The 120,613-nt window shown below is 39.7% G+C and overlaps 5 protein-coding genes and 1 pseudogene across 8 annotated transcripts; 3 read left to right on the top strand and 3 right to left on the bottom strand.

Annotated features, from left to right (window-relative positions):
- Nucleotides 1-6,545: 6,545 nt before the first annotated feature.
- ggt5a (gamma-glutamyltransferase 5a) lies at nt 6,546-23,147 on the top strand. 3 transcript variants are annotated; one of them, XM_088335020.1, is made up of 12 exons: nt 6,546-6,721; nt 8,336-8,463; nt 8,550-8,645; nt 10,687-10,873; nt 14,784-14,944; nt 16,141-16,287; nt 19,028-19,155; nt 20,361-20,545; nt 20,616-20,707; nt 22,017-22,123; nt 22,230-22,340; nt 22,419-23,147. In XM_088335020.1, the coding sequence occupies exons 1-12, from the start codon at nt 6,546-6,548 to the stop codon at nt 22,563-22,565; spliced, it is 1,665 nt and encodes a 554-aa protein (XP_088191146.1). In that variant the 3' UTR covers nt 22,566-23,147. The 3 variants fall into 3 exon arrangements, with proteins under 3 accessions (XP_088191146.1, XP_088191147.1, XP_088191145.1); XM_088335021.1 differs by having other exon boundaries at nt 10,672-10,873; nt 20,373-20,545; XM_088335019.1 differs by having other exon boundaries at nt 10,672-10,873.
- A 459-nt stretch (nt 23,148-23,606) lies between these two features.
- On the bottom strand, nt 23,607-39,999 carry lrrc75ba (leucine rich repeat containing 75Ba). Its single transcript, XM_088335514.1, has 4 exons — nt 39,475-39,999; nt 30,334-30,462; nt 29,651-29,763; nt 23,607-26,183 (listed from the first exon to the last, which is right to left on the bottom strand). Exons 1-4 carry the CDS (start codon nt 39,748-39,750, stop codon nt 25,580-25,582), a joined length of 1,122 nt encoding a protein of 373 aa, XP_088191640.1. The 5' UTR covers nt 39,751-39,999; the 3' UTR covers nt 23,607-25,579.
- Nucleotides 40,000-42,313: 2,314 nt separating this feature from the next.
- ggt1a (gamma-glutamyltransferase 1a) lies at nt 42,314-59,952 on the top strand. The gene is made up of 13 exons (XM_088335513.1): nt 42,314-42,454; nt 44,090-44,271; nt 44,342-44,472; nt 44,551-44,640; nt 45,742-45,934; nt 46,003-46,163; nt 46,242-46,391; nt 47,492-47,628; nt 51,000-51,187; nt 56,411-56,538; nt 57,097-57,209; nt 57,278-57,391; nt 58,696-59,952. Exons 1-13 carry the CDS (start codon nt 42,329-42,331, stop codon nt 58,840-58,842), a joined length of 1,860 nt encoding a protein of 619 aa, XP_088191639.1. The 5' UTR covers nt 42,314-42,328; the 3' UTR covers nt 58,843-59,952.
- Nucleotides 47,829-47,959, bottom strand: LOC148365097 (U2 spliceosomal RNA; annotated as a pseudogene).
- Nucleotides 59,953-61,026: 1,074 nt separating the features above from the next.
- Nucleotides 61,027-83,748, bottom strand: anapc5 (anaphase promoting complex subunit 5). Of its 2 annotated transcripts, none has more exons than XM_088335511.1 (17): nt 83,256-83,748; nt 83,107-83,186; nt 80,805-80,908; nt 80,477-80,714; nt 77,406-77,472; nt 77,223-77,324; nt 76,962-77,152; nt 76,801-76,882; nt 76,635-76,727; nt 73,321-73,502; nt 71,946-72,081; nt 71,749-71,823; nt 71,570-71,691; nt 71,396-71,503; nt 68,571-68,718; nt 66,269-66,431; nt 61,027-61,458 (listed from the first exon to the last, which is right to left on the bottom strand). In XM_088335511.1, the coding sequence occupies exons 1-17, from the start codon at nt 83,451-83,453 to the stop codon at nt 61,235-61,237; spliced, it is 2,313 nt and encodes a 770-aa protein (XP_088191637.1). In that variant the 5' UTR covers nt 83,454-83,748; the 3' UTR covers nt 61,027-61,234. The 2 variants fall into 2 exon arrangements, with proteins under 2 accessions (XP_088191637.1, XP_088191638.1); XM_088335512.1 differs by having other exon boundaries at nt 61,027-61,455.
- Nucleotides 83,749-103,344: 19,596 nt separating this feature from the next.
- LOC148365094 (zinc finger BED domain-containing protein 4-like) lies at nt 103,345-105,432 on the top strand. Its single transcript, XM_088335018.1, has 2 exons — nt 103,345-104,374; nt 104,580-105,432. Exons 1-2 carry the CDS (start codon nt 103,345-103,347, stop codon nt 104,969-104,971), a joined length of 1,422 nt encoding a protein of 473 aa, XP_088191144.1. The 3' UTR covers nt 104,972-105,432.
- Nucleotides 105,433-120,613: the final 15,181 nt, after the last annotated feature.

Genomic DNA, 120,613 nt, shown 5'->3' with positions numbered 1-120,613 from the left:
TGACCAATGTGATAGCTTGCTTCAGTGGTGGTGTTTTTAGCAGTGAAAAAGTTTTCAGGTTCTGTGCTGTTTGCCGTACCTGGACACAGCGCGTTTTAATGTCTCCGCCTTGTCAGACTCATCCTTGAATTCATGTTCATGTTTTGTCTCGTAATATGACGTTTAGATAGATAGATAGATAGATACTTTATTCATCCCCGAAGGGAAATTCACATTTCCAGCAGCATCCCTGAGCTGAAAACAATACAATAATAAAACAAAAAGAATACAATATACAAATACCCAGTGTGACGTGCAAATGCCCACTGTAGCGTGTTATATAGAATAACTAAATAGTGCTACACAGAATACATATTGCATTAAGATTCGGTAATGTGCAATGTAGGTGGTGTGGTTTAAGCCGTGCGAGGTACAACGCTCTCGGGGCACAATGCACAAAACAGCACGGTAATTTTTTGCACAAAGCCTCATTCGTCTGTCCACGCTGGCTGGAAAGAACGAGATGTTTTCGCTCGAGAAGCTGTCATGATTCGTTCATTTATCGCGCGCGTGTATTTCGTTGGCTGGGTTAAAACACGAATCTCTCCTCCTCTTCTCGGCGCCCTGCAGACACACGCTCACAAAAAGATGGGCCCCAACGTAAAGCCTCTAAATAACACGGCGCACAACTGAAAATGTCTAAATTATAGGTAAAACAGTGCATTTTTAAAGTCATTATTATTTTGCCGTGCGATCGCGTGCCACTGGTTAAACCCTCGTGCGTTGTCGACCCCTGTCCTAAACATTTCAGCGTTTTTGATTCAAGCTGTTTTAATTTTTTTTTTTTACATTAAATACATATAAAGGAGGGTTTTTTTTTTTACTGTGTATGCGCAGTGCATATAAATTTAGTCTCACACACACGGGATGGGCGCCGCCAGGCTGTACTTGCCCAAGACACACCACAGGAAGTGGTGCCCCTATGACCCTGCTGGTTAAGGGATCCGTGATTTTTAGTCTTTGCTGTTTAAATAGTCCCCTGTTTTTATAAATTGTAAGCTCCCAAATTACCTATATTTCAACAGAGAGTGAAAATAAATATCCCTCTCTCGTTTTCTCACCTAAAGGTTTGATCTATTTTTAAAGTTGTACTTTAGTTTGAAAGTGAGGTTTGTCACATCTGAAACACATTGAATTTAGTAACTTGACAATAGGGTACCCTCTTTCCTTTTGGCTCATGCCTTGTTGGCCTGGATTTGCAAACAGTCATAAACTTCACAACCAGACCAGTGATCCCCTTTACAACCGTAAAGGAACACAGAACACATGATGACGTTGCCCTTATTGCAATTGTCCTCGTTGGTGGCCTTGCAAATCACACAAAAACTGCAGCGGCTCCATTAAATTGTTTTTCTTAGTATTGAATTACTGTATATTTAAATCGGTCCATGACCCAGTAAAGAAGTTTACTGACAAAACATTTATACCAGTACATACCGTTCTCATAAAAATGTTAGTAAGATGCTTGAGGGTCTTCACAATGCCATGATTTTATGGGCATCTTAAAAACTGGGCATAGAGATAAATTGTGACCTTCATAGATTTCTGTCGGACGGTAAACACAAAAATAAAATGTGTCATTTTCATTGGCACTAAAGGGACCAATAAATCATAACGGGAACACTTGATCAATCAATAAAAGAAACCGTGTAATATTTAACGGGTCCCAGTGGTAAAAAAATTTTTTGTTCGTTTCCAAACAAAGTTTTTTAATAATTAGTAAAACTACATTTACTATCATCATGAATGGGCATTTTTAAATACTCGCAGGCTTGATAAATTTGCATTTATTTGACTTAGCGACAATTGTGTGAGCTCCCTCACCTAGAGGGAGCTCACACAATTGTCCGACATCTTGCTGCTGCAGGTACCAGGCAGGGGAAAATAATGAGAAAAAAAGGGTGCATTTTGAGCTACTCTTCTTTGTGCATTTTAGTTCTCGTTTTTGGTTGGACTACACAATGCAATGACATGTGGTCAAATTATACACACAGTTTTTTTTTTTTTTAGATAATAAATTTAGAGTAGATGAATGAATGAATGAAAATGTTACGAAAGAGATGATAATATCAAATATGATTAAAAAATAAGAATAGTGTCTTAAAACAGTCAAAGAATACGTAGTCGGCTGGAAAACTACTCATGATCAAAGTGACTAGTCCTTGATAATGTATGCTGGTGAGGCTTAACTGGAACCGGGGTGATGTTTGAGAAGACTTATTCTTGAAAATGGACACATACTCACTTTTGAACATCAAATTCGATTTTGCTCTAACTTAATATTTTACTATATTTTATTCACTTCGAGTTTTGTTATACAGACGCTCCCCTACTTAGGACTATTCGACTTACGTACAACGGTAGATACAAACATTTTTTGGGGATGACGAAAATTATCCGGACATTGCTGTAAGTTAGAATTTGTATTATGAGCACTTTTTTCCGAGTACAGGACATGACTGTCGTGCTTCTTTCCGTGGCTATCAGTATGTGGCTCTGTGAAAGGTCACCCAGCATCCACCCAGAAGAAAAAAAATTCCCTCTCTCTTCCTAGTTCATTAGTAAACATTCTATACTGTCTATTTCTATACTATCTCCAGCGTGCTAAGAACTTGTATTGTTTGATATCTCCTGCATCCATTCAATATGGTTGGTGTAAAGAGGCGATCTGTTTCTTTTGAAATGAAAGCAGAATAAGAAAGCTTGGTGCGGTTGAAAAAATGGTCAAAACACTTTTTTCGGCCACTTTTTACCACTGAGGAGGATCTCTTGAAGTGCCTTTTCCAAAAGTAAGTTAAACTCAACATTATCTATCTTTGTAGAGCATATTATTTTATGAAATATTTATTTTTTTAATACAAAACAATACAGGTTACTTATACAAGCCTTAAACATACTTAAATAAACCATAAACATACAAATTATAGCACTGAAGCAACTTACGAACAAATTCAACTTACGAACAATCGTCTGGAACCTATCCCCTTTGTAAGTAGGTCAGCGTCTGTGTCTGTATTTTCATCATTTTTATGAACCCCAAAACAGGGTTAACTAGTTTTTTTTTGTTTTTTTTTAATAAATTGATTTAATATTTTTTAAAGTGCTACCAGGAGGCACTAAATATTACACACTGTCCCTTTAGAGTGTGTGTTTGTGTGTGTGTGTGTGCATGCGCTCTTCATTACCGTAAATTCCGGACTATAGAGCGCACCTGATTATAAGCCGCACCCACCACATTTTAAGAGGATAATCGCTTTTGTACTCACACAAGCCGCACCTGCATGTAAGCCGCATGCGCCCCCATTGAAACATGTAAAACGATCACAAAATTAACTCAAACCCGACTTTGAGTCCCGCAATTGCAACTGAATATGCAGTACACAGTCCAAAAACAGCCGGCAAACTGAACGTGAAATGATACCAGTACTTAAGATATGACGCAGACCTGCAGAGTCCGGGTCCGGTTGAAAATAATCCAAGGAAATAAAAAGTCTATTTCCAAAGGTTAGAGTGGAAAAAATATATATCCACCTATTGTCCGCTGCGTCCACAAACACGTATCCCCTTTACTCCACTTCCCATCAGCCCCCGTTGTATTTGTCCCTTCTTTTTGATTCCCTTGTGGAAAACATATCAGAATAAGTCTCTAAAATAAATACATTACAAAAATATACAGTTGCAAATACATATTATACATGGTTACACATATTTACAAAGAAAGACGGTACACCGGGAGAGTTTTAAAAGCTTTAATAATAATATTATAACTTTCATCCGAAACCGTGTCTGTGAAGGGTAGCAAAACGCTACTAGGAACACGCTTGCAACACAAGGAAACGGGTCTGTTAAAAAAAATACAGCCAGTACCTGCCTCACTGTGATAGCAAAATACATAAATTGGCCGCATCACTGAATAAGCCTCAGGGTTGAACATTTGGGAAAAAAGTAGCGGCTTATAGTCCGGAATTTACGGTATATCTCTTCATAACACTCCGGCCATTCCCACGCATCTTTGACTCCAAGCTAACTCAAGTCGACAGGAAACTCACAAAGTGAGTGATTAGCAGATGGAGCAGTGTGATACCTGACTTCATCCTTATCGATTCATCATTCTGAAACAAAGCATAAAATAATTCGGGGGTTGGTGGCGGTCTGAGGAGATCGGTCTGACAAGCATGTGGTCTTCTCCTGATCCGCCAGCTCATTTTCCTTCACCAGATGTACTATAGTTCCCAGAGGCTAGTGCCTATCTTTCCAAAAAACTAATGTAGGAATGAGAATGAAATTACCATCGGCAAATTATCAGCCACAAACAACAGTATCTATCATCTGAATAACCTTAAAAGGAATTATTTACCTAAATCATGGTAGGTGCTGGTGTAGTGGTAGAGCTGGTCACGCAAAAAACCCATATCATAATCAAAACAGGTGTAGGGCCAAGCAGGGCAGCATCCCCTCCCATTTCCCTACCCAACCAATTCCCCGAGGCCCTGGTAGCACCTCCGGCACGCCAATCCTTCCCCCATGAACATCACCTGTCAGAAAACCGGCCCCGGGGCCTGAAGCAATGCTACCGGAACAACCAACCACCAAGTCAAGTCAAGTCAAATTTATTTATATAGCCCTTAATCACAAAAATGTCTCAAAGGACTGCACAGGATTACAATGACACAATTACCTGATCTTAAACCAATATGCGGGCAAGGAACAACTCAAAACCTCAGCGTGAGGAAAAAGAGAAACCTTGAGAAGGGACCTCACAAGTGGTATCCCCCTTTCAGGATGACCAGGGTGAATTACATTTAGCATTACTGTACACAAACATCGTAAAAACTAGGTAACATGTTGAAAATTTGTCCGGAAAATGCATGACAGCAGCTATGCCCCCGGCCTGTAAACTAGTCCAGAAAGTCTATGACGGCCACGACGCAGCTTCCCATCTCTGCCAGCTGGTCTATGCAGGCGTTCACATGCTTCAGTTCAAACGCTTGTCCGCTGACTCGTCTCAAATCGTCCTTCTCCTTCGTATCACCACCAGCCAGGCAGTCCTAAAAAGACAGGACAATACAGAATATGAGGTGGGCATCAATCATAAGCTTTGGAATAGAAGTGTGTCTTAAGCCTTGATTTTATAACTTTCATTGAGGTTGCAGATCTCATCCCGGAGGCAGGGCATTCCATAGCACCGGGGCCCGGATGGAGAACGCTCTCAAGCCTGCAGACTCCTTGGCTCTCTGAGTCACCAGTAGACCGGCATTTTCCGAGCGCAGACTCCGTGCAGGAACATAGGGGGAAATCAAATCAGAGAAATAAGAGGGTGCAAGTCCATGCAAACATTTATATGTTAATAAGAGAACCTTAAAGTCACATCTTAAGTTGACTGGGAGCCAGTGCAAGTTGGCCAATACAGGAGTAATATGCTCAAACTTTTTGGTCTTAGTCAAAAGTCTAGCTGCTGCATTCTGAACCAGCTGTAAACTTTTGATGCTAGACATCGGGAGACCACAAAACAATACATTACAGTAATCAAGCCGAGAATTAATAAAGGCATGAATGAAAACCTCTGCATCCGATTGGGACAGCATCGAACAAATCTTTGCAATATTACGGAGGTGGTAGAAAGCTATTCTACTAATATTTTTCACGTGTGACTGAAACGACAGATTAGGTTTAAATATAACACCTAGATTTTTGACCGAGTCACTATGGGTGATATTACATTTGTCTAGGTTCAGGGTATTGTTTGAAAACAACTCACGACAGTGAGCTGGACCAATAATCAACATTTCATTTTTTTCTGGGTTAAGGCGCAAAAAATTAAGTGACATCCATCTTTGAATCTCAGTAAGGCAAGCCTCCAGATTTCTACAACTTCACTGTCCAGTTGTCTCCAGTGGCACATACAATTGAGTGTCATCTGCATAGCAATGGAAACTAATATTATACTTGCGGATAATGTCACCAAGCGCGATCATATAAATACTAAAAAGAAGGGGGCCAAGTACAGAGCCCTGTCGAACACCACAGGGGACATTAGATTGTTTAGAGGTCAGAGTGCCATAGTTAACACATTGCATCCTGTCTGACAGGTAGGACCTAAACCATCAGAGTACAGTTCCTGAGATACCAATGCATTCCAGACGAACAAGTAATATGTTGTGGTCGACAGTATCACCCCATTGTTATTCTTTTTATTCTCTGTTTACAGCCACCTTTTTTTTTAGAATTTGCAAACATATTTCACATTTTGCTGCAAACAATATGTTAGAAATGTAAAATAACACACAATTGTTTTCTTTTATGTGACCCAAAATATGTTGTGGCAGGCCAAAGCCTTCATTTTACTCATGAGTTAGGAATCCTTGACAGAGGCGGAGTCAAAGTCCTCTTTTCTACGTGTGATGATCTCTACACTTACACTTACACACATGCATTCACACTTTTTGCGGATATCATTTATGGATTTAAAAGTCATGTTTTGATGATTGACAAGACACAGAGCAACCATGGGAATAAGCGAGAGGCGAGTTTTTGCATGCTGCGGACTGCTGCTTATGTTCTGCTTGTGCGTTATTGTGGTGTCAGTGTGCATCAGTCGAGCTGGGATGCGCAAGTGTCCACAAGGCTCTTTCATCCATGCTGCGGTAGCTGCAGACACTTGGACGTGTTCACAAGTTGGAAGGTAGGAAGGTTTTTTTTCTTCTTTTATCTAGTGGACATGTTTCAAGCTGGGACCAAATAGGGCCCGCTACAACATTTTTATGTGGCCTGTGAGACCATTCTGATGGAAGCACGAGATAAAAATGAGCCGCAAACTATGACTTGCACTTTTGAATATGTCCATCAGATGTCGCTAAAGCCAGGCGCCACTCGCAAAGCACTAGCTGTAGTTGCCGACTACCATCAATCAACAGGGGAACAGTGAGGAAACCATTGATAATGATATATTACTTAAAACCAAACTCATAGAAAAACAAACAAAATTAAACTATATACATGTATCTACACATATATAAACAAACATAAACACAAATATATACAAAAATGAAAGGGATGACCCTGTCGGCCAAAGCGAGACAAGATGATAGTTCAAAATCTGAGATTGTAAGAATATTGAATCTTACCAAGACTACAAACTCATTCAAAATGCCCAAGAAGGCTGGTTGTCCACGGGAGACAAATACAAGAGAGAGTCAATGGGTATTCGTTTCCATACTGCAGCTGGAATTGCTCGCCAGTTCAGTGCTGAACATGGTAAGGATCTCTCTTGCCGTTTAAAGATCGTTTGAACTGAAAGCCCACAATGCAGTGACCAAACTTCTCATTAGCAAAAAAAAAAGAAAGCTAGACTGAGCTTTCCTGTGGAGCATATTGTGTGGACGGAGGCAAATTTGTCCAGAGTATGTTCTGCGATACATTGCTGAAAGATTAAACCCAAACTGTAAACAGTCAGTGAAAGGTGGAAAAGGAAGTGTCATGGTTTGGGGAATGTTTTCTGCAGCAGGAGTTGGGTCTCTTGTACATGGCCAAGTGAATACAAATGTGTGTTAGAACCTTCTTCAGCAGCACATGGTTCCTTACTTGCGGTCATAGCCTGAATAGCCTACAGTCTTCATGCAGGACAATGCTCCATGTCACACAGCAAAACGGTAAATAATTTCCTCAAAGGTGAAAACATTAAAATAATGGCATGGCCTGCCCACAATCCTGATCTCAACCCATTCGAGAACCTCTGGAAATCCTTAATGACAAGGTTATGGTCAATAAAACCAACTACAATCACCGAACTGTGGAGAAGGCTGGAAGAAAAATGGACCAAAATCACCGCAGAGCAGTGTGAGAGACTACTGCTGTTATCCAGTGGCCGCAGTGGTGCTGAAGTCATTCACAGCAGAGGCCTCTACACTTCTTACTAATGGTGAATGGTCTGCATTTATATAGCGCTTTTCAAGTCAATGTAGACCTCCCAAAGCACTTTATAATGTGCTTCACACTTACCCATTCACTCACACACCAAGACTGTTGTCACCTTGAGAATTTTTTTCCCATATCAAAGTAATTGTTTTTTTTATCAGTGTGTTCTCTAATTTGGTTTAGTGCCTTTTCTAAAACATTTCATTTTTTTTTTGTAAAATGCCTTTCGTCATTTCGTGAAAAAAAGTGTTGTAGTACCATGATATAGACACAATAAAACGACTTTTAACTGTTGAACAGTGAATATGGCATTATTATATTTCTTAAAACAATTATAAGTTGTTTTCAAATTTTGATTTCGAGTTCTATTTTTCTTTTCCAGAGACATGCTTGAAAACGGAGGTTCAGCAGTAGATGGCGCCATTGCTGCGCTGCTGTGCACTTCTCTCCTCAATCCTCAGAGTTTGGGCCTCGGGGGCGGAGCCTTATTCACAGTGATGGACAGCACCGGTGCCCAGTCACATTTCCTCATTGCAACGACTTTACCTCGGAACCGAGCGTGCTGAAATATTGCCCTTGTCTCCTCTTTCCTGAAGGCAAAGTCCAAGTCATCAATTCTCGCGAGCGTGTCCCGGAGAATTTCAATGCTCTAACACTGAAGTCGTGTCCAAAGCCTGGCCTCTTTCCTTTAGGTAGTAACACAACTTCTGTCTGTCAACAAAGGTAGACCTATATTTCCAAACTGAAGGCAGATAGAATATTTAAATGTTTCAAACAGAAACTAAATTCAACTCTGGTTTTATCTGGTCATACATTCCTTTCCAGGGAGTGATGCCATATGTAATAATACCATGAAGCAGCAATACTGACTGACTGTTTATGTTGGCCACATTTTAGGTTAGATTTAATTAAAATCAATATTTTCAGAAAATAAAGCTGGCCCATGGACACAGAAATGTTTGCCCACCCTCAACATAGCATGTCTCCAGACCATATTTTTCTCCAAATTCAGAACAAACCATTTAAAAATTAACATAATTGTGTTGTACGGCAGTGGTCTCCAACTTTTTTGTTACTAATTAGCACAGTGGGCAACCAGTTTGATATAGATTTCTAAAATAACATAGCATGTCACTACTATGTTGTTATAATGTTGGAAGTAGGGTTAAATAGACTTAGTCAACCACTAAAAAAATCATCTTTTACTCGGATGTCACAGTGAGCTAGCGCTAGTGACCTATTCTAAGAACAGGTCTGCAGCCACCTTATCTGTCCTTAGGGTCACCCTGGTGTCTGTGGACACCATGTTCAAGAACCTTGGTGTAAGGGGATTAAACACAACAAGATAATGTACAGACACAAACAATTAACTGCAAAAAAAGTGTAAAAATACTTACTGTAGAACAGCTCTGAAGGTGTTAATTACTCCTTTACTTATCCCATCGTCGCGTTACAGGCATGTCGAGGATGCTTTTTGGGGTCCAATTATTTATGTCAAAAATTGGATGGCGCTTGTCACACTTATTGTCATTTCGATGATTAGTACTCAATTTTTACAGCTGTTTTTTGGTTTTGCACGATGTAAACCTACTAGTTGCAATCTCCTTTTCTGCCATGTTTCAAATGGTGAATTTTCCATCCATGTCTTAATTTAGCGCCAGAAGGTATCACCGGTACAAGATAACCCACACGTGCATGCAAAATCTCATGATTTAGGAGATTTTGTGAAGAATGGCCAAAGAAAACGACGCTTAATGAAATAAAATAATCTTCACCTAGGGGTAGGCATGAAATAAACATACGATATTTTAAATGAAAATCATATTTATTTCTCAATCTGATTAATTTCAAATCTTATGGTAAAACATATGATCAAATTGTATAAGTTGACAGGTAGGGATTTCAATTCAATGAACAAACAAATGCAAGACTGGCTTTTCAGTTTCCTCAAAACACACCTCTTATTTTCTGAACAACTGGAAGCATATGTTCTAACATACCAAAGAAAAATGGTGGGATAAATTAGAATTCACAATGTCCTTGAATGCAGTCGTACAACAAAACAACACCAGCACTCATAAGAGGCTGAGAAAGCTGAATGTTGGAACCGACAATAGGCTTATAAAAGCAGCTGTAATAAGTTTATAGTTTATTAGACATTCAAAATAGAGAGATACAGTAGATTCATTATTGTTTAGGTTGCAATGAGATCAGGAGAGGAATGTACAAAGTCCAACCTGTTTTCAAGGTCCTCCCTCAAACCCTATTTTTCAGAACGAAATCTCATAGGTACAAAAAGCAAATAAACCCGAAAGGGTGTGGGAATCCCAGAACAGTAACATGAATAGCAATCGGTGACTATTATACAAACGGAAAGTGCTCAGACTCTCAATAATTGTCAAAATAATGAACCCCAGTGCACAATAACAGTCAAACTGACCCAGCTTTGGCATTCTATGCCATCTTCTTTGCATATGTTCAGTAGACAAAGTAGAACCACATTCTTCATCACAAGCAAGCAGAATAGTCCAAATGTCCTAATACACATTTAACAATTCTATTATTAAGGCGGAAACCCAAATTAAAAACAAAAGTGTTTTAAATCACGAAAAACAAAGCTTTAAATGTAGTCTGATGTACATCACGTTTAATCATTGAGTGTGGTTATTAAGTTGCTGATGCCTGACATGTATGTTTATTGCACTTGTCGTATTTCAGTGGCTCCTCACCCAGGCAGTCTTTGGATTGGAATCCCTGGAGAACTGCGTGGTTATGAAGAAGCGCACAGACGTTATGGCAAGTTGCCATGGGCAACACTTTTCCAGCCAAGCATTCAGTTGGCCAGACAGGGGTTTCCCATTCCAAAAATCCTCAGCCAGTACTTGCCTCACTGTGAGAGCAACGAGTCACAACCGTTGCGGTACGCCACGCACCTAACACAAAGGACAAATATTTCTGTATCAAATGTAATCCGATGCAAAATCTCTCATCAAATTTGTACTTCCATTGATGGTCTGCTTCAGTTAGCACCTAATGTATTTCAACTACCAAAGTATTTCATATTAGGCGCAGAGAGGTTTGTGTCTTTTGAGGTGCAGTCAGAATTACAAATAAATGAATCTATATCTTATTCATAAATTGATTAACAGAGCGAGAAAGCAATGTATAAAACAGAGGTCGGGAACCTAAGGCTCATGAGTCACATATATCTCTTTTCATGAGAACATATGGCTCGAGGATAAAATGGTTATCTTGTAAATATCATCTGTATTGTACCAAATCTGACGATCGAGTCTATTGCGCAAATAGCTGGCATAGCTCTTCCATGTAAATTTGTTCGATAAAGTATATAAAGAGGATACTTCCCACTACATTTTATAGTCAAGGTGTGACACCAACAGACCCCGTTTATTCTTTACATTAAGTTCACTGTTGAGACACTTAATGATAAACGCCCACGGAAAAACACTTATCAGCCAGAAACGCCAACCAAGCACACAGAGCAATTTGATGGGGTGACGGGGGCAATTCCTACATTTGTCTGCCCAGTGCTGTCTGCACCGAAGGTTAATGTCAGTAACCTCGTTTGCGGTATTTTATTTTTTACAAAAGAACCAAGCTTCACCTTGTTTTGAAACCATTATTTATGAAAAAAAAAAAAGAAGTAAGAAAGACCCCCAAAATCTTAAGTAATAGTGGGAATGAGACAAGTTTAAAGTGTTATATTTGTTAATATGGGACTCAGGCTCTTGCATTGTTCTTATTTCATAGATTTGATCAAATTATCTAACATAACACAGTGAAATAAAACTTACTGAAACATTAGACTTTGTCTGGGGAGAGAGTTTGGCGGTTTTGCTTAAATTTGTCTTAAATTAATAGTATTTCTTTCTTTCTCAAAAACAACGCCATCAAAATAATTTACTATTATGGTTCCTGACCCCTTCAACTGTAGCATAGAAACAATGTAGTAAATGGAGTCTATGCACTGCTTATTTAAAAAAAGAAAAAAGAATGCATAAATTGATCGGTAATCCTCCATTCCGAAAAATCCATGCAACAAGAAAAAAAGGTACTGGATGCCTTGATTTGCTATTAGCTTGCTATAATATTAGTTCTATTGTTTGGGGCTGAAGTAGTAACCGAACCAGAATCCTTGGTCTCACTATCACCTTCCTGCTATGTGGCAAGATAATTGCATTCTGCATTTGCAGACACTCAGAACGGTAATACGACAAATACTGCTCCTTTTGAATGAATAAACATCAATAGGTAAGTAATTTTCCATTATGAAAACAATTCCATGCATCGAGAAAAAAAATACCGGATAGCTTGACTTGCAGTTAGCTTGTAAGACTATCAGTTTTTCTATTGTTTGTGGCTTAGGTGTGCGCTCAGAGTCCTTGGTCCTGCCATCACCTCGTGGCATGTGGCAAGAGAATTCCATGCCTCGCTTTGCAATTACAGACGCTTAGCACAGTAATAAGTTACATATTAGTTATATTATGAATATCATTAATACAAGTGAAAAGCAAACCATTTTGAAGAAGAAAATCCAGAAATTGTGCACTCAAATCGGAAAACTTTATTACCATTTAATATTTTCTGTCATGATTACCTAAGTGGAGCCACCTGGGGTAATCATCTGGCGCGCTGGAATGCGCCTTCTGATTGGGTTATGTTCGCTATTTAAGCATTATACACCGAGACATGGGTGTCGGAGGATTAATCCTGTTGTTCTACCTGATCTCCGTTGCCGACCCGTTTCCGAATCTGCCTACGCCCTGCCTGCCTGACTCCTGATCTCTCTTCCGAACACAACGACGCCCTTCTTGTCCAGCCCCAACCAACAACACGACGATTACGCCTGTCCGCAACCATTCCCGCCAAGCCTTCACCTGCCTGTCAAGTCTCGACAATCCGTCAAACAACGGATCGAAGATTCACGTCTTGTCATTCCTTCCTTCCAATAAAAGTATTGTACGAACGCTCTGGGGTCTCCTGCTCTGTTCTGGTAATCTTCGTGACAGAATCCTCCGACCAGAATGGACCCCGCGTTCGTACATTTCCCCCCTGACCACTATCAAAGCCTGAATCAGCAGCGCAATTCCCCTTCAGAATGCGCAGTTCGGCAAGCCCTTTCCGACATGGCGAAATCGGCTGAGGCACCTCCGGCCGCATGACTGCGCAATGACTCCCATGCCTGCCTGTTCGACTCCCATGCCTGCCTGTTCGACTCCCATGCCTGCCTGCTCGACTCCCATGCCTGCCTGCTCGACCCCCCCTGAGTCTGGACTCTTCTGAATCTGACCCCCCCTGAGTCTGGACTCTTCTGAATCTGACCCCCCCTGAGTCTGGACTCTTCTGAATCTGACCCCCCCTGAGTCTGGACTCTTCTGAATCTGACCCCCCCTGAGTCTGGACTCTTCTGATTCTGCCTGTCCTGATCTGCCTGTGTTTCCCTGTGACGTGTCTTGGGTTAAATTTATTATTTTTTTTTTTCTGGGGGACTTCTGGAGCCGTCCCTTGAGGGGGGGGTTCTGTCATGATTACCTAAGTGGAGCCACCTGGGGTAATCATCTGGCGCGCTGGAATGCGCCTTCTGATTGGGTTATGTTCGCTATTTAAGCATTCTACACCGAGACATGGGTGTCGGAGGATTAATCCTGTTGTTCTACCTGATCTCCGTTGCCGACCCGTTTCCGAATCTGCCTACGCCCTGCCTGCCTGACTCCTGATCTCTCTTCCGAACACAACGACACCCTTCTTGTCCAGCCCCAACCAACAACACGACGATTACGCCTGTCCGCAACCATTCCCGCCAAGCCTTCACCAGCCTGTCAAGTCTCGACAATCCGTCAAACAACGGATCGAAGATTCACGTCTTGTCATTCCTTCCTTCCAATAAAAGTATTGTACGAACGCTCTGGGGTCTCCTGCTCTGTTCTGGTAATCTTCGTGACATTTTCACAATGACAGGTGAGGCAGCACCTCACCCGCCTCCCCCTGACTGCCAAGCTATCCATGCTAACTAATATAAATTTTTAAAAAATCAAGTTGTAACTGAATACAGAATTATTTAGAACTCGCATACTTTTAGCTAATTAAAGGACTCAAAATATTAGACAGCATGCACGATGTGGCAACCCGGGTTTTACACTCGGAAAACACACAACTAAGGTTTTTTTTTTAGGTTTACACATAGAGGTTTATTAAATACTAAAGAAAATGGTCTGGGGAAATGGGAGGTAAAATCCAACAAACTAACATTTTTCTCCAAATGGAGGTAGTCTCTCTGTGGTCTGTGCAGACTTTGCTCAGGGGTTGAATGGGTCCTTTAGTCTCCCCCTCTTGGAGCGAGAACACCTTAGGCAGAGAGTGTGAACAGTTAGTAACAAAACCACTACGTGTTCAGGCGCTCCCAAAAGCCCGGGTTCTGCCTTGTTTTCGGTCCAAAGAAAAAGAAGATCCTTCAGCAAAAGATTCGGCCACCGGCCGCTTACCGTAGAGGCGTGGAGGAAATGGCACGTTAGCTTCACCAGCCTGGTCCTCTCTCCTTTCAGTCTGGGCAACTGTCCTTAAGTGCAGCTTGAGGAGCAATTTTTGGCGTGGCCTCAGGTGTGACCACTTCCAGAAGCCGATTGCTTGCAGGGCATGTACCGGAAAATAGGAAAGGTTGTGTCATCCCACTGAGTACTGCCTATTTTGTAGGATGGGGCCAAGGGTTGCCACAATGTCACCATAGTGAACTTCGCAGATGTTAAACCTACTAAGTGTACGTCCACTTATCAAGTGTCTGCATGATGATACCTTTCTGATTCATCCTTTAGTGCGCTGTTCTCGGATAAAAATGGAAATCTGCTGCAAACAGGAGATATTGTGAAATTTGAGACACTTGCTGACACGTTGGAGACAATTGCAAATCTTGGTGCAGATGCCTTCTACTCTGGAAGAATCGCTGAAAATTTGATACAAGACATACAGGAGGCAGGTATTGTTGGATGAATACAATCATGATCTTTTTTATTATGTCGTGATTTGCATAAATGGAATCCCAAACGTTAAAGCAGACAGAGAGGCAACATAGACAAAAAACAACAACAAAACGCGACAGTTGTAAGTCTGCCTAAGACAGCCACTTTCACTGGTGCATTGTGTAAATCTCTTTGTAATTTAAATATTAATGGAAAAGTGCTACAAGGAAACAACAAGAGAGTAAGGGATAAACGGCATATTTCAATCATTTGATGGTCATCGCTAATCCCGCCCTCAGTAGTGAATAGAATTACGTAAATGGAACATATCCTGCTTAGAGCTACAAAAAAAAAATGATATTGATAAGATACAGTTTACATGGTTTTTAAACCTTTTTTGGAAGAAAAAGGACTACAGAATGTATATATGGTGGCAGCTGAGGGGTTAGCGCGTCCGCGGCACACTTCTCACGTCATGGGATCACATCCAGCTACTAGCTTTCCTGTGCAGAGTTTGCATGTTCTGCCCGTGCTTGCGTGGGTTTCCTCCGGGCACTCCGGTTTTCCTCCCACATTCCGAAAACATTGGGGCACTAGCTCAGGAGGTAGAGCTCTCGTCTTGAGATCAAGAGGTTGCAGGTTCGATTCCGTGTTATATGTCGAAGTGTCCTTGGGCAGGACACTAAATCCCTAATGACCCCGATAGCAGGGAGTTGCCTTGCATGGCTGACGCTGCTATCGGTTTGTTAGTGTGTAAAAGGGAAAAGTGTGAAGCACATTGTAAAGCGCTCTGGGAGGTCTTCATTGGCTTCAAAATGGCTATATAAATGCAGACCATTTACATTTACATGTCAGGGTAATTGGCCGGTCCAAATTGTCCTAGGTGTGAAAGAGCGAGTGAGTTGTCTGTCCCTGTGTAACCTGCAAATGTCTGCTAACCAGTTCACAACCCACTGCCTGAAAATAGCTGGGATGGGGTCCAGCACCCGCTCTATCTATCACACTTTTATATAAAAAAAAAAACTTTACTTTCAATCCTTGACACTAGACAAAGGAACTTCAACGATGTCTGCTTTTGCTCTGAGAAATGTTGTTTTGAAAACCACACGATGATCCTTCCAGAATGTGAAGTACAGCTGCCTTGTTTTGTTCAAAATCTTCAAGTGTCAAATAAAATCAGGTCATATTTATTTGCTCCCATGTCTTTCCACAGGAGGTTCAATGACATTGCAGGACTTGGCATCGTACAGAGCAACAGTTAGCGATGCATGGACTATTCCTCTGGGAGAATTTCAAATGTATACCGCTCCACCCCCAGGAGGCGGAAACATCCTTAGCCTTGTCCTAAACATCATGAAAGGTTGTTTATGCTCACAGAACCCAGGAGTATTCCAGCAAGTAGGTGTTGCAAGAACTTGGGAGAAGTTGACCCTGAGGACACAAAAAGCCAAAGTCGTTTGTGTTTGTTCAAGAAGCTGAGGAGATAAATTATGACTCGCATCACTATAGTCACTAGTATATTTCTCATTCTAAATCCAGATTTTTGACCACTCACCTTCAATAGCTTCTTGTTAATTCAGTTTGAATTTCATCATTTTGGAACTCTCTAGTTACCCGCAAATACTCACATTCTTCCGTTCTAATTATACCCTCAAGTCTTTTCCCAAACTTGGTGGCTCAGCAATTGATCCAGCTATTTCCTTGATTAATCCACAAATCGGTGACCCATTGATGCATTTCGCCAGTGACTATGTTTGAGCTTCACTGTTTAATATTCAAACTTCGGTAAACTTTTAAGACTTAGGAATTATACAATCTTAATTTTTTAGTCTAGATTGTTTTGTTTTTGATGATATCCGTGTCAAACATGCTTGCTGGAATAACCACATGACAAGGGATGTAACGATAATTTAATGTCTTGGTTTGACAGTAGAAAATCACAAATTATAGAATAATTTTCACAATATTGTGGGTAGGTTGACAATTTTTTTTTTCCCAAAAAGCTCACAAAAATCCAATCTCTGTTAAATAGTTGTCTTGGTCATATTATGTCATTATCATGTGCTCCATTAGCAAGATTCTATCTATCTATCTATATCTATCTACAGTATCTATCTATCTATCTACAGTATCTACCTTGATCATATCCCTCAAGAAGGGTGACCGACAGCAAGACAAACAATAAAAAAAGAAAATAAAAAAAGGTAAAAAAATAGCAAAAAACACACACAAACATTTTTGGACCATGGCCAACCCAAATGCCCAAACAAGTTAGGCACCTCGGCACCTAAGTTGGTCATGCTTTCGTCCCTCCAGATGAAATGGGACACAAGAAAGCGGCCATGTCACTCGGGTCAGGGTGACACAACAGACTCTTTTGTTCAACAGCAGCGCCCGACAGCTTTCACTGGTTTACCCCTACCGCATCATACAGGTGCCATGCCCATCCCTTAGAACGCATCCAAACATCCCACTATGCTTTTACAACATCTCTCCACTCATTCCTATCACCAACAAGAGCTCTAGCTTCCACTAGATTTAGACCTCTTTCCTGCAGTGCACTCATGACACCATCCATCCACGTCAATCGCGGCCTTCCTCTTGGTCTCCTTCCATTTACTTCTACTCTGTAGATCCTCTTCAACATTTTTGCCCTGTTTTGAGGGGCACTCTCCTCGTGAGAGGTAAGAGAATTATCCCACCATGGTCCGCTGCGTGTCGTCAGAGGCGGCTAAAGTGGAGGGAGCGAAGGGACTGGGGATCCTCTCCTCTCTATCTCTACTTCCTAAGAGACATCAGCAAGTATATTGGTTCAAAATGTTGTTTTTGGCTAAGAAGTCAACATTTTTTTATAAAGGATTACCAAAATGTGTGCTTAGTGTACCTGATTTAAGAGATATTTTTTGCCATCAATGGGGACAAACTGTCCAAAACCAAATTAAACAGCACAAATAAACTTGTTACATATTGGTCAGGTATATTTTCAGTAATATTTGACATAAAAATAGAACTGAATCAGTAACAATATATGCCAAAAAACGATATTTTCATACTTGCAAAATATACGCTTGTGGTAAAATACAAAACAAAACATGGTTTAAACTTCCCAAAATCAATGTAATTTTATACTATTAAGCTAAAAGTATTTACCACGTTTTCTGGGGAGAATGGCAACATTTTTTGTACAGTATGTCACAAACGTGAGTACACCCCTCACATTTCTGCAGTGATTTCATTATAGTGTATAGTAGAACAACAATGAAGAAGCATCACTTTGACACAATGACAGGTAGTCTGTGTAAAGCTATTAGAGCAGTATAAATTTTAACACTCAAAAAACTCAAAATATAATCATCACTAACTTAACCCTTCTGTAACAAAAGTGAATACACCCTAAAGTGAATGTTCCTGAAGTGTATGGTCTGACTACTTCCAGGCCTACCCCCCACCTTTTCAATCTCTGCAACAATTCTTACAGCACTCCTGCCCCTATTTTCTAAAATAGCATTTGGATGTGACATTTTGCACGTTCACTCATTTTCTTTCGATATCCAAAACAAGCCCTGTTGTGAGTGCATCCTGATTTTTTAAAACACTGGAGGATCTGTACTGCTGCTCAACTTTAGGGTGTTAGCAATTATATTGTACCCTTGGGCAGCCTTATGTAGTGCCACAATTCATTTTTAAGGTCCCAATCCTTTTTTGTGGTTTTTGAGTTTACCCGTAGCAGCAAGATGGTGAACAATCATGCAAGCCTCCTATTGGTGAGACTCATGTAAAATAAATCCAAATTTCTTGACCCACGTTTGAAATAAAATGCACGTTTGTAAGAAAGTTCCTGCATCTTTGCTTGTAATTCGGATCAGTAATGTGTGTTTTTTTTTTTTTTTTTATGAATGAAGTTTTTTTTTACCACTAGGAAGTGCGCAATAATACAAAATGTCCCCTTAAGGGTGCTCCAATTGTAAAAATGAATCACCTTTTTAAGAGATGTGCTGCTCTGATTATTGTGAAAACCAAAATTGCCATTATCGTTACATCCTGAATACTAACCCATACAATGTCTGTTTTTTTACTCATGACAGTATTTTTTTTAACAGGATATGATTTGACCCCAGAATCCCTGAGAGATGAGCATAAAACATTGTTTTATCATCGCTACGTTGAAGCTCTCAAGTTTGCTAACGGATTAAAGAAACATAACCGTGATCTTGATTTTAGTTCAGACGTAAGTTTGAAGTACATTCTCAGGTCGGCACAGAAACGAGAAGTATTTAATTTTATATATGTACGGCAATGGTTCCGAAACTGTACGGTATACTCTTTTGAACAATAACACATCAAATTATTAAAGGGACATTGTGGATTGTTTGACCACTGGATGTTGCTGTATTGTGTAGTTCAGCTGAAAACGAGTGCTAAAAAGCATAAGGTAGAATACAAACTAGAGGGACTCAAAGTGACCAATGTGCACCATTTCTCTTCAATTATTTTGCCCAGCCTTTTATGAGGTTTTGATCTAATTGGGTTCCGTAGAAGGAAGATGGCGAACCTCATGTTATGTCAAATGAATGCAGGTTTATTGACCTAGGAGTATTTAAATAAATGCATGGTTGTATTACAGTTAATTTATTTGTACTCATTATATAAACGAATGTTTTTTTCAAAGGTTTGTGTAATGTTTGACCACTAGATGGACAAGGTTTCTTCATTTTCCTTATGTTGAGGTTTTTGAGTTTTTCCTTACCCTCATGTAGGTTTTAGATCGGGGGGGTGTAACAATAGTCTGTAGGTTGCAATAATTTGTGGTCTGTGCAGCCCTTTGAGAGTCTTAGTACTTAAGGGCTATACAAATAAACCTGACTTGACTTGACTTGACTCTTGTCTAATACGAAGGAAAACCAGTGCCAAATCAGCACAGCGTAGCAGCACGTTGCCAGACAAACATGGCATTTATGAACATTTTGTGGGGTACATTCAGTGGCAAGTCCGACTCCGTTTTTATTCAAACGTCCTACGTGCTTTCTCTTTAAATGTTCATGCATCACAGAGTCACTGCCATTATACGCAAGGTCTGCTTTGCAAACTGTTCAAGTAGTCTTTTTTTTTTTAATTTTTTTTTTTACCATATCCAGACTGAAATGCTCCCAAACTTTAGAATTGTTGGTATGTGTAGTTGACGTTGACGCTGTCATTTCTGTATATTATGGCTTGAGACAGAGATACTCAACAGAGTTTATATTCAAGAAGCTATACCTCGCTCAGTTGGAAAAATGTGCATCGTGACAATAGTCGAAATTAATTGCCGCCTATTTCTATTATCCTTTTTTTGTCAACAACATCCACTAATCGTTGCAGCCCTAGATTGGAGGACAGCGTAGGGGTGACAAAAGAGCACCATGTTTTAATGCCTGTCGTTTTCACTTCTTCCAGCTGACCAGGAAGTTCAAAGAGGACAGTTTCGCCGATCACATCCGTGCTTTAATCAATGACAAAAGGTCACAGCAAGCACAGTATTACAACATGACCTCTCACGTGGACAGCATGGGCACCACACACGTGTCTGTCCTGGCACAGGACGGCTCTGCTGTTTCGGTCACTAGCAGCATCAACCACATGTAAGAAAAGTCCATGTGTCATGTCTCCATTCGACATGTGAAAGCTTATGTGATGTGTTTTGGTTTCCAGATTTGGCTCGAGGGTTTTGTCGCCGAGAACGGGAGTCATCCTTAACAGCCACCTGTGTGACTTCTGTGGAAGAGTTGATAGAATGTTTGCTGGTAGGCTGGAAAGAAATATTACATCTGTTTTTCATAACATTTATGATTATATTTCCTACATGAATTTAAATTAAATTAAATGGTGCTCAAGTTGAATGATTTTATGGACTAGCCAAAGGAAGCTGAAGGTCAACCATCAAATGACTGATAATTCTACAGAACAAGAGGTTCCAACAAAGTATTCTAATTTTAAGAGAAACATATCACATTAAATAGAGTTTTGGGAGCATTTGGCCATTTAAAATGCCAATTTCTCACTACAAACACTGTCAATGTGACGTTTTTACTTCCAATCACATGTCCGTGAGAATTCAAGCACAATCTTGGGTACGTTAACCATGGGGACCCTTCACTGTGTGTTTTTGTCCCAACAAGAAACACAGTTTAGTGATGCAAGTAGCGATTAAAAAGATCTACTAAGACGTCTGGATCAAAACTGCAGGAAAACCCCAAACATCAAAATGTCCTTTTTTTTCAAGAGATTCAAGATTTTTTTTGGTACATTTGAAATTTCCAATTGTATGTCTCGTATTTGTAATGAATTCTGAGTGTAGTGTGCAACAGGTCGCTTACCCTGGGAGAGGCGTTTTTTCTGTTTAGTTTTACTAAATGTCATACATCCGGCTGAAAATCAATTTCACCAAAATATATTTCTATATACAGTAAATGATTTACGAAGGGCATCGGCATTTAGTCAAAGCTGAGATAAAATCATTTCATGCTTACAGTTTAATGTGTAATGGCTCACAATCTTAGGATATTTTTCCGTTAGAGTAGCATACAATTAATAACAAGACAATCTCTCTTATTTAAAAACTTATTGTTAAAAAAACAACTAAAGGGTGGCCAATACTGGAATTGACCATTGTAGCGAGTACTGGTATCTTACTAGATCAGAATTAAATTAATAAACATCCTCCATTATGGACTTTGGTTCAAGCTGTGGGACATGAGAAAACTGTGGATGTTTACTTGTAAAAGATGCACTGACTGTAAAAGCGCTTAAATAAAGTGGGATCAACACTTGACAAGGTTCGTTTGAGGTATCCTTTGATGGAGTGCCCCAAAGGTACAGCAATTTCAGGTTATGTAAAGGTACTTGCCCTGAGCCTTATGACAGAAACATAGACAATTGCCAAGGTTACGAGTAAAAAAACACATAATCTCCTGTTTACAGGGACTATAAATATCTTTGTACACAGAGACTTTAAAGTATCTGAGAAGATTCAAAAGATGCCTGGTGTTCTGTTTGTTACAATTCCTCATGTTCTCACTAAATAGCGCCAATGCTGTTTTTTTGTGTTGACAGGAGAACAGCCTCCTTCATCCATGGCTCCGACTGTGCTCAAGTCTAATTCAAAGTTGCTGGTCGTTGGATCAACTGGTGGGAGCATGATCACCACAGGAATGGCCTCAGTACGTGTCCATGCAAAACTGACGTTAAAAAATGCTAGCCCCTGGTTTGTCAGAGCATGACCCCTACAAACAAGTGTCATCAGGCATCACTTTGTCTCCCTCTCAGGCGATCATGAACAACCTTTGGTTCGGAAAGAGCCTGAAGGAGGCGATTGCTGCACCAGTTGTATTTGTAGACTCTGAGAACAGAGTGCAGTTTGAAGCCAACTTCGACAAGGTCGTAAACGGGAAGAAAAAAAAATCATGCCTTTGGGCACAACCCATATTGTGTATAACGCTTTGTGTTGTCTTTTAGGATGTAAGAGAAGATCTGAAAACTATGGGACATGAACAAAAATACGCCAAGAAGGTGTTTGTTGTGGTCAACGCAGTGGAAAAGGTCAACGGTTGTATCAGTGCAGTGTCCGATCCAAGGAAAATGGGCAAAGCCGCTGGTTACTGATGCCGTGCATCAGGCAACATGGACACAGAAGCAAAATTTGTGGGGCGAAAAGGATTAAATCTATTGTTGAATGTCATTATCGAGTTGCAAGTGGAAACAGAAAAACTAATCCAGAGTATGTCATATTTCATTTTATGAAAGAAGATGCAAATCTTTCTGACATGTGCCTCGAGTAACAGCATTTGACATTTTCACTAAACAGTGCGGAAAAGCTTGTATCATTTATTAACGGTCTCGTATTAAAATTAAAATCATGACTTGGCTCTCTTGTGAGGATTTTAAAGACCTGTTTATGGAGGGAGTGTTCCCCAAACAATTTACTGTATTTCTATATTGGCAGTTTTAGATGACCCCATCAGTGACGTGCAGTCAGGGAAGGCTACGCCTTACCTGTCATCATGCAAATATAGAATTCAACATATATTAAATGGTTATATTTATTCAGTCTTAAAGTTCTTTCTCATTTAACTTAACAATTTGGGGATTTTTTTTTTCAAAATTCCTGCATTTTCACATGCTATTTTTTAAAATATTTTTATTACAATTAAGTATGTGACATACTGAGCGTCTGCAGATGTAGAATCAGGCACGCAATTCTCTTGCTTCATAATAGAGGGAGATAGTGAGACAAGAGATACTGATTTGGCTCACACCTCATCCCCAAAATATAAAATTAGTGATAGTAATAGCAAGCTAACAGCAATTCAAGCCCTCCAGTCATTTCTTTTTTCTTGTTGCAATGACTTTTATTCATAATTAGTTGTCGTAAATAAACTTCATTTATATTCAAATAACAAATAAGATGTCGGGTCATTTATTTCTAAATCTGGCTGTTTCATAAGACACAAACTTCACCGGATGTCACTTGACTACATGTTGAGTTAAGTGTATTATATCAATGAGAAATATATTTTATATACTATGATCGAAATATGTGATCCTTGTTTTTTTTGTTGCAAGAAGTAGGCAGTTCTCCATAATTTGTCCCATTTTAAGGATTTAATGCTTTGGGCTAAATCCACATCACACATCAATTCAACATTTTGGATCAGGTATTTTATTAGTTTGGCATTGGAAAACACGAAACAAGGGAAAGTTGTTTACAGACATGAAATGGACGCTACAAAGGAACTGGACAATGTCCTCCCCCACTCAGACTAAACCGTCAATGTAAATGGTGCCTGCTTTCAACATAATCACAAATTACATTACCTAATGGAATACCCATTACCACATCATAGTTGTTTTCTATTTTCAGCACACACAAGAAGGCCACTGTGCTCAATTTAATGAAAGTAGAACTTGAAAGTCACAGAATAAGACAGGACACCAAAACGCAAATGTTAACAGCAAAAAGTAGACATTTTGGTGAGACAAACATTAAAGTATGTTGAACATTTAAACGTTTTGCGCTTATATAGTCTAATCGAGCAGCAATTCTTTTGTGCAGCTTTCTAACTTGGAGATCCGTTCCGATCCGATTCTGCAGCCCATAGTACAATGGAGATGATTTGATCTGATATCCAATGCATTGCTGTGCACGTTGATTTTCTTTGTTCGTATTGAAAACAACACAGTGAGTTTGGATGGTTCTAGTTTCTCAAATTGATTCTGGTTAGTGTTATCAACCTTAATTGTAATCCTGGTCCTCTTAAATTTGGGTTAGCCATGGCCAACACCAAAAACTAATTCCTCGAAAGATAAGTTTTGATGATGTTATGTCTGTATATTATTGAAAGAAGAGCAGTAGCAGAAACTGTAATTAGCAGGTTGCTAATAGAGCTTATGTGTGAAATTCGATACTGTTTTCGGGCTGATACCAGATCTATATCCGATATCAATATCACACAGAGAAACCCCTATTTCTAACAATCATCAGCCATTCGAATATGCATAAGGACAACAGCTACTGCATTAGAAATTTACCATATAAATGATTTTCTACAGTTGAATAATTAGCAACAGAGGCCACAAAACACAAACAGAAAGTGCATTGAAGTGCATTCCACTGTTTCAACCTACCTGGCTATTATATGCTACTGCAAAGAACATGACCCTGACAGTCGCTTTCATCACGGGGTAACAGTCAAGGCAATCTCAAAGCAGAACTAGAAACAGTGAATGGTACTATCACATTTAAACAACTGCTAATGTGGAAAGTTATGCTAGAAATGAACAACAGTCAACAATTGTGAGCCAACTTTAAAACGTGGTTTAAATATAGAGGAGCAATATTTAAGCAAAGTCACAGCTACCGTTGATTGTTACTACATGTAATTTAAGATTGCGTTGTTTTCCCATAAATGGAGAAAAAAATAAATGCTAATACAACAGTGGTACGTTTTGTCTCCTCATTTTCACACACATAAGGGCAGCATGGGTATTCACAATTACACATTAGGAAAGGGGGGAAAAAGTATTGAGCTAGCAGTTTTGCGGGGCCACGTGACAGGTTCGTGGCCTTGCAGCCTGTTGAACTTGTGTCATATCTTTTGTTGGGAGATTAACAAAGAACACACAATATAGAGTGAGGCTCTGCCTGCCGGAGATTGTCCAAATCCTGGTCGAGAACTCTGAAGGAATGTCCACTGGCCTCGTACAAGCTCGGCATCCACTCCAAACGCTGCCGAAATGCTGCTCCTCAAGCCAGAAAACTGACTGTGCACTCCATAGGATTGGTCGCTGCTGCGATCAGATAAACAGTGAAGAGGAGCGAGTGGATAAAAGAGAGACGTTTCTCCAATGAATCCAGTCCTTTGCTCACTGATTCCAAGAACGCGACGCCCCAACACAGTAAGTCTACTAGATCAAAGTCGTCTCTTTACTTCATGTTGGTTCTGAGACGCCCTGGAAAGATTGGGTGTCTAGGTGAGTGTTGTGCAAAGTGGTTTCCCTCGAGCCTCGAAAGGTGACGCGGTTGGAGGTGTGAGGTCGGTCAAGCTACGGAAGTTAACAGATTCGCTGCGTGATCACGTTTCATCCAGAAGTGGAAAGGGCCTCCGAGAAACACCTGATCACCTCTCACAGTAGTGAAGCGTGAAGTCTTTGGAGAGCTGCTTCTCACCTAAGCCCCACGGCTCCAGCTCATATTTGTGAGTCATGACTTCTGTGGTGTCCTCGCCATCCTCCTCTTCCTCTTCTTCCTCATAGTAACTTGGTTCTTCAATGGAAGTCTCCAGCCGATAGCAGTAAGGTTGACCCTCTGTGTACTCATAGATGGTTGGTAGACTGCTCTTCAGGCTACAACGCCGGCGCAGAGCAACCAGCAGCGGCTGAGGCATAGTAAAAATATCTACATTGTTGCCCAAGTCGATCCAAGCCAGGCTTGAGAACTTCTTGGGGTCTTTCAGCATCTCAGTCAGGTCCTTGAGTGTATTTAGGGTGAGACGGTTCCCGTTGAGGGCGAGGTTGTTGAGTTTCGGTAATGACGCAAGAACAGGAAGAAGGAGCTTCAAGTTTTCATCTTGGAGCTCGGTAAAGCTGATGTCCACCGAAACAATACTGTCCCTGTTGTTCTGAAGGTAGTAGGCCACTTGTCGGACATCTCGGGTAGACAAAGGGATGCCTGAAAGGTCCACGGCATTGTTCACTAATTTCTTTTGTAGGGTGTTCTTGAGACTGTGTTGTAAAAGGGACGAAAAGAACACAATTAAAGGCCTATTCAACTTTAAAAAACTCAAACTTCAGAGGGATTAATTGGGCCACTGATCTAGAAATGTAAACATTTCCTATCTTTTGTAACACAGAGAGTACATTGATAAGCTTGAGTAAATGGATAAGCTTGAGTAAAATCTGACTGAGATCAATTGGTTATGGCCGTCAATAACTACAGCAGCCTGCAAAGTCAATTTGAAGAACGGTATTGCCTTGACTTTTGCAGTAAATCTGTTCCATAACCAAATGTAATGAGTGAATTTGGACTCTTGCGCAAAGCACCATGGATCTTGTAGTACAGAGACCAATGATACATGCTAACTCAAGCTAATAGCTAAAAAAGCCTAATGTGTATTTGTTGATTTCTCTGGGACTTTTCCATTTTATGTTATGCCCCCCAGCAAAAATGATTCAAAAATAGTGGATGGTGGATACAATAGTTGTATCCATCCATATGTAGTGTAAAGTCTATTCTTCTGGAGAGTTACGAACACTCCTTGTCAGCACACAGGAAGCAGCAATGAGGTCACTTTTGGAAAAAGCGCAAACCAGAATGGCCGGTGCTTTTGTTGATTTGAGTGAATGGCATTAATGAAATCCTCCTTTGATTCAAGTCAAGAGTTAAAAACGAAAACATCTATTTTCATATTGTCGTAGCTCGCTCTTGCCCAGTTGATTGGATTGCCTTTGAACGGCATGTATATCCGGTTATTCATTTGTCACTATTCATGTGAACGGTTTTCTCAGATTGCTCTAATCAGCTAACAGTCCACGGACAGTAGTTCTCCGATTAGTTAGGGTGTACTGGCGCTCTTAAAGGGATGCCAAAATTCTACAGTGAACACAAAATACGCCAGCTAATTAATAGAAAGAAAGACACGAAACACAGAAAAGTCGAACATATGGCGAAGGAACACTACTATTTTTTTATAGATACAGTACATCACATGTAAAGAATACTTGTGGTAAGAAGGACTAAGATTTCTATTTTGTTTTTTAAAATTGCATCCAAATGTATATTTTGTGACACTCCTGCAGCAATTTTTACAGAGAACATTGTTAGAACCAATTGACTACCCCCAAATAAAAAAAGGAAATTTTCTAGCGAAATGTAAAGAATCTTGTAATACTGAACATAGTCATTGGACTTCTTTTGTATCCTTGTTTTGAGACGGCCGTTTTCAGACAAACAAGCTCAAATGTGGCGCGTATAAATACGCAGGAATTGCAAATGCGACCTGTGTGACTCACTGCCGTTCAAAGAATCATAAAAGTCAGTTTATCAAAAGCTCAGTATGCTTTTATGCAAGCACGTGTCTTTGACTTGAGACTCTCAACCACCTAGCCTGTGTAGGAAAACGTTCCGCACAGGAAAAAGAGGTCCCTATACTGTTCATTTCTGGTGCATTTGTGGATTGTGTTTGATCTGGGAGCACTCTTCCCCGCCCCCGCAATGTCTTTCTTTTAAGCTCTGCATGCATGAAAAATGGATGTCATCCTGTTAGAAATCCATTTTTATCCTTTCAGATCAATCTGCACTTAGGCACAGACATTTCTGGGCACACACACATTCCCGAATCCTTTCTTTGCAACGACTACAGTACTGTTCATTTAAAGAAATAAACCTAAAACATGAAACTAGACCCATACATTGGGTGATAATAATAGACTTGATGTAAGATTAATAATGACACAAAGACTGCCACAGAATTATGATTGTTCGTAAATTGCTTCTTGATTTGCACCATTTATTTAACGTCCATTATTATTTCAATTAAATTTAAATTGCGTAATAGATTAGTCTGTTTGGCAAAATCGTGTGGCTGGTTGAGGATCAGAGCTCGCTGTGTGGTTATTATCTAATGCAAGGCAACAGTAAATGTGTTTTTAAAATTGTAAATGACTTCTGTTACGGTTGTAATAAAAATGGTGTGGACCGTAGATCTCAAATGTTAAATTCCTTCCGTAGATTTAAATCTAGAATGGCAGTTGTATCCTAACAACTGACCACAAGTAATATATATGATACACAAAAAGGCATTTGATATAAATAAACGCAAAAAACACAGAAGGAAACAACTCTTTTCTTGCTGTTGACGTATCTGACTGCAATAGATCTGAAATACATTGTAAATTTTAGGTTGTTAATGTGTTTATAGTTCATGCTGTCAATAAATTATTTTATTCATGACCGCACGAATTAAATAACGTTTGTCACTTACAATGCTTTAGTTTAAGCTCAGAGCGAGAGAAACAATATTTTATACTGTTTTTGAATAAAAAATTAGGGGTGCGAGCTATACACGAATAAATAGGGTAACAATTACCGTATAATCATACTATTACCGTACCATATAACTATTAGATAAAAACCAAAAAGCCATGTAATCAGTTATCATTAAGGATCGACCAATATGTGTTTTAAGGGTCAATCTCAATACCAATTATTAGCGTTAAGAGGAGGCCAAGAACCACTATTTGGAGCAAACATTCATTTTCTGTAAAAAAATGGCATATAAGAAACTTTTCATAATACAAAAAGAAACAAAGAATATTTGTGACGAATTCAAATAAAACATTAAACAAAAAGTGGATCTAAATTTTTACAAAGCAAGGGCAGTCCTGTTTTAGAGCCGAATTGTTAATGTTAGGGTAACAGCTAATAGATCAGTCTCTACCTTAAGGTGCTTCCTTAAAACAGTGATCTACAACACTTATCTACACTTTTTTTTATTAATCCCACACATACTTTTCTACCACGGACTTTTTAAATTATCAGCGTTTTTGATTCACAGGCATGTCAGGACGAGTTAGCAGGGCCGCAGCTCTAACGTTATTCTTCCTGCTCCAGTCGCTTATCCAATCAGAAGGCGTGGGGTGGGTAGCGTACGAGGAGAGAGAGAAGCAGGAAAGAGGGAGAGCGAGTATCCGCTGCATCTGAGCCTAAACCCAGTAATAAATATATTCAACCGGCCTGTTCGAATAAATAAAAACGCCGATACCAATATCCGTTAAATTCCTAAATACCAGTGCCGATAATCGTCCCTCCTCTAGTTATCATGCCCACTGCAAAATTAAATAAATATTATTTCATTATGCTCATGAATAATAACGACATTGGAAAAAAATAAATAGGCTGTTATATTCTTTTGGATCGAAAATATTTTGCAATGCCACATTTGAAGAGAGCTCCAGAGAGCATAAGCCGCTAGTGGCTACGGACAAGCAAACCATGTAATCAAGCACTTAAAAGGGTCGATGATTGACAGCTCCGGTTATCATGCTTCCCCGTCAGGTCAGCCTATGGCCAGTTCCGTCCTCATTCTATGTCAGAAACGGAGAAGGAAATCTCTACGGCTGTAATCGGAGTCATGCCCTGCCCCACCCTGTGTAGTGCTGCAGAATTTGTTATTAGTGCACGTCTGGCTTACCATGCCTGGGATTTCCGTCTGGACATTCTCTGCCTCAACCACTTTGAATGCGGGGTCAGGTGATAAATCAGCTGTCGGCAGATTTTATCTGATGATTTTATGGTGTCACAATCCTGTGGAGCATAGCAGAAGGTTTCATCCTTAAATAGGTTTTGGAATTACTTCATTTTCAGGCTAACTGAAACATTAATCTTCAACGTTATTCCACTCATTGTTATCAATCAGTCATTTATTTTTAGGATAACTTTTTTGCAGCCATTATATATGGAAAATAATAATTAATACTCAATGGTTCTTTATTGCTTTAGAGCAGGGGTGGGAAAACGTTTTAAGTCGCCCTTCGCATTAGGATGAAAAAATTGGCAAAAAGGCAGATTGTATCAATAGATACAAAAAATATCATCTGTCTCAAATATGATAGCTGGCCAATACTGAGGGGAAAAGATAATGTAGGCCAAAAGAAAAACTGGAAATACTATTTTGCATCAGGTGTATTGCTCTAGGAAGTCTTTCTTAAAGAGGACTACGGCAGGGTATGGTACGATGCCACGGGGTATCACGTGCAACCTCAAAAACATGCTTTAGTCAACCAGACCAGAAGACTCACATTACACACATTTAACAGTTGATACGTGAGTTTTTTTATTAATTCAAAGCAAATTTAAAGATAAAAAAGAGCTGACCTTTTTAGGATTCTGCATCTCTCTTGCCAAGCTCAGCAGCAGCTCGTGTGAAATCGGATCAACCAGATTTAGAAAGGCTGCATTTTTGTAAAGAATGTCGTTCAGTGAGGTACCTTCAAGTCCCAGATCCTAAAAGAGAAACGAGGAACCGATGAATAACATAATGAAAAATGGTGAAAAATACTCTAAAGACAAACATACTGCTACATTGTAAATGATGTTTTTAATTAATCACACATAAAATGCTATCATGCAAAAAGATCCAATTTAGAAATTGTGATTCTAAGAAAAATTGTAAAAACAGATTAAAAAAAAAAAAATCTGTTTACAAAAAAGAATTGTGTTCAGCTCGTATATTTCTTTATTTTCCAGCTCAAATTTTTTTTTCTATTATACTGTGTATTTTGAATTAAAATGTTTACTCTAGGCGGCACGTCGGCTGAGTGGTTAGCGCTTCCACGGCGTAGTTATGAGATCATGGGGTCAAATCCAGATACCAGCCTTCCTGTGCGGGGTTTGCATGTTCTCCCCGTGCTTGCTTGGCTTTCCTCCGGGAACTCCGGTTTTCTCCCACATTCCCAAAAGCATGCATGTCGGGTTAATTGGCCGATCCAAATGGTCATTAAGTGTGAATGAGCAAGTGAATTGTCTGTCTCTGAGTGCCCTGCAACTGACTGGAAACCAGTTCACGGCCCACTGCCAGAAGATTGCTGGGATGGGCTCCAGCACCCCCGCGACCCTACTGAGGAGAAGCGGTGCAGATAATGAATGGATGGATGGATGTTTATTTTAATAGTTATTCTGTTTTTTGTTATTGACTTGTAGCTATAATGTTGTTGTTTTTTATTGTTACTGCATTTTTTTTGTTTAGCTCATGAGGTAGACCATCATCTTTGGACCAGAGGTCCCAAGTTCAATTCCCAACTCCTCTGAGGAAAATGTCAAATTTTCCTTGAGCAAGACACTGAATGCTTTATCCCCAAATATGCAGATAGGTGCCTCTCATGGCCGACTACATTGTGAGTGTGTGTGAATGGGTAAAGTGTGAAGTGTATTGTAAAGCACTTTGGGGGTCCTCAGTGACTGTTATATCTATATAAATATGTATGTATGTATGTATGTATGTATGTATGTATGTATGTATGTATGTATGTATGTATGTATGTATGTATGTATGTATGTTTGTATGTATGTATGTGTGTCCCGACGGATCACCACCTTATCGTGGTGGGGCACTTTGCGCGACTCCATGACCCCTAGAGCTATGTCGGCGGGAGTCTCGTACTCCTGGTAGGGTTACCCAAGCCGAACAGGTCGAAGGGTAGAGTCCAGACTAAGAGTGATCCCAAAAGCTGGTGGCGGCACGCTTTAAGGCGGTTTCCTACAGACTTGGATCCCGTTAGCCGCCTGCAGTTGTAGATAGATGCCGGTCGTCTAGGGTCTCCCTTGCCACTGGAACCATCTTCTTTACAATCAAGATAGTGGCGTTGGGGAAAGCGCACCCCTTACGCAACTTTAAAAACCGTCATTGCGCAGGTATCCTCTTTTACCTGAGTCTCCGACCACAATCCAGGATCTGACTGTTCAAACATCAGCAGACTCCCAAATAAAAGAAGATGGTCATCATCGAATCGATGGACAACCCCAACGAACGAACGATGTATGTATGTGTATATATGTGTATATCGGCTCGCTACAGTTTAACTGTACGGGTCAGGTGTATCGACATTTCGTTCTGTGTGCATTGTTACAAAGAATGACAATACAAGTAAATTATTATTATTATTATTATTATATCTCATCTCATCTCATCTCATCTCATCTCATTAGCTGCACCGCTTATCCTCAGTAGGGTCGCGGATATGTGTATATACTGTATGTATGTGCTTTTGTGACAACTTTATCTCCCTATATGTGCTGGATAAAAATGAAAGTAATACATGACTAAAGTTTTAAGTTGCAGGAAGTTTTTCCCATTACAATTTACCACTGGGAAATACTGCCTTAAATTTGTGCATTGCCCATAATAAATGTCCATAATTGATGCCTAATCCTTGCACTAATACATACTGTATTTAATGGTGCTGTTTAGGTGTAGCATGCACCTATCCTTCTGGGCGCGACCCATTGGACAAATGCCGTACAAACAAATGCCAGCTGCTATTATTCACGAGGGAAGAAGAATGCAAGGGCAAAGCAAAGCCACCAGAGAGCAGTGTTGGCGTCATTTTTAAGAAGACTTGTTCAGAAACATGGCAACAATTTTAAGCATTTACAAGAACTTCACCCAAATTTCTAGCTCTTATTAACCCTTTAAAACACAACCTTAATATTCAAATACTTCTCAGGATTTCCAGCACCGTAAGGCGTACACACCCTGTAGACCTCCCCCAGCACCATACACTTTTATCTTTCTGTGTATTTTATGTGTGCACTTGATGTTGTGTTCATCGTGTGGGATATGAAAACAACCTTTAAAAAGCAATCTATACCATGAATGGAATGCAAGACTACAGTGAGAAACGGCTCGAGTCAGGAAACAATGCATCTCTGCAGCAGCTTTTATCAACAAGTCCACCGCTGCGGCCTTAATGAGGCAAACGGCAGTAACAAGCACTTGTATTGAGCATACAACTTTAACAAGATATAAGTCTTGGGGACTGATATACACGCCTGTACACACACATATTTGTTTTTCCTCCACAGCACAATGGGCATTGATTGCAATAGACAGTTTGAGTGGGAGGTTGGCAGCTCCAACTGACTGATTCCACTTTTAACAAGGGCAACAGGAGGCAGACAGAACAAGGGTAGAGCTGAGAAGATTGCAAAAATAACACATTCAAGGACAACTTTTAAGGCAAAAATGTTCAAAAATCAGTACAAAAGGAGGTTTGCATTAATTATTACAATACTGTATTGCAGTGTTTCTCAACCATTGTGCCACGGTACAATAGTGTGTTGTCAGACTTTGTCTTGTGTGCCGCAGAAAATTGGAAATTCTTATCTTTGCAAAAAAACGTAATCGTTCAGTATTGCCGTTTCTTCCAAGGATCAGACAAGTGACTAACATTCATCCATATCAGTAGTTGGAAGCAGATACTTCTTTTCTTTTTCTCTACTAATTGTCTGCTCAAGAGGTAGTTCGGTATGGATAATACCCTATTTTGCCCGATGAAGCTGCTTGAAATTGCAATCCAAAAAATAAATATAGATATCAAATTAATCAAAAACTAATATTTTGCTGATTTGTATTATTATCTTTACTAAAAATTGTGTTCCAAGGGCAGATTTTTTTAAGAAAGACAATTAATATAGTAAAACTTAAAAAATCTTGTTAAATTATAGTAAAATCCCACATAAAGCAAAAACAAACCAAAATTATTACTGTGTTTTCTTGACTAATAAGGTGCTCCTGAAAAAAAAGTTATGTAAAAAATGGCTTTTAAATAAACTAAATTATCTAACCTATTTTTTCGAACAAAATGCAAAAAGCGATCTTTAAAATGAGCAAATTTATCTGATATGGTATACGGCAGATAATTGTGGTCATTTTAGAATAACAATTGATTGAAACAAGAAAACAATCTTAACAAGTAATTGATCTATCTTCAGCAATATGAGGCACTTTTTAGATTGTGAGTATATTTGTTTTTTTTGTTTTCTGGAAAAACAAGTTAAAAAGCAGTTGTCTACAAATTGATGAAGATTATTCTTTTAATTTCATTCCCCCTCCGGCACATCCCACCTCCGGAATTATTTCTGGTACGCTTACAAAGTTTGGTCAATAGGAAGCACTGCAGCATGCATGTTTCAGAATTAAGTCAAGTCATTTCTATTTGTATAGCCCTTAATCACAAAGAGTCTCAAAATTATAGCATATACTCTGTACCAGTTCTCACCAGTTTTCGAAAGATAACTTTTCAGGGGTCACATTACTTATTTGTGTAGCTGAGAGACAACACTTAAACATTTTATTATTTTTACAATTTGAATTGTCTTTATTATTTAACAACATAGTCAACATTATTTACAATGAGATTAGTCATGGCTTTCCAGAATAAACACATAATAAAGACTTAAAATGTAAAAATAAGATAAAAAATGACTACAAGGTAAAGCTTGGAGACAGGCCTAAATTGAGATGATTGATACCATTAATCAGATGATGTAAATTACATCATTTTTCTTGTTACTCCAGTCTTGTGTGGTGTGGCATCAAATGCCATTTTTATGATGTGCAGCAGGGCATTGAAAATACAATAGCCCTTGGGCCCTAGTTTGAAAACCTTCAGTTTAAGCGTTCACACTCTTTTGTTACTTTGATGGACGAAGAAAAAGGGGTTTACGTTGGTTGCAGACACCAGCGATGACAATGATTTCCCATTGTGCAGACAGCAGTAGAAAAGGGCAGAGGCGGAACCATATTTCCTTGTCAGTGACCTTCTTTTCAAAAAGCGCAGGCCATTACGGAGGGTGTAGTGCTCAAATCTGCTCTAACGGGGGCATGTAGAGGAGAGGAGAGCCATAAAAGTGGAAGACAGCAGAACAAAAGAGGAACGAGTGGTGACGGCAGTGAGGACAAATCCTGTTTTTATTCGACGATATACTTTATTTACCCATTTTTTCATTTGTTTTTCTTTTTTTTTAACCTAAAAAAACCCTCAAAGTTTGGGTGCGCATAATTCACAGGGTTCGTACACCTTTATCTTGGCCGAAAACAAGCACATTTTAAGGACTTTTTCAATTTTCCCAGGACCATTAAAAGAAGAAATCTGGTGTCAATCGTTCTAAAAAATATTTATCTTACTAGTATCAGGCTTGTTCGTGAAGGAACAAACCTCCAAAAAGATGAAAAAAGAATAGTTCATTCAAGCGAGTCTAAGAAAAGCCTACAAATTGTGAGTTACTCTGCTGCCAACTCCAGGCTTTAAGTCATGATTGCAGCCTTGAGTCAGTGTCTGAAATAATGTCTGCCCGGACGCCCGGGGCACGCATCTCTTACGTCGGGCATACAACTCAATTAATTTTTTTTTTTTCAAATTAAATGTTCGCTTTATTCCGTTTTTTTAAATCTTCGTTCGGTTTGGAAATTTTGGAATTTCGGTTCCTTTGGTATTTTGTTTGTGTTTCTGGACTTTCCCGAGCGTTATAAGGTCATGCGTTTGCATATCATTTTCCAAAGTAGATGCACAGAGAACACAAGAAAAATGGAGACGTGTTTAGGAATCAAACCAAAACCTCAGCCCCAGGAGATTATTCAAAAGAAGCTAACAAAATGTATGACGCTACAAAACGTAAACGTACATTAAAAGTATTGTGGAAGAGGAGTTCACGTGGCTTGTAGCAGACGTTGCATGAATGAAGATGAGTAAATACAGGTATATACTGATGGCAGATGGAAAACAGCAATGTCATATACTGTACATGCAATGAATGTTATAAGTTGATTTATAATAAACTTAATTTTAAAGTGTTGTTCTGTTATATATTCTGATTATCAATCCTTAATACTTTGCAACAATGGTTTTTCTTTTGCGATAAGTGGTCTTATTGTATTTCAAGTTGTGAAAAATGGGGCAGGCAACTTTATGGCTGGGCAGGCAACTTTTCAGAGTTGTCTGCCCTGGTTACCTGTAACTTTTTGTCATGAGTTTCAGACACTGCTTGAGTTATCAATGCCGCACCCCAACTTTAAATTTCAAACAAAAAAGAGAGCTTGGTGTATTTTGATTTGATCACAACTATTATCTATGGGGCTAGGCAACTAGCAAATTTAGCTACAACTACTAAGCCTGACATCTTTTAGCTCAGTGTTTTTCAAGTTTTTTTAGCAAAGGCAGATGTTAATGGAACAAACACAGAAGCACATCACTTTTTCAATGAAATTTATATGAGGCACATTGTGTTCATAGTTTACGTTGTCAATAAATTATTTTTATCATGGCCATATTTGGTGTCTTGTCACCCACAATATTTAGTTTCAGCTAAGAAGTGAAAAAACATAGGGGCGCTCGTTACACACAAGTTTCAGTTCTACCCGAATATATACGGTGTGTCTTAATTTGGAGGGCAGGTTTTTCCTTGTCTAAATGAACGCAGCACATTTGACCGAGAGTTAAAGTGACCGTCGCGGTGAGTCACATGCTGCGTCCGCTACTTGGACCATGTGTCCACATCACACTCAGTGGCCTACTTTTGGCAACAACAAATACATCAGGAGGTGGCTGCGTGAGCACAATGGCGGCTTTAAAGAAGGATTTCGCTTGATGTTTTTAAACTCAAATTAGATATGCAGTTATTGACAGGGACACTGATTACAAAAATAAACATACCTATTGAAGGGTTGCCCTGAAACTATTTGCTAAGCCCGAGCATCTGGGACAGGACTTTGAAGATGGGGTCCACATAACAAACGCTTCAAAAGTTTAAAAAGGGGTGGGGGGTAGTTTAAAAACTAAGAAAAATATGTAGAATTAAAACAAAACCCTTTTCATTGCTGTTATAAGAAAAATCGTTCTCCATTGATAGAAAGTATAGATCTGATAGTGCTGGGGGTAGATAACTTTGCTCATTTTAAAGGGACAATGTGTATTATTTAGCGCCCCCTAGTTGTGAAAAAAATACCCCAAAAAACAATTGATCTGAATACTAGCAAAATCACATTAACTGTCATATAAACGTGTTTTTTTTAAATTATTTTCAAGTCAAACATTTTTACGCATCTTACATAACAGGAGGATTACCTCAAGGGAGCTGACATGATTGTACGCCATCTTGCTGATAAGTGTGCCCCCAAAAACCCAAAACCTTGTGATAGGCTGAGCAAAACAAAAGAAAAAGGGTGTGTTTTGGTTCCTTTGAGTGTCCGAAGTTTGTATTCTTCCTATTGGTTTGTAGCACTCGCTTTTGGTTGCACTACACAATCTATTGGTCAAATGATACACAGTGTCCCTTCAAGAATAACGTTTTGATCTTAGTAAAAGGAGAAAAATAACCTGCCATACCAGATAATCCTTACAATTTGTAAATGTATTTTTTACATTTTGTTTGAGAAATAAGTTCAACATATATTAAAAAAAGGACAAATTATACATAAAATAAATATCATGTAATTATATTGTTGCCCTGCGAATGGCTGGCAACCAGTTCAGGGTGTCCCCTGCCCATTGCCCGAAGACAGCTGGGATGGGCTCCTGCACCCCCGCGACCCTACTGAGGATAAACAGTGCAGATAATAATAATAATATAATAATAATAATTTCCTTTGTATTGTCATTCTTTGTAACAATGTACACAGAACGAAATGTCGATACACCTGACCCGTTGTAGCGAGTCGGTGCAGCCGCAGCCAGAGGGCGCCGCCATTATACCAATTAGGTATGTCTCGGTCGAGGCGCGAACCAGCGACCTCCCAGTCTCAAAGCGGGCACACTACCTGGATGGATAGATAATTATATTGTACAAGCTGCTTGTGTGCGTATACTTTTTTGTTTTTGTTTGTTAAATTGTCTTTATTCTCATTAATATCGACATGGTGAAACATTATATGCAACGAGATTAGACATGGCTCACCAAGGGTAAAAAAATAATAACGATTTTTAAGAGGAGAAATAATAGAAAAGACTGTTAGGATAAGTGTTAATTGGCTAGATAATTATGATCAAGATTAGAACTGAACTGGGCAAGACGAGATCGGACCATATCAGAGTCCATGGAGGTTCTAACTTATAAATGTCACTAAATGTAAATGAACAATATGAAATATTAATGTAACTACTCTTTCATGTAAAATGTATTATTTATTCAAGTCACAAACATTACTGTTGCAGAAATGTAACTAAACATATGTGCAAAAAAACTTAATATAACAAATTAACAAACCCTTCCTAGAGATATTTAGTATCATTTATTCCTCAATTTCATCAACAGTGGTACCTCTTCTCATGAGCTTAATTTGTTCCAGGATTGTGCTCGTAGTTCAAATTGCTAGTGTAACGAGCGGAGTTTCCCAATAAGAAATGATTATATTGGGAAAAAATAGATAAAGAAAGCCTTGGTGACTGCTCGTGAACTAGCTTTTCACGTAAAAAACAAACAAACAAAAAAACGGAAATTCAAGTGTTTGGAGGTACACCACTGTACTGGCATGTATTGGCACTTAGCCGTCAATTTGCTGGCATTGTAGTCGACAAGCATTGTGGGAAATGTTTTCTGTTAAAGGGGCAGTGTGTAATATTGAGTGCCACCTAATGGTCAAGTCAAGTCAAGTCATGTTTATTTGTATAGCTCTTAATCAGAAAGAGTCTCAAAGGGCTGCACAGATTACAGAATATTGCAAACCACAGACTATGATTACACCATCCCCTGATCTAAAACCTACATGAGGGCAAGGAAAAACTCAAAAACCTCAACATGAGGAAAATGAAGAAACCTTGAGAAGGGACCGCACATGAAGTAATCCCTCTTACAGGATATTTAGAAAAGTAATTATGAGAAGCCAGTTCGAAAGCAAATCATAGTTGCTCTTACATATCAGATGATACTCTCACACGTGCTCCATACTCTCAGACAATCACTGTCATACCCACGCACAAAAACTACTGCACTCTCCCACATACATCACTATACTCTCTCTCATGTTCCTTTGTACTGTCACACACAAAACTAATAGTAAAAAAAATTAAGTTAAAAAAAAAGACATTGATTTGAATGATAGGCACAAATGTTAATTTGTTTTATTAAAAAAAAATCATAGATTGAGAAATTTGTATTTTTCTCTAAACCGTGGAATCCACACTTATGTCGTCGCCATGTTTTTCTGCCAACCTGCCATGGTGCCACCTAGTGGTCAAATATTACACATTAGTGCTTTAAAGCACTCTTTTGACCCTTTAAATTTTCGAAACATTTTCAGCTCTTGATGCGGGTGGGCCATAATTTGCCCCTGGGCCATGAGTTTGATACATTTGAATACATTCCTTGAACTGTTAATGATTGGTTGATGTTGTTTTTGTGCAATGACCACAAAGAAACAGGTGAGACGTCCAGCGGCCATCTGTTGCTTTTGAGTCGCATCAGGACCACAACAGGCCCCCAGACAGACAGGAAGAAATGAACACTGTCTCAAGTGTCACTCACCTTCCTCAGTAACCTGAGCACGTCGCTCGCTTGCTCCATCCTTCGTTCTCGAAGCAGCTTCTGGATGTCTCTGATCCAGGCCACCCGCCTCGTGTAAGGGCTCTGGTTGCTCCGTCGCAGCATCCCGGGCACTTTGTCCGTTTTGAGCATCAGGGCGAACAGGAAGTCGCCGCCTGGGCGCCCGCTACGATTGTCACCCTCATCTAGGAGCCCGCGTCGCTTTTTGGAGAAATTGTCATTGTCCAAACTGTTTTGTCTGCTTAGTCTTGACCCCATAGCGAGACGTTGCGTTCACTTGCTTGTTGTTGCAAATCCAGATTAGCAACGAGGCTGACCCATATCATCAGCTTCCTTTCCGATGAGGCGTCGTTCTGTCTAGCGCTGCAGCAGGTCACCAGCAAAAACACTTTCCCCTCGTCGTTTTTCATCAATTTGTGCGATGACGTGACCCACCTTGCTTTTGTTAGTGTGATGACGGCGAGGACACAAAGCTCCTCTTGCTTTACCACCAACAGTCCGCTGTTTTTACGTTGCTGTTTAGGTTTGAGCAGCGTGGAGGGATGGACCAATTGGAGGGCAGAACTCGCTGCTTGTCCCGCCTCCTCGAATCGGACCTCCCCCTTTCGCTCTACACACCGTAATGTGAATTTTGAAGCAGAAAATTGTCGGTTGACGACTAAATGGTTTGATTAGCGCATAATTTAGTCATTTTCGTCCCATTTTTTGTATAGCAATGAGTTTAAGACAGGGGTAGGCAACTTATGGCCCGGGAGCCATATATGGCTCTTTTCATGAGTACGTATGGCTCCGAAATAAAATGTAACTATTGCATATCTCTCTGTGGCGTTCCAAAGTCAATTGATTTCATCCCGATTTTGGACCATATAATGCCGAAGCAACCTAATGCAGAAGTTTGATAAGAAACCATTTACACTGATAAATAAAAACGCTGGCAAATGACTTTGATTGGATGAGCAGTACAGGTGGGCAGATCCCTGCGCACAGCGCAGGCCACTCCCTTATCTCGCTCTCGCTCAGTGCAGTCTACACCGAAAGTGAATATGACGATATGCTTATCGTTTGCAGTAATTTGTGACATTTTTACTAAAGAACTTTGCATGCACATTGTTTTGAAACCGTTGTTAAGGACAAATTTCATGTGAAAAAAAATTGCCTCAACGCTCTCAACTGAAGGTGGAAGACAAATTGTAAATTGAATATTTACATTGATTTGGGACACAGGATTTGGCATTATCATCATTTCATACATTTGAATAAATCATCAAATGACACACAGTCAAATAAAATGTGCTTAAGAATTAGCTTTTGTCTAGAGAGCGTGTTTGGCAGTTTTTTCAATTTTGCCTGAAAATATATGAATTGGCTATCTCAATTTCTTTTAAAACATTTTTTGCTTTTATGGCCCTTTGGGTCAAAAACGTTCCTGACCCCTGGTTTAAGACCCTGAAGACAGCAGATAGTTCATCTGTCTAAATAATTCATTAATCTCAAATGGGAATAGCAGGTGCCAGACAATTTTTGCCATTTTGACACATTACAGGCCTACAGAAAATGTAGTTATGTATCGATAATGACATGGGATAAATAAAAAGAAAGCTTGGACCGTAATTTTTCATGAGAAAAAACATGTTCCTAATTATCACCATTATTTCATAAACAACAGTTGAACAAGTTAAGTTTCTTGAAAATACTCATTTCCAAGACTACTTCTAAAAAAACTATTTAAAAATTATTGTTTAGTATATTTCCTTTCTTCCAGTGATCAGCCAGTTAACTAAGATTCATCCGTATCTGTAGGTGGCAGCATTTTACCGTTCTATTCACCTTTATATACTAATTATCTGGTCATTAAGTACTACGGCGAAATAACGATTAATTAATGATTTTAAGAACCTGTTTAAGATTGCAAGATTGCACTGTTAATTACTATTATAATATATATAACACTATTTTATATATATCTCAGTAGCCTAGATGGTAAGGCGCCCGCTTTGAGACTGGGAGGTCGGTGGTTCGCGCCCCGGCCGAGTCATTCCTAAGACTCAAAAAGTGGTCGGCGGCGTCCTCTGTTGGCTGCGGCTGCATCGGCTCGCTACAACGGGTCAGGTGCAATCGACATTTCGTTCTGTGTACATTGTTACACAGAATGACAATACAAGGAAATTATTATTATTATTATTATATATATATATATATATATATATATATATATATATATATATGTAAGGCTTTTATTCTCTGGTGCAGTTTGCATATTGCTTTGTTGTTCTGATAATCAAATGATGAATAAAATGCAGAATAATGTATTTATAAATCTGATTGTGCCTTGCCAGACACAAACTTCAATACACGTGACTGGTTATTGCTTAATAAAACTGTCCAAAGACCCTGAGGAGTGTTGCATTCATATTTTCAAACACTGAAATATATGAAATTTAGCGACAGAGAATACATATATAATAGTTCAAACTCCTACTCAAGATTTTATGTCGGGCTGCAAGCAAGGAGAGAATCTAAAAACTCTACCACAGAGCAAGCCCAAGTTAAGATTTGACACTCGAAACCTCCTAATTGCAAGGCAAACCAATAGGGCACCGTGCTGCTCCAAAAGATTATTAGTAATTCTTTTTGTCATCTGATCCACAGAAGTTGGTCGCATATCTAATGCTGTGAGTAATCATTATCATCTCTGTGGGAGACTTTGGACCTGGGAGATTTGGAACAGGACATTAGTGATTAGATTAACTGGCAGATGCAATCAAAGCAGCGGGAGCAGCAGCAGCCGCATTATTAGTCCGGCCCAGCAGCAGCCTGAGGAGCATGCTGGGAATATATGAGCGAGCACGCCAGGGAGCGAGCCTTTCAGAAGCTTGAATCACAAATAGTATGCAATCTAACATATCAATTGGCCAGAGTGGAGAGCAGAATAAGAAAGACAGACTGTGGCGTTGTGGCTCAGGTAATAATGCAAGGAACGTGTTTGTCTTCGCTTTGACTACCAAACAACATCAATATCAGTTTAGTGTTTTCAACGATGCTTTTAATACAACTGTGGAGCACAACATTACACTTATCTGCTGAGATTGGACACAAGCACGATATCAACAGCTGTGCTTACGAAGGAAACATAGAGTATACGCACACTATGTATTTTCATGGCTGATATAATAAGATTTTTTTCCAGGTATTAAGGTAAAAAGTAAGGTTGTTTTACCAGCCTGATAGCAATACTAAAATATACACAAAATAGTTCGATACGAATTCCATACTCACCTGATTATGGTCTTGGTCAATGTTCCCTCTAATTTTCCACAGGTCTGAGCGTTTACACAAAGTCGGTGAGCAACGCTTGAAACAACAGTGAGCAACAGCAACTCCAAGTGCGGCAACTAAATCATTATCAAACATGTCCAAAACTTGACATCACGTTACATTTTGCTGAGTTTTCGGCAATGCAAAATTATTTTTTACTTTTGAATGAATTGACTCATGTATTATTGCAAAGGTTGTGTTGCCTACAAACGTCATTTGTTTTTACAACAATTCTTTCACAAGATTTCCATTTTTTTTCTTGGTATCTTTTGTCGCATAATACTAACATTTTTGGGGGCTTATTTAGTCGGTTGCACGATACACGACTGTATTTAATCACATTTTTAAGTGGGAGTACAATGTTGGCAACAAGATTGACTTGATATAATTGAAAATTATTTGAATGCAACACAAACTTTTTCTTCTTTTTCCCGTTTTTTTTCTACTTCTTAAAAAATTCCTTTAAACAAATCTCAATGTGTTTATTTTTTCCTAGCTGTTACTTTTTTTTGTGTTTTTTCGTTCTCCAATTCCTTTTCCCTTTATTACTTTCTTTATTTTTTTCTGGCTTCTTACTGATTTTTTCCTGCTCTTTTTTTCTCTTTTTCTCTCCTTTTGTTTCTTTTTTCCCAGCTCTTCACTACTTTTTCATTTTGGTATTTTTTTTCTTTTTTGCTCCATTTCCCTTCCCTTACTTGAAGTCATTTTTTCCATAATTTTCCATAATATTTGGTCATGTTGGGATTAAAGAAGCAAAAACGACCTGAAGAGCTGTGGGACTCAAAAGAGCCGGTTCTTTTTAGTGAGCCGAGCCGAAGAAGCCGGTTCTCGAAAAACTCTACAGACTTTACTCAACTTTGTTCTACTTCAACATTGACTTCTAAATACCGTATTTAGAACACAGCGTCAGGGGAACCCGTGTATTTTTACCTTCATTCACTGTAACTTTGACTTAATACGCTTTTTAATTAGCAATTTCGAGCCCTCATTTTTGTGAGCTGGCTAGATTTTCTTGTGCGCGGAAAAGCTCTGGGCAGTGCACAATTGCACACACACGCAGCTTAGAGGGAACATTGGTCTTGGTGCATCCCTTTTTCAAAATTTGGTGAGCAACCTTGAATGCAAACTTTGTTGTCCACATACCGGTTTATGGTTATGCATTTAGTTTTTTTTTTGGGCGAACATTTCTAAACCATTGCCGTTTCCAATTTTCACAACATGTTAATCATGATCAGGTAGTTTTTCATCAGCAAATACCATCTGACAATGCGCTGTGTTAAAGTTACATGGCAGAAAAATGGTTCCAAAGCCTCTGATTGCTGGTGTGGCGGTCATCCTTGTGGTTGTCGTCGGCCTGTTGCTGTTGTATGGCCTGGGCAAGAATATGACGACGCCTTCTACAGGACACTTGTTCTCAAAGGCTGCTGTTGCTGCTGATGCTGGAAAATGTTCCGAAGTCGGAAGGTAAAAAAGTGTTGCTTTTTATTCAATATGAAAGTGCATACTCGATTGCGAAGCGTTTTTATGTCCGTAGGGACATTTTGAAGAAAAACGGTTCAGCGGTGGATGCTTCGATTGCCGCCTTGCTCTGTGTGGGCCTTTTTAATGCACACAGCATGGGCATTGGAGGGGGGGTTTACTTTGTCATCTACAATGCTTCTTCAGGTGAGTGTGCCTCTTTGTTTATCATATCAAAAAGTCTATTCAACAATTTGGATCCTTTCTTTGATTTTGCCTTATCAGGGAGGGTAGAAACCATTGACGCAAGGGAGACGGCACCCAAGAATGCAACTGCAGATATGTTTGGCAACAACACACAACTTTCTCGCACAGGTATGGCAACAGGCGACAGTCAAGCTTTTTGGGAGTTGCATTCTCACATTGGTGGCACAGCTCAGTTTACAAACAATAGTATTGCCCCATTTTCAGTCATTTTTGCTCGAGATTTTTTTTATTGTAGTGTATTTTTGTTCTGTTGCATGCCGATAATCAACTCCCAAGTAGTCATCAATACCAGGAACATATACCAATAGCACTGGTACATAATCCACCTACATCTATCTATCTATCTATCTATCTATCCATCCATCCATCCATCCATCCCTGTCTCTGTCTCTGTCTCTGTCTCTCTGTCTGTCTGTCTCTATCTCTATCTCTATCGCTAACTCTATTTATTCAGATAAAATACGAAAAAATTCAACGGAAATGAACAAAATTATGTCATTGTTTATTCTTTAGGTTTAGAAAAACTATTATAACAACTAATGCCGATTGTTTGAAGTTTTTTTTAAATCTTAGATTTTTAAAATCAAATAATGAAACACCTTGCAAAATGATTTGCTAATTTATTTTACTTAATTTTGTTAGTTTATTTCTAAGAACAATTAAAAATACAGGGTTGCAGTTGATGTAAAGCATATAAAGCTGAGCAAAGGCTAACTTTCAACTTCCGTCCCTGGTTCATCTTTTTACTGTTAAAAACATATTAAAAAAAAAAAAACACAATTTCATCGATTTAACATTTTACATCTGCAACAGAAAATAATTTTGCTTGTTGAAATAGTTTTCCTAATTTACTAGGTATTCATAACTTTGTTTTTAGCTAATAGAATAAGAATACAATCCTCAAAAAGAGCAGATTTATCATTCTCTTTTTTATTTCCAGTATTGGCTGCTTTACAATGGCAATATTTTAGCATCCTGTTGAAGAATGGAAGAATTCCTCCTGGCACCTGACTGTGGAAAATGAGTGTTTTGAGTGTTTTATTTACCTTTCAAATGTTGAGCAAATGTCATCATTCTTGCTCCAACACTCAGCAGACTGTCGTATATCATACAAAGCCCTTTAAATACAGTTTCAATATGTATGGTATAGTTAATATTTAATGAAATGGTGCAATATGTTCAAACATGAATAATGTTTATATACGACAGGTGGACTGTCCATAGCCATACCCGGGGAAATTCGGGGCTACGAGATGGCACACAAGAGACATGGCAGGCTGCCTTGGAAAGCTCTGTTTGAGCCAAGCATCATCTTGGCCAGAGAAGGCTTTCCAATTGGGAAAGCCTTGGCTCAAGCAATCCTAAAAAACAAGGATTTAATTCAAGGAAACGCCAACCTTTGGTGAGAAAAATCAACTAAAAATGCTGTTTTTCAGACTTTTCTCAACATTTTCTTATCTCGTTTTACAGTGAAGTGTTTTGTGATTCCCAAAAAAACATCCTCAAAGAAAATGACGTTGTGCGATTCTCGAGGCTGGCAGAAACATACCAGAGAATAGCAGACGAGGGTCCGGGTGTTTTCTACAATGGCTCAATAGCACAGAGACTCGTGGATGACATCCAGGCAGCAGGTCTTATTTCATTTTCTGTTAAGGAAGAGAAAAAAACAATAAAGGAAGATTTTCATAACCATGGAAATTCTGTTCTAGGCGGTATTATCACCTTGGACGATTTATTGGAGTACCAGCCATTACTGAATGAACACCCCCTTAAAATGAAGTTTGGGGAATACACCATGTATGTGCCAGATGCCCCCTCCAGTGGTCCAGTGTTGGCTCTCATTCTTAACATAGTTAACGGTGAGCACAAAGGAAGGAAGTCAATTTCCTTATCATTGCCCAGTTTTACTGTGTTTTGTATGTTTTGGGCACCAAAAAGGAGCTCAAGTTGGTGGTTTGAATAATAATCGGATTCCTTTATGACATGTGTCAAACTCATGGCTGGTGGGACAAATGTGGCACGTCACATTTTATGTGCCCCGCAAGACCATGCTGAAAAGGCACAAAAGAAAAATGAGCTGCATTGCCTCAATCAATGACTTGCAGTTTGAGATATGCCCACTGGATGCCGCCAAAGCCAAGTGCTACTCGCAAAGACCCCACTGTAGCTATATCTGCTAACTACCATTAATCAACCAGAGAACATTGACGGAACCTACCCCGATGTTATTCTACTTAAACCAAAAGTCTTGGGAAAATAAAAGAAATAGCACCTGGGTGTCTTTACACATGTTCAAATAAGGTTTAGCTCCTTTAGCTCCTTATAATAGATATGAAGTACAACCGCTAAGTTCCCATATTCATTTAATATGAAAATAAAAACAACAACACAACTTTTAAATAATCAAGTCAGTCATTTAACTTAGTGTTTGTATGCCATTTTCCCCACTTTCAGTCTGCATGAGTTTCCCCAGATAAAATTAACTGTAGTGAAAATGAATTTAATTTTGCTCTTTAAACAAATACACAGCTGATACAAACTGCAATAAATAAATCTTAGTAGAGGAAAAAGATTAGGATGAAAAAACCCTTCAACAGTTGTTCTATAATCAAATCTAACATTACTGAAAAATAATTTAATTGTGAGTCACTGAAAAGACCCCCAGCCCTCCAGCTAAGGCACCATTTTTATGTTATAAATTTACTAGTCCAGTCCCCGTGAGTATGTTCTTTCTTTCATGTGGCTTCTGAGCTCAAATGAGTTTGACATCCCTGCACAATGAAAACCTTTGATTTAAAGAGTGAGTATAAAATGTTTATTAAGGTAGTGTTATTTGACACAAGCAGACCAATTTGAGCCATATACATTTATCAATTGTCTTTGTATCAAACTCACTAAATCTTTCGGCCCAAAAAGGGTATCTTTATTCATTCCTTCTATCCTCTCCGCCTCTTTTCAGGGTACAACTTAACAGACACTAGTGTTTCCACCCTTGAGATGAAGACGTTGACGTATCATCGCATCATAGAAGCTTTCCGTTTTGCTTACGCCAAGAGGAGCAGGCTCGGCGACCCGCTTTTTCTCAATATCACAGATGCAAGTATTCGGTTTTGATTCTCACAAACTGACATTTCAAAAATGGATGGGGGGGTTTTAAGGGTTATTGTTCTATCTTCGTTATTCATTATCCATTATCGGTCAGTTCATAATACGCTACTAAGCCTAGGAGCCGGGACACTTACTCTCAGCCAAAAGGCCAAGCTAAGGTCCTAGCCCTAAAGCCTTGCTGCGATCATTGCGAATGCACCGTTCCCGGAGGTACTGCAATACCGGGCCGATGTGTGGAGTGGACAGAGCAAGCTCTTATTCCATCTCCGGATTGCAAAAATCAAAGATCACGGCCAGAAAATTCTGGCCGTGAAGCAAATCGTCTTTAAGAGACAATGGCATCATCGGCTAACGGCTTTCAAAATGAAGGACGGGCTTTTCTTTCTCTGCGTGTTTATTTAACCTCCAGGTTGTGCGATATGATGGGTAAAACATGAGCTTGAATTGAGCAGTTCTGTTGAGTTTTTTTTTTTTTTAACAAAAAAATAAACAGGATAGGCTTGTGAGTGCAGAGCAATGCTATATTGATAATTTCAAAAGTGCGTTTTAAAAATGGCTTACAATCATTACATAGTGGAAAATTCCCAAGGTAGCAGTATCACACCAATCCTTCCTCCAAAATGAATCCTGCAGGTGGTTTGATAAGACTCAAGGCCAAATCAGAACACCACTTAGAACAATGTAGAAATTGTATAACGAGTCGGTAAATGGATATATTGTGGCGACAAGTGAATAAAACTTGAAGTAAATAAGTAAATAACTACATTAGAATATGGGTAATCATAAGGTGAATTTATTAACAATCAATGGTTAACTTGATTACAATATTGATGTGATAGTTTAAAAGAATGAAAAATATATAATTGGAAAATTCATTCAGTTATGACTATGTATGCAGTGACAAACTGCAGCATTATTACACAAACGAAGTTGCCGCTTAAAATCATCAGGATTGCGCTATAAATGTTAGCAAAGATGACCAAAATTGAAGTATTTATTTCCGGAGAAAGTAATTTTTAAACACACAAAATATCTATTCCAATGTTGCATGGAGACAGACATCAACTTTTTCATCACTAGATACGATTACGAATTGCCTTCTAGATTGCATTTTAATTTGGTTTTGAGCCACATTTTTGTTGTTGGTTTATATGTGCATCCAACTTTGAAATCTAACAAAAGCTAAAAAGCTATAAAGTAATTATATAAAGACAACTTTTTGTGTGAGTGAAATGGGGCACAAACGATCAAAAGTATGCTAGTCAGCTATTATTGGAGCGCATAGTATGCTAATCTATTTTGCATATGATGTCGCATTATATTTCACATAAATTAAATGGTTTATAATTAGCCGACAATGGCATACCTCTGCTAAATTTACAGCCTTTTAAATGCAAATGATTCGAAGCCCAAGATAAGCATAAATGTTATTTGTGCAATTGAGCATTTCTTCAAAAAGCTTCTTTGACTTTTTCCTCTTGGCTAAGTCTGCCCTGTATACATTTAAACTTTTAAGTCACCTAAGACAAACACAAGTAGCTTTCTCAGAAACGGCAAAAGTATTGAGGTTTATTTTGTTGTAGCTTAACCATACAAAAAGCGAGCACATTTTCTGAAATTGCCAACTGCAGTTGTCTTATTGAAATGTGTTACTGCTTATATAGTCATCACTGTGTGAATTGACCATGCATATTATTTTTATTCTTTAAACCTCACACCAATATTCTAATCGGGTTCATCAGTTAGTGGTAATTATAGCACTTATGTTTATCCATGTATTCAAATGTAGTTATTTACTGACCGCATTTACTTTGTCTTAATGTATCTATTCATTTTGTTGTAAAACAGTCTCTTCATTGTTCTAAGCGGCGTTCTAATTTAATGTTTGAAAGGAGGCCTTGACTAATATAAAACCACCTGTAGCATTCAGTCTGGGCAAAGGACTGGAGTGAAGCGGGGATTTTGGGAATTTTCCCCTTATGCTTTGTTTTTATCAAAGCCTATCTTGTTACTCCACTTTACCACATCAATAATTATCAGCCCTTTTTGAAAGATAGATAGATAGATAGATAGATAGATAGATAGATACTTTGTTCATCCCCGAAGGGAAATTCACATTTCCAGCAGCATCCCTGAGCTGAGAACAATCGAGAACAATCGAAAATAACACGGGAGCTGCTGGAGTGGCTGCCATTCGTGACGGCGCCGGAAGAAAAGATTCAATTTGAATCATGTACAAACAAACAATTGAATCATGTACAAACAAACAAAATGGGCACTTTTGAAACCGTCACAGCCTAGTTATGTACTCATAAGCCCAAGATGTTCTATTTTGTCTGTTTAATTGTAATAGAAACTTCAATGGAACTGCCTTTAGATTACCTAACCACATGGGAGACACTATTTGTTATCAAAACTTATAGTCGACAGCTGGGGTGTCCAAACTTTTTAGAAAGCAGGCCAGATTTGGTAAGCTTATAATGTGTGAGGACTATTCGAATTGACATGCTTTGAACTGTCTTTGATAAATACACCCTCTAGGAAAGGTTTGCAGTGCCAATTAGTCAGTGTCGCAACCTCGTAGATCGCCTTTGTAGCATTTTCATTTGACTCGCACAGTCTCCTCAAAAAGCGCTTCACCTTCTCACAGTGTTTCGTCTGGCAGGGCCTCTTGATATTATATTATTTGAAAACAGCTACAGTCTATTTGCCAACTAGGCAGAGGAAGTTGTTTCGAATTTCAGTGAAAAAATACTCCAATTTTCCATTTGTCCTGGAAGCGCGGCCCTCACAGTCAACTTTCCTTTTTTTAATTTACAGTCGCCATGTCAGAAATGGGGTGGGCTAAAATTCTCACAGAAAGCCAAGGGCAAGGTGCCCAAAGGGCTACTGCCATCATATGGTAAATTGTTAAATGTTCTGCATTTATATAGCGCTTTTCAAGTCAATGAAGACCTCCCAAAGCGCTTTACAATGTGCTTCACACTTACCCATTCACACACACACTCACACACCAATAGCGGCCATGCAGCCATGCAAGGCGCCGGCCTGCTGGTACAAATTTATTTTACTATCGAGCCACATGTTATTAATTTTGTGACAGAGGCAGCTGCCAGTGATTTTTTTAGCACAAGCCGTATCTGGCCCCTGGCCGGACTTCGGACATGTTGGTCTAGTTAGCATGCGGTGAAACATGAATCATGCTTGCCTCATGTATGGGTCTTCATTGAGCTGCCCAAAATATTTTATTTTTGAAGTTCAACAAATTTAATGGTGGACTTTAACTTGGTAAAAATATTATTTTAGAAATCCATTACATGAGCTGGCGGACATTAACTGCAAATCATTTCTCTTTTCAGCTTATCCAAAACATGACGTCAGCGTTCTTTGCTGAAGGCATAAGGAAGAAAATTACAGACGACACCACTCACGCAGATATTTACTACGAGCCGGATTATTTTGTTCCAGACAGCCACGGGACAGCACATCTTTCGGTGATAGCCGAAGATGGGAGTGCTGTGGCAGCCACCAGTACCATTAATCTTTAGTAAGATATCAATAATAGTCAGTAATCCAGGCAAGTAAAAAACACTGCCAGAGTTTTCATTTAGTCACGGTTTGTTATTAAACCAGTGATTCTCAAATAGTAGGGCGGGATCCCTCAATTGGGGGGTGGGAGTCGCGAGGCTCCATCATTTTGGGGCAAGAGTGTTTGACCTCAGGGAACTTTATTATTTTTTTTTTTACTTTCCAAAGAATCAAGTGTAATTGCACCTCCACTACACCAGGGAACAGTGGCTCTTTGGCAGTTTTTTGTTTACATTTAACATACTTGCCTTGTATAAAATATAAGCATTTATTAAGAAGTGTGGCAGCAGGAGTTGGTTTTTAAGGAGAAAGTGAAGAAAAGATGGGTAAAGGGTGCAAGGCAATGGGTGTCCTGAACAGTTTGGTCAAATGTAGAGATCTACAACGGGATGCAAAGCGAGAATCGTATGAAAGTATGGTGGTACAAACAGTGATGTATGGCTCAGAGGCGTGAAGTTTTAGAGTATATAAGCATAATAGGTTAAATGTTTTTGAAATTAAATGTTTGCGTTGTATGTGTGGCGTGACGCTACTGGATGGGTTAAGGAATGAGGAAGTAAGGAGAAGAACTGGAGTGGTAAGAAATCTTGATGAGATGATTGATGATATTTATGTTCTGAGATGATTTGGACATATGGAAAGGAAGAATGAAGGCTATTTGACTAAGAGAGTATGTAGTGCATGTAATTTCTTTCACTTTATTTCACTCTTTTTCCTCTCCTTTTTTCTCCCTTTCTATTGTGCCCTCTCGCTCTCGGTTGTGCTCTCTCTATTTCAATCTTTCTCGTTTTTATGTTTCTCTGACTTTATCTCATTCTCTCTCTTCCCCTTCATACTCTGCCTTTTTCTTTCGCTTTCTTTTCATCTCTCTCTCTTTCCCTTTCTTTTTTCTTTCTCTTAAACTTACTAGTCCGGCACCTGTGAGTTTGTATTTTCTTGCATGTGGCCCCCAGCTAGGATGACTTTGACACCCCTGGTATAGAAGATCGACTGGCCAAGCATGACTCTAAATCTTAACCCAATAGAACATCTTCGGGCATCCTCAAGCAGAAGGTGGACAAGCAAAAAACGTCAAATATCCTCAAGCTCAGTCATGCTGTCATAGAGGAGCGTAATATTCCAGTGGCAATTTGTGAGGCTCTGGTGAAATTTATGGCATGGAAGGTTAAGGTGGTTCTGCAAAATCATATTGGCTACACAAAATATTGAACTTCAGGAACTTTTACTTTAGGGTGTACTTTTGTTTCCAGGGGTTTAGCTAGTAATGGCTTTATTTTGAGTTTTTTTGTGGGGAAAAATACACTTACACTGCTATATAAGCAATGTTTCTTCAAGTCAAGTCAAGTCATTTTATTTGTATAGCCCTTAATCACAAAGAGTCTCAAAGGGCTTCACAGGTTATTACACAGACTATTTTTTACAGACTATTATTACACCATCCCCTGATCTGGAACCAACATGAGGGCAAGGAAAAACTCAAAAAACTCAACATGAGGAAAATGAAGAAACCTTGAGAAGAGACCGCACATGTGGTATCCCCCTTCCAGGATTACCAGACAGCAAAGGATGTTGCAATCACAAATAATACAGAGATATTGTCCACGAAAAGTATAGGTTATTCATATGCTATAGCGTAGAAGTGAGTCTACAGCTAAAATTTAAACATTTCCATTGAGGTTGCAGATGGGATCTCAGGAGGAAGAGCATTCCACAGCACCGGTGCCCGGATGGAGAACCCTCTCGAACCGGCGGAACACTTCTTGGCTCTTGGGATCACCAGATGACCGGCGCTCTCAGAACGAAGGCTTCGGACCGGAACATAGGGGGAAATCAGATCTGAAAGATATGAGGGAGCAAGTCTATGAATGATTTTGTATAATACTAAGAGAACCTTGAAATCACATCTTAGGCTAACAGGGAGCCAATGCAGGTTAGCCAAAATCGGCGTGATGTGATCGGACTTTTTTGTCCTAGTTAAAAGCCTCGCTGCGGAATTTTGTACCAGCTGAAGACTCTTGATTCTGGACTTCGGGAGACCGGAGAGTAGTGCATTACAGTAATCGAGACGGGAGGTAACAAACGCGTGAATTATAATCTCCGCATCCGACTGAGACAGTATAGGACGAATTTTAGCAATGTTACGAAGATGGAAGAAATCCGTTTTAGTAATTTTCTTCGCATAGGTTTGAAAGGACAGATCGGGGTCAAATATGACACCTAAATTTTTAACGGAGTCACTCTGTGTGATGTGACATTTGTCAATGTTCACAGCAGTTTTTGAAAATAAGTCGCGGCATTTAGATGGACCAATAACTAACATTTCAGTCTTTTCAGAGTTAAGACGCAAGAAATTGAGTGACATCCACTCTTTTACCTCAGTGAGGCAGGCCTCCAAATTTCCACAATTTAGTGTGGCAGATTCCTCCAACGGAAGATATAGTTGAGTGTCATCTACGTAGCAGTGGAAACTGATATTATACTTGCGAATAACATCACCTAATGGAAGAATGTAAATGCTGACAAGAAGGGGGCCAAGCACTGAACCCTGCGGAACACCACAGATGTCATTTTGCCATATTTACCACAGTGCGACCTATCTGAGAGGTAGGATCTGAACCGTGAGAGGACGGTTCCTGAGAGATCAATCCATTTTTCCAACCGTTCTAGTAAGATATTATGGTCCACTGTGTCAAAAGCAGCAGTAAGGTCCAGCAGCAGCAAAAGTGATGAAGCGCCAGAGTCCATTGCCAGTAGGAGATCATTGGTTACCTTAATCAGAGCTGTCTCAGTAGAGTGGTTAGCCCTGAATCCCGATTGCATTGATTCAAAAAGATTGTTCTCGGATATGAAATCATTCAGCTGCTGTGCCACTATTTTTTCAAGTGCTTTAGAAAGAAACGGTAAGGTCTGTAATTACATAAGCATTCTGGATCAAGGTTGGGTCGTTTCAGTGTAGGTTCAATAACAGCGGACTGAAAAGCCGCTGGAACTACACCTGAGGAGAGTGATATGTTTATAATATTTAGAACTGAAGGTCCAAAGACCCCAAAAAGACCTTTAATAAGCGAACCTGGAAGCGGGTGGAACAGGCAAGTCGTCGATTTGGCCGTATTCACCACCTGTTTAAGATCGAGTGACAGTTCACTAAATCGGGACAAATTCCCTGGACAGCTACCATGTCGTGCAGCTATAGATTTCAGCCTTTTAGTATGTGTTGTATTGATACTGTCTTTAGCAATTTCTGGCTGTATGCATTGAATCTTCTTATTAAAGAAGACCATTAAGTCATGGGCTGAATGGGTGGAACTATCTGGGATAATCTGTTGCCTTGTAATAGAATAGAATAGAATATACCTTTATTGTCATTGTTACAAAATGGGTTAACATATTGTGACAACGAAATTGGGCATGACACTCCAGTTTTACACATTCACAGTGAGGTATGAGCCAAGAAGATAAAGGAACAGAGAAGATAAGGTTATAAAACAAGGGGGATAAGGCTATAGTTATAATTTACATGGTATTTACACAAGAAATGTCGGCATGTGGGATGTTACATACAGTGTTGTCGTGATACCGTTGGTATCGTATGGGTTGTGCAATATTGCATTTGGTGCAAAGTCATCATAGTGCAAAAAATAGTCAGCATATGCATTGGTGCAAACATAGACAACATAGTGCAGAAAAAAGGAAATGGTCAGACATTGTGCAAGGTGAGCAGTAAACGTAGTGCAGTCGACATGTGCAAGAACATAGACATTAGTACCATTATATTCGTATGAGGTAGTGTTGGCACAAGTTTTCAGGTTTTTTGTGCTGTGTCTGTTTTGAGCAGTGAACAACATAGTGCAGACAGCATGTACGTGAGTACCATTTTACATTCGTGTGAGGTAGTTTTTTGCAACAGTTTTCAGTTTTTTTGTGCGGTGTCTGTTTAGGGTGGTAATGGCTGTGGGGAAGAAGCTGTCTCTGAGTCTGTTTGTTTTTGCTTTGTGTGACCTGTAGCGCTTGCCGGAAGGCAGCAGGTCGAAGAGGTGGTGGCCGGGGTGAGAAAAGTCCATGATGATGTTTTCTGCTCTGCTGAGGTAGCGAGAGCAGGCAATGTCCTCCAGACTGGGCAGAGAGCAGCCGACGATTCTCTGGGCTGTTTTGATGATCCTCTGGAGCTTTTTCCTGTCTGCTGCTGTGCACCCAGCATACCACACCGTGATGCAGTATGTTAGGATGCTCTCCACTGTGGCTTTGTAGAAGGACACCTGCAGCTGCTGTTTTAGGTTATTTTTCCTGAGCAATCTCAGGAAGTGCAGTCGCTGCTGGGCCTTCCCTACCACCGCTCTGGTGTTTGCAGACCAGGAGAGGTCGTCGGATATGTGCACACCCAGAAATTTGAAAGAGTGGACTCTCTCTACACAGTCTCCTTTTATGGTGAGTGGTGCTGGATTCCTGCCATTCCTTCTGAAATCCAGGAATGCTACAGTGTCGAAAAGGACTTTGGCATTGTTCTTTTGTGACGCAATCACCTCAAAAGGTACGCTGATTTTGCCGAGGAAAGGGCCGCTTCATACTTTAACAAGCTGTCACACCAGGTTTGATGGAAAACCTCAGTGTTGTTAGATTGAACTTCAGATGAAATCTCTGCAGAAATGTAAGGGGTGTACAGTACTCACTTTTGTGACATACTGTAAATGTGAATGGCAAAGAACAATTGTTATCGATGCATATGATGCGAAGAGGTTAAATTAATGTACGCTGCCAGGCCTCTCTGCTGAAGAAGGGTTGCATGGCACAGCAACTCACTCCTCGTTATGCTGTGGGCCTAGTGTTCGATGTCAGGTTGGTAATAGCGAAGTGGAATGAATGTTTGTTGAATGTGAGTGTGTTCTTGGAATACAGATATAGATAGATAAAAATGTAGATGTGAAGAGAGACAGACCCTCAAGTGACCCCATGAAAAACTAGTTAACCTGGATGAGGAGACAGACTTCTTTGGGCGTATTTCTAATGAAGAGCACATTCACATGTTGGTTAATCAGAGGTACCTGGAGTTGAATTCAAACTGTGGCAGGGTTTTTAACGGCCTGGATCTGGATATGCTCATATCTAGAATCTTTTTCGGCTTGATTTCAACTCAGAGTTAAAGTTTTAAAGCTGTTGCTGACGTGTTTTATTTTGGTACATCTAGTTTTGGGTCCAAAGTCATGTCTCGCTCAACTGGAATCATTTTCAACGACCAAATGGATGACTTCAGCTCTCCATGCATAACCAACGGCTTTGGAGTACTTCCTTCTCCCAACAATTTTATCCAACCCGGTGAGATTTGCTCCCACTTACAATCATTATCACGCAGAGTGTTTATGTGTCTTAGTAAACAGTGTTGGATATGTTACTGTAAAACATTATTTGTTATCGTCACTTACGACTTTTTCCCAAAAGTAACTGAGTTAGTAACTAAATTACTCTATGGCAAAAGTAACTAGTTACCAGCGAAAGTAACTATCTCCGTTACTTTTAAAAAAAAGTTGTGCAATGTCAAAACATTTGACATGTTCTGAGCAGTTTCTTTGGCACATTGGTAAATTCGTAATCGCTATCTGACTATATGGTAGTCACAATTTTGAATGGTGACATGATCCGAAAAGACGTGAAATAAACAACTCATTGTAACGGCGGGAAAAATAATTAGTTGGATTACACCAAAACTGAAAAAATAACGCTATCATTTATAAGCTTTATACTTATATAAAGCTTCCCTTGATGGGGCTCAGTGACCTTTACTTTTGTGTTCTTGTGATTTTTCTTCCATCTTCCGCAAGCTGAGAAAAATATTTCCAGAATAATCCATCTCTGGTTTGTTTGCATCTGTTCCAGGAAAGAGACCCTTGTCTTCCATGTGTCCGACAATCGTTTTTGATCAAAACCAAAGAGTCAAAATGGTCGTGGGGGCATCCGGGGGCACAAAAATTACCACGGCAACTGCCCTGGTAGGACTACTCTCAAAACGCCACTTTTTCCTTGTTTCTGTCAATTGTGCATCGCCTTTTGTGAACAGGTCATCCTGAACTCTTTGTTCTTTAAGTACAACTTGAAGAAGGCGGTGAGCGAGCCACGGCTGCATAATCAGCTCAATCCAAATATAACGGTGGTGGAACAAAACTTTGAAAAGGTAGGGGAGGCAATACTATGTTCAAGAATGAGACAGTTCTTTCCTGACGTGCTTTGAAGTTCGCGTGTGATGAAGCTAAGTGTCACGACCAGAACGGAATCAAGACCCAAATGCTTAACGTTAACCACCAGTTTATAGAATAGAAAGACCTCGGGCAGCGCCCGCGATCCGGTGCTCGCTGGACGCGGGAAGCAAGTCGCTCTCGCAATCGGATCGTGATCCGAATACGGAAGTGGATCTTCCGTAGCGGCAGATGGTGGTGTCAGGGACAGAAAAACAGGTCGATAGCCGGGACAGGAGAGCAAACACGTGGTCGGGATCAAAAAGGGGTCATGAGCTGGGACGGGAGAGCAGACATGGTCGGGATTGAAAACAGGTCGTAGCCGGAGACAAACGGGGAGATCTGGAACGGACAGGGGGAAAAATGGGTGGAAAAACGGGAATGGCGGGAGTCAGGGTAAAAAATGCTTGACTTGTAACAACAGAGGTTCGCTGACGGACTGACAACTCGGAGGGAAATGACTGGGCTTAAAAAGGGACAGGGAACCTATCAGTTAGCCCGCAGCGGCTGGCGCCAAATGAGCGGGCACAGGTGATCCAAATTGGTAAGCATGACATTAAGCTGAATTTACAAATAAATGAACCCACACCTTATTTGATTGGGAGAACAAGAAAGAAATACATAAACTGTAGAATAGAAAATAATGTTATTTTCTTACCATAACTTATAAATTAAGTCAATGCGCTTCTTCTTGTAATTAAAAGCGTCAATAAATAGATTTTTAAAAATTCCATGCGAAAAGAAAGAAAAATGACTGGATGGCTTGACTTGCTGTTAGCTTGCTAATACTTTCACTAATTCTATTGTTTGGGGATGAGGTGTGCGCTAAATACTAATTCTTGGGCTCACCATCGCCCTCAGCCATGAGGCAAGAGAATTGTGTGCCTTACTCTGCATCTGTAGACACAGTAATACATTTCTAAATTTCATTCTAATTGTATTTATAATATTCAAAATATGATGTGAAAATTTAGCAATTTAGAAAAAGAAAATCAAAAAAGTGTGAAGTCAAATAAGTATGAACTTTATAACTGAATTTATTTTTAATTTTACATTTCCATGATGACACCTAATCTGATTGCACGTCACTGATTCTTTCAACAGTGTAAAATTAAGAAATTGGAATAAAAAAGTGACATTTTGGAAAGATTAGAGTAACATGAACAATGATGATAGTCAATTTGAACCCAACCGCTAAGGCACAATTATGGCAATTGCTTGTGTGTTTGTGTATTTGTACTAGAAAATCCTAGAAGGTTTGATTTGGAAGAATCACGCAACAAAACTGCAGAAGAATCCATATTCTGCAGTCCAGGTGGTCATGCGGCAAGGAGAACATTTGTGTGCCGAATCGGACCCCAGGAAAGGAGGATACCCTGCTGGGTACTGAAGGTGGTCGTAGCCACCCCCCAAAAAATATTTCTTTAAAAAACATGCCAGCGAGTGTTTCCATTTTAATACATCTGTGTGTATATCAAGACTATCCAGCACTGTTTTCCTTTAATGAAGTCAGACGTTTTGTCTACAATGAAGCATTCGTTATGAACTGGCGCTGGTGTTAGAATTCAAAGTGAGAGAGCCTTAATGTTTCTACTTGGAAAATATAGTGTAGGTGTAGTGCAACTGAAAACCAGTGCTAAAAAGCACAAGGAAGAATACAAAGTGCAAAGAGTCAAAGTGACTGAAACGCACAATTTGACTTTTCTGCCCCCTTCTTTTTGAGGTTTCTGGGTAGCTGGAGCAATAAGATGGTGGACAATTGCCAGCTCCCTCTTGTTAAAGTTCATGCAATTTCAAATAAATTATATTTTCTCAACCAAAGTGTATTTTTTCTTATCATTTAAATCAATCTTGTTGGAAACATTTTTTAAAATCATTTTTAGCCATCTAACACGGTGGTCCTAAAACCTGACTTGCCAGCAGCTACTCTTCATCAAATAGGCCCTCAGGTTGTGTGCTTGTTATGTTCCATTTTGATTGTTTGATTATAACCATGTTGTTTCTTAAATTACCATATTTACTCGACCAAAAGACGCACATAACAGTCTAAGGATTTTCTTCAAATTGTGCGGCGCCCCATCGTCTAGTGCACCCTGTGTCTCACGTAAAGCGGCAGACGTAGACCAGCTCAGTGGGTTCGTGATTAGGCGCCTGCACTCGAGACTAGGAGGTCACAGGTTTGAGCCTTGGTCGAGTCATAGACTTATAACATTTTTGGGTAAAATCAGATGTTTTTGTGAGGTTGTTTACATTTCCAACTAAATGAGACTTGTATGCCTTCTCCCGTATAAACCCCTCAAGTTTCCTACAATCAGAAGAGGACAAGTGACGTCACACGCAATGCATTGTTTGCGGAAGTACTCATGGATGCTTACACTGTAGCGTATCTAGTAATCTATAAGTTATTTTTATCGTCTTGGTGATTCTGTATCATGAAATTGTGTCATTTTTCCAACCGGACCAGGTATACGGTCGCATAGAAATTTCCAAAGGATTATTACGAAAAGAATGGATTGTGAGGCTTGAGACGTTTTGTTCTAAAGTTTGCTAGTACGCATTGGGCACACAATAACAATTGAGGTAACAGTTTGCAAACAGAACTATATTAATCTTATTCAGGACAAATAGCGTTCTGCTAATTTAAGTGCAATTGCAGCATACCCGTCAACACATGTTCCCATGTAATTTGTACAATTGATTTTTTCAAACTGTGTACGGGGTATACCAAATATTGTACGTGACTTTTTTTTTTAAACTTTGTTTTATTGTACTAAACGATCCCGTCTTGACCACTTTGGCTCTTCTACGGATCATCTCGGTCACAATAGCAGACAACGGTATCGTAAGTTGCTAATGTTGTTGCAGAATTCGGCATAGTCGGTCAGCCTTGTTGTGAGGACATAAGGTGTCGTGTTGTGTTGGTAACATTTATTTTCTAATAATGAGATTTGCAAAAAGGGGCGCAATTGGCCGAGGTTCACAGGTATGCTACAGGGTTTTTGTTGCTCCTATTGATTGAAAACATGAGTCTTTAAACGGTGAAAAGGCATTTGTTGTCTTATAAAAGCTTTTAAGTAGTGTTTCCTCCTTTATGATCAAAACAGTTACTATCTTATAACGCCATAGCTTGTCCGCAATGTTTAAAGCGTCCAATTCAGTTAACCCAAAATATTTTTTGTATTATCTTCGGATTTATGGTGTCTAATATTATTAGACAATCTGCTATAGCTATAGTGTCAAAGTTAAGTGGAATCCAGACGTTTAATTATGTCACTCCATGCCTTCTACTTTATACATGCGATCACAATTTCCTTTCAGTGGATTCATCATTGGTATTCTCCTGTTGGGCATAATAAACCAGGCCAGTGGAACTGAAAACAATGACCCCCATTCATCAAAAAGATGCAACTAAAACCAGGTGGAATGACGCTGCATGCTAACTTTGACCTCATCTAGCCCCGTGTGACAAAACATGTCTACTATTGTGCTGCAGGGTGTAAAGCCTCAATTATCAGCAAAATGCCATCACTTGTATATTGTTTGAATACTGTACTATTAGGAACAGTGGTCAATGTTGTTCTCAAATAGTAGTTTAATACAAAAACCGTAGCACAGAGTATTCGATGCAGGAATACAACAAAAAGGCAGTTCACATCGTCCTCTGACCAGTATGAATACATGTTCAAGGTGAAGGAGCTGGAAGCAGATTAGAGCTGAACAATACTGTCATCTTGTGGCCGGTTCAGGATTGCTTTCAGGTCAACAAAAAGTTATTCTAGAAGTCAGAGGCGCATGGAGAGTGGTGGTGCTGGAGATTGCAGCTCCTGGTCCAAAAGGCGAAATAGCATGGCACTCTTGTTGCGTTGGGCTGCTTGGCCCAAACAATGGTAAAGCTGAGCATGCAGGTAGTGGACCTCACGCAGCCGCTCTTTGCAGTTCAGCTTGGAGAAATACACTGCAGCCTCGTTCAACATGTCCACCGCAGGAACTGCAGCCTGCATATCTGCTGAGAGACAGTCAGTTGCTTAGGATAACCTGTGTGTTATTAATTAGCACAAAGGACTACCAGTTTGATATGCATATGTTATCACCAAGATGTCATTATCAGAGATTAAAATAGACTCAGTCAACCAGCCAGTTAGAATAATATTTCATAGAAAATTACAATGACCTGCTGCCTTTGGGCACCACGTTAGAGATCCCGGGCTATAGAGGCATCTAGTCCACGTTTTGTATCAAATGTGATGTACACATTGCAAAAAAATCCACTTTGAAAATGTAGGGAAATTTTAGCAACAACAATAATAATAATAATAATATCAAATATTGTATCCACTTTGAGATAATTAAGCAAATGTAATATACCAGTCAATTTTTTCCCATTTTACAAACGTTTCCAATAACTTGAACACATTTACATTTTACAAAACAAAATGTATGGATTTTTTTAATACTACAAGTTATTTTGCAGAAATAAACAAATAATAATAATAAGAATAATTATTAATTATTTCACAAGTGCATAATTTAAATACAAATCTTTTTTTTAACATTTATTAAAAAAATATTTTTTTAAATTAGGAAAAAATAGAGTAAAACTATATTTTGGAATATTTTTGCAAATTATAAACATGTTTACTTTTTTTTACAATTCATTTAAAAATATATATTTTCATCAAATCAAAAGACCCAATTGAATTAAATTATCAGCAACATTAAATCATTTAGCTCATTGAGTTGCTTTTCTTGTTTTGCTAGAGAAATAGGTTAATACTCCTACTTCCGGCGCCGTCACGAATGGCAGCCACTCCAGCAGCTCCCGTGTTATTTTCGCTACTTTTGTGACTTATTTATTTATTTATTTATTTATTTTTGCTTACTTTATCAGTGCCTTGCAACACTTGGATTACTTTCTATCATATGGATATGGGTTTCAACTCGCAAAAGTACGTATATTCAAGAAACCTACTCCTCGACCTGAGGAATTCTCGAGCCGGCACAGTCCCCCTTTTACCAAACGAGGTGAGGCGACCCTACCGGGGTTGCAGAGCCGGTGCTAAGGTAAAGGCTAAGCGGCTAGCGGCGAAGTGGCGATATAAGCCCACGGTACCGTCCATAATCATGGGGAATGTCAACTCCCTACCGAATAAGATCGACGAACTGGCTGTGCTTGTGAAAGACATCAAAGCATACAGGGAGTGCAGCTTGCTTTGCTTTACCGAAACGTGGCTTACGTCTAGCATCACGGACGCTAACATCGCGCTAAACGGCTTCTGCGCTGTTCGGGCTGACAGAGGGACAAAAGTCAGTGGGAAGCGCAAAGGAGGGGGACTGGCTATCTACGTGAACACGAGGTGGTGTAACCCCGGGCATGTAAAAACAAAGATTTCTATCTGCTGCCGTGATGTCGAACTTTTGGCTGTAAGTCTTCGTCCCTATTACATGCCCAGAGAGTTCGGACACGCCATTGCAGTCATTGTTTACATCCCACCGCGCGCTGATGCGGATGTAGCGTGTGACGTCATCCACTCCGCGGTGGCAAAACTTCAAACGCAACACCCGGAGGCTGCAATGTTAATCTCTGGGGACTTCAACCACGTGACTCTTGATAAGACACTGCCCTCTTTCGTCCAGTATGTGAACTGCAAGACCAGGGGAAATAGGACTATTGACCTTCTTTATGCGAATATCAAAAATGCGTACAGTGCTAAACCACTGCCTGCCCTTGGAAAAGGAGACCACAACCTCATTCTGCTTAAACCACAGTACAAACCAAAAGTGAGGAGGCTACCAACAACCACACGCTCTTTTAGAAAATGGTCCACCGAGGCAGAGCAGGCTCTGAGAGACTGCTTTGGATGTACAGACTGGGATGTCCTGCTAGGGTCCAGCAGTGGGGACATTGAGGAGATGGCAAACTGCACTACTGACTACATTAAGTTCTGCATGGACAATGTTGTTCCTATAAAGACTGTACGCTGCTATGCCAACAACAAGCCCTGGATCACAAGCGACATCAAGTGCCTTCTGAACCAAAAGAAGAGGGCCTTTAAAAATGGTGATCATCAGGAGCTAAAACGAGTACAGAAGGAGCTCAAAGTCCAGCTCCGGAAAGGGAAGGAGCAGTACAGGAGGAAGTTGGAGAAAAAGCTGCAGAACAACAACATGAAGGAGGTGTGGGAAGGGATGAAAACAATTACTGGCTGCAGCACCAAGCAGGGTGTGGCTGTGGATATAGATGTGGGGCGAGTCAACCAGTAAACAACTTTTTCAACAGGTTTGACCACTCCGCCTCATCCTCACCCCTGAGTAATGCAGCTGTCCTTCCCCATCCCCCTCTGGACACTAGCATGAAAGACATCCCCCCACTAAAAATAACTTCAGCCCAGGTGTGTGGAGAGCTGAGAAGGCTACGAACCAGCAAGGCAGCTGGTCCGGATGGAGTATCCCCCCGACTGCTGAAAGCCTGTGCGTCTGAGCTGGGAGACCCTCTACAGCGCATCTTCAACCTGAGCCTTGAACAGGGGAGGGTCCCTCAGCTGTGGAAAACATCCTGCATCATCCCAGTCCCAAAGAAATCAAGACCTGAGGAACTCAACGACTTCAGGCCGGTCGCCCTGACATCACATGTGATGAAGACCATGGAGAGGCTGCTGCTGCACTACCTGAGGCTACAGGTCCGTCACGCCATCGACCCACTGCAATTTGCTTACCAGGAGAAGGTGGGAGTGGAGGATGCTATAGTATACATGTTACACCGATCCCTCTCTCACCTGGATAGGGCGAAGGGGGCTGTGAGGATTACATTTTTGGACTTCTCCAGTGCCTTTAATACCATACAGCCTCTGCTACTGAGTAGGAAACTGACAGAGATGGGAGTTAGCTCACACCTTGTAGAATGGATTACTGACTACCTGACAGGCAGACCCCAGTATGTGAAACAGGGGGGCTGTACATCGGACACTGTGGTTAGCAGCACAGGATCTCCGCAGGGGACCGTTCTCTCTCCATTCCTATTCACTCTATATACATCGGACTTTAAGTACAACTCTGAGGCCTGCCATGTGCAAAAGTTTGCAGACGACACTGCGATCGTGGGATGTATCAGAGACGGGCAGGAGGAGGAGTACATGAAATTGATTCAGGACTTTGTCCGATGGAGCGACGCAAACCACCTGCACCTAAACACCACCAAGACCAGAGAGATGGTGGTGGACTTCAGGAGAACCAGAACTCACCCGGTTCCTGTAACCATCAAGGGAGAATGTGTAGAATTTGTCCAGACCTACAAATACCTGGGTGTGCAGCTGGACAACAAACTGGACTGGTCTGCCAACACAGAAGCTCTATGTAGGAAAGGGCAAAGCCGACTTTACTTCCTCAGAAGGCTGGCCTCCTTCAACATCTGCAAAAAGCTCCTGAAAATATTCTACGAGACAGTAGTGGCAAGCGCCCTCTTCTATGCGGCAGCGTGTTGGGGAGGCAGCGTCAAGAAGAAGGATGCCTCTCGTCTCAATAAACTGGCTAGGAAAGCGAGCTCTGTTGTGGGCAAAGAGCTGGACAGCCTAACAACAGTAGCTGAGAGACGAGCACTGAAAAAGCTGAGGTCAATCATGGACAATCCATCGCATCCACTACACAGCATTATCTCCAGACAGAAGAGCAGTTTCAGCGACAGACTGCTGTCACTGTCTTGTACTACGGACAGACTGAAGAGATCTTTTCTTCCTCATGCCATGAGGCTCTTTAACTCCACCCGGCAGAGTAAAGGCCCAAATTAAACCACACCACCTACATTGGATATTACCGAATCTTACTGCAATATGTATTCTGTGTAGCACTATTTAGTTACTCTATATAACACGCTACAGTGGGCATTTGCACGTCACACTGGGTATTTGTATATTGTATTCTTTTGGCTTTATTATTGTACTGTTCTCAGCTCAGGGATGCTGCTGGAAATGTGAATTTCCCTTCGGGGATGAATAAAGTATCTATCTATCTATCTATCTATCTAATATTGATTAGAAATAAGAAAATTATTCAATACTAATGATTGTAGGTATTAAATAAGCAGCAAATACTGAGTGGTAGTAATTAATTAGTTAAAATAAATTAACAAGAACCCAACTGCAAGATAGTTAGAATATAAATAAAAAAAATTATGGAAATTTGATAAAATATAATTAAAAAAACATGCAAACCTATCTGGCAGTGAAAATTTTATTTTGCAGTGTACATACAGCACCTGTTTTCCCTTTATTCGATAGACATATTTGTAAAATAAATTTTTAACGATAAACAACTGTGTTCTATTAATGATAATACAACAAGACAACTTGTCGGCATGTGTCCCACTAGTAGTCCGTCATTCTTGGCATGCAGGTTTAGGTTCATGTAGTAGTCTGCTTTCACTAGTTTGACAATTTATCCTGGCATTCTTTTATCGTATTCTTCTCTTTTAATTATTTTTTTTTACGTGTCTATGCGCCATATTTAATCGTGATGCGAACCATGTTCACTACGTTGTTATTAATGACAACAGAAACATTTAAAATAAATTCAATAAGGGTCAAAATGGCTTACTTTTGGACAATATACAATACAATTGTGGCAAATATGCATAAGTCGTTCACTACAAGTGCCACTGGTTTTGTGCTGGATGAAAACAAAGAGTGACTAAATTAGTAGCACATACAGTAGTTCCCATAATAATGAGTTGCCCTAACACTAATGTTTTTAAAACCGCCGTTAGTAGTTACTTGTGTGATTCTGAGACGCTTCTATCACAATGGAATGTGAATGAGACTCGTTACCTGCTTCCCCTTGTCGATTTGTCCGAAATCCAGCAAGAGCCATCTGACAGCGAGCTGCCAGAAGCAGGGCGCGCCCTTTGTCCACCAGCGCCCCGTGGGCCAAGACCGGCTCGATGGCTTCGTTTAAGACGTGGAGCGCCTGCTCAGGTACGCCCAACATCAACTGTAGAAAGAAATTACCGTAAATTCCAGGCAACAAAGTGCACTCGATTAAAACCATCACGCTCGAATATAGGATTGATACTCAATTCTGCCTTTAAACAAGCTGCACCTGATATTAAGCCTCAGGTTTAAGCCCGGTGTATACGTGGCGCCAACAGTGTTGGGAATTTGGCTGCAGAATGCTAACGGGGCAGCGTATCCGCACACCTAAAGCCGTTTTCAGCTCTAGTGCAAGTATTGTACTTTACATGTTTTCTGATTACGTGACCATTCAAGATGGAGACTACCAAAGCGATCACAAAAGTGAGCACATATTTACTTATACAGACGCTCCCCTACTTACAACCATTCGACTAACGCAAAACGGCAGATGCGAACATTTTTTTTCGGGATGTCGAAAAATATCCGAACATTGCTGTAAGTTATATTTTGTATTGTGTGCACATTTTTCCAAGTACAGGAAATTACTGTAGTGCGTCTTTCTGCCGCTACTGGTGGGGCTGTGAGAGGTCACCCAGCATTTACCCCGAAGAAGAAATCGGCTTCCTCTTACTAGTTCGTGTGTAAATATTTTATACTGTATCTCCAGCACGCTAAGAACTTTGACATTTTTATTGTTTAATATCTCGTGCATCCATTCAATATGGTTAGTGTAAAGTTTAAAGAAAAGGCGAGCGGTTTCTTTTGAAATTAAAGTGGAAAAAGAAGCTTGATGCAGTTCAAAAAAATGGTCGAATTGTTGTTTTTTTATCCACTTTTTACCACGGAGGAGGACCTCTTGAAGTGCATCTCCCAAAAGTAAATTAAACCTCACTTTATTCATCATTATAGAGCATATTTTTTAATGAAATGTTTATTTGTTAGTATAAAACAATACAGGTTACTTATTCAAGCCTTAAACATACTTATATAAACCATAAACATACAAAATATAGCACTAAAGCAACTTACGAACAAATTCAACTTACCAACGATTGTCCGGAACCTAACTCGTTCGTAAGGTCGGGCAGCATCTGTCCGCCGAAAGAAAATGAAAACGGGGGCTGCGTTTTGTAAAATGTGAGCTCTACATCTTTATAAAACAGAGCCAGGACAACCATACTGTGGAGAGTGATGCCAAAATGCAACACAGATTTGGTGGTTGAGTGGGCCGCCTGACTTTTGATTGACAAATACGTGTCTGTGCGATGTCACCAGTCACTGGAATGTGTCATGCCACATATCATTGGAAAGCTTTGGGATTAGAGATATGATGACCATTTCAAAATACACTCATCACATAAACGTCACCATCAGTCTGAAACAAGATACCGGAAAACTATAAAACCGAGGTAACTTACCCTAACGTCCCCTGGCCGTCCTCAACTTATTTGGATGTCCGCGAAAATGCTCGAGTACATAAAGGATAATCCATATCATACAACCGTATAAAATATTCACTCCAATACACATGATAATGCCGACGGATACATGGGAATCCGCCTTAAACATTTCTGCTTCGTTAGATGTTGCTTCTTGTAATCCGTTGGTTTCGCCACATTATTTCCATTTACGAATCAACAGACTTGAAAAATTATTCCCAAAATGTTAGTTAGCTCTCCTGTTTCGATTTCACCTCGACACGCCGGTGGCCCTGGCGGCAGTTAGAAAAAAATGCATATATTAGCCGCATCATTGCATAAGCCGAAGGGTAGAAAGCTTGGCTGATAGTCTGAATATTACCGTATTTGCACAAAGACCACAACTGCAAAACATTGAATGGGACCAGATCACCCGACCCACTAGACACCTATGGTCTAGTTTTCGTGACAAACTCTAAATCCGTTGCGCAGATGTTTTGTAAAAAAAAAAAAAAATACAGTAATTCTTGATGGATTTTTATTTGGAATGTTCTGAACTACTCATTCCTTTTATTGGTCTACAGTGGTCAATTGTTGCTGGGCAAAATATTTTTTCCCGCCACAAAAAAAGAAAAAAGAAAAAAAAAACAGAAAAAAAAAGAAAAGAAAAACAATGGTAGTTCCAACTGCAGTGCTTAAAATGTAGCGGCTTGTAGATTGTAATCTACAGTGATAAAATGAGGGGTAAAGTGCTGTACACTGTGCCGTGTGCAACTTCTGGCAGATATAATTGGACTTACCTGCGTGAAGGTCAGATGAAGGAGAGTCTCTGAGGAGAGCGCCTGCAAGTGGTGCTGTCGGGCGAGCGCCAAGGCTTGGAAGAGGAGAGGAAGTGCTGTGGAAAAGCCGGACGACTCCCAGTGGAGCTCAGCGGTGGAAAGCATCACTCTGCAATACAATCAATCATTCCTTCGACCAGCATGTCAAATGATCAGGCTTGTTAACCCATTAAAGCCTACTGCAGCCCCTTAAGCTCATTAAAACATTCCCAAAACATTTTGTAGTTGAAATCTGTGGCTTTCAGAAGAAAAGCTTATTATTAATATATATTAAAGGAGCTGTACAGAATTTAGAACGTTTTAATTATCTGCCGCCATCTCCTGCAGGGTACCTACAACTTCAGGCAAGTTAAATTATTTCAAATACTTTTTTAATGCCCTTTGAAATCAAATTTAAGACCAAGTCGACAAAAATACCCACAAATTAAAACAAAAAAAACAAACAAAAAAAAAACACACAAATATTTCTTGCACACAATACATCATTCCTTGTACACGCAGACTTGTAGGACCTAAGAAATGCGCCTGCTCTGAAAGGCCTGACTAAAACAACATCACCGTTTTGATAGTTCCGTTATTGTGGTCACGCGTCGTTGCCGTGAAAGTGAATTGGAGAATTTTTCAAAAAGACATTTAATAAATGTTATTAAATCTTTTTAGTTCAAACAAATACAAATATTATTGTGTTCACATTTTTAATACTTTCGAAAATTGAATTTAAGACATTTAAATGCTAATTAGGGCCTTACTTGTAGAATAATGAATTCAATGCCTTTTATGACTTTTCCATTATCTGTGGGAACCCTGTCTTAGCTTGTGTCATCATTGCATCCTCAGTCAGCTCCTTTGTGATGTGAGGGCAAGTACGTGTAATCCTTGAATGAATGCGCTCAAAATTAACTCTTCTTTTTTCATCTTCCTTGGGGTTTGGGTTGGTGTTTGGACTCTACTAGAAGCAGGCCTTTTCTTACCCTTACGCTTTTCATGCTAAATTGGCAAATAGAAAAAAAATCCTGCTGGGACGAGCTCTCCGGAACTCTCCCCACACACCATTCCTCGAACCTAACTTGTTTAGACCTGAACAGCTCTGATATTAGATAAAAGCAAATGGGCGCAGTTGAAAATAAAATATAAGGGCTATTTGAACTCAGTTGGGCACATACTTAATGAAAAAAATATTTAACTTTCAACATTTCTAAGACACCTTAAAAACTAACTGACCTGCATCAACAACTAAGTAATGTGAATGATTAAGAATACCAAAATATTTTTTGTTGGCTACATCGTTTTTAATATTGTGCATCTATATGACTCCTTTTATTTTCATGTGTGAAGTTTGGCGATGTAAAAAAAAAAAAAAAAGAAATCTGGGAGCCTGCACCCAAAAAACGAGTTCCTTCTGTTCATTTTTGCCGCCAGTGTTGTATATATTTCTGTGAAAGTGTGATTGAATATTGCAAAAGTGTCAAGTATGGCTGTTTCACATTTCACTCTGAACTGTCAAAAGTCTTGTTTCACGGACAGACTGAGGAGATCATTTCTTCCTCATGCCATGAGGCTCTTTAACTCCACCTAAATACTCTATATCAACACGTTACATTGGGTATTTATGTATTATATTCCTTCTACTTATTATTGTTTTATTTTCAACACAAGGATACTGCTGGAAGTGTGAATTTCCCTACGGGGATGAATAAAGTATCTATCATTTCACTCTGAAATGTGGCTGTGCCATTTTAACCTCGGAAAATCAGCGGCAATTTGTCCTCCAGGTTGTTGTTGAGAAGTCAATCTTGGTTCTCTAAAACTTAAGTCTTGCTTATGTATAGAAAATGGGTACTCATATCGTATTTCTCTAATTATTTAGGAATGATGTTGCTGCTAAATGTCATTTCACTACTTTTATTGCACTATTGTTGTGATGCACTTACAACTAAAGCCAGTCACCAAGCACTGGTAAATATTTTTGCCTATTTATCCGAGCATTCTTTTTTAGCTTATTTTTCCTTTTAAGTCTTCATTACGTGCTTGTCCTGGAGTGCCACGAACGATCTTGTCGTAAACAATGTTCACTACTTTGTAATCAATGACGTTACAGACGATACAAATTTTAAATATTATTGCTGTTGGCTCTTTAAAAGCATTATCATACTTGTGCAAATCTCACTCAGAAAATAAGCTCCCCCAAAAATTGAGGAAATTGAACATGGACTACAACACAATCACATGTTTATTTATGATGCATTTCACTTGCAAGGAAATATGGATAAATGGGGAGAAAAAAAAAACCAAATGAGGTAGGGGTGTTCCCGTACTTAAAGGGACAGAGTGTATAACTTTAACAGTCGATTTATTGTGTCTTGCATCTGGAAACGGATGCTAAAAAGTAAAAGGAAGAAGACAAACTACCGAGACTCAGTGACTAAACTGCACGATTTTTTTCTCATTTTTTTGCCCAGCCCATCACAAGGTTTTGGGTTTTCCAGGTACACGTAGCTGCAAGATAGCGGACAATCATGTCAACTCCCTCTAAGCGAGGCACATCATATGTAAAATAAATGAGAATTTCTTGACCTCGAAGTGTTTTAAGAAGTGCATGTTTACATGATGGTTTGTGCATTTTTTTATTTAGATTAATATTTTTTTTGATAAATACTTTTTACCACTAGGAGGAGCTCAATGATGCACACTGTCCCTATATTTGTAGAAATGCACCACAGCGCTCCTGACACTAGAGGTAGAAAAACTAAAAGTGGTAAAACCAGGCATTGGGTTTTGAATTCTACCTGATGACCATCTCTGTGCTTTTGCTCTTCTCACAATGCAGCTGCAGTCGTTGCAAAATGCTGTAAGCCTCTGTGGTCTGACTGTGAACTTTCAAAACTTGGATTTTCCTGACAAGAAAACACAGAATTTAAATTCCTGTTCAGAAAACAATTTCACATGTGCCTCATTATTACCTGTAGAGACCCTCAGTTTTGTTTAGAGCAGAAATGGACGTGACCAGCTGCTCTGCCAAATTGTATTTTCCCTCGATCATGTGCTTCTCAAACTGGATTTTCAGATCACACAGCATCCATAGCTGCATCGGGAAAATAAAACCAGCTTAATGATTTACGAAGGAATGATTTGCGCTCACCTTGGCGTGCTGCGTGTGAGCAGGAAACTGATCCTTTAGATGCTGGAGGATTTCTGAAACTGCGCTGTACAGGCCCTGCAGCACAAGTCAACATACAATGGGACCCGTTGCATCTATTGGCTTCCCACTATGCAGATCAAAAATCTAACGGCAGGACATCGCTCTTAAGTTCAATACACAGGATGCCGAGTGCTTACCTGTTCAGCATGCAATTCAGCTAGATGGCAGAGAGCCACGGTGAAGGCTTCTGTGTTATTCTGCTGGACTCCGTAATTGACTGGCTCCAAGCTGCTCATGTGGAGAAGCAGTTGGGCCTGCTGCAAGGCCATAGTGCTGTGCATTGAAACAAAACAAACGAAAATTAAACTTTAAAAATTGAGAATTACATTGGGTCATTTTATTTCTTTCTTATTTTTAACACTTCCCCAAAAAGGTTCTTTACATTTTTGTTCCCTTTCAATGACGCATAATTCATTGGCTGTTTTCCCCCCTCTTTCTTAATAATTACTCATTTCATGATTGTTTTTTAATGTTGTCAAATGTGCCACCAAAAAATCCCCCAATTTTATCTCTTTATCTAGGAGACAATTTTGGACCTGCCAATCAAACTGCCTTGCATGTTTTTGGAATTTGGGAGGAAACCGGAGTTCCTGGAGGAAACCTAAGCAGACACAGGGAGAACATGCAAACTCTCGACGGAGAGGTTAGTAGCTGGAATTGAACCCTAGACCCCTAACTGCGGGGCTGGCATGCTAACCACTCATGCCCCATGCCACCCTCTGAGAAAATGAATTGAAAATAAACTGCTTAAATTTAAAGAAAAACATTTCAAACACAACACGAACATTCATAGACTTTCAAATGTCAGCATTCCGGCTCTCTAAAACATCGGAAGAAAATAAACGAGACAATAAATGTAGTTGTCAGGGGAAGTTGCTTATATAGAGGTATCAGATAGAATTAAAGTAACTAAATGTTGAAGGAAACATTTTGAAAACATGACAATGCACCATTAGTACCATGCTGCACGAGGACTGGCTGTTCATATGTTGACACTATACAAAAAATAAAAGTAAAGCCAACTTACCCACACTCAATCAGAAAATCGGAAACCCTTTTGATTAAAAAATTGCCTTCTACCTAATAGAGATGCCCATTTAAATTCCAATAATTTTAACCTAAATGTGAAGAGAGCCATACATTTTGTACAACAGCTTATCAGGGCCATCTAGTATTAGGTACATTTTTAAAGGCATATTTTTCAAAGAAACTTGCATATAGGAAAAAAATAAGGGAAACACACACATTTGCTACTTTAATTAAAGGCAGTCTTGTAGGTCTACAAACCCGGAAATTTACAAGCAGCATACTCTAATGTTTATGCCAAGTAATAACTCCTAAGTGAAAAAAATGCTTATCGAAGTAGTCCATGATTAAGCATTCGCGACTTTAGAGTGTACATGTATTTTCTTGAAAACGCAACCTGTCCTAAAAATATACTATATGAATTTAATATGCCCTAATAATTATCCCATGCTTGACAATTAAGCCTAATAAATAAATACATCAAACCTTTTGCCATACATCCTCCATATGGATGTGGTCTGAGCCAGGCTGATCTCTATCAACTCTGACAGGCTGTGCTTCCAGTGCAGGATGTCGGTGTCCTTAAGCGCGTCCATCAACTTGTGTGCCATTTTTCCTTGTGTCGTCCCTTGCTGGACCAGAGACTGGATGCCGAGTGATGCTAGGTACTTATACAGAGAGAGTAACCCATTATTTAAATCTGAACAGTGGACTGTCAAATGAGAAAACCAAAAACTGATTCATGAGTAATCTATAAATACAAAGTGTGTACCTCCTATTTTTAGGCGCCATTTTAGCACTTTTTTATTGTAAACTTTCCATTCGTGCAAAAAATAAAGGAAAACGACCCCCGAACATATGGAGACAAGTCTTTTTAGAATAACAGTGACTTTTGTTTAAAAACCTGACACGTACTGAGTCCAAACTTACACTGGGTTCGTCCACCTTATTCATGGCCAAATTCAAGCAATTTTTAAGGACATTGAAAGCCAATTTTTCCAAATTCTCTATTACCATTAAAATAAGAAATCTAGTGAAAATCATGTACTTTTTAGATTCACTAATATACTAAGATTTACATATGAGATTCTTAATCTTGCATGTGCATTTATCAAGATGTATATATTTGAGATCTTGCGTATGTCGGGAATATATTAGTGCATCTTAACAAAACGTGTGTATACATTTTGGAAACAGATCAACATAAAAGTCTTGGGTAAAATGACTTGATATATAGCTTACATTTTCTGTTGCAGGATGTCCTTCCCATTACCATTTACAACTGGGAAACTTGACCTTAATATTTTGCATAGCCCATAATTGGTATGTAAACCTTGCACTAATACATATTTCACAGTGCCCTTTTGAGGCGTAGCATAGACCTGCCCACAGTTAATTAGACAATGCCATAAAAATGGTAAATGGTCTGATTTTATATAGCGCTTTTCAAGTCAATGAAGACCTCCCAAAGCGCTTTACAATGTGCTTCACACTTACCCATTCACACAAACACACATCAATAGGGAGTCAGCCTGATTATTGGGGGCATTAGGGATTCAGGGTCTTGCCCAAAAACACTTCGGCATACAACACATGAATCGAACTTGCAGCTAATGCTGCCCAAAAACTAATGTTAGCTGCAGTTAATCACAAATAGATGTAAGATCTTGGGCCAGAGCACGGAATTTGGGCTGGGTTCGGTCTTAAAATGTCAATCATTAGGTCGGGCTTCTCTCTCGCCGGTTGTTTTTTTTTTTTCTCCTTCGGAGGATCTACAGAGCATGCACTTACTTTTACTCAAGTAATTTTTTAGATAAAGAGCATGCTCAACAAAGTTTAACTCAAAATCACTAAATCCAAATAACTTATTCTCCCTGGTGTTGGGGTAAAAGACGTGCGGCTTCCACCTCCCTCATGTCAGACATTATTTCTGATTCTTGCAAATAGCTTACAAGCTTGATAAACTTTCTTTCTGCTTTTTTTGGCTAAATCTTTCACTATTTGCAACTTGTAATCTGCAGTGTTTGACTTTCTTTTTGGTGCCGTTTTGTTTAGCTTCACTTTCTTCCGCTGCACGTCGCCGAGATTTGCACTTAGGCGCCAAACCATTTATTTAGGCGCTGACTCGCAGTGGACACTTTTTGAGGGACTTAGCCCCTATAAACCCCAAGCTGCGTAGTTCCGCTGAAACGCAGAGTTTGGCGTACGCACAGCCAAGTAAAGCTTCCTGTTTACTTCGGCGGCACATTAAAGCTTCGGGTTTATTTCGGGTTCGCTTATCAAATCAAGTTAATCCAGCAGGTTTGGGCAGCTTTGGGTTTATATACCCGCGACTTGGGCCGGGCAAATTTTTTAGGCCTGATTTTACCTCGAATTACAAGGAAAGAAATGCAATGGAAAAGCAAAGCCACCGGAAAGCAGTGTCAAAGTAATTTTGAAGCAGACTTGTTGTGAAGCATGCCAACGATTTCAAGCATTTACAAGCACTTTGGCACAAGCCAAAATTCAAGCAATTTTCAATTCTTGAAAACACAACATTCAAATTCGAGCATTTTCGAGGATTCAAGCACCCGTACAAACCCTGCTTACACGATATGACACAAATAATCTGCAAAATCTGATTTAAAAAATTGGGAGTTTTTTTTTGTTGCCTTATTTCATAAACAAAAATGCAATAAAACGTGTTTACTGGCCAACGTTTTAATAATTCTTTCCTAATAAACTGATCTTTTAAATTAATAAATAAATAAAGACATACCATATTTATTTATGTATAGTTCACATTTTAATTTACCTAAAAAAAAAACAAAAAAAAAAACCCAAAAAGATTTAAAGGTATTCGTGAAATGGTGGTCCGTGCAGCCTTTTGAGACTTTTTGTGATAAAGGGATATATAAACAAACATGACTTGATCGGTCAAAAGGTATCACTGACCACAATTGTAAAACATTTGATGCAACTGGAACCAAACATAGGTCACGGTTGAGAGAGCTCCGAATCCCGACCACATAGACCACCAAAGATAGAGTTAAAAAGACATTCGACTTTTTCTCATCATCACACTATTTTTGTTCACGTTACCAGAAACGAATGTTAGAGAAAGGAGAAAACAAAGATATTCAGTAAATAAACGCAAAAAAGAACGAGGGAAACAACTCTTTTCTTCATCTGATGATCAATCAGACTTTGTTGGTATTGTGTAAATAGTTTACATTTTCAATAAATGATTTTAACCATGGCCACATGTATTACAGAACGTTTGTCGCATGCAATGCTTAGTTACAGCTGAAAAAAAGTGAATGAAAATCTTACATTGACTGTGTGTTATACACGAATAAATATGGTGAATAAATTGATAGATTGAATCCAATATCTGTTGTGAGTTCTGGGGAAAATTACCCATAATGTTGGGTCAGAAAAGGTCACTTCCATTTTGGAGCCACTCTATACGGGAAATTGATCATCCAACATAAATCCTATTCCAACAAAAAATATTTAAATTATTTCATCCTTGCCGAAAAATGTATTAGAAAAGGCTTTAGGTGAGTTTTCCAGATATTGCTGCCAGAAATGTACTAAAATAATAGAAAATAAATGTTAACTTTGAACTTCGTGAAACAGGTCTGTAGTAGTTTATGAAAGATTGACGTGTAAACTGCAGATCAATAGTGGGTCTTATTTACGATAAATTCACAATATATTGTGTGGACAATATTGCAATGATATTGGATGAAATTTTCAAGAATGATAAAAAAGACCCCTGACACTCTTTTTGCTGTTTTGGGTTGTGTAGCACTCACCGGCAGGCTAAAATGAACAGCCATCTTGACAGAATCCTCGGTTAAAACCGTGCTGTCACCTCGCTTCATCTGTTCCAGTGTATACAACCAACTCTGATGACGCACAATATAAAATGAGTAACACTTTAAAAAAAGACAAAAGTGGAACAATATAAATAGCTTTTACCAAACAATGCTGCAAGCAGACATGATCATTGGATTCCTGGGCGATGCGGATGGCCTCCTGCAGAACCAGACCAGCTTGCTGGCTAGAGAACACGAAAAAGGAACCTTGAGGAAGCCAGTCCAAAGAGCATCCTGCTGAGCTCAACTTGCTCTTGTACTCACTAATGCCCAAAGCGACAGTGAAGGCTGGCTAAGTTGAGAGTGGCGTAGCGAAGATTTCTGCCGTAGCCTTCTTCTCCGTTGCTTTTTCCTTCGTTCCCAGATAAAATGAGGCGGTCAAAATAATGTAAGAGACTGTGGGCGGAGAGGAAGATGTCCTGTACTCTCAGGCTGTTCAGATAGTTCAAGTAGTGCTGAAGAAAGAGATGGCCATCCATAAAATTATCCGCGGGAGGTTGTGAGGATGAAGATAACCGCCCTCACCGCTTCAGCAAAGTCTGGGTTAAACTTCAGCATGTTGTTGAGTTCCTCCTGCAGCAATGCCGGCTTCAGAGCTTTGTTCTCGTCGTTCTTCAAAAGGTACGCCTGAGGAGATGTGCGCGTGTCAAGTGTGCATCACCACAATTCAAGTTGATATCAAATACGTTGCTCAAGTTAGAAACTCACCTGTTTGGCAAGAAAATACTCAGCTTGTTTTTGTGACAGAGGACCTCGACTTGGAGGGTTCTCGGGCCTGAAATAACATAAAAAGAATCTGAGTGAGCAGGCAACCCGATCCAAACAAAAATTGATACTTCACATCAGTGACATGCAGTCTGGGAAGGCAAGTGAGGTTGTGCCTTAACAGTCATTATGGAAATATAAAACAAAAAATGAATTAAATAGTTATATTCTGTGTTGAAGTTCTTTTTCATTTAACTTCACAATTTTTCCCCCCAAATTGCTGAATTACTATTGAAACGATTAGAATGTCACACATACCATGCCGAGGGTCTGCAGATGCAGAGAGAGGCACACAATTCTCTTGCCTCAAGGGAGAGGGCAATAAACAGACCAAGAATTCTGTTTTGTGCACACCTCAGCCCCAAACAGTAGAGGAAAATGATAGTATTAGTAAGCCAAAAGCAAGTCAAGCCATCCTGTATTTTTCCCCTCGTTGCAAGGACTTTTTTTCATAATTTTCATTATGCAAATCTAAATGGGCAGGGCTACCATCACCATCAGAAGAGACAGTGGAGCAGGTATGTATAGCCTTTCTGCGTAGTCCTTAAAAGTGTGTTAAAAGAGGTAGTGTGAAAACACACATTCCACAAACAACAGTTTGGTGGATTTTGAAGAAACAATTGTGATTCAAACCGTAAAAACTGCGGCTCGTTCAGGTCTTAACGCAGGGGTCGGGAATCTATGGCTCTTTTCATAAGAACATATGGCTCTGTAATAAACTGCTACTCGTGCAAATTTCCTCTGTAGTGTTTCAAATTTGGTACTCATTGTCGAGTTAGGAGCATGCATAGGTGAAGCTTCTCTGATGATGCAGATTCCAGTATACAGGGAGTGCAGAATTATTAGGCAAGTTGTATTTTTGAGGATTCATTTTATTATTGAACAACAACCATGTTCTTAATGAACCCAAAAGTCTCATTAATATCAAAGCTGAATATTTTGGAAGTTGGAGTGAGGCTTTTTTAGTTTTAGCTATTTTAGGAGGATATCTGTGTGTGCAGGTGACTATTACTGTGCATAATTATTAGGCAACTTAACAAAAAACAAATGTATACCCATTTCAATTATTTATTTTCATCAGGGAAACCAATATAACAGCTCAACATTCACAAATATACATTTCTGACATTCAAAAACAAAACAAAAACAAATCAGTGACCAATATAGCCACCTTTCTTTGCAAGGACACTCAAAAGCCTGCCATCCATGGATTCTGTCAGTGCTTTGATCTGTTCACGATCAACATTGCGTGCAGCAGCAACCACAGCCTCCCAGACACTGTTCAGAGAGGTGTACTGTTTTCCCTCCTTGTAAATCTCACATTTGATGAGGGACCACAGGTTCTCTATGGGGTTCAGATCAGGTGAACAAGGAGGCCATGTCATTAGTTTTTCTTCTTTTAGACCCTTTCTTGCCAGCCACACTGTGGAGTACTTGGATGCGTGTGATGGAGCATTGTCCTGCATGAAAATCATGTTTTTCTTGAAGGATGCGGACTTCTTCCTGTACCACTGCTTGAAGAAGGTGTCTTCCAGAAACTGGCAGTAGGACTGGGAGTTGAGCTTGAGTCCATCCTCAACCCGAAAAGGCCCCACGAGCTCATCTTTGATGATACCAGCCCATACCAGTACCCCACCTCCACCTTGCTGGCGTCTGAGGCGGACTGGAGCTCTCTGCCCTTTACCGATCCAGCCACGGGCCCATCCATCTGGCCCATCAAGACTCACTCTCATTTCATCAGTCCATAAAACCTTAGAAAAATCCGTCTTGAGATTTTTCTTGGCCCAGTCTTGACGTTTCAGCTTGTGTGTCTTGTTCAGTGGTGGTCGTTTTTCAGCCTTTCTTACCTTGGCCATGTCTCTGAGTATTGCACACCTTGTGCTTTTGGGCACTCCAGTGATGTTGCAGCTCTGAAATATGGCAAAACTGGTGGCAAGTGGCATCTTGGCAGCTGTACGCTTGACTTTTCTCAGTTCACGGGCAGTTATTTTGCGCCTTGGTTTTTCTACACGCTTCTTGCGACCCTGTTGACTATTTTGAATGTAACGCTTGATTGTTCGATGATCACGCTTCAGAAGCTTGGCAATTTTAAGAGTGCTGCATCCCTCTGCAAGATATCTCACTATTTTTGACTTTTCAGAGCCTGTCAAGTCCCTCTTCTGACCCATTTTGCCAAAGGAAAGGAAGTTGCCTAATAATTATGCACACCTGATATAGGGTGTTGATGTCATTAGACCACACCCCTTCTCATTACAGAGATGCACATCACCTGATATGCTTAATTGGTAGTAGGCTTTCGAGCCTATACAGCTTGGAGTAAGACAACATGCATAAAGAGGATGATGTGGTCAAAATACTCATTTGCCTAATAATTCTGCACTCCCTGTAGAAAAGGCAGTCTTAGTTATAGTTACCAGTTGAGGTGTCACACCAACAGACCCCGTTTTGGCTGTATATCGCTAAAGAATCCTTTATTTGGAAGTTCATTAAATAGTGTATGTTCACTGTTGTGACACTTTATGATAAAAACCCACAAAAGAATGTCACTTCCCAAAAACACTCGCCAAGCACAGGGAACAATTTGATTGGGTGAGCAGTAGTGATGGTCGGAGCCATTTACGCACAGCACACTCTCCTCTCTTACACGCGCTTACTCCACTGGAGGGAAACACATCCATACACCTTTTGTTAGCAGTTTCTTGCTGTATATTTACAAAAGAACTGTTTCCACTTCATTTTGAAACCATTATTTACACACAAAAAAGTGAATGTCGAAATGAGCCTCAATGATCTTAAGTAACTGTGGGAGGGAGATGAGTTTTAAGTGGTATATTTGTTGATTTGAGACACAGACTCTGGCATTATGATGATGATTTCATACATCTTTATCAAATCACCTAACGTTAGAGGGAGAAATAAAATGGGCTTAAAAATTTGCTTTTGTCTGGTGAGCTGTGCCTCAGCGGAAACTCACTGCACGTCACTGTTTTATAGATATCAAAACATGTACCTACCGAATTTCCAACTGAGAGTTGTCCACTTCTTCTTCATCTAGTCGGTCCCCAACTGTATCTTCTGTGCTAGTGAGATCCATATCTGAATCGTCCACAGGCATTGCTGTTGAAGCCACTTGGCCTTCAGTGGGCTTGGGGAAGTTGCTGTTGTAATATTGCTGCACAGACTTGTACAATTTGTACACTTGACTAAAGGAAAGCTTGTTATAAGCCAGGAGCATGTGTCTCATGAAAAGACCTGGAACGCAGAAGAAGCAGAGATGAATGCATGATTAGATCTGTCACATTTATTTTTTTAAAACATTTATTGCTTTGCAAAGCTACTCACCCACAACACTGGTTTTATAGGCTTCTGAATCAAAAGCCGGAGTGAGCAGAGTAGAGAAGAAATGTTCCATGTCCTTCAACTCTCGATCCACCATTTCGTGAAGCCTTTGAATGAAAAACATCATAAGAAACAATATGAACATTTACACAAATGTGTATTTTACAGGGACAAGAGTTAACATTATAATACACATACAACTGCAAGTATGTGTGTTTAACTAAACGGTTTCGCGATTTAAGGCTTTAGTCCTTCTGTGAGTGGTTGACCTTTGCTTTGCACGAGTTTTCTATGAGGATAACTGGCTATAAAGTGTTTGAAGTCAATTCAAGCACTATAGAAGTTTGGCTTGTCTAATTATGACTTGTAATTAATAACTGACCAGCACTTAGTGTGCCCTGTATCTTTTCCAAAGCCAGGTGTGATTGAACGAATAATATTGGAGAAAAATGAGTTTGAGTAGAAAGTGGATGGCACAAGTGGATGAATAAGATGAGTAATAATAATTTAAGTGTGAAGCACATTGTAAAGCGCTTTGGGAGGTCTTCATTGACTTGAAAAGCGCAAAATAAATGCAGACCGTTTAACATTTACCATACCCTAATGTAATTATATAATAGGAATTTAATAGAAGCATATATGAAGATAAAGAATAAACCAGTACAAGATAGTAATGTTGTGCGTTAAGTGCTATACAAATAATTAAAACTTGACAATCAGTTTATCAAGTATAGAGATAATGCGGCCCAAAACCAGTGAACACTAAATTTCTGCTTTTATGTAGTAAAATAAGGCTCAAAAGATGCAAATATAGGCAGCACGGTGGGTTGGTGGTTAGCATGCAGCCTCACATTGCGGAGGTCCAGGGTTTGATTACATCTACCGCCGCCTCCCTGTGGGCAATTTTCATGTTCTCCTGTGTCTCCCGGCACTCCGGTTTTCTCCCACATTCAAAAACCATGCATGTCAGGTTAATTGGACGGTCCAAATAGTCCCTAGGTATGACTGGGCAAGTGAGTTACTTGTCTGTTTGAGGTGTCCCCTGCCACTGGCCGAGGATGGCTGGAAAGGGCTCACCTGGCGACATAGTGAGAATAAGCAGTGCAGAAAATGGATGGATAGATGGATGCTGCAAAGATTGTGTGCAGATAAAAAAATAACACAACCATTTATGCATTTTGTGCGAATGTAATTCGCATACAGACGCTGCCCTACTTACAAACAGGATAGGTTCCGGACGATCGTTGTCATTATCTGCACCGCTTATCCTCAATACGGTAGCGGGGAGGTGCTGGAGCCCATACCAGCTATCTTTGGGCAGTGGACACCCTAAACTAGTTGCCAACCAGTCGCAGGGCACACCTCAGACAGACAACCCACTTGCCCAGTCATACCAAGGGACTATTCAGACCGGCCAATTAACCTGAAATGCATGGTTTTGGAATGTGGGAGGAAACCCACGCAGGCACAGGGAGAACATGCAAACTCCACACGGGGAGGCTGCGGTAGATGGACTCGAACCCTGAACCTCCGCAGCGTGGGGCTGCACACTAACCACCCAGTCGCCGTCCCAGTTGCATTACATAACTAGCTAAATATTTATTGCATGCAGAAGTTGCCGGCAGATTTGGTTTCTGAAAATATGGTAGGGAACTGGAGTGAGTTCATTAGAACAGGCGAGGTAAAAACTCGTGAACTCAAAAACAGGATAGATCACCTGGCAAACAAGGATTCAAGTGAAAATCGCAAGTAGTTTTGGTCAGACATAACCAGGATCTGCATCCTATGAATTAGTTGTATTTTTTTTCCCCCCATGGATACACAGTTTGCAGAAAAATCAGTGGCGCAAATTCAACAGCCAAACTTAATGCAATTTGTTTATCAATCCAATTACATGTTAAGATTGTTGGTTGGTTGGTTCCCTTAACCACTAGGGTCGTAGGAGCACAATTTCCTGCGGTGTGTCCAGGGCAAGTGTATGGTCTGAATTTTTTATATAGCTTTTCAAGTCAATGAAGACCTCCCAAAGCGCTTTACAATGTGCTTCACACTTACCCATTCACACACTCACACACCAATAGCGGCCATGGAGCTATGCAAGGCGCAGACCTGCTTATTGGAGGCATTAGGGGACATATAACCAGCCGGGAATCGAACCTTCGATCTCTTGATCGAGCGCTCTACCTCCTGAGCTAATGCCGCCCGTGTATCATGGTAGCGTTCCCTTAAGTCAAGTCATGCACACATTCAAATATCTATTGATCATTTACATATGCTGTCACATTTATTTGTCTCGTTTGCAAACCTTATTTTGACGGAATATGCTATCTCAGGACACGACTCTCCAACAGTTTTGAGGAGCTGCCCGAGAGAAACGTCCGAGCTCTGAAACAAACACACTCAATCATTCCCACAAATTGGAAATTGTGTATTAGCTTGATAAAAAAAAAAAACCTGCTGCAGAGGTAAAATGAGTTTGTTGAGTCGTCTTCTCTCCGGCAGAGTGATTTTAGACGATGTCATCTCGTACAGTAAAGCCAAAACGGAGATCTTGTATGGAGTAACCCAATCCTTAATCCCGAAAACGTTAGCATGTACCACCCCGTTGGTCATCATCGGGTTGAAATACAAGCTGTCGTGCACACTTGCCATCTTCCCAAATGTTCGCCGGTGTCTCCGTGAAGAGAGACAAGCACAGTTGACTTTTATGAAGGGGCTAGCCGAAGCTAGCTTGTTAGTTGATTCCCTATCGTAGCAACTATTTAATGTTAGCGCGTGTAAAATGCATTCAATTTTTACAGCACATCATTAACTTTAAAAATAAGATCGTATCATTTCTATCAATATCGCTATTCAATGCAAGTATATTGCAATAACCAGAGAGGAAAAGTTTATATATTTTAAACAACCCTCCCTTGTCCACTAAAATGTACGTCACTCTGACGTAGGTCCTTTTTCCCCAATTTTCATAACTTTATTTGGCGCACATTTAGTAGTGTTGCCATTTAAAACACACCCGTCAATATATGTTTGTTAGACCTACCCCTCGCCAGTACAAATCGATTTATAAAAACTGCATAATTAAACTTTTTTTAAAATTGTAAAAAAAAAAAAAAAAAAAAACAACGTAAAAATTTTTTATACCTATTTTAACTGCATTGGTGGTCGAAAAACTTGCTGGGAGCCACATCGACAATTTCTGCCTCAAAACATCCATCCATCCATCCATCCATCCATCCATCCATCCATCCATCCATCCGTGCCGCTCATCCTCAGTAGGGTCGCAGGGGTGCTGGAGCCATTCCCAGCTGGTTTCGGGCAGTGGGCAGGGGACACCCTGAACTGGTTGCAAGCCAGTCGCAGAGCACACAGAGATAGACAACTCATTCGCTCATTCACACCTAGGGACAATTTGGACCGTCAAATTAACCTGACATGCAGAGAGGAAACCCACGCAAGCACGGGGAGAACATGCAAACTCCGCACAGGAGGTTCGATCTCATGACCTCAGAACTGTGCTGCACACGCGCTAACCACTGCCCCGCCATGCTGCCCACTTCAAAACTTAGGTATCTATAATCTTATAACCAGGTATATTCATTTAAATTACAATAGTCAAGTCAAGTCAAGTCATTTTTATTTGTATAGCCCTAAATCACGAAGAGTCTCAAAGGGCTTCACAGATTGTTACACTATATTACACAAACTATTTTCAACCGACAAGAGGAGTAGGTTATTCGTATGCAATGGAGTAGAAGTGAGTTTTAAGTTTAGATTTAAACATTTCCACTGAGGTTGCAGATCGAATCTCAGGGGGAAGAGCATTCCACAGCACCGGTGCCCGGATGGAGAACGCTCTCGAACCAGCAGAAGACTTCTTTGCTCTCGGGATCATCAGAAGACCAGCACTCTCAGATCGTAGGCTTCGGACCGGGACATAGTGGCAGATCAGATCTGAAAGATAAGAGGGAGCAAGTCCATGTATGATTTTGTACAATACTAAGAGAACTTTGAAGTCACATCTTTGGCTAACTGGGAGCCAATGCAGGTTAGCCATAATCGGTGTTATGTGATCGTACTTTTTTGTCCTAGTTAAAAGCCTCGCTGCGGCATTTTGTACTAGCTGAAGAGACTTGATTCTGGACTTCGGGAGACCGGAGAGTAGTGCATTGCAGTAATCGAGACGGGAGGTAACAAATGCATGAATTATTGTTTCCGCATCAGACTGAGACAGTATTGAACGGATTTTAGCAATGTTGCGAAGATGGAAGAAGGCAGTTCTAGTAATTTGCTTTACATGCATCTCAAAGGATAGATCAGGGTCAAATATGACACCTAAATTTTTAACTGAGTCACTCTTTGTGATGTGACATTTGTCAATGTTCACAGCAGTTTTTGCGAATAAGTCCCGGCATTTAGAAGGACCAATGACTAACATTTCGGTCTTTTCAGAGTTAAGACGCAAGAAATTGAGTGACATCCACTCTTTTATCTCAGTGAGACAGGCCTCCAAATTTCCACAGTTTAGTGTGGAAGATTCCTCCAACGGAAGATATAGTTGAGTGTCGTCTGCGTAGCAGTGGAAGCTGATATTGTACTTGCGAATAATATCACCTAATGGAAGCATGTAAATGTTGAAAAGTAGGGGGCCGAGCACTGAACCCTGCGGAACACCGCAGGTAACATTAAAGGGCTCAGAATTTAATGATAATAATAACAACATCAGGAATGATAATGAAAATAATACAACTCTAGAATAGAATTGAAATGAATTTATTATAATTGATTACATAGTAATGTACTGTACTTGCTCACAAATGTGGTACTCCAGAACAAACATGTATTAAAAGATTTAGAACACAAGAAAAACAAACAGGAGGATAGATTGGCAATATTTACAGGTAGTCAAGACAAGTCATGTTTATCATGTTTATTTTTTTAGCCCTTAATCACAAAGAGTCTCGAAGGGCTGCACAGACCACAGATTAGTGCTTGTAGACTAGCCTAAATTGTAAGTGCAATATACAATTGTGCAACAAAAACGGAGCAATAATGTTGATATATCTAATAAGAAAAAAAAATATTTCTTTCTTTCTTTCTTTCTTTCTTTCTTTCTTTCTTTCTTTCTTTCTTTCTTTCTTTCTTTCTTTCTTTCTTTCTTTCTTTCTTTCTTTCTTTCTTTCTTCAAATCTTTTCCTTTGCTTACATTTTCAAATGACCTTTTCAACCTTGCCACTTGTTAACTAATTTTAAAGATAAAATGTTTCATTGAGGGCGGCACGGCGGCTGAGTGTTTAGCACGCACAGTTCGGAGGTCATGGGATCCACTCCAGCTATGAGCCTTCCTGTGCAGAGTTTGTATGTTCTCCCCGTGCTTACGTGGGTTTCCTCTGGGCACTCTGGTTTCCTCCCTCAATCTGAAAAACATGCATGCCAGGTTAATTGGCCAGTCCAAATTATCCCTAAGTGTGAATGAGCGAAGTACTTGTCTGTCTATGTGTCCCCTGCGCCTGGTTGAGGGTGTCCCCCTGCCCAATGTCCGAAGATAGCTGGGATGGGCTCCAGAACCCACGCTACCCTACTGAGGATAAGTGGTGCAGGTAATGGTTGGATGGATAGATGTTTCATTGATTATTCTTCTGGTGGTCAAGGAGCGGTACTGCAATGGAAGTCCACTGACTTCCATGTCAGTTGATATGTGTGAGATTCTCAAATCGTGGAAAAATAAATAATCAATGTATCGACAAGCTCCATATTTAATGATGATTGTGAGGTTTGAAAAACGATCCTAATGTTATTCATCTAAGGGCTGGCCAAACTCAATACACAAATGTACCCATGTATTTTACCCTCTGTCAAATAATTAACAGCAATCGGGTCCAAGCTATATATATATATAGGAACATTTGTATACAATTACTGTAGAATCTCTCTCTAATGGCTGTGTAAACCTGACAGGTTTGGCATGATGACAGGACGCGAGTTATCCAGGAGATGGCACTCTGGCGCCGTCAACTCAGTCTCTGGATTTTAATTTTCTTTAATGAGCTTTTAGACGCGCGCACACGTATAAACGCACACGCCCGCGCACGCATGCGCATCGCATTTATCCTTCCATTTCTCTGTGACTGCAGAGCACACAGTCGACTAGGCTGACACCTGTCAGAGTTGACATTCTTCTTTGCAAAGCCTAAACTGTCTGTAAACGCTCCTGTCAATAATATGAGTCACATTGAGCTAACAGTACCAGCTGCAGTATCGAGGGGTTGATATATTAAGGATTCCACTCAATTGCCCAAAGAAAGTCAGTGTATTCTTTTCAAATTATGCAAAGAAATGCACAGCTACTTCCTCTTGAAAACAGCACATATGAGCGTATATTATTTAGGATAAAATCCATAAATTATTTTAGGGGAATTTAAAAAGGAAATCGCACATCAAAAGCCTCTCTGTATACTGATTTTTTCCTGTGATGCAGTATTTTGTATTTTTCTTTATTATTCAGATTAGTTGCAAACTAAATTGAAAGCATAATTGAGACATTGAGAAGGTTAGAGATAAGGGTTTTTATCTGGAAAAGAAAAAAAGCAAATATCCTTCAATTGTCGCCTTGTCATAGAATAGAAATTTCCAAGGGACCCAAACCTTTGAATGGTAATGTATGTACCGTATTTTCCGCACTATAAGGCACACCGGATGAAATGGCGCACCTCAAAAAATTAGTCTTTTGTAATATTTTTTTCATGCATAAGGAACACCGAACTATGAAGCGCGTAGAATTACAACTACAATAGATCCATCCATCTGTTTTCTGCACCGCTTATCCTCAGTAGGTTGACGAGGGTGCCTGAAACCCATCCAAGCTATCTTTGGATAGAGGGCAGGGGACACCCCAAACTGGGTACCAGCCAGTTGCAGGGCACAAAGAGACAGACAAGTCACTTGCTGGTTCACACCTAGTGACAATTTGGACCAGCCAAATAACCTGCCATGCATGTTTTTTGGAATGTGGAAGGAAACTGGAGTGCTCGAAGAAGGCACTAAAAATACATAGTGACCATATTTGTGCATTGATTGGTCAGTCAAAAAACTGTATATCGCAGCAGAGAGCGTGTCGGATCCTATTCATTAGACTACTAGGGATACAGATGGCGCACTAAACGCTATTAGTTTTTATTTCATTACCACACTATTTTTTGTCAAGGTACCACAAATGATCAAACTAGCCATGCAAAGCGCTACCTAGCGTGGGTATGGAAAATATCCAGACCCCTTGATGTTCTTCACATTGTTAATGTTATTTTTGGGCCGCAATCGTCACCCAAACCGGTCCATGGAACAGAAAAGGTTGGGGGCCACTAAAATACAGTGTTGTATTGTTGACTCAAAAAGTCTTTGCAAAGCGTACAAGATTCTAAACTGAATGAAGAGAAAGGCATTAGAGGGAAAAATGTGGTCATCCTGAAAAAATCAAAATAAACACTTAGCCAAATGTAATCGACAACATTTTTCACTCACAATGCTTAGTTTGAGCCAAGTTTAAGTAAATTCTCATCCCATACCATGACTAAAAATATTGTGACAATGAGATAAGAACTATTGCCTTTTCCTGTGTCATTTATGTCACAAATATCCTGGTGCTAAGGATTCAGTGCTCATTCTGTCGTTGTCCGGGTCCTATTCTCTTTGCCACCTGTTATGCAGTTGTGTTCAGTGTTAATATTGGCTGATCAATCAATGCACGAATATGTAATACACCATTTTCCATACATAATGCGTACTGAATATATATATATATATATATATATATATATATATATATATATATATACATATATATAATTAAACTTTCTATTAACTAGTAATTTCTGCTTATGTGTGTTGATAAATACAAGCCCTGACAACATGAATAAATAAGCACTCCAAGGTCTTTAAATGAAGTTTAGGACGAAGCAAAATGCCTCCAAGTTACCTGCCTTAGTTGGGTGGAAACATATGTTTGCCTGGAGAGGGATGGGCGCCAGCAGGCCACACTTGCCCAAGACGCACCTACGACTCTAGTGGTTAAGTGATCCGACCGACCGACCATCCGACCAACCAATCAACTTACCATAGTATCGAACATCCTTCTCTTAACAGATTAAAGATATTGAAGTGCTTTCTTATCGTCCGGCATCCCACTCAGCAGTTGAGTCAGTGTTTGGAAGTCGCATTGCTTTTCTCTCATTACCGACCACAAATGTTCTGTCTTCATGTCGCGGGCACACCAGAACTCTATTCTGAATTGTTCTGCAAATGTCACATTCTTTTCTACCTGCAATGGTAATAGGAAAGTCAGAGAGACCACTATGCCCTGTACTGATCTTTTGCCTGGTTGGAACATAGCCTTTTAATTAACATATTGAACTTCTCCCATTTTTTCTTCAAAGGTCATCTTATCTTCCGAACCCACTTGAAGGTTTTTGCATAATAATATATTATGCTGTTCGGTGGTGCCGGTGAATGGCTCCCGCCATGCGAAAAGGCGCCGAGTGAATGGCGCTTGTCACTTGTTGTTTTGACCTCCATCTGTGAGGGTTTGTGTGTGGCGGCACCTTTTAATCATTGTGATATCAAATGGATGATTGCATTCTCCACCCGCTGCCTCACTGCTGTTTGGGTCTCAAGTGTGTTTTATAGATTAGCAATGATACTGTAGACTTATTGTGCGCAGTGTGAGGAACGACAGACCTGTGTATACGCCGACCCTGACTTAGCTTCCTGCTGCTTACTCAGAGACTCTAAATGGATTAAGTTGTCAGTTGAACTGCCCATCTGAGATTTTTTAATATCCAGCCTGAGGTGTATCAAGCCACCGTCTGCCAAGCAGCATCAGAGGGATTTACTCGCTTTTATTGCGTCTTTCGTTCCCCATTTTCTCATTGGGGACATGGTCATGCCCTCGCAGATTCCTTCAGGTGCATGTAGGTAAAAATAGATTCAATCGACTCCAAAGTGAAAATTATCCGTTATAATATCAATTCATAGCAGATGGGAGGCAGGTCCATTAAAAAAAGCTTGTTATAGCATTTGGCAGGTTTTTGAGTTCCACATTATGCTCACCCCACCTCCTAGCCTACACACAAGAGGCTGATAAAGAGTAATGAAAAACAAACAGTGGTGAAGTGTAGAGGATTTAATAGCTTTGAGAAGAGAGAAAAAAAGGACCACAAGCTTTTTAACTTAAAATGAGAGGAAACACATGAGGGATGTACTATTGGGCTCCTCATAGTTGTAGCAAAGATCCAGATCCCTTTGAATTGACCTTCATCTCAATCACAGTGCCTTGTTCTGAAATAACATAAGCACAGAGAAGTTTGGTCGAAAATATACTGTATTATTCCGACCATAAGGCACACCCAAAAACCTCAAATTGGCCAAAAATTTAAAAGCGCGTCTTACAGGCAAATTCACAATTCCCAAATCCCTGATTTGCCTGGGTTGTCGGGGCACAACTCGGGACAGCTTTCTTCATCCCTGAGGGTTCCTGGCACCTTTTTTTGGGTCATGGCAAAGTTGGCACCAGGTCATTCCTTGATGTTGTCGGTCCAGTTATTTTTCTATCATCTTGACTGCGCCCTGGAGAATAATCTTGGCCAGTCCGAACTATCCTGTGACGTGACCATACCACTGCAGTTTTTGTCTGGTCCCAGATGACCACAGTTCTTTTTAGGGTCCAATGGGCCCTCTGATGGTGTTGCACACCATTTTGTTTGTCACATGGGCTACGTAGTTGAATGGAGCATCACATCTCTGTGGCCTGGAAAATACTGTGGATAGAATTGAAAATGCCGAGTAACAATTAAATGATACTGCATATAGTAACTATTTTGCCCTTGAGAAACATATAGGGTGGTCTTCGAGTGCGCTCCTCTGTCTAACATGTTAATCGTACAAAGTCCTTTTTTTTGACTCTGTAAATCCATTTTTTAATATTTTTTGAAATTGTGTATTTTATCAAATAGATATAAATAATGATTGGTCCACAATCATTTGTACCATTGTGACATCACTGTTCTGCCTTTGAGAAACACACAGTATAGATTGGTCTCGCAGTGCCTTCTTTTGTTTACATGTTAATTATTTTTTGTAAATAGTAAAAAGAACGGCGAACTTCAACGGCAGCACAGACGCTGAATTTCGAATGTTCGTTGCAAATCCTTTTCTGTTGTTGCACATCATTCACTAGCTGTTTAGCTTTCAAAAAAGGGATACTTTGGAGTAAGGACGTGCGCAGTAACCGTTTATAAATGACTGAATTAATTCATTCTAGTCATAAAACTAGGTGTAATAATGTTAATTTCTGTTCTATGAAATAAATTATCTTAATTTATTCATGCAACCCTAGCTCTTACCGTAGTTTAAATTCCATGCGCCTTATATATATGAAATAACAGTACAGTGTATAGTGGGTAGTGCAGAAAATCCGGTCGTAAAGAAGTAGAAAAAAAATATTTTCTTCCGTCTTAAGTGTTGAATATTTCTTTTTCCATACCGTGAGGACACAGTGAAACGGATACATTGTATGTATTTAGTTACTAAATGTCAAGTTCCTGTGTGATGAGAGAATAGAGTCACACATGGTAGACACCAAATACGATTATAAAAATGATTTATTTACAGAAAATTATGAAGTAGAGTTGTTTACATACAAAAGGCCAACAATGTTTTAAAAAGGTTTCAGCTCTTGAAATCACTGAAGCTACTCTAAAACAAGCTCAACGACCCATTCCCACAAAAATAATGTTGGACCACTAAAAGCTCTAACTTGAACAAAAACAGAAAACAAAGAGATTTAAACTCTATTCTCACATGTGGAGAGGGCAAAAATAAGAGTGCCATAATGACGAGACCAATGAAATACTGAATTTGATGAACAATTGGTAAAATAGCAGTGAACCAGCAAGAAAAGAAGAATCCAAAAAGCAGAGACAACGGTGAGTGCCCTTATAGAGTTTAACATTTTTTGTTGTAATAATTTTTTCTTTCCAAGACTTCCATACAAATGAAGCTACAAAGTTAAACACATTAGATAAATTTATGATCTTAACATTGTTATAATTATTATTCTTTAAAAAAAAGGAATATCAGAAACCAAAAAGAGGTTGCTGGTGTCACTGAATATTATCTGAATTAAAAAAAAAGCGTTATGTTACTAAAATAAGGTTGAAAACCGCCGCACAAGAGCCCAGCTAGTGCTGATATCGGCCACTTTTGGTGTTCAGATAGCTTAAAATAAGGTTGGTGTTCATAGCATAAGTTCCCATCAACTATTATGGTCTATTTTTCTCAGATGTACTGTTTACTCATGATAAAACATAATGGTTTCTATGAGGTACAAGGTACATTTTAAAAGACCACTTCCCAGTCCTGACCAAACCGTCCTGAACTTAAGAGACATAATAAAACAAATCAGACTTTTACAATCAATATGCCTGAAGCAATGAGATTAGTACACTAGTTCGATTCAGAAAATTACTTTGTCCTGCTTGACAACCTTGTAAAGTTGCTGACTTTATGACTTGGGGTTATTTCACTTCTCAAATCCATCTTGTTAAGCTAAAGCTGTTCTCCGTCATGGTGGGGACCTAATAAAAGCAGCACAGCTTTGAAAGTATATCTGAGTTGACATAGGCTTTAGGTACAAATGTCAGGTCTAGCATAGATTGCAACTGAGTTTGTAAGATAAAGATACCGGCATGGATGTTCTCAAGCCTCAGATTTCATGGAACTCTTTCATACTATTTTAATAAAAGATGAGCACAGATCGCTTTTCTGAATCGACAAACATTTTTCACTCGCTCTGGTTATTCTTCTGCAAGAGGTTGCTTGTCAAAGAGATCGAATACAGACAACAGGGTTTCAAATTGTACGCGCATATTTGGTTTTGTGTCACCAGTAGCGAATGGTAGGCAGTGCATGGAGGGTGGGGTGGGACAGTTGGGGTCTTGTTCTGGGACAACAAAGCAACGGTAAGTCAATGGTCCAAACGAGAGCACAGAATTTATCGTAAAAGTGTGCCATATTTTTGTCTGTAAAAATATTTTTGCAATAGACCAAGCCTGGAAAAAAAAATATTGGACAGAACATAGAAATGGTGAAAAAAATCTGAAAGTGGTTGAAGCCCAGAGACCAAATGGTCATGGATGTCTCAGCTAAATACTCTTTTCCAAGCTCTCAAGATTGCTATCTATCTATCTATCTATCTATCTATCTATCTATCTATCTATCTATCTATCTATCTATCTATCTATCTATCTATCTATCTATCTATCTATCTATCTATCTATCTATCTATCTATCTATCTATCTATCTATCTATCTATCTATCTATCTATCTATCTATCTATCTATCTATCCATCCATCCATCCATCCATCCATCCATCCATCCATCCATCCATCCATCCATCCATCCATCCATCCATCCATCCATCCATCCATCCATCCATCCATCCATCCATCCATCTATCTATCTATCTATCTATCTATCTATCTATCTATCTATCTATCTATCTATCTATCTATCTATCTATCTATCTATCTATCTATCTATCTATCTATCTATCTATCTATCTATCTATCTATCTACCTTGGTCATATCCCTCAAGAGGGGTGACCGACAGCAAGACACACACATACAATAACAAATAAAATAAAAGGGAAATAAATCACAAAAAAACAAAACAAAAAAAAAAAACCACACAAATTTTTTTTTGGACCATGGCCAACCCAATTGCCCAAACACCCAAACAAGTTAGGCACCTCGGCACCCAAGTTGGAAATGCCTTCGTCCCTCCAGATGAAACGGGACACCAGAAAGCGGCCATGTCACTCGTATCAGGGTGACACAACACACTCTTTTGTTCAACAGCAGGGCCCGACAGCTTCCACTGGTTTACCCCTGCCGCATCATACGGGTGCCCAGCCCATCCTTAATAACGCGTCCACAATCCCACTATCCTTTCACAACACCTCTCCACTCCTTTCTATCACCAACAAGAGCTCTAGCTTCCGTTATATTTAGACCTCTTTCCTGCAGTGCACTCATAACACCATCCATCCACGTCATTCGCGGCCTTCCTCTTGGTCTCCTTCCATTGACTTCTGCTCTGTAGATCCTCTTCAACATTCGCTCCTCATCCATCCTCTCCATGTGTCCAAACCAACCGAGTACTCTCTTATCAACACGCTTGCTCAGTTCCACGACTACTCCAGTTCTGTCTCTCACAATTTCATTTCTCAGTCTATCCAATCTTGTCACTCCAAACATAGTCCTCAAACACTTCATCTCAAAAACATTCAACTTCCTTCTTAAATCTGCTTTCAGGCTCCAAGTCTCTGCACCATACAACACAGTCGGCACAATCACACTCTCATACAGTCCCCTCTTAACATCCATACTCATACTCTTGTTGTTCATCACTCTCCTCAGAGCACCCAAAACTTTGCTTCCTTGATTCACTCTATCCAGATTGCACAAGCCAATAATATGAAAGATTAACTGCTCCAACAGGTTAGTGTATGTGTTCTTTTTTAATTTTGTGGATATTTAAAGTAGTTTTAGGGGTCTGACTTATATGTGAGTACATACATGGTAATTTATAACTAGATAGTTACTGTCAGAATGACGTGCTGCTTAATGGTGTCAGTAATATTGGAAAAGTAACTGAATGACTTTTTAAATGAAGTACCTTGTAACCGTAACTAATTACTGTTTCGTCAACATGCCCAATACTGCTCATAGTTTACAATAAATTCATGTTTTTGGAATGTGGAGTACTCGTAGAAAGTATTCAAAACAAAATCATCAGGCAAACTTCCAAGTAATCAGGCTGTGACCAGAAAGTATTTCACCAAACATGAAGTCTTTTTTTTCAACCCTCATTCTACCTGTTTCATGGTTGAAAAATGTTATTTTTGAATTTGAAGGCTTGTAAAACAATACAACAATAAAGCCATATCATGTGACAGGTTAGGGCTTCACTAAATAGGCCTAACACAATCACCTCGCTGTTGATAAAATCTTAGTTTGAATTATAATTCTGGACATTTTTTTTAACCACAGCTAATTGACCATGTGTGTGAATGTGGATCGTTTGTTTTTATCACTTGTCTACAATTAATTAGGGACCAGTCCAGCGCGACGCCCACCTCTCCACTAATCTCGGCTTGTACTAAAGGCTCCAGCTCACCCATGAACCTCATGAGGGTAAGCACTGTTGAATAAGAATCGATGACCTTGGTTTCAATAAAAATACCCAGGTTATAACATACTGGAGCAGTATGAAACTAAAAAGCTTTAAAAAGCTATTAACATGGAATGTAATCGGGTGTTTGATTAGAATATTGCACGTTGATATTACTCGTACTTGGCTCACCTGAAAGGTTTTGATTACTTGCAAAAAGTAATTTGTTTTTAAAGTGATAAAAATGAGGCAGCCAAAAATAATATAGGCCATAAGGGAATTGTGGGGATAAAAAGTAGCCCCTGAATGGTGTTTAGTTTTAAAAGAAAGTAGAAAGTAGAACATGATATATCAAAACTAAACTAAATAGTTGAGTCACAGAGAATCACTTGACAAGCAGGATCGGGGTATAAAACAGATACATTTGATTAACTTTATTTATTTTTGTCATTTCATATTTGTAGCCGTAGGAAAAGATTGCCTCTCAAACCATCGCCCTACCTTTTTCTTCACAAACAAGAGTTAGATCTCAGGTTACTATGACAACCAGGGTCAGAGCTTAGCTATTGCTTGTAGTTGAGCGTTATTTGTTCTCAAACAAAATATAAAGGAAAATATTAGCCTCCATTAGGTTTAATTAAAATAACTGTATTGTTATTTTCACTTGAGGCTTTGACAAGATAATGGTTCGGTGTAGCTTGGAAATGGCAATTTTCTTTGGCTGGCGCAGTTGCCATGTTATAGATGGAGAAACTTTGTGTGGAAGCTTTGCTGTGTAAATTAACTAATTCTGTTTTGTAATAGGACAGCACGGCAGCGCAGTGGTTGGCTTATGTGCGGCACAGTTCTGAGGTCATGATATCAAACCTTCCTGTGTGGAGTTTGCATGTTCTCCCCGTGCTTGTGTGGGTTTCCTCTGGGCACTCCAGTTTCCTCCTACATTCCAAAAACATGCATGTCAGGTTAATTGGTCGGTCCAAATTGTCCCTAGGTGTAAATGAACGCGTTAGTTGTCTGTTTCTGTGCTCCCTGCGACTGGCTGGCAACCAGTTCAGGGAGTCCCCTGCCCACTACCCGGAGACAGCTGGGATGGGCTCCAGCACCCCTACTGAGGATAAGCGGTGCAGATAATGAATGGATGGATATATGAAATATGTCTAATGGAATGGCTGGTGGATAAAACATTTTTTTCTAAATAAACAGTTGAAATCCAGCTAAATATGGCAGTGTCTTCTTTTTATTCTTGTTTTTGTTACAATGAGGGATAATCAATACCACATTTCTTACACATATCTTAGATATTATCAACATATCACTTTCCTCATGTGTGGTTCCAGCGGCTTTTAACGTACACTTAAACGACCCAACCTTGACCCAGGAACCTTATGTAATTACAGACCTGTGTCAAACAAACCGCTTCTTTCTAAAGTACTTGGAAAAGTTGAGGCACAGCAGCTGAAGGATTTTATATCTGAGAATAATATATTGGAATCTATGCAATCAGGGTTCAGGGCTAATCACTCTTCTGAGACATCCCTGGTTAAGTTAACCAATGATCTTCTACTGGCAATGGACTCCGGCGATTCATCAACGTTGCTGCTACTGGACTTTAGTGCTGCCGTTGACACTGCGGAGCATAATATCTTACTAGACAAGTTGGAAAAATTGATCTGTCCCTCAGGAACCTTCCTCTTATGGTTCAGATCCTCTCAGATAGGACAATGCGTGTCAAATATGGTGAAATGACATCTGAGCCCTGTAGTTTTCTGCAAGGTTCAGTACTTGCACCCCTTCTTTTTAGCATTTACATGCTTCTGTTAGGTGATACCATTCGCAAGTATAATATCAGTTTCCGTTTCTACACACATGACACTCAACTATATCTTCTGATGGAGGAATCTGCCTCACTTAACTGTGGAAATCTGGGGGCCTGCCTCGCTGAGATAAAAAGATGGATGTCACTTAACTTTTTATTTCAGCTCATAGTTTTTAGCATTTCAAAGATCCCAGTTTACTGTAATTCCAGACCCACTGTGAGGTTTCTGTACGTGATCATGTGTTTTTTTGGTTTGTTTTTTTGCGGCTCACAGAAAATCTTTCCATCACAATTAATTATACTAAAAAGGAAAGAAAAATGATTGCGCAATTCTGAAAACTAAAATATTAGTATTTTAAATGCTATTGATTTCCCCCATATGTTCCTGCACGGAGCCTCCGCTCTGAAAATGCCGGTCTACTTGTGACTCTGAGAGCCAAGAAGTCTACAGGCTCGAGAACGTTCTCCATCCGGGCCCCGGTGCTGTGGAATGCTCTGCCTCCGGAGATGAGATCTGCAACCTCAGTGGAAGTTTTTAAATCTAGACTTAAGGGCCCGGTCACACAGCCGTTTGTGTCTGTATCGCGGGTAAAATTTTGCGATTTTTTTTTTTGCCCGTGGTTGCCCGCGATGGAAAATGCGCAAAATTGGCCAACCCGCTGTTCATCGGTGGTATGCCCGCAAAACAGACGCCGGCGACTGTTCCGCTTCCTCATCGCGTAATTTCCGCGTCATTTCCGTGTGTGGACCACAGGTATAAAAGCTGCCGAGCCGGAGTTGTGCCGAGAAATGAATCCCTGCCGAGATTTGCATCCCCTGGCTACTATAACCACTTTGACCTGGTTTTATCTCACTTTTATATCATTTTTCAGGAATGTAATAGCGGACATAAAACCAAAACCACTTTGTCTTGCATTTGTTGGGAATGTAATACAACTTAAACCGTTCAGTCTTTGTATTTTTTGTGAATGTAATCGAACGGTAATGCACACCGTATATAAATCACTTTTGAGCAGGTCACATGTTTATTTTGCCCTTTTCTATTCAAATCGCTCGTATTGAAACTGTTATGCACTCTACCATAAAGCTTATTTCAGCATAATAAGCTTTATGGTAGAGTGCATAACAGTTCTCAAAAGTGATTTATATACGGTGTGCATTACGTTCGATTACATTCACAACAAATACAAAGACAGAATGGTTTAAATTGTATACATTCCCAACAAATGCAAGTCGAAGTGGTTTTGGTTATATCTTCGCCATCACATTCTCGAAAAATGATATAAAAGTGAGATAAAATGATGTAAAAGTGGTTATAGTAGCGAGGGGATGCAAATCTCGGCAGGGATGCATTTCTCGGCACAACACCGGGCTGTAGAAATCATAACCGCTCAAGACACAGTCCCGTGAAGATCAAGATTTCAAGCTATGGCACCAAAGAAGCCAATATGTTATTATTGTAATAGTTTTTCATTTTTATTTTATTATCTTGTTATGAAATGAAAAGAAATGTCAAGAAATAAAAATGGATTAAGACGAGGTCACTACGGTGATGGGGATCCATGTTCACCCCTTGACGTCTCGAGCACAACTGACGTGTGCTCGGCAAATCGCGCTGTATATACGCGGAGAAAGGCGTTTGACCGTCACATGCGTTACACACGCTAATTCACGTGATAACGCCGCGATACACGCGCAGAACAAACGTGCTGACCGTGCTCCACCCACGATTACCCGCTGAAATTTCGCGTCCTACCGGCGTGTAACGACGCCCTGGCCGCGGCCGTAGCACGTCGTTCCGTGTCTGTACCGCGTCATTACCTCGTGTGTACCACGTGTGCCGCTCGCAGCGCAAAACTTTTTCGCGCGGCCAACCGCGTGTGAATTTCCGACCGCGTGTAAAGCACTGCTGTACCTCGTCTGTATGGCGATCTCAAAGCGCCCAACAGCGTCTGCTTCACAGGCAGAAATTTCTGGCCGTGATTCAGCCTCGATACAGACGCAAACGGCTGTGTGACCGGGCCCTTAGACACACTTCTATTCCAAAGCTTATGAATGATGCCCACCTCATATTTTGTATTGTCCTGTATTTTTCCAACTGTCTTGCTGGTGGTGATATGAAGGAGAAGGACGACTTGAGATGAGTCAGCGGACAAGCATCTGGACCTGAAGCATGTCAACGCCTGCATCGACCAGCCGGCAGAGATGGGAAGCTTTGTCGTTGCCGTTATGGACTTTCTGGACTAGTTTACAGGCTTGGGGCGTCATTGCTGTCATGCAATTCCTGGACAAATTTCAACATGTTACCTAATGTTCTTTTTTATTGATTTTTACTGTTTGTGTACTGTGACTCAATGCTAAATCTATTCCACCCTGGTCATCTTGGAAGGGGGATTACCACTTGTAAGGCTCCTTCTCAAGGTTTCTTTTTTCCTCACGCTGAGTCTTTGAGTTTTTCCTTGCCTGCATGTTGGTTTAAGCTCAGGCGATGGTGTAATTTTAATCCTGTGCAGTCCTTTGCGACATTTTGTGATTAAGGGCTGTACAAATAAATTTGACTTGACTTGACTTGACTTGACAATGCCAATCATATACCTATATAAAATGCTAACACCTAACACTAAGTCAACATCCTTTTAATCAACATTAAAATCAACCGTGGCATACGGACACCTTTCCTCAAGGACTAACCTACCCACTGCACACAAAATATGAGTCTATTGTTTTGTTTTTATGACTTATTTGTGTTCCGGTTGACCTTTCGAAGAGCACAAACAAAACACACTCCAGTTGGTAAATAACAATGTAAACTTTGGTAATATCACGGCCAAATCTCGCCCTCCAAAATACAACTACTACTATTTCTTTTCTCAAATAGGTGCACCTGAATTCGTTTTTTTCCTCTCCAGATAGCTCATTCTGTTTCCATCGTCCACATGTCAGGGTGACATAGTGTCTCACCTGTCCAATTTTGACTTGACCCATCGGATAGCACTGACGATGTCTGGATAAACCGAAACCTGTCAAGTGTATTGATGTCATGGGATAGATATCACTACAGCAATGGATTACCTAATCACCCCCCCAAAAGATCATTATTTTATGACATCATGATTAAGTGATTGAACTGGCACATGCAGGAATTTTTGTGCTTGCAAAAACCGGCAACCAAATAGCAGACATGGGGACTTGAGACTTAGTGACTTGGACTCGAGTCGACTCGAGTCGCTGTTTTTATGACTTGTGACTTGACTTGGACTTGGCAATCTAAGACTCGGGACTTGACTTGACTTGAGCCACGATGACTTGAATGACTTGCGTGTTCATATATATATATATATTTCATTATTTAAATAATGTTGACAATTACAGTACGGGATGCGGGCTGAGAAACGCTCTCATGTCACGCCCACTCTGCCCATGCGCCACACACCTCCACGGCAACCACCTGAAGTCAGCATGTCTGCTCCGAGGGTAGTAACTTTTGGCTTCAAAAACTTCTGTGAAGAAGGTAAACGGCGAACAGCGCAGTGCAAATTTTGCAACGGGAAAATTTCGGACAGCCAGACCACCACCTCAAATTTCATCCGACATTTGAAGAGCCATTCTGCCCAGTAAGTGTTTGTCAGTGTTAATATCTGTTTGTCAATGTGTTAATATCTGGTGAGTTGGATGTTGGCTAATGTCTGTGAATATTGTCATTCACCCAGGTCATTTTATCCATACAGTTTAGTTGTAGGCAACTGGACTTCTAATTTGAGCTTGAGGAACTTCCATGAGGAACATCTACAGCTCAATCTCTAAAAAGTCCAGTTGCTTACTCTTTGGTTGTTAGCTAAGAGTGAGCGGCAGGGCGATTTAGCCGCTGCACAGGGGGGTTTCAGTTTATCATTGTGACATTCTTATGCAGAGACGAGAGGTTATCGTAACCTGCGTCAATGATGCTTCATTCATTTACTTTTATAAACATTGCAGTATGTTTGAGTAAAACGAATGCATTTGTGCTCATAGTGCCTCGTCTATCCTACAACGGGTAACGCAAAAGACAAGCCAGGCATATTGAGCTAGGAGCTACGGATAAACGGGCTGTCTAATTGAGAAAATAGGGTAGGCTAAGCGGTGAAGTTGAGAAGGACACGTGCACTGTACATGATCAAAAATCAGGGATGTGATTTGACCAAAGTGAAATTATCTGAAAATTAGGCGGGGGTCTGGGGGCCGCGGGCACCCAGCTAGGTCCAGGGCAGTGCCCTGGTGGGGGGAGAAGTGGGGCGAAGCCCCCCGGAGGTCATGGGTTTTCCGTGTTTTTAAGTACTTTCAATGCACTCAGATGACAAAGAAATAGACAAAACAACAGCATACATTTTCAATGTATTTTGAACTATCCCATACAAAATTACAGTTTAAGTCAACTCAAAATCAGTCACATTAAAAAACATTGGACTGCCTTTGCTATTAAAAACTATCACTGAGAATATCATCATATCTAACTCATGTGATTACTAAGTTAACACATAAATCATGTTGAAGAGTTCAAATTTCATGAACAAATAATTGTATCATGACCAAATGAAAAGTAACTCATATTAGAACATACCATAAATGTCTTTGTTATAGAAGAAGATGTTATCTATAAATGAAAGTACTGTAGTGGGTTGTACATAATTCACCCACGGAACCATTGTTTAGTTAGCGAGTTCCTAGGGGGACTCTTAATTCGGCCGGTTCTAGCCACTCTCGTGTTTGTTTTGTTATCGCCAGTTTAAATGTCATTAAAGCAGCTTTCGTTGGCACCTTTGTTTGACACTCCGCTTACGACTCCCGTCTCTGCTCGCTACATTGGATCACGTCGGGGTCACCAACATTTGTAGATAATTCCTTCTCTAACCAGTCCGATCGAAACTTGTTTTTTTACGATCTTAGCAATTTCTTTAACTCGCGGAGCATCTTTGCGTTCGATCTCGGACATCTTTCTTTAAACACTCGGCAAAAACGTGTGAGAAATGAACAATGGCATACTCCTACGCCTTTATAAGGAGCGCGTTTATTGGTCAACACGGAGACTTCAACCAATCGCAAGTACGTTTCATTTCAGTTACGGAAACACTAAAATGGAACGCTGTCGAGACGAAATCGTTTTTTTTACCATTTAAAAGAATCGGAAATTTTAAAATTTTATTTTTGGAGCGAAAGCGGAATTCCGCGAATTAGCGGAAAAATCACATCCCTGAAAAATGTGTCTTTGCCTTAATGTTATAGTCTCAATCTGCATATAATTTGGAAGTGTTGGCAAAAGGGCACCTTCCACGATTGGGGAGAGTGTGGGGTTGGCGGCAGCTGCAGGGGGATCCGCTCTTTTTCACAGGCATGCTGATCGTACATAGTCAAGTCAAAGTCAGTTTTATTTGCCAGTTCCTTCAAATGTACTTGACATAAAACGGAATCGAAATTACGTTCCACACTGTCCTATGCGTAGACATTGACAACAATAAAGTGCAATAAAAGTGCAACAATAAAGCCTGGCTATCGCGACTATTAATAAACTGTGATAAACGTGTGATAAACTCATCACACGAGTTTAGTCTGGCCAACCATCCGAGAGGCTGCGTTGATCAAATGCCTCTGTGTACTACTGGACTATGCTACAACCAATCAGACTACAACGTCATCACGCTAAAACCGCCTCAATCGTGCAGGCTAGATCAAAAGTTATGCCAGTAGTCTCCAAATCAAATAGTGACAATAATGTTAATCCAATCTTATAATTAAGACCACTAAGTCGACAATTATGGAAGTTTTTTTTGTAGTTTTTTTTTAGTAACTTTTTAGTATAAAAATAAATATTAGCTCATTATTTTCTTTAAAAATTTTGATTTCATGGTTGGAAATGTTAAATAAATTGTTTTATTTATTAACTATCACATGGTTAAGATATACCAGCTTTATGAGCATAAAAAAGTAAAAAAATGTGGTAAAAGCTTCAGTTACAGTTGATTTGATATTAAGTAATATCATCCAGAAGATAGATAAAAAAAAATACAGAAAGTTTCAAACAACTGTTTTTTTAACCATATGTCATGATTTCATGTCTGCCCAACCATACAGGACATCTCATTCTTGTTTTTGCATCTGCTTCACAGATATGCAGAGTATGAAAGGACAAGAAACGCCTGCACTGATACTACACAGCCTGCAATATCACAGTTCATCCAGTCTCGTCCTCTGGAAGCATATTCAGCAAATCATCCCAAACAGAAGTCCATAACCAATGCTATTGTTACAGATCTTGTGATTGGATGTAGCATGCCCCTTTCAATGACGGAAAATAAACATTTCAGGCACTTCATGTCTGTGGTCGACTCCAAATACCAGCCTATCTGCCGCAGAACAATAACTTCAACAATAGAATCACTTGTTGCAGACATGCAAGAAAAGATCAAAGTGATTCTTGCTGGTGTAGACCATGTGTCGGTTACCATAGACATTTGGTCAGATAGGAGGATGCGCGGCTTTTTGGGAGTCACTGGCCATGTCTTAACAACCTCAGAAGGAGTCATGCTGAAGTCATACCTGCTGGCATGCAGCAGATTCAAGGGATCTCACACAGGAGAGCGCATTGCTGAAGCCTTTGATTCCCTGTGTGAGGATTATGGCATTCGGAAAAAACTCGACTTCATAATCTGTGATAATGCTGCGAATATGAAGCGAGCATTTTCAGTCTGTTTTCCGAAGGATCAAGATGACGAAGTAACCGATGATGACAATCTGGATGATGAAGAATTGTGGGAAGAACTCTCCAGAGGTGACTGGGAGACTGTGGACCGCACAATCAACAGAGGAAGCCCTAAACGTCAGCAATGCTTTGCGCATACTCTGCAGTTAGCTGTTGGTGATGGTCTCAAGGATGCACGGATCATGAACAGTTCCTTTGCAAAATGCTCCAAGCTTAGCTCTCTCTTGCATACATCCAGCACCTTTAAAGATGCGTTTGAGGAGAAGTTTGATCAGCGAGGGATACCCGCTGCTGTAAACACACGGTGGAATTCAACTTTCCGACAAGTCAAGGCAGTGCTCTCATTCAGTCACCAGGACTTGTGCAGTGTTGTTCAGAACACGGGACACAGTGAGCTGGTCTTCTCAATTAGGGAGTGGAACTTGATGAAGGAACTTTGTGATGTGCTACAGCCATTTGCAGAGGCCACTGATCTTACTCAGGGAGAGAAGATTGTGACGATTAGCTCTGTCCTCCCCTGTGTATTGTCTCTTAACCACCACTTGGAAAGACTCAAGCCGCAAGTGCGCTTCCTGGGAAGCATGATCCATAGCCTGCAATTCTCTTTGAAGAAACGGTTCCGGGGAATCTTCGTTAATGTGAAGATGTTGTCAGCTGCATCAGGGGAAGAGCTGCCATTTGCAGACCCAGTCTACATCAGGTCAGCTGTCCTGGACCCGGCTTTCTCCATGATGTGGCTTCAGCATGATGTGCTTGTCACCGATGATGTCAAGAATAACATTGTTGACATGGTAAAAGGTCAGTGGATTTTTTTTTTTTAACGTGATGTACACTTAGGCGTGTCACCATTATCAAATTATGGAAATGTAATTCAAAACAGTTATATGAGTATTATAATCCATTTTAGAGATGATTTTGCAAGCGTATCAAACTGTGGATGTTCAATTTTGAATAATGCTCATGAGATCTTACGCTTGCCCTTTTTTTTCTTTGTTTTAATTAGATCTGATTCTACGTGAGGTGCAACCTCACACAACATCCCAGAGTCCTGAATTCCTAGAGGAGGAAAGCGAAAGCCAGCAAGAAGACAGCACTGGCCTATTCTCAGGCTACAAAAAACGCCGCAAGCAGGACCCAACCACCAACCCAGAGACACAACTAAATAACTATTTTTCTCTTTGTTGTGGGCAGCCTTGTCTGTCCTTCTGGGACGCAAACAGGGCTGTCCTCCCTGCCCTTTTTCCTGTTGCAATGAAAGCTTTGTCAGTGCCAGCCTCAAGTTCCCCAGTGGAAAGAGTCTTCAGCCATGGTGGAATCATTATGAGACCCCATCGAGCTCGGCTTGCAGATAAGACCCTGTCTAATCTTCTATTTTGCAAATGCAATACCTTGTAAAAAGGGAATGACTGATGGATATACAGTGACTGAGTGAGTGAGTTAATTTGTGTCATTGTGAGTGAGTGAGTGAGTGAGTGAGTGAGTGAGTGAGTGAGTGAGTGAGTGAGTGAGTGAGTGAGTGAGTGAGTGAGAGTGTGTGAGTGTGTGTGAGTGTGTGAGTGAGAGAGAGAGGAGAAATGTAACAAAGTTTAATAATAATAAGCTATTTGTTTTAGCTGTTATTTGTTTCCTCATAAAAAGGGATTGACTTATGGATATACTGTTTGAGTGAGTGACAGAAAGCGTGTGAGAGAGAAATCTGCAAAGAAAAGAGCAAGAGAAATGTGACAGTTTAATCCTCTGTAAGTTAGTATTTGTTTTAGCTGTTATTGTTACTTTGTAAAAGTAAAAAAAAAGTAAAAGTTTGGGTTTCGATCTACAGATCACTTTTTCTGTCAATAAATACCAAATACTGACGATATCACTGTTTGTTTGAGTCTATGATGTATTTTACTGAACATGAGTATTTAGGATACAAATATTTTATTACAGGTTAGGCACATTAGCCAAGGATGATTACTTGATTTCTTATATATTGCCTTTCACTTTATTAAGATCAGATTCTGAAGCTAAAATTACAACAGTACGCCAAAGGTGACTTGACTTGGACTTGACTTGACCTATTACAGGACTTGACTTGACTTGACTTGACACAGCCTGTGACTTGACTTGACTTGACTTGCCCAAGAAAAAAATACTTGGGACTTACTTGAGACTTGCACATGTGTGACTTGGTCCCATGTCTGCCAAATAGTGTATATATCTAAGGTTCTTTTCATTTTCTATCTTTTCAGTGAGGAAAATGCAGGTACATTTCTTTAAAAATGTAATCTGTTACTGTTACAAGTTACCTTGTTTGGAATGTAATTGCGGTGTAACGTTTTCAATTACTTTAAAAAAGTAATGTGTTACTTTTGGATTACTTTTGGATTACATTAAGCTTTTAATGAGTATTGACCCATGCTCATCCGGCTGCAAGATCTTAAAGCACAAGTGTCTCAAAACGCCCATGACAGGTGACTATGCCACGTGAAACACGTTCCAACGGCTGTCAGAAGGTTAATAGGGTCGTCACCACACTACTATAGTAGTAAATAACCAATTTATAACAAAATAGTGTGTAAAGTAGCACTAATGTAAAAATGTAAATGAAGAGCTCTTTTCAAAAATGTTATAAATCCATTTTGATCGTTTTGAGAAAAATAAAAATTATATACCCAGACCAACATATTTTGCAAGTATTTAATATATTTAGTTAAGAATAATTTTTGGTCCAGTCTGAACACTATCAGCAATAATTGACAAATCAAACTACAACTGTGTTAAACGATCAGTTTGGGTTCACTTAAGACCTTTTCAGTACACCTACTACTACCGATTCAATTTCATATTGGAGATAAACAAATTAAAATTACTTATAAAATTACTCAACAAAGATATTAACAGCCTGACAATACTATTGTTTTACCCAGTGAATGTACGATCTGCTGACACAACATGAATATTATCAATCTGACCTGAAGGTGTTTTTTTCAAGTTCGAGGTGGAGTCCTTCGACGCTGACAGGATGTGAACTTTTGATAGGCACAATTTAGACTGCACAATGATGTTCTTTTCCTTTTATTCCTTGAAGATGAATTTAAACTCCAGTTTCCACCTTGAAAATGCATTTTTCTCCATTCTTGTTCTTCTGCTAGCACTGCCAACAGAGAAACAATCGTTGCCACTGTAGTCATTACGTAAAAGCGTGGATAGCAAATAGTACTACTAATAATAAAATAATGAAAAGCCAAAAACATATAAGCCACAGCAATATTAACTAATAAATCAATAAAAAGAGTAATTAAATTGATAAAAGGGGCCAAAGACCGCGCAACCTCGCTCAAATTGTAATCCGGTTAAGTAACCCTATGCTCACGAAATGTAACTGTAATCGGAATACTTTGTTTTTGCTAGCACTGTAACGGATTATAGTAACTTTTATTTTGTATCCCTTTACCGTAACGCCATTACATGTCATCTGTTACTCCCCAACCCTGGCTGTAAGGCTTGAAACTATTGGTGGGGGATACTGGAAATTTTTGTATCAGTTCCAACCAAGTAAATACATGGTAGTATCGACCGATACTGACACGATACGCTACTTTTTGTTTGGAAAAGTCATCATTGAATAACAGAGACCAACCCACCTGGGCACCTGAGAGGCACCTGGCTTTGGTAACATCAAGTGGACATATTTTTACCCGCAGCTCGGTTTTCTTTTGCGCTTCCCTCAGCGTTGTCTCGCAGGCCGGATTAAATTCTTAAGTGGGCCTGATCCGGCCCGCGGGGCGCCTGTTTGACACCCCTGTTTTAAAGTAATACATCATACACGGCCCAAATATAATATCTATAAGGTTTCCTTCATACTGAATGTATTTAATGGCAATTTACCATTCTTTAAATTTCAGGTTACCGTTGTTAAATGAGCTCCAGAAGGCAGACAACACTGGTATTGCGTATACTGATACCGAAAAGGCTGGTATCAGCACTGATTTCAGTTCCTGATATCGTTACTCGCCCAACCATCATTATAATAATCCCATGATTTCAACTAAAACTGACCACACTGTTTGGGGAGCAGGCCCCCTAACGATTCAACAATTTGAATAAAATCGATGAAAAGAGTTGCAATGGGCGCTGTGTGAGAGAGACAAAAGCTGCTTAATCTACATATAGATCTGATCCAACTACTTTCTCAGTATCGATAATATCAATATTTGCCACCCCCTACTTGACGCTTAAGTAACGGCTGTCTCAAAGTCTCATTTGTATGAACCATTTTAGTTCAGCTTTCTATGTAACATTTATGCTAAGTAAATTGTTTTGGTGTAAATAGTTATGGTTTCAAATGCGATCCACCTTGTACAATGTGTTTGGACTGCTGCTATATTAATGAGGATGAACTCCTTCAGATTAACTAATGGTTCTCGCTTGCGGTAATAACATTAATTAAAATGTAATAGACTTCGGATCATTACTTAATGTTCCCTGCAGCAGTGCATTGTAGGACAAATATAAAGCATGTTTGGATTTATAATTGAGCACATGTTTCAAGCGCACACGCATCGATCTCAACGGAGGAGCCAAATATTTTCTCTACTATTTTGTGTTTACCTCGGTTTACCTTCAATGATCAGATGAAAGAGTGAAGACAAAAGTGCAGAGGAGCATTAATCGGAGCTAGCTACAGGAAAGGACTCATCCGTCTGCATTTAGGAAATGACGCGACTGAGTCATTTAACACATCTGATGAAAGACCTTTATTCTGGGCCGTTAATTGGACTCATCCTTTTCTCAATAATGTTCTCATTTGAAACTGAGTTGGAGTTTTAACGATTTCCCCGATAAACACATGCTATAATTTCACATGTGCTCAGTGGACTACACAGATTCAACACTTGCTTTGAAGTGAACTCCATTGTGAACAAGGAATTTCTTTGCCCTTTAACGGTGTTACTGAGGGGAAGGGTCCCTGCCAGACTTAATGAATTCAAATGTGAAACGACTCTGGTTCTGACTTATCATAATTAGAAGAGATGCAATAACACAGTGACCTTGAAATAACACACCTGGATAACAAGCGATCAAACAAAACCATCCATCCACACTGAAAGTGCAATGCTCTCTACCTTTAGGCTGGAGCTCATTAACTCTTCCAGACATTGTTATGTACTCCCTCTTTGATAGTGGTGAGTGTGTGCATGTCAGGATGCATGTGCAAACATTTTGTTAAAAATTGTATTCACTTAAATATGATTTGATTAATGTGTGTATACGAGCAACAGTGACCTTCTGTGAGATTTGTGTCTGGTGAGGCACAGTCAGATTTACAAATTAGTAAGCCTGCATCTCATTCATCATTTGATTGGCAGAGTAAGATAGCAATAAATAAACCGTAACATATAAAGAAGGATAGCACGGCGGCGCAGTGGTTAGCGCTTGTGCGGCACAGTTCATGTCATGGGAACCTCCTGCGTGGGTTCAAATCCAGCTCCAGACTTCCTGTGCGGAGTTTGTATGTTCTCCCCGTGCTTGCGTGGGTTTCCTCCGGGCACTCCGGTTTCCTCCCACGTTCCAAAAACATGCATTTCAGGTGAATTGGCCGGTCCAAATTGTCCCTAGGTGTGAATGAGCGAGTGAGTTGTCTGTCCCCGTGTGCCCTGCAATTGGCTGGCAACCGGTTCAGGGTGTCCCCTGCCCACTGCCCGGAGATGGCTGGGATGGGCTCCAGCCCCCCCGCGACCCTAATGAGGATAAGCGGTACGGCTAATGAGATGAGATGAGATATAAAGAAGGTGGGGCAACAGATGGGTTTGCTCGTGGCTCCACGATGCAATTCCAGCTACCGCAGCCTCCCCATGCGGAGCTTGCATGTTCTTTCTTGGCCTGCGTGGGTTTCCTCCAGTTACTCCGGTTTCCTCCCACATTCCAAAACATGCTTGTCAGGTTGTTTGGCCGGTCCAAATTGTCCCTAGGTGTGAATGAGCAAGTGAGTGAGGGAGTTGTCTCTGTGTGCCCTGCGTCTGGCTGGCAACCAGTAGAGGGTGTCCCCTGCTCACTGGTCGAAGATAGATGTGATGGGCTCCAACCATAGGAAAGATTGGCCCCAAATAATTCAGCCCGACCCGACCTGAGTCGCGGGTATATAAACCCAAACCCGACAGATTAACTTTATTTGATAACCGGGCCCAAAATAAACCAGACGCTTTAATGTGCCGCCAAAGTAAACATGAAGCTTTACTTAGGCCGTGCCTACTTAGGCGGCGAAATGTGCATTTCGCCATAACTACGCAGCTTGGGGTTTACTTGGGGCCGAGTCCCTCAAATCAAATGTGCACTGCAAGTGCAGTGCCAAAAATAAACGTTTCATGTCATGGTTGCCCATTTCCCTCACTTGGCCCCGCCCGCTCCAGCTGTGGCTCGTTGCCTGATTGGCTTCCCTCCTATTTAAACTCAGTGCTCACATCCACTCCTTGTCAGTCTGTCAACAGACCTCTGCACCCGCAAGACGTGGGTTTGAATCTATCCAGTATCCTGTTTGTGTATCCTGTCCGGTATCGATCCCGTCTATTTCGTCCTTTTTTGATATCTGTCTCCGGTCTCCTTTGTCTGGTATCGTTCCCGTCTATCTCGTTCTGTCTGATCTCTCTCTCCAGTCTCCTATATCTGTAATCAATCTTGTCAGTCCCGTTCTGTCCGGTATCGACACCATCTGCCCGGTATCGGCTCGTGTAGCTGGTATCGATCTTGTTGGTCTCTGTCTTCCTTTTGTTCCATGCCAGACTTCTGTCTTTCTTCTTCCGCCCAGCGATCGCCGAATCACTGGCGTTTGTGTTAACGTGCATGACTGCCCCATTCCCATAAAGTAAAGCTTGTGTGAGAAACGTTACGCATCTGGGTCTTCCTTCTCTTCTGGAACTAATTGCTCCAAAACTCCAGGATAAAGGGATAGAGAGAGGGGGAGGATGGAGATGGAGGGAGAGAGGGATTGGACAGTCACTTTATATTGTTTTACTGTTGACTTTTGTTGTGAACAAAATATCTGAAGTGCAGTTGCAGAAGTCTACTTGACCGGTTGTCTCAGGTTGTGAGAGTTAGATTTATTTATTTTACACTGAAGTGTTAAATGCACTTTAAATTGTTTAACTGTTTACCTTTGTCTTGTGAAAACGTTTGGGAGTACTTCAGCATATGTCTACTTGAGCAGTTGTCTGACTAGAGATTGTGATTTATTCTATACAGTGAAACACAATTTATATAGTTTTACAATTTAATTTTGTTGTGAACAAATTACTAGAAGTACAGTAGGCTATGTCTTGACCCGTTGTCTCTGGTTGTGAGAGTTACATTTTATTTATTAAACCCGTTCTGTATTGTTTACTGCTGATTGTTATTTTATTATATAGATTACTGTTTATTTTTGTGGGACTTCAAGTGTATGATAAATCTGTTGCTAGTTGGTGCAATAAATATTACAAGGTCCTATAACACAACTACCAGTCTGCTCTATTCAACTGACTCAAATACTGTTCAGAAAATTTTGAATTCTTTGATACTCAACAACTTTAATTTTTTTAAGTGACGGCAGTAGTTACTTTCTCTGGTAAGTAGTTACTATGATGATATAGTAACTCAGTTACTAATGCAGTTACTTTTTGGAAGAAGAAGTAAGTAACTAAAACTAATTACTTTTTTAACGTAACATGCCCGACACCGGATACGACCAACACACCCAACTATGGAGGTATCATCTGAAACCGGTGCCCAAGCCACCTCAGCTGGTGCCTCCTAACATGGGGCAGACCTGCTCAAGTTAGCATGAAGAGCTGCATTCCTTGCGAGTAAATAAGAAATAAAATTAACTTGCGCACAAAGCATATCAATACCTCAAGTGAAATAACTCCAAAACTGAACAAGAAAACAAATTAACTCTCCTAATCGTGTTCTTAATGGTAATAACCCAAATAAGATACAGTACAGTATTTGTGTTGCAGCCTGTTTTTACGCATTATTACATTATTGCTTGCATGTAAAACCAATCAATGGATTATTTCAGAGTTTGCCAACATTGACTGAAAATTTAGCCTTCATCGGTCCCTATATATGCCATTTTGTTTACAAGTTACTAGTCCAAAATTGATTTCAGCATGCTGGGACCCTGAACATGATAAGTGCTATATAAATGGATGGACAATAGTAGCTCTTTTCACAACAACATTGACACTTTGAAAGGGCCTTTATTGCTTGCACATCTTCTAGTTTGGTAGATGTCTAGCATACGCCCTCACAAGCAGAAAAAAATATGTTTATAATCAACAAAATAGTACAAATTAAAAGCTCAGCAAATGAAGAACAAATACATCCTCTTTGTGGTTGCTTGCCACAAATATGAGTAATGATACTTACGTCAACCATATCTCTCAAACTGCAGTGACTAAAACCTATTCATGTCAAACTAAAACATCATGTTTTCCTACTGATAAGTCAATGCCTTTTTTTAATGTTTGACACCTCCGAAGGAGATTGCATGAAATGGTAGTTGGTTATTTTGACTATGATACCTCACTGTTATTTGTTACTTTGACTATATTGCACGGTTAAAATACTTGTCATAATTGCTTTTTGTAATCTAAGACATATAATGAAAAAAGAAAGGGCTCAGAAGAGTGCTTTTAGAACAGATTTGGACCTTGGCATTGTGGGGGTTCATTCGTACAGTCCTGTCCCGTTTTCCTAGCAAGTTAGAAAATCATTGATGTTTCTCTACACACTTGATGGTCTACTAAACTATAAACTAATAACCACCCAAAAGTCACATTTTATTTTTCCTTTGGAATTTTAGTAAATTACAAAAAAAATAAATGTCTAAGCTTTAAAAGTAAAAATCAGATTGTTGAATTTCAAACTGCAATTTCTCAATTGTCCCAATTGAGAAATTGATGATGTTATCTTCTGTGTTAATCACAAAACACAGAAAATAACATCATAAATGTTGACAAGCATCAACAAGACAAATGCGGGTGAAAATAATAATTCTGTGCACAATACTGTAAAATTAAAAACAATATAATTCCTTGCTGGACAGTTCCTAGGTCCAGCTACCAGTCTGCCTGTGCGGAGTGTGCATGTTCTCCCTGTGCTTGCGTGGGTTTGATCCGGACACTCCAGTTTTCTCCCACATTCCAAAAACATACATGTCGGGTTAATTGGCCGGTCCAAATTGTCCCTAGGTGTGAATAAGTTGTCTTTCTCTATGTACCCTGTGACTGGCTGGCAATCAGTTCAGGGTGTCCCCTGCCCACTGTCCGAAGATAGCTGGGATGGGTTTCAGAACCCCACGGCCCTAGTGAGGATAAGTGGTGCAGATAATGGATGGATATTCATTGGGTCCAATTAACATAACACACAAAATATTTTACAATTCACAACATTTAACTTAAAACAAAAACCTAACATTACCCATTACATAATAAATATTAACACTTAGAACAGTAGTTAAGTGTTTTAGGCTAAGTTCTAAACAGACTTATCGTAGATTGCTTACCAGGTCACCAAATCCCTGACAAAAATGCCCTCTTGTTGGACTCTGTATTTCATTACTTTTCACCTACCTTCTTCCTGTATTATATTTTTTCAGGGCTTTTAGTGGAACTAAAGATTTTCCCTCCTGTTTTTTTGCAAGCAGGCACATTGGATTAATTGGTGATGTGTTTTGAGGGTAGTTGTTATTGTTATTGTTATATTTATATTTTCCCCTTTTTCAAGCATTTCAACCCTACCTGGACTTTTGCTTTTCGGGGGCAGGTCAGGTCCCCATGCACAGTAAATAAAGCCTTAAGTCTGACGCAATACGCTGCCAACACATTTCACATTTATTCATTATTTAGAATGCAATATGAGGTGTGGATGAATGCTGGACTTATTGCAGTTCATTGAACCGTTTGTTCAAATTGTTTAGTGTTAATTGTTTTTTCAGCGTATTTCAAGGCATACGATCTAAAATGAATTAAAAAAAAAACATTTGAACTGCAGCAATCTCGGTATTGACGCAACTTTATTTATGCAGCACTTCAAAAATAACCACGGCTGCACAAACAGATATAAAAACTAAAACCATCAAAATAATAATAAAAAGAGAGTAAATACAATAGAAATTCTGAACCATGCTGACTTAAAAGCCAAATAATAATCATAATGTGTGGGTGTTCAAATTCTAGCAACAATGAAAATGACAGAAGCTGATCCATACGATGCATCTCTGTAATACATAATTAGGAAGACTGTCATTTTTATGAGTGGCAGTTTAGTAAAATATGCTAATGAGGACTCTTCTTAGTGCTAAAAGGAAACAATTGATGCTTTAGCCTCATAGAGCTATGTGTTTTGTGCTTCAAATGAAAGTGAACTTTGATGAGGATGAATTGAAAAGCAGAACGTGACTGACACAACTCTGCGTGTTTGCTGTTGACGTTATTTGCCCAATATTCTGTCGTAACTGTAGCATGGAAAAAATGTTTGTTATGCTTTTATGTTATTTAATCTATCTATCCATCCATCCATCTATCTATCTATCTATCTATCTATCTATCTATCTATCTATCTATCTATCTATCTATCTATCTATCTATCTATCTATCTATCTATCTATCTATCTATCTATCTATCTATCTATCTATCTATCTATCTATCTATCTATCTATCTATCTATCTATCTATCTATCTATCTATCTATCTATCTATCTATCTATCTATCTATCTATCTATCTATCTATCTATCTATCTATCTATCTATCTATCTATCCATCCATCCATCCCTCCCTCCCTCCCTCCCTCCCTCCCTCCCTCCCTCCCTCCCTCTCTCTCTCTCTCTCTCTCTCTCTCTCTCTCTCTCTCTCTCTCTCTCTCTCTCTCTCTCTCTATCTATCTATCTATCTATCTATCTATCTATCTATCTATCTATCTATCTATCTATCTATCTATCTATCTATCTATCTATCTATCTATCCCTCTCTCTCTCTCTCTCTCTCTCTCTCTCTCTCTCTCTATCTATCTATCTATCTATCTATCTATCTATCTATCTATCTATCTATCTATCTATCTATCTATCTATCTATCTATCTATCTATCTATCTATCTATCTATCTATCTATCTATCTATCTATCTATCTATCTACCTTGGTCATATCCCTCAAGAGGGGTGACCGACAGCAAGACACACACATACAATAACAAATAAAATAAAAGGGAAATAAATCACAAAAAAACAAAACAAAAAAAAAAAACCACACACACATTTTTTTTGGACCATGGCCAACCCAATTGTCCAAACACCCAAACAAGTTAGGCACCTCGGCACCCAAGTTAGTAATGCCTTCGTCCCTCCAGATGAAACGGGACACCAGAAAGCGGCCATGTCACTCGTGTCAGGGTGACACAACACACTCTTTTGTTCAACAGCAGGGCCCGACAGCTTCCACTGGTTTACCCCTGCCGCATCATACGGGTGCCCAGCCCATCCTTAAGAACGCGTCCACAATCCCACTATCCTTTCACAACACCTCTCCACTCCTTTCTATCACCAACAAGAGCTCTAGCTTCCGTTATATTTAGACCTCTTTCCTGCAGTGCACTCATAACACCATCCATCCACGTCATTCGCGGCCTTCCTCTTGGTCTCCTTCCATTGACTTCTGCTCTGTAGATCCTCTTCAACATTCGCTCCTCATCCATCCTCTCCATGTGTCCAAACCAACCGAGTACTCTCTTATCAACACGCTTGCTCAGTTCCACGACTACTCCAGTTCTGTCTCTCACAATTTCATTTCTCAGTCTATCCAATCTTGTCACTCCAAACATAGTCCTCAAACACTTCATCTCAAAAACATTCAACTTCCTTCTTAAATCTGCTTTCAGGCTCCAAGTCTCTGCACCATACAACACAGTCGGCACAATCACACTCTCATACAGTCGCCTCTTAACATCCATACTCATACTCTTGTTCATCACTCTCCTCAGAGCACCAAAAACCTTGCTTCCTTGATTCACTCTATCCAGATTGCACAAGCCAATTATATGAAAGATTAACTGCTCCAACAGGTTAGTGTATGTGTTCTTTTTTAATTTTGTGGATATTTAAAGTAGTTTTAGGGGTCTGACTTATATGTGAGTACATACATGGTAATTTATAACTAGATAGTTACTGTCAGAATGACGTGCTGCTTAATGGTGTCAGTAATATTGGAAAAGTAACTGAATGACTTTTTAAATGAAGTACCTTGTAACCGTAACTAATTACTGTTTCGTCAGCAACATGCCCACTACTGCTCATAGTTTACAATAAATTCATGTTTTTGGAATGTGTAGTACTCGTAGAAAGTATTTAAAACAAAATCATCAGGCAAACTTCCAAGTAATCAGGCTGTGACCAGAAAGTATTTCACTAAACATGAAGTCTTTTTTTTCAACCCTCATTCTACCTGTTTCATGGTTGAAAAATGTTATTTTTGAATTTGAAGGCTTGTAAAACAATACAACAATAAAGCCATATCATGTGACAGGTTAGGGCTTCACTAAATAGGCCTAACACAATCACCTCGCTGTTGATAAAATCTTAGTTTGAATTATAATTCTGGACATTTTTTTTAACCACAGCTAATTGACCATGTGTGTGAATGTGGATCGTTTGTTTTTATCACTTGTCTACAATTAATTAGGGACCAGTCCAGCGCGACGCCCACCTCTCCACTAATCTCGGCTATCTATCTATCTATCTATCTATCTATCTATCTATCTATCTATCTATCTATCTATCTATCTATCTATCTATCTATCTATCTATCTATCTATCTATCTATCCATCCATCTCTCTCTCTCTCTCTCTCTCTCTCTCTCTCTCTCTCTCTCTCTCTCTCTCTCTCTCTCATTGTATATATATATATATATATATATATATATATATATATATATATATATATATATATATATATATATAGAAATATATATAAATAAAGGAAATAATACAAATATTACTTTACCTTTTTGCCTTGAGTTTCTTGAGAAAAAGGATCTAATGACGTCTGCTTTTGCCGGCTATTGACTGTCTGCAAAGATGCCCGAGGCAGACGTAGCAATTTCATGACTGGTCAACACTTTTCTGGTCGACACTTTTTCCGAGTGATTCCTTTTCACAATTTCTAAGACTTCTTGGAATTTTGCCTGAATGTCTTAAATTTGGGCTGATTAAAAGATGGCTGCGTCCTGCCCCCCGCTGTCTTGATGGAACCTATATACTCCTCGTCTTCGAACTCTGAACTTTGACGATGACATGGAGAGCATGCTGGGAGCATGCATGCGCACTGGGTTGCCAGGTAGATTTGAAGCAATAGCCAGTTAGTTTACATTTGGGAAACTGTGGGAGCGGCTAATAGCACCGCATACTGTGCTGTATTTTTGACTTTGTATCCTGAAACGCCTTTGTAAGTTTTATGTTCAGGTACTTTTTAACCTGGAACTTTCTTACGTAGAATCATTTGTAAGTAGAGCTCCCAATGCATTGAATACCAATATATGACACACCCCACCTTTAAGAAGTTGATATCAAGAGAAGACCATCTACCTTAAGTGAATACGTATAGGCCAATTGTCTGAAGCACATTGAAAACTGTAATTTACATAAGTGAAACAGCCTGTACAATACTCTTACTGACATACATGTTATCAGTTTAGCAAAGGCACATCTATGTTTAGCTTTGTGGTACTTTAATTGATCAGAAAAACATTCACTAATATTTGGATAAGTCAATAATAAAATGTGGTGTCTGTCATTGGTCTTAGTTTAAAAAATCTTTGCAATTTTCCCTTTTTAGAGTGAGTGCATAGGTGGCTTCATGCAGCGAGTGTTACCATGATTGCAATTCATTTTGTTTGTCCCTTTATCCATTCATTCACAAATTTACTAGCGGATTCTATCAAGATGAAAAGCCTTATTTGATCAATTTACCAGAGCTGTAATGAAATTAATTTTGAGCTTTTTATCATCGGAATTACACTGGTTTCTGCTCTGAGACACCAGGTGCAATCATGGAAGGAGGTTGGAGTAAATCTGTTGCCTAATTTATTTATGTCAACTTGGCAACAAGCCAGTAGCAGCAGATGATTTCATTTATTAGCGCAGAGTGCTTGATATAAACGGATTACAATCTAAAAACTTTCTGTGAACCTCAGCATTTCTTTTGGCTTGGGTGCATTTGTTTAAGCCAAATGTTGTCCTTATCCATGTCAAATTATATATGTGGGAAGATTTAAATAAACATTTTGGGGGGTTTTGGGAGGGGGGATAAGTATCAATTTCCATAGCATGACTGACATAAGATTACAACTGAGGTTTAATGCAGGTCAAATTGGGAGGCTTGACCCATTGGTCGCCAGTTGATCACACAACAAACCTTGACCAAACAATCATTCATTTATCGGCGTTTAAAACCAATGTAGAAGTACATATGTTTTCAAGTATCGAGCTCTACTTTGGTCTGCACTAAGGGCGGGCGGATTGATTCAAATATTGACATTATTGATACTAGGCAAGTACTTGGAATCGATCGATACGATTGTCTTATATCGATAGTTAACCGTGCCACCAATTTCCTCAAAGCTGCTACTTCTATATGTAAATAGTGCAGTCCTTCCTTCTCTCACCCAGCAAGCGCTCTTGGCCACTTTTTAAGTTTATGCCTGTTCGTGTGACTGTGAGGCAGACTTTTAGCACCTCTCCTCACCTTGTATGCCGCTGCATCCCGCCTGTCAGCCAGAAGAGTGGGCCAAATCTTCGCTTGAACCCTTACCAGAAGCTAAAAATGACAAAGGCAAACAGCAAGTGCAGCACGCTGTGGACTTTTTTTTCAACATCAGAAAAGGACAGTGCCAGGTGTCATATGTGTGTTAAAGTGGTCAGCTACTGTGGCCAATTGACATAAACACATGAAAAAAGTTCAACCCTCAGAGGGCAAATCAGCTGCAGCCCAAAATGGAAACATGTTACCGTTACTGAACAAAAACCAATACATCAGTTGTTTGTTATATTGCTGAGTTTTTTGGGTTTGACTCTTCGCTTGAACCCTTCCCAGAAGCTAAAAATGACAAAGGCAAACAGCAAGTGCAGCACGCTGTGGACTTTTTTTTCAACATCAGAAAAGGACAGTGCCAGGTGTCATATGTGTGTTAAAGTGTTCAGCTACTGTGGCCAAATTGACATAAACACATGAAAAAAGTTCAACCCTCAGAGGGCAAATCAGCTGCAGCCCAAAATGGAAACATGTTACCGTTACTGAACAAAAACCAATACATCAGTTGTTTGTTATATTGCTGAGTTTTTTGGGTTTGACTCTCTTGACTTGTGCTTTGTAACCGTTGTTGTAGTAGAAGTATTTTATCTTTTATACTATTAAAGGTTTTTAGATTTTTTTTACACTATTTGCACTTTCTGACTGTATTTTAAAAATCTTATGCAACACAAGATATTATTGACATAGTGATATTGCTATATTTGTAATTTTGTTACTCTGCTGTTTTTTTATTTGACCCTTTCTTTGTTCTGAGACAGTTGAAATAGAAATATCTTATAATATTTTGTATTCTGTTTGTTTGAAATCTACTGACTCATTGAAAAATGAAACATTTTTAGTGACAAAAATGTTTCTACTCTGTTTATTGTAGATGTAAAATAGCTCAAGGGGGGTGGTTCTATTATTCAATGATCATGACATTTCCAAGCAAAAATGATCAGTATTAAATCGGTATTGATCAATACTACCCAGTATTTACTTGGATTGAATCGATTTTAAATTCCCAGTAACTCACACCCAGAGTTACTGGGAATTTACTCTCCTGGATTTCTAAATGCACAACCATGAAAGTGACTCCCACCGTAAAGTGAAAACGGCAACCGGATTGTTTTCTGAGTTTTCTGCCAATGTTTTTTTCTTCTTGCAACCAGGATTTCTTTTTCTTTTTTGGGGGGGAGATAAAACTGTTGAAAACAATGTTGTTGGGAGCATTGAGAATGAGTTAAGCGAAACAATAAAATACACTATAAAGCTGAAATACTGCAACGGTAGAGTATTTTTTTCAGAGCAATTGGTGATGTGAAACGTTGAAGTGCAGCTGTCAAAACTTATGAAAAATATTTTATTTTGTCGTTTGTCCCAATGAAGGGATGTATGAGTCAGTTATTGATAATTCAAATGAAGACAATATATTTAAACAACTTCATGAGATATTGAATGTCTAAACAAGTAAAATATTCATGTTTTTATTTTCGAAATATATTCTCATTTTGACTAACATACCCCCAAACTTTCCACACAAAATTTTTTAATAAAAACCTATGGAAGCAATGAACCCTTTTATATTTACTGGCTTGTGGAATCTTGAGAGCTTGCCAAAACTTACAGGAGCTGACACTCCATATCCAAGCCTACCATGCGCTGCCCACCATTCGCTACTAATGACACACAACCAAATATGTACCGGTACATTTAAGCTGACTCCTTATTTTAGTATGTTTCTTCTGTAATTTTAGAATCAGCTTAGATGCAAGTACATACAGCATAGATAATAGATAATCTAAATGAGGAGAAATCTAGCGTTCTTGTTTTTAGTAGGTAAATATAAACACGCATCAAGTATTTTCTCGATTTGATGAGGTATGTATGTGAAAAAAACTCATCATTTAAATAACACTATGATTGATGATCTGTATATTTAGTGAAGTAACTTAGTCATGAAATCAGAATTACATAATTTTATTAGTAACGCGTTACAGTACTCGTTACTGAGAAAGGTAATTGCGTTCCAGGAACTCTCCTGTAACACAATTACTTTAGTATTAAGTCGCAAATGATAACCCCTTGCAACACAAGGAAATTTCATTCATAATTATGCATAGGAATCTTTGCTCTGTATTTAGTAACAAACACAAGTGACAAGGTATTAGGGCATTCTTCTGGGTGCTTCTGGTTTGAAACCTCACGTGTTGAAAATAAGTGAAATTGCCAACAGAAC

Source organism: Urocampus carinirostris, chromosome 5 (assembly GCF_059441175.1).
Source record: "Urocampus carinirostris isolate Australia breed hairy pipefish chromosome 5, RoL_Ucar_1.0, whole genome shotgun sequence".
Classification (NCBI taxonomy): domain Eukaryota; kingdom Metazoa; phylum Chordata; class Actinopteri; order Syngnathiformes; family Syngnathidae; genus Urocampus; species Urocampus carinirostris.
This window is presented reverse-complemented; position numbering and strand designations above follow the sequence as displayed.

Excerpts from the sequence above, each read along its gene's own strand:
- ggt5a (XM_088335019.1), top strand. The coding sequence starts at position 6,546 with ATGGGAATAAGCGAGAGGCGAGTTTTTGCATGCTGCGGACTGCTGCTT. Across the intron at positions 20,546-20,615 it reads ACTAGCAGCATCAACCACAT|ATTTGGCTCGAGGGTTTTGT; the intron begins GTAAGAAAAGTC and ends TTTGGTTTCCAG. Across the intron at positions 22,124-22,229 it reads TCACCACAGGAATGGCCTCA|GCGATCATGAACAACCTTTG; the intron begins GTACGTGTCCAT and ends TCTCCCTCTCAG.
- lrrc75ba (XM_088335514.1), bottom strand. The coding sequence starts at position 39,750 with ATGGGGTCAAGACTAAGCAGACAAAACAGTTTGGACAATGACAATTTC. Across the intron at positions 30,463-39,474 it reads TGCTCAGGTTACTGAGGAAG|GATCTGGGACTTGAAGGTAC; the intron begins GTGAGTGACACT and ends TTTCTCTTTTAG. Across the intron at positions 29,764-30,333 it reads AGATGCAGAATCCTAAAAAG|GATTGTGACACCATAAAATC; the intron begins GTCAGCTCTTTT and ends TATGCTCCACAG.
- ggt1a (XM_088335513.1), top strand. The coding sequence starts at position 42,329 with ATGAGCGAGCACGCCAGGGAGCGAGCCTTTCAGAAGCTTGAATCACAA. Across the intron at positions 44,272-44,341 it reads AAATGTTCCGAAGTCGGAAG|GGACATTTTGAAGAAAAACG; the intron begins GTAAAAAAGTGT and ends TTATGTCCGTAG. Across the intron at positions 46,164-46,241 it reads GGATGACATCCAGGCAGCAG|GCGGTATTATCACCTTGGAC; the intron begins GTCTTATTTCAT and ends ATTCTGTTCTAG.
- anapc5 (XM_088335511.1), bottom strand. The coding sequence starts at position 83,453 with ATGGCAAGTGTGCACGACAGCTTGTATTTCAACCCGATGATGACCAAC. Across the intron at positions 80,909-83,106 it reads GCATATTCCGTCAAAATAAG|GCTTCACGAAATGGTGGATC; the intron begins GTTTGCAAACGA and ends TTTCATTCAAAG. Across the intron at positions 61,459-66,268 it reads AAATCGACAAGGGGAAGCAG|CAGATATGCAGGCTGCAGTT; the intron begins GTAACGAGTCTC and ends ACTGTCTCTCAG.
- LOC148365094 (XM_088335018.1), top strand. The coding sequence starts at position 103,345 with ATGCGCGGCTTTTTGGGAGTCACTGGCCATGTCTTAACAACCTCAGAA. Across the intron at positions 104,375-104,579 it reads CATTGTTGACATGGTAAAAG|ATCTGATTCTACGTGAGGTG; the intron begins GTCAGTGGATTT and ends TGTTTTAATTAG.